General features: G+C 37.7%; 1 protein-coding gene, 1 long non-coding RNA gene, 1 other non-coding gene and 1 pseudogene across 10 annotated transcripts in view; all 4 read left to right on the top strand.

The window, feature by feature from the left end:
* The window catches only part of LOC116854493, a 63,679-nt gene extending 45,372 nt beyond the window's left edge, over positions 1 to 18,307 (top strand). Inside the window, exons 2-3 of the long non-coding RNA XR_004380171.1 lie at positions 10,251 to 10,294; positions 18,296 to 18,307. This is a non-coding gene — a long non-coding RNA (uncharacterized LOC116854493). The remainder of the gene's footprint in view (positions 1 to 10,250; positions 10,295 to 18,295) is intronic.
* A 24,510-nt stretch (positions 18,308 to 42,817) lies between these two features.
* IPCEF1 (interaction protein for cytohesin exchange factors 1) lies at positions 42,818 to 128,491 on the top strand. Of its 8 annotated transcripts, none has more exons than XM_032836397.1 (10): positions 42,818 to 42,856; positions 57,579 to 57,615; positions 58,259 to 58,428; positions 80,969 to 81,042; positions 82,563 to 82,634; positions 87,922 to 87,980; positions 89,370 to 89,458; positions 103,004 to 103,361; positions 119,340 to 119,533; positions 127,344 to 128,491. In XM_032836397.1, exons 1-10 carry the CDS (start codon positions 42,833 to 42,835, stop codon positions 127,548 to 127,550), a joined length of 1,284 nt encoding a protein of 427 aa, XP_032692288.1. In that variant the 5' UTR covers positions 42,818 to 42,832; the 3' UTR covers positions 127,551 to 128,491. The 8 variants fall into 8 exon arrangements, with proteins under 8 accessions (XP_032692288.1, XP_032692286.1, XP_032692292.1 ...); XM_032836395.1 differs by having other exon boundaries at positions 57,576 to 57,615; XM_032836399.1 differs by lacking the exon at positions 42,818 to 42,856 and adding an exon at positions 55,200 to 55,238.
* Positions 99,280 to 99,400, top strand: LOC116854533 (annotated as a pseudogene).
* Positions 109,386 to 109,492, top strand: LOC116854537. Its single transcript, XR_004380185.1, has one exon. It is a non-coding gene; the product is annotated as a U6 spliceosomal RNA (small nuclear RNA).
* Positions 128,492 to 137,650: the final 9,159 nt, after the last annotated feature.

Below are 137,650 nucleotides of genomic sequence, written 5' to 3'. Positions count from 1 at the left end.
TTTTTTTTTTTTTTTTTTTTTAATGTCAAAAGCTTTACTTCTAAGAAGTGGAATAGATGCTATGGTTTGGAGTAAGAGCCAACTTTGGAGTAAGGACATGGTGAACACGGGTCCTGAATATAACTTGTCCCTTCCAGCACTCATTAGTAGGCACCATTGTTAGGCGTGTCTATCAAATTTGGGTTTAAAGCACATGAGCACGGTGGTGATCAGGAGGTTGCAAGAAGAGCCAAACAGCTAGAAATGTAGTGACTTTAGACCAACAGGGAAGAGAAGAGGAGAGATTCATGGTGGAACAAACATTCAGCGTCTGTGTGCTATCTAGTCCTGCCTCCCACCATTGAAAGTGGGGGATGGGTAGGTCCTGTCAGTCTCTTTCACTTTAATGTTTCTTTGCCCTTACCCCAAACCACAGATGCTAACATCCATGTAAACAGCATTTTATGTCAAATACTCATTTTGGTCAGAGAAAGATACAGAGGGAGAATTTTCTTACCTGGAGGAAGTTGACACAGATGAGTCTCCAGTCACTTGAGCGTCTAGGGAGGGTAGTGGAGCTTTGGAGTGGGCTGATGAGACTGAAAGAGGTGATTTTGGCCTCTGGGAGAAGCAGAGTAGGGAGTGGCAAAACTGAGAAGTGAATTCTGTTCTTAGAACTTTCTCCCACCTTCCGTAAGTCCCATTCTAGAGCAGCTCCCTTCACTCCTCGCCATGTGTCTGGCCTCTCTGGCCGTCAAGGTCCCGGCAGTAACGCACCCTTGGAATTCCTCACCCTCACGGCCTCCTTTGCTTCAGGTTACTCATCTTACTATTCTTTTTCTCAGTGCTTGCGTTCATCCTCATCAAATGTATACAGAGTTCACCTTATATCAAGGATCAAAACATGGAAAAGTCTGAGAGTCACGCATTTTGCCTCCTTCACATAGCTAAGAATTTGGAATAATTTGTAATTATTCAAATTATCCAAAATAATAGTATTTTGAGCTGCGTCAGGGTGAGAGTCTGCCAACATGATCTGCAACGTTAAGCTGCAGCCAACCCACTGCTACCGAGCACCTGCGTGTCAAAGCGGGTCGCCTCCCCGCTGGCAGAGCCAGAGAGCAGTGAGTGAGCCGCGGAACCGTTTCAGAAAGGACTCAGGCAGAATCTAGGTGCACAGCCGGGGGTCCCAGAGTCCTGGGGAAGAGGGGCTAACCTCCTCTGCAATTAAGGATTAGACAATACACACTTGACTCAAGTCCAGACCCCCGAAAGGAGCTGGACTGGACGGAGAGCCCTGGGAACCCTCATTAAAGCCAAGATGAATGAGGAAGTCTGACAGCATGGGAGGAGGCATTACTCTGGGCACAGACCTTCCCTGTTTTTACCCCCCTGTCGCCCTTCCTTCTTCTAGAGTGTCTGTAGGTTCCAAAGAGAGAGAGCTGTGGTCAAAGGAAGGCAGGTTTCACTGTGGAGAGTCCTCCTTAAAGTAATGGTCAGAAACAGGTGTGTGGGGGGGGGGGTTGGGGGGGTGCTGGCAGAGGTTGGAAGGCACACAGGATGCCCGCTAGAGCGGCAGATTTCACGGCCAAGGTCTTCAACTGTAAAATGGGAGGAAAGACAGGATCCCCTTCATAGGGTTGCTGTGGAAACGAAGTGGTCAGTGTCTGTACGGCACTTAGCACGGGCTTGCACAAATCAAGTAATAATCAGAGCTCAATAAAAGTTGACTATCGTTATCTTCATCATTGTTTCTGTGATCTCTTCTACTTCGCATCTACTTATTTACAAGTGGTTATATAATTCGATTTTATGTGATCCGATTAAATGAATTTTGACTGTGTTTTTTTTTTTTTTTAAGCAGAGAAATTGCTTCTCAGGATGTATTTGAAAAGGGTTAGATTAAACCTTAAGTGAACTGAACTCGAGCAAAGTCTTAAAACAATTATGATATCTCAAAGTTGAATTTTTACCAAATAAAAAAATTGGGCACTGATGTCATTTTTGCTCTAGGAAGATTGTGAGAATAACTAATAACACTTGGTGGAGGTTAATATAGTATTGAAAGTAGTAATTTTAACAATTTTGAACTCATTTTCAAAGATGTAATTGGAATAATTTTCAAAAGACATCAGTCTTTATTTTTTGGGAAATTACAGTGATTAAATTAACTGCAGGCAGTCTCTCTTATTGTTATTTGATGATAATAGTCTGTTGTTGAGGATTGGTGGAAAAAAATGAATGTTACATGTTCTATAAAGACTTCACAGCTGAAAAATTTTTCATCACCCTGGCCTGTGACAATTTATATGCTCAAGGCAGAAGTATCAAATGCAGCTTCCTTTACTGTATTTGGCCTGAAAACGAATCCAAATGGACAATGAGAATAATACATTTCCTAGGATTAAAATGTAGATCTTTCTTTTAAGGAAGTGAATAATATGCTAGTTTGAAAGAAAATGATATGCTTGCAGAACTCTGTGAGAGTTGAAAAAGGGGTTTTGTTCTTTCATTGGGTATTTTCAGGATTCTATCTGCTCCCTTATGACATTGAACACTGGACAAGGACAGTAATATCATATCCATTATTTAGGCATTTGAAATTACTCTTTTACTTTGAAATGAGGTGTTCAAATCACTGAGTGCTGGAAAATTGTGCATGGATGAAAATGTAAGTGGATCTTGATCTGTCATCTGAACTTGAGGCTCTCTGGATATGGCAAAATGTTTGTTTTTTTTTTTTAATTTTATTTTTTATAAACATATATTTTTTTTCCCCAGGGGTACAGGTCTGTGAATCGCCAGGTTTACACACTTCACCGCAATCACCATAGCATATACCCTCCCCAATGTCCATAATAACCCCACCCCCCTCCCCCCAGCAACCCTCAGTTTGTTTTGTGAGATTAAGAGTCACTTATGGTTTATCTCCCTCCCAATCCCATCTTGCTTCATTTACTCTTCTCCTACCCCCTTAATCCCCATGTTGCATCTCCTCTCCCTCATATCAGGGAGATCATATGATAGTTGTCTTTCTCCGATTGACTTATTTCGCTAAGCATGATACCCTCTAGTTCCATCCACGTCATCGCAAATGGCAAGATTTCATTTTTTTTGATGGCTGCATAGTCTTCCATTGTGTATATATACCACATCTTCTTTATCCATTCGTCTGTTGATGGACATCTAGGTTCTTTCCATAGTTTGGCTAATGTAGACATTGCTGCTATAAACATTCGGGTGCATGTGCCCCTTTGGATCACTACGTTTGTATCTTTAGGGTAAATACCCAGCAGTGCAATTGCTGGGTCATAGGGTAGTTCTATTTTCAACATTTTGAGGAACCTCCATGCTGTTTTCCAGAGTGGTTGCACCAGCTTGCATTCCCACCAACAGTGTAGGAGGGTTCCCCTTTCTCTGTATCCTCGCCAGCATCTGTCATTTCCTGACTTGTTAATTTTAGCCATTCTGACTGGTGTGAGGTGGTATCTCATTGTGGTTTTGATTTGTATTTCCCTGATGGCAAAATGGTTTTTATCAGTGGAAAATATCACTCTATTTTTTCAAGATCTTTCTGAACTCAAAATGACAGACAGCATATCTGAGTGTGACTACCTGGACATGGGTGGTATTGTTTTTTTAATTTCAGTATTACTGTAAAAATTGTCTGACTTTTTATCAGTACCCTTGACTCACAGATTGGAAAACATGTTTATGCTCTTTCTGGCTGGAATGTCTACTTAAGAATCTATGCTATTGTTTGTGAATCAAGTTATGTACACCGAGAGCCAAACTTTCTTGATTTTACCCTAAACTAAACAACAGTGGGTTTGTAAGGCCCAAGGGTAAGAAGAAAATTAAAAAGTTATAAATTTAATATGCTAAGCTGTCCTTGTACAAATACTGATGACTATGCTCTGAAACAATGCTGTTTTCATGCTTTGGGAAGTAGAAGGAATTGACAAAAAAATCTTCTTCAGGGGAGAAAAGAAGAGCTGGTGAATTACTGGTTGCAGCAAATGCAAAGACGTAAACATGAACAAAAGCCAATTACTTGGCATTCAGTACAGCTAACACTCATCCACTTTTATTTTGTTTCTGCTTTGATTATTGTAATTTCAAATCATTAAAGTTGGAAAATGTTTTGCTAAAGCCTAGTATTTTACATTACCATATAATTTAACATACAACAAAAACTGTAAGGTGCAAAGTTTGGACAATGGAGAGTTGCAGGTTGTGGAAGAGAAAAAAATGTCTAGGTTTATTTGACTTAAAAATACAGGACTTCTTCAGTGTGATATTTACGGTATTTATATGCTTAAATTTTGGTCACAGATATAGTCTTCTTGGTTCTATATACGTGGATAAATTTGCATTCAACAAGAAAACATAATTACAAATACCCACCTTATGGGGTGGTTGTGCAAATTGAGTAAATGAATCCATATCAGAGTGTTTTGTAAATTGCAAACTGTGACAATAAATTTACTTTATGGGAGGCAATCCCTAAGTGTTATTGATTGAAAGAAAATATTAATCTGAACTATTTTTTTTCTAGTGTATAAAAAAAGAAAAGCATTCACATATGGGCATCTGCCAAAATTTTCACCTGAGTCTAATTGTGAGGGAACAATTAGATAAATTCAATTTGAGAGACATTATGCAAAAACCAAGTGGACTCTACAAAAACGTCAGTTGTCCAAGACAAAAGGAACTATACACATGTGACAATATATGCAGTGGCGACCTTGAGTGAGTCCTGGATTTAAAATAAAATATAATAAGTACTCAGGCTGAAAAGGACATTCCTAAGAAAACTAGGAAAATCTGAACTACACATTAGAGAATTATATCACTTTAAATTTCCTAAGTATGCTTACTATTATGTAATTATGGTGGGATATTTTGGTACTTATCGAAGTTTTTTTTTTTTTTAAGTTTTTATTTAAATCCCAGTTAGTTAACACACAGTGTAATATTAGTTTCAGGTGTACAATATAGTGATTCAGCACTTCCATACAACACCCGGTGCTCATCACAAGTGCCCTTCTTAATCCCAATCATCTATTTACCCCATCCCCTCACCCCTCTCCCATCTAGTAACCATCAGGTTGTTCTCTGTAATTAAGAGTCTGTTTCTTGGTTTGCTTCTCCCTCTGTCTTTTATTTGCCCCCCCATTCATTTGCTTTATTAAATTCCACATATGAGTGAAATCATACGGCATTTATTTTTCTCTGACTGACATATTTTGCTTAGCATTATACTCTGGCTACATCCATCTTCACAAATGGTAAAGTTTCATTACTTTTTATGGCTGAGTAATATCTCTTCATTATCTATTCATCAGTCTATGGGCACTTAGGCTATTTCCACAATTTGGCTATGGTAGATAATGCCACTTTAACCATTGGAGTATATGTATCCCTTTGAATAACTGCTTTTATATTCTTTAGATAAATACTTAGTGGTGTGATTGCTGGATCTTGGGGTAATTCTATTTTTAACTTTTTGAGGAAATTCCATACTTTTTGCCAGAATGGTGGCACCAGTTTGCATTCCCACCAACATTGTAAGAGGGTTCCTCTTTCTCCATATCCTTTCCAACACCTGTTATTTCTTGTGTTGTTGATGTTAGCCATTCTGATAGGTGTGAGATGATGACCATACTAAGTTTTTAGGGGTGAAACATCTTTAAAACTAATTCTCAAGTGGTTTTGTAAAATATTTATATGTACAGACAGATAAAGCAAATGTGGCAAAATGGTAATAATTTAGGAATCTAGCGAAGGCTATCCAGGTGTTCATTTTAAAATATTCCCACAGCACTTTCCTATAGTTATAAAAACTTTCAAAATGAAAATTAGGAGGAAAATTTTAAAAGTTTAAAAATCCCCAAATATTCAAAACAGATGAGTCATTAAAAAACAGATCTTCTTAAAATATATCTGTCATTGATAGATCATGTTTTTCTGCCATCTCATTTTACTGTGAGATATAAATATATAGGCTTAAAAAAAGAAGAAATTTGCAGCAAAAATACTGATTGAAGGAAACTTATAGAATTGAATGCATATATTAGAAAAGAAGAAAAATCTAAAACCAATAATCTAACTTTCCATCTTGGGAACTTAGAAAAAGAAGAACAAATTAAATCCAAAGTAAGAAGAAGAAAAGAAATAAGAATTAGAGCAAAAAATCAATGACATGGAAAATAGGCAATCAATAGAGAAAATCAATGAAACCAAAAGCTGGTTCTTTAAAAAAGACCAATAAAATCAGTAAATGTCTAGCCAGGTTAACTGAGAAAAAAAGAGAGAAAATACAAGTTACTAATATCAGAAATGAAAGAGGTGACATCACTACTGCTTCCGTGGAAATTAAAAGAATAATAAAAAAATACTGTGAATAGCTCTGTGCCCACATATTTGACAGTCTAGGTGAAATGGACCAATTCCTTGAAAGACACAATCTGCCAAAATTCACATGAGAAGAAATAGATAATCTGAATAGATCTATATCTATTAAAGAAATTGAATCAATAATAAATAAACTTTCAAAAGAGAAAACACCTGTTCCAGATGGGTTCACTGGCAAAGTCTACCAAATATTTGAGGAAGAAATTACACCAGTTCTCTACAAACTTTACAGAGGAAAGAAGCAGAGCTAGTATGTCTTAACTGAATCTGAGGTCAGCATTAGCCTTAGGCCAATACCAGACAAAGACATAAGAAAACTACAGACCAATATCTCTCATGAACATAGGTGCAAAAGTACTCTATAAAAATTAGTAAATTTAATCCAGAAAAGTATAAAAAGAATTATGTACCATAATCAAATGAGATTTATCTTAGTTATGCAAGGCTAATGCAATTCATCACATCAACAGATACAAAAAGAATAATCACATGATCATTTTAATACATACAGAAAAAAATTTGACAAAAATCTAACACCAATTCATGTTAAGAACTCTTGGTAAACTAGGAAGAAAAGGGAACTATCTATTTATAGTTATATTGACAGGCTATTGATAAAGACTATCTACAAAAAGCCTGCAGCTAACACCATACTTAATGGTGTTAAGATCAGGTACAAGACAAGGAAGTTTCTTCTCATTACTCCTTTTCAACATCATGCTAGAAGTTCTAGCTAATGCAGTAAAGCAAGAAAATAAATTAAAAGATAAAGATAGGGAGGAAGACCTAAAACTTTCTTTGTTCTCAAGTGCCTTGATCATTTACGTAGAAAGTCTGTAATACTGACCAAAACCCCCCCCCCGCCCAAAACAACAAAAACCTCCTGGAACTAATAACTGATTATAGCAAGGTTGTAGGACACAAGGTTAATATACAAAAGTCAATTGCTTTCTTATATCCAATAATGAGCAAGGGGAATTTGAAATAAAAAACACCAATTATCATTTACCTTAGTCTCCCAGAAGTCAAATACTTAGGTATAAATATAACAAAAATATATATAAGATCTATATGAGGAAAACTACAAAATTCTGATGAATAAAATCAAAGAAGAACTAAAAAACTAGAGGGATATTCCATGTTCATCGATAGGAAGCCTCAATATTGTCAAGATGTCAATTCTTCCAAAATTGACCCATAGATTCAGTTCAATCCCAATTAATATATCAGCAATTTATTTTTTGGACATTGAAAAATAGATTTTAAAGTTTATATGGAGAGGGAAAAGACCCAGAATAGCCAAACAATATTGAGGGAGAAAAACAAAGTTGGAGGACAGACACTACCAAATTTCAAGACTCACTTTACAGTTTCAGTAATCAAGACAGTATCATATTGGTAAAAAGATAAACAAGTAGGTCAATGGAGCAGAAGAGAGATCCCAGAAATAGACCCTCATAAATGTTGTCAATTGATCTTTGACAAGGGAGCAAAGGCAATACAATGGAGCAAAGATAGTATCTTCAACAAATGGTGCTGGAATAACTGGACATCTACAGGCCAAAAAGTGAAACTAGACACAGACCATACACTCCTCACAAAAATGATGATCTCTACTTAAGAAGTGATGGAGAAAATTATGTTTAAAAAGGTATCATAGACCTATGCATAAAACACAGAACTAGAAAATATTGTAGGAGAAAGTCTAGATGAACTTGAGTATGGTGATACTGTTTTAGATATAGCATCAGAAATTGTGATCCATGAAAGAAAACATTAATATGTTGATTTCATTAAAATTAAAAACTTCTCTACAAAAGGCAATATAAAGCAATTAGAAGACAAGTTACAGACTGGGAGAAAGTACTTGCAAAAGACACATGAGATAAAGGACTATTATCCGAAATATACAGTGAACTCCTAAAATTCAACAGTAAGAAGATAAACAACATTATTAAAAGTGGACTAAATACCTTGAGACACACTTAATCAAAGATTTACATGTGGCAAATAAGCATATGAAATAAGCATGGAAAAATGCTCCATATGTCATCAAGGAAATTAAATTAAAACAGAATTGTGATAACCACTTAAAGACCTACTAGAATGACCGAAATCTGAAACACTGACAACACCAAATGCCAGTGAGGATGTAGAGAAACAGGAACTCTAATACATTGCTAATGGGAAATGCAAAATGGAATAACTATTTTGGAAGAAAACAGTAGTTTCTTAAAAAACAAAACTTAGGGGCACCTGGGTAGCTCAGTGGTTAAAGCCTCTGCCTTCGGCTCAGGTCATGATCCCAGAGTCCTGGGATCGAGCCCCACATCGGGCTATCTGCTCTGCACGGAGCCTGCTTCCTCCTCTCTCTGTCTGCCTGCCTCTCTGCTTAATGTGATCTCTGTCTGTCAAATAAATAAATAAAATCTTAAAAAAAAAAAAAACAAAACACCCCAAACCAAACTAAACTTAGTTTTACCATATAGCTAGCTCAGGAGTCATGCTTCTTGGTATTTACCCAAAGTAGTTGAAAACTTACATCCATACAAAAATCTGCACATGGATGTTTACAGCAGATTATTCATCATTGGTAAAACTTGAAAGCAACCAGATGTCCTTCAGTAGGTGAATGGATAAAGACACTGACACATCCAGACAATGGAATATTTAGTGTTAAAAAGAAATATGTTATCAAGCTATGACAAGACATAAAGGAAATTTTAATGCATATTACTAAGCAAAAGAAACCCATCTGAGAAGTTTACATACTGTATGATATCAGCTATATGACATTTTGGAAAAAGCAAAACTATGGAGATAATAAAAAGTTCAGTGGTTGCTTGTGGGGGGAGAAATGAATATGCAGAGCACTGAGGATGTTTAAAGCAATCAATATACTATGATATTATATCACATGATATAATGATAGATATATGTCTCTGCACATATTTTTTTCTATAAACACAGGATTTATAACACCAACAGTGAACTGTAAGGTATGTTACGGACTTTATCTAGTTATGATGTTTCAGTGTAAATTCATTCTTGGTAAAAAAATATACCATTCTGGTGAGTGATGTTGATAATGGGGGAGGCTATGCACATGTAGGGGCAGGGGGTATAGAAGAATCTCTGTACCTTCCTCTCAGTTTTCTATAAACCTAAAACTGCTCTTAAAAAATGAAGTCCTGGGGCACTTGGGTGGCTCAGTGGGTTAAAGGCTCTGCCTTCGGCTCAGGTCATGATCCCAGGGTTCTGGGATCGAGCCCCGCATCAGGCTCTCTGCTCAGCGGGGAGCCTGCTTCCTCCTCTCTCTCTCTCTCTCTGACTGCCTCTCTGCCTACTTGTGATCTCTGTCTGTCAAATAAATAAATTAAGTCTTTTAAAAAGATGAAGTCTTAAAAATCTGTTTTTTTTAAACTTATGGCTTAGGCAATGGGTGGGATATTACTAATATGAAACATTTTCCCATTGACAGAATTCCAGGAAAACAGATGGAAGTTCTAAATCCATGTGAACATCTTTCAAGATATTTAAAAGTAAAGTAAAAATATATCTTGAGCAGTGTTCAAAGGGATTTGAACATTATTTTCACACTATCTTTTAGAAAACATTCAATTCCAGGGGATCTCAGCTTAATGATTTCCTGCTAGTTTATACCTAGGTCTTCTTTCCTGTGAGATAGAACTTTCTCATTTTCCAAGAGACTCATTGGGTAGTTTTTATGATGAGCAAGTTACTATTTTGTTGCCTCTTCTTGGTGGGTGATGTGGTAAGATTCTGACTTCCTTCTAGATAGTTGGGTCCAGGCAGAAACCTTATGACCCCTTTCTTGTCTTTTTCTTGTACAGATCAGAGGCAGCAGAACGGGAACGAGGACACTCATAGCTTTTTGGTATGTAATTGAAAATTCTTTAAAACTAATTCTTTCTTTTAGTGATATTTATGACCTGAAGGACCTGTACTCCACTTTGTTATTCTAATCCGTGAAACAAACTGTAGTAGACTAGGTATATTTATCCATAGGCTAGGGTTAATGCAGAGGGAAGCTAATAGTATTAATAAATAACAAACTATGTTTATTCCTCTGTATATCCCTTGAAAATGGATTCTTGCTGGTAATTACTTTTCAGTGGGAGGGTTGTTTAGTAAAACAATTTGTATATATAATGATCCTTCTTGACCCCCTTGGGGGTCAGGTATATACCATAACTATCAAAGTACCATAGAAGTATAATTATGTGAAGGATTTATTTGTAAGCAAGTATGTGTTTCGATGCCCAGATGCAGATTGAGTCCTCTAGAAATGAGGCATTTACTGATCTAAATTTACTACTGATTCAAATAAAATATTTATATTTAATTATTATAATAGAAAAGGAAAACAATCTTAAGATGTTCTTGCCTTTAAAGTTCATCACTAATGATCTAGGCAAGACTGGAGTTCTTTGAATATGTGTGTAATTCTTCTCATTATTCCTTTGATTTTATACTTATAAAATAACTTTAAAAGAATCCTTGTATGTCTTAGTTCCTGACTGGGATATCTATCTCTTGTTTGGTTTAATTCTTTTTTAAGATAAAATACAATTCTAAACTTGTTAGGGAATGCAAGGGAAGCATTTTTTATTTTATTTTATTTTATTTTTTTAGAGAGACAGAGAGAGCAAGAGAGAGAGAGAAAGAGAGAGCCTGAGCAGAAGTAGAGGGACAAAGGGAGAGGGAGAGAGAGAATCTTAAGCAGGTTCTATGCCCAGTACATAGTCTGATGTAGGGCTTGATCTCAAGAGCCTAAATCCTGACCTGAGGTAAAATAAAAAATTGGGTACTTAACTGACTGAGCCTCCCAGGTGCCCTAAGGGAAGCATTCTTTTCACAGCTATCTATCAAGGACACATTTTTTGAGTGTGTGACTCTGGATATAACTGAAAATCTGGTAATTTTTCAGAAAATATTAGTATATTAAGTGCTATTATTTTTCTATGAGCCAAACCATAATAATAACAATCATTATTGCCTCTGATATGCACTTTCTACCACTCCCAGTTGTATTGCAATGTCTTTGAAACATTGCTACCTATGACCCATTAGCTACCACCATTCTTTCTGGTGAGCATTGCCCTCTCTTTTTCCTTTCAAAGTTGTTAAAAACCCATTGTTGTGGTTGTTCAAACTCTGACAAAAAAAAAATAGTTTTAGTCCATATATTTGCTGTTTAGATGTCTTCAAACACGTGAAGTCCTATTGTTTCAACATGGGTGTACTTAAGATATGCATTTATTCCTGAGACAGATTGTGTGACTCAGTCAATAATACTCTCATTGTCTTCTATGGCAAAGAACCCTTTACTCACCATAACATTTGATGTTTCATTGAGGAATTTTAATTGATAACTTTTCATATTTACACTTTTTGTTGATGGTTTGCAAACTGGTTACCGAAAGATATTAACAAAAAATGGTGGATTTTGCCATCTCTAAAAGTTGTCAAGTACTTTTTCTAGTAAAACACTTCTGATCCTCAGATTGGGGGCCTCCTTGTTATCAAAGGTATCTAGAAAGAGCCTGGCTTGTTGTCAGAAAAAGTTGTTATTTTTTTTTTTTAATTTTTATTTTTTAAAGAAAAATGTATGTTATGAGGGAACCCTGCATTAGTGGAAAGACTAGGTAAGATGAACTCTATGGTCTCTTGTAATATAAAACTTGACAATTTTTATGGAAGATGACACAGCTAATGACCAAATTAGAAAATCTGAGTTTTGTTAAGCATTATAGAAATTCTTGCACTGAACAAAATAGAGACAGCATAGTGGTGAAAATGACAGTCTCTGAACTCAGATGGTCTGGGTTTGATCTTGTCTCTGACATTTACTAGCTATGTGACCTTGGTCATGTCATCTAACATTTATGTGGCTCACTTTCCTCACTTGGTGAGTAGAGTTAGTACTAGTACCTCATAAAGCTGATGCAAGGATTTAATGAGTTAGGATGACCACAGCTCTTAGAACAATACTTAGTGTACAGTTGGGCACTCAATGTTAGTTATGTGAGATAGATGAATGACATTGTTATCAGCAAGAGCATCTGTGACTCTTGGAGATTCTCAGACATTTCTCACCCAAATTTATGACCTTTAAGAGTAGAGTGCATCTGGCAATGATTTCTATGAGTATTCGAACTGATCTCTTCAAGTATTTTGGTGCTGTCTTGGTTCTCCTTGAAACCAACATGGAGACAAAGCTCAGAGTCGTCACAGCTTTCTACTTACCCCAACATTGTGGGTGACACTTCTATCCTTCCATTTTTTGGGGCTGATTTTTCACCTTCCTCTAATGGCCTCACACACATATATTCAAACATTTCTGGATCTCAGATTTCACAACAAAGGGGCTTATTATAGTATTTTTCTAACAAAGTTAGATGTTTACCTAAGAGAAAGTCTTAAACCAGCTATTAGGATAATAAAAACACCTTTCAACTTAATACAGAAGTATATTAATAATTTTCATCTTTACCATTGTCTTCATTAAGCTATTAGTAAGGAGCTTTGTTTGCTTTTAGAGTCACTCTGATACATTAAAGGCGTGATTCTTGGCCCAAGTGTGTGTGTAATGAGAGCAGCCAGTCCGTATTTAGTTCTTATTTACAGGTACCTACATTTCTGGTCCCATGATTATTTTGAGTTCTTCACAGAATTTTTCTTCACTTTAAAAAATTGTGGTAAAATACCCATATCATAAAATTTACCATGTAAGTCATTTTTATTAAATATTAAGTACATTTCACGTTCAGTGACATTAAATACATTCACGTTACTGTGCAATCATCCCCATAACTCTTTTCATTTTGTAGAGCTAAAACTTTACACCCGTTAAACAATCTCTCTCTATTCTCCCCTCCCCTCAGCCCCTGGTAACCATCACTATACCTTTTGTATTTATAATTTGAAGTACTAGTAAGTACTTCCTATAAGTGGAATTTATAGTATTTTTCTTTTTGTGACTGGCTTATTTCACTTAGCATAATGCCCTCAAGGCGCATTCATGCTGTAGCACAGGTCAGAATTTCCTTCTTTTAAAAGGTTGAATAATATTCGATTGTATGTGTATATACCACATTTTGCTTAACCATTTATCTGTTGCTAGACACTTGTGTTGCTTCCACATTTTGGTTCTCATGAATAATGTTGCTGTGAACATAGACGTATAAATGCTTCATTGAGACCCTGTTTTCAGTACTTGTGGGTAAATACCTAGACATGGAATTGATGGGTCATATGTTAATTCTATTTTAAATTTTTTCCACAACAGTTGTACCATTTTACATTCCCACCAACACTTCACAGAGTTCTTAAGTACAGAATGCTTGTCTAATCATTTTGACATATTCCTACTGGGCAATGAATATTGTGAAGTTTTAAGTGAATAAAATTAGAACGCAAGGTTATGTTTTTCCAATTCATTTTTTCCTGCTGTGCCTATGAGGGTTATGTTTTAAGACCTACCTCATATTAGTTTATGTTACCAGGTGATTCGGAGCGTCAATGGACTTTTTCCAGAACAGAAACATGTGGGGCCAAGTTTCATACCTCTAATGGAAAAACAACTTGGACTCCAAGGATTTCTTGGCTTAGTTTAAAATAAACTCTATGTTAAAATCCTGTGTGCTAGCAGTTAAGGAAAAGATGACCACATATGTTTTTTTCTGAAGGCTCGTAATTTTTTTTTTCCACAAAATACACCAGTGTGAACAGGAATTGGAACAACTGGGTTACAAAGAGAAAAAATACTGAAAAAAAATTATATTTAGGTTTGAAACAGAATCTACAAGCTTTTCAAATATCGAGAGAACAGTTTAACATTTGTGGTGTTATTTTTTCTGGTTAAATAATATTTGTGTTTTCTTAAATTTTGGTTAAAAAAATATAGATATAGCTGTCCCTTTCTAAGGGACAGAATCGAATTCCAAAACTGAGAGGTTATTAACTGAAAATCTCAAAGTCTTTTGAGGTTATTTCCACAAATTAGGGGGGCAATTTCTCAGAAAATCTGCATTTATTGTTTATGGACAGTGAGCAGAGAAGGAAGATTATCTCAGTCAGGGAGCAAAAGTATTCTGGTTGTCAGACACTTCATTTTTCCTTAGTTTTGTTATACTCCATAGAAATATAAATGTCTTTCCTAATAAAATCACTTTCCAAATAAAGTGTTCAAAAAGGCTCTAATGACCTTGGGTATGTCAGTTTGTACAAGAAAAGTTTAAACATAACTTAAGGAAATTTAGCAAAGACTTTTGCAAATGATACATGAGGCACAGGGAGCTCTTAGCAGGGGATAGTCTAGGTTATGCTGTGGTAGCAAATGAACCCTGAAACCGCAGTGGCTTCACATAAGGAGCTTTTATTTCTTGTTCACACTGTATGCTCACTGCTGCTCATATGAAAAGGGGAAGCCCCCCTTCTCCACAAAGTCCCTCAGAGGTGCAGGCTGATGGCAGCTCATCTTCCATGTAGAGCTACCATGGCAACAGGTGGCTTCCGAGTTTGACGTGACTGGGAAGAGAGAATATGGAGCACTCCCACTCTTCTCCAGACTGGACATGACGCACATCTCCTCCACCCAGAGCCAGGGGCCAGAACTAGTCACATGGCCTCTCCCAACAACTCCGGGGCAGGTGGTCTTCGCGAGTGGTCTTCCTGGAGCATGAAGGAGGAGAGAGGACTAATAATTTCCTCTTTGATAAACTTCACTGGAAAGTCTTGGATTAGGCGTCTCTACAAAACAATTTTCCTACCTAAATCAGTCACATTCATAATTCCTTATGTTTTACTATATAGGTAAGAGATTTTCATGTTTTTAAATTAATTTCACTTTTTTATGTGCTAACTTTAGGTAGGAATAAATAAAACAAGGATTATTGAAAAGGAGTCAGTGAAGGCATAGGTATAATCAACCATGGGAAAAATGTCTACAGAAAAAATGGTCCTCATATGTCAATGTATCTATAGGCTTCATTTGTATTATTAGTCATGTTTTATTATTTCTTTTTTTCTATAAGACTGTAACTTGAAATTAAATGGAATTCCAGATGCAGTAAGATTGATTGCAAAATCAGTGCAAAGGATATTGTACTGGAAATAAGAAACCATACTTTAGATCAGTTTTATTTTTATTTATTTATCTATTTATTTATTTATTATTATGTTATGTTAGTACACCATTAGTTTTTGATGTAGCATTCACGATTTATTATTTGCGTGTAACACCCAAGGATAGATTGTCCTTAATTTATTTTATATTTTTTTCCATTTTATAGCCATCTTTTCCTGAATCTTAATCTCATCATTTGTTTTGACTTTCTTATATTTCATGTGTTTCTCCTTAAATTTCTTTTTCAACTTATTGAAATGTTTTATCAAGCACGGTTTTCATATTGGGTACATGGAGAATAAACATGTCTGTGAGTGTCTTTATTTTGGCCTCATGACTGATTGTGTGCTTGGATAGGGAATTTTATGTACCCATTTATTTTGATTCAGAAATTTGAAACATTACTCCAATATTCTCTAATATTCCACGTTGCCTTTAAGAAATCTGATGTTATTCCTATTTGTGTTTCTTTATATATAATACCATTTTATCCTGTCTGTGAACTTTTAGGAATTTTTAAAAAGATTTTTATTTATTTATTTGTCAGAGAGAGAGCGTAAGCAGGGGGAGCGGTAGGCAGAGGGAGAAGCAGGCTCCCTGCTCAGCAAAGAACCCGACGCTGGACCCTGGGATCATGACCTGAGCTGAAGGAGACAATCAACTCAACCACCCAGGCATCCCTAAACTTTTAGGATTCTTTGTATGCCTTTGACATTCTGAAATTCCACAAGTCATATTCAGCTTTTCATCTTCTTAAATATGTCTAGTTCAGCATTTTGTGGCACAGGAAGATTTCTTTTTTCTCCTCTCTCCCAAGGCTCTCTTCCCACTGCTTTGGTTTTATTCTCTGTTCTCCCCACCGACTCACCAAGATGGCCACTGCTAACTCCAGGCTTGTCCTGTGCTCATGGTTCAAGTCCCAGAAAAAATGACAAGACTCTTCCCCAATGCTTTAGGGAGAATTTCCCAGCTAGCCTTAGTTCATTTACTCTTGGCTTAATTGGCCCTTGTGGCCAAGGTGTTAAGTACTTTGGTCAATTTACTTCTTGCCACCTGTGGTCCAGGGCATTCTCATATCTTCTCCCACTTACTGCAGTAGCCTCTTAACTGGCCTCTGGGTTTATGTCTTTGCTTCCTTCAGTCTCTTCTCAGTGCTGGAGCCAGAGCTGTTAACATGTGTGTCAGATCAAACTCTATAAAGATTGCCTGTTTCACGTCAAAAGCCGAAGTCTTCAGCAATAACTCAAAAAACCACCCACGATCCGCGTGAGCTGGCCTCGTGTAATCTCTCTGACCTCATTTCCTACCCGTCTCCCCCCATTGCACAATCAACCTCTGCCATGCTGGCCTCCTTGCTGTGCCTTACACATGCCAGACACACTTTCAATCCCAGTTCGGGGCTCTGCCTTGGCTGCTCTCTGACCCTGACAGCTCACTCTTGGATTTCTATTGATTGCTTGTTTACCTCTTCCTGGTCTTTACTCAAATGTCACCTATTTAGTGAGACTGTTCCCATCCACGCGTTTAAAATGAGAGCTCTCTGTAATACTCATCCCTATTTTATTTTTCTTCATTTATGTCCATCTCATATGCCACTTATTTTACTTATTTATCTTGTTAATTGTCTACTCCCATGAAATGTAAGCCCCATGAGGACAAGGAGATTTTATCTGTTCAGGGTTATATTTTTCAGGCTCTAATACTGTGCCTACTGCATGGTTAGTCAATAAATACTTGATAAATGAGCGAATGGTTGACAAACCCAAGCCATATGCTTGCTCCTGTTTTGGGGATGTGGGGCCAGTTCAGTTGGGTGTGGGGAGAAGAAAAAGGAGCTGATCAGACAAAAATTAATAAATGCCCCCCAAAAGATCCTTCTGGTGAACTTTGAGAAATGGGGTCTCTGCTAAAAGGGGATAAAATGAGTAGGTGGAATAAAGGAGCAGATTCTGAAACAGGACAGTAATTTTCTAACTTGTTTGATTTTGAATTTTGAGCGCATATAATTGTCCTTATATGTTACAATAATCTTGAAATATTAGGTAATTCTGCCTGCAAAAAACTTATGGGGAAAATATTTTTTTTTTTTTTTTTTGCTTTTCACATCATTTGTTTCCAATTGCAATTACTTTTGCAATTGATTTTTGCAATTGATTTTTACTCCCAGTGACCAATATATGAAAGAATAAGCTAGATTTGGGCAAAGAATATTTTACTTCTTTCAGGAGAGCAGATTGCAAAATGGGTTATCAGGCAATCTTTCTATATTAGATTTCTTCTTAACTATTTGCCTGCATCCAAATGAAATTTTTGAAGTTAATTTCAGGCTGAATAATTGGCAGGCTCAGAGCCTTCACTTAGAAGTATTTATTTGTATCTAACACTCCTTCCCCCTTAGTCAATCTTGCTGGAGTTCTATTTTATTAATTTTTGTCCAAAGAACTAGTTTTATGCTTTATTAATCTTCCCCTTATTTTCCCATTTCATTTATTTCTGCCTTTATTTTCCCTACTTCTTCCTTGGTTTGCTAGTTTGCTATTTTTCCAGTTTCATGTGTTGAGCTCTTAGCTTACTTGTTTTCATTCCCTCTTATATTCTGATAAATGTATTTAAGGTCTATATTTCCCCCCCAAAAATGTTTTAGTTGCATGCCCTAAGATTTTGATGTGTAGTGTTGTCAATGGTGATAAATTCCAAATATTTTCCATTTTATTTCCTTCTGGATTCAATTTTTTTTAATAGTCTGAGATTTTGTTTCCAGACATATAGACATTTTAAATGTCTATTTTTTTGCTATTAATTTCTATAATTAAAGCATTATAGTCAGAGAACATAATCTGTGTTAAATCAATTCTGTGCAATTTATCAAGACTTCTGTTGTAATATCGTACTTTGTCAATTTTTTATAATATATCATGTATGTTGGAAATGTGTGTATTTCTTAATTACAGAGTTCTGTGTACCTGCAATTTACTAATTTGTGTCATCTGCATTTCCATTTACTTATAGTCTGCATTGTTTTCTGAGAGATGGGTGCTATAATCCTCAACTGTAATTGCCAATTTATTTACTTCTTTTTCCAGTTTTATTTTTCCAGTTTTATGAATTGTGTTTGCTTGATTTGAGGATATATATATATATATATATATATATATATATATATATATGTTTGTGAAGGTTATATTTTCTGGCTTTGATTTTTTTATTGACTTATAACATCTTTCTCTATTAAATGTATGTTTAACAATGCACGGTAAATATACATATATATGTATAAATTTTATATTTTCATATATTAAAATTCTCAGCACAGCTTGCATTTCCTTTAGGTTTCCCTGGATATCTGTATCCATCTTTTTATTTTTAACCTTCCATATCCTTTTGTTTTCAGTTTTTTTTTCTTTTTTTTTTAAGATTTTATTTATTATTTGACGGAGAGAGACACAGTGAGAGAGGGAACACAAGCAGGGGGAGTGGGAGAGGGAGAAGCAGGTTTCCCGCTGAGCAGGCAGCCCTATAAGATATGATCTGGGGCTTGATCCCCGGACCCTGGGATCATGACCTGAGCCAAAGGCAGATGCTTAACGACTGAGCCACCCAGGTGCCCCAGTTTTTCTTCTTTTAGATACACGTTGTTAGATCTTTGTTTTTAAAATAACTTTTATTTTGCAATATAAAATACATTATGTTAAAATATAAATATAGAAGAATGTACGGACAAATTTGAATATCTCAGTGATTTATCATAAAGCATAAATTCTAGACTACGGGAGTCAAGAAATAGAATATCGTTGGGGCTTCTGGGTGGCTCAGTTGGTTAAGTGTCTGACTTTGGCTCAGGTCAAGATCTCAGGGTCCTGGGATGGAGTCCTACATTGGACTCCTGGCTCAGTGGGGAGTCTGCTTCTCCCTCTCCTTCTGCCCCTCCCCCATACTTGTACTTTCTTTCCCTCTCTCTCAATAAATAAAACCTTAAAAAAAAAAAAGAATACTGTCAGAACTCTAGAATCTTCTCTTGTGCCCGTTCCAATAAATCTTGCCATCTTCCTATAGGTAACCCCTCAACGGCCATTTGAAGTAATTCATTACTTTCTTGCATTCCTTTATAGTGTTATGACCCAAGTGTACTTTACTAAACCCTATGGCCTAGTTTTGCCTGTTTATATTTTTTTGTGTCTTACTTCTTTCTCTCAGTATTATGTGACTGTGAATAGAAGTAGTTTTTTCCTTTCTATTGCTAAGTAGTGTTCCACTGTGTGACTATACCACAATTTATCTGCTTTCCTGTTGGTGGATGTTTGGGTTGTTTTGAACACTCTGGCTATTACTAATAAAGCTGCTAGAAGCATTGTTACACATGTGTTCACTGTACAGGTGCATGCATGTCTGACACATGCTTCTATAGGAAAACGTATGGAACACAGACTCCGCATGGGATCCATTTTGGCAGATACTGCTAAACAGCCTTCCGGAGTGGTTGCCCCAACTGACACTTCCAACAGCAGCGTTCGAGAGTGTTTTCATTGGCTTTGCAATGTTGCTGACACCTGGTATTGTCAGTCTTTCAAAATTTCATGATTGTGGCAGTTTTGCCTTCCTGTTCCCTATAATGGAGCAGAGCTCCTTCTCATACGTATTTGGTTATTTGATACTCTCCTTTGTAAAATGGCTCTTAAGTCTTTCCCCATTTTTCTCTTGGGTTTTTTTGCTTGTTTCTTATTGATTATAAGACTCCTTCCCATATTCTGGTGTGGGGTTGAACAGGTTATGTATTGCACATGTCTTTTCTCATTCATTTATTTGCTTTTACAATCCCTTAATGCTGTCTTTGGGTGAGTGGAAATTCTTAATTTCAGTGTCTTCCAACTTATGAAGCTTTTCCTTTCTGGTTAGAGCCAGTGGGGAAGTGGATGTCTTTTCAATAAATGATACTCAAGACAGTTGGTTATTAACTTAAAAAATGAAACTTTATTCTTATCTGAAGCTATGATCAAAAATCAATTGTACATAAAGGGGCACTTGGGTAGCCCAGCTGGTTGTGTTCAACTCTTGGTTTCAGCTCAGGTCGTGCTCTCAGAGTTCTGAGATCAAGCTCTGTGTCAGGCTCTGTGCTCAGCTCAAAGTCTACTTGAGATTCTCTCTCTCCCTCTTCCCCTACCCCCTCCCTAAAAATAAATGAATCCTAAAAAAAAAATCGATTGTAAGTAAATTGTCAATCTAATATGACAGGTGGAGAATTAAAGTTCTAGAAGAAAAGGTAGACTAATATCCTTATGACCATAAGATAGTAAAATCAACAGCAAATTAAAAACACCAACCACAGCCATCTTTACACTCTCAAGTATTGTAAACTAATTAATGAACATGACATATCTTTCCATATATTTAGCTTTTCTTTAATTTCTTTCAATAATGTTTCATAGATTTACAGATTTTTTTCATGGAAGTATTGCACATCTTTTGTTAGATTCATTACAATGTACGCAAAATTTAATGATGTTGCTGAATATGCATTTTCTTAAAAATTTAATTTTCATGCTATTTGTTGCTGGTATATAGAAATGATATTGATTTTTACATATTGGCCTTGTATCTAGCAATCTTTCTATGTCCACTCTTTAGTTTTAATAATTCATGTGTAGGTTCTTCTCCACATGTAATACTGTCTGAAAGTACTGACAGTTTTAATTTCTTATATTTAATCATTATAATTCTTAAAATTTTTAAAAGAGCCCTTCTAATACAATATGGTTGAATGATGGTGGACATTTTCGGTTTATGCCTAATATTAAAGAAAAAGGTTTCAACACTTCATCATCAAACATGTGACAGAGGAAATAGGGATCACTTTACTTACTGAAAAATGGTAGAGTAAGGACCTGTTTGTTTTGCCCATGACAGGATTTGGGAAGGGCTAGGTTTGCTGCTCATCTCTGATCCACCTGGTTTTAGCTGGAACAGTTGGGAGGAGAATCTACTTCTTAGATCACTTTTTCATCTTTACATCTAGAGCCTTGGCATTTTTGGCTTCTTCTTCTAAGCATGGTGCATCACCTTCCTGGAACTATCCACATGAGTTTTTATGTCATGGCCATCTCAGAGTAATCAGACTTCATAAATTGTCCTGGGTCCCCCAGAATAAGCCTATTTCTTTCAGATCTAAAAACCTATGAGTCTGAGTCTCTGAGGTCATATAAATTGCAATTAAATGTATCTAATTAAAAACAATTTCTAATCTAAACTCAGGCATAACCAAATTTCTGTATTATGGGGTAAAGAAAAAATAGATGATTCCTTGTTTTTTTTTTTGTGATGGCAGACTTTTGAGGTTAGATGATGTTATCTAGGGTGGTGGAAGTGGGACAGGTGCACATGGGAATGGACTGTGAGGAGGTGAGTATAAAGCTGTGTAGGTGAGGTGTGAGTGAGAAAGGCAGTGTGAGGTAACAAGGCTGGGCGGGCCACAGGAAGCTGGGCGGACCACAGGAAGCTGGCTGGGAAAAAAAGTCTTTGGCTTTACTGAATTAAAAGCAAGAATAAAACAACCCAAAGACAAATGGAAAATCTCACACACGAAGTCTAGAAAGGAATGGAAACAGAAAAATAATCACACATGTGTTCAGGAAAAGGTGAACTGAAGTGTCTGGCCAATTACAGTCTACTTTAATTTTTGGGTGACTTTTCAGGACTTTATGCAGTAAGATCATCTAATTAAAAAACAAATAGAGGAGCAAACACTTCCTTTAGAAAGAAACACAAAATATTCTTTTGTAAAATTTAAATTTCTCCATTTAGAACTCTAGTAGTTAAAAAAAAAATGCCCTATCGAAATCAAAAGAGTGCTAAAATAGGGAGTCCAATAATGTTTCAGTGTTTGGTCTCTAGCTAAAATAGTGTGCGTACACGTTGGGCCACTAGGTGTCTCTTTGCATACGTATTATGATTCCAGCCCGAGAAAGCTAAGCACTTCTTAAATGAAATTGTCAACGTGAATTGTGTCAACAAATGTTTCAATTTGAGGGTATTTAGGGATGACTTTAAGGATTCTTCAGAGAGGATAAATAGATGTGTCTTGGCTATATATCTCTCTCTCACTCTTGTGTTAGATGTTTTGCAAACGTTAATCCAGGATTGTCAGCAGATGTAAAATTCTGGTACTTATACCAGGGTGGTTGGCAGGCTGATAGGATAGAAGAGCCTGCCCATTTAGGATGATGACCAAGAGGTTATTTCTGAATGAAGTCTTGGCAAGGATACTCAATTCCCAAACAAGCTGTGTTTGGCTGTCCAATGTCTCTTTCTAGGAGATGTAGTCCTTCCTGATCAGATCCTTCAAAATTACCCAGTTAACAGCTCATCTGTGGTCTCCCATGGCCCTTTGAGTACAAGGTATCAATTACTCTGAGTCACATAAGCCCCCTCTGAATTGTCCAGATTTGGTAAACAATTTACACACTTTCTTTCATCCTATAAGAATGTAATGAGATTGACTGTTTGCAGAAAAATTAAGCATGTTGTTAAGGAGAAGCTGAAAAGTCAAAGATTATTATAAGAGACAACACTGCTAAAATTCAAAGGGCCCTGAGCCTGGGGTCTGAAGACCTGAGTTCAGATTCTTCCTGTATAACGTGCTAGCTGTGGAATGTAAGTGGTCTTCCTCCTCTATATGTTAGTTTCTTTGTAAAAGTATAGGTGATGTTACTTTACAGACTTGACATGCAGACTAAAAACAGTTTGCAGTAATTCTGCCAAATATCATGGTAAGAGCCTCTAAGAGAAGTCACCCTATGCTTGAAAAATTTTTTTCCAGTTTTTTTTTTCCTAAAAAATAAATGACAACATCACTGTATAAGTTCAAGGTACACAGCATGATGGTTTTTGCTTTTTTACTGAAATATGGTTGACGTATAAAGTATTAGTTTCAGGTGTACCACATAATAATTTAATACTTCTATACATGATGAAATGATCACCATGATGTCTAGTTGCCATCCGTCACCATACAATCTTATTACAGTATTATTGACTGTATTCTGTGACAGCATAACAGTTTGATTTACATATATTACAAAATGATTACTCAAGTTGCTTCAGTAAACATCCATCCTATATAAATACAATAAAAAAAGAATAAAAGAATAAAGGAAAAAAATTTCTCCTTGTGATGAGAACTATTAGAATTTACTTTTAACAACTTTCCAGTATGTCATACAACACTGTTAGCTAGTCATCATGGTGCACCTTATTTATCTTACAACAGGAAGTTTGTACTTTTTGACCACTGTCCTCCAATTCCCCCTCCCCCAATCCCTGCTTCTGGTAACCACAGGTCTGATCTCTTTTTCTATACGTTTGCCTGTTTTTTTTTAGATTCACATGTAAGTAAACTCTTGTCTTTCTGACTCTGACTTATTTTACTTTGTGTAACACTTTCAGGGTCCATACATGTTGTTCCAAATAGCAGGATTTCTTTTTTTAATGGCTGAATAATGCTTCATTGCATTTCTATATGCACCAAAACTTCTTTATCCATTCATCTATTTATGGACACTTAGGTTTTTTCTGTGTCTGGTTATTGTGAATAATACTATGAACATAGGTGTGCCAATATCTTTTCAAGTTAGTGTTTTGATTTCCTTCATATAAATACTCAGAAGTGGAATTGCTAGAACACATGGTAATTCTATTTTTAATTTTTTGAGGATCCTCCATACTGTTTTCCTTAGTGGCTGCACCAATTTACGTTCCTACCAACAGTGTACAAGCGTTCCCTTTTCTCGACAGCCTCACCAACATTTGTCATCTCTTGTCTTTTTGATGATGGATGGCTATTCTAACTGACATGAAGTGATAGTTCATTGTGGGTTTTTTTTTTTAAGATTTTTTAATTTATTTGACAGACAGAAATCACAAGTAGGCAGAGAGGCAGGAAGAGAGAGAGAGAGGAGGAAGCAGGGTCCCTGCCAAGCAGAGAGCCCAATGCAAGGCTCGATCCCAGTACCCTGGGATCATGACCTGAGCCGCGAAGGCAGAGGCTTTAACCCACTGAGCCACCCAGGCGCCCCCGCTCATTGTAGTTTTAATGGCCAATTTTCCTAATGACCAGTTGAACATCTATCTTTTCATGTACACATTGACCTTTCATATATCTTCTTTGGAGACATGTCTGTTGAGTATTTTTATTGTAAATGGGATTAATTTATTCCTTTTCCAGAAACTTTGTTGTAGTATATAGAAACACTTCTGATTTTTTTTTTTGCATCAGTTTTATATCAGTTTTGTATCCTATAACTTTACTAAATTCATTGATTAAATCTAACAGTTTTTTGGGGTTGAGTCTTTAGGATTTTCTTTATACAAAAGTTTGTTGTCCACAAATAGAGACAGTTTTACTGTCTTTTCCAATTCTGATACATTTTATTCCTTTTTTTTCTTTCTGACTGATAGCTCTAGATGGGACTTCCAATACTATATTGAATAGAAGTGGTGAGAGAGCACCCTTGTGTCATTCTTGATCTTAGAGGAAAAACTTTCATCTTTTCACCTTTGAGCATCATGTTAGCCATGGGCTTGCCATATATGGCCTTTATTAGATTGAATAATGTGCCTTCTATGCATTATTTGTGGAGTTTTTATTTTGAATGGATGCTGAATTTTGTTTACTTTTTCTGTGTGAATTGAGATGATCATATGATCCTTTTATTAGTGTGATGCTTTGCATTGATTGGGACACTATTGATTTGAACTATCCTTGCATCCTAGGGATAAATCTCATTTGATCATGGTGAATGATCCTTTTAATGTGTTGCTAAATTTGTTTTGCAGTATTTTATTGAGAATTTTTGCATCTAAATTCATCAGGGATATTGGTTTGTAGTTTTCTTTTCTAGTTGTGTCCTTTTCTGGCTTGGTATCAGGATAATCCTAGCCTTGTGAAATTATTTTGAGAGTATTCCCTCCTCTTCGAATTTTTGGAAGAGTTTGAGAAGGATTAGTGTTGATTCTTGAAGTGTTTGGTGAAAGTCACAAGTGAAGCCATCTGCTCCTGGGCTTTTCTTTGTTGGGACATTTTTTTAAATTACTGATTCAAATATCCTTACTGGTAACTAATTGTTCTATTCAGATTTTCTATTTCTTCCTAATTCAGTCTTGGTAAGCAGTATTTAAAAATTTTTCCATTTATTCTAGGTTGTCTGGTTTATTGGCCAATAGCCTCTTCATAAGAGCCTCTTACTATCCTTAGAATATCTGTGGTGTCAGTTGAAATGTCTCCTTAATTTATAATTTTGTTGATTTGAGTCTTTTCTCCTTTTTTTCTTGCTTAGTCTAGCTAAGGGTTTGTCAATTTTATCTTTGCAAAAAATCAACTCTAAGTTTGGTTAATATTTTCCATTGTTTTTGTCTTCTCTGTTTCATTCATTTCTGTTCTAATTGGTGTTATTTCTGCTCAGTTTGTCCTTCTTTTTCTAGTTCTTTAAGACGTAGAGTTAGATTATTTATTTGGGATCTTTCTTGCTTTGTATGATAGGTGTTTATTGCTATGAACTTCTCTCTTAGAACTGTTTTTGCTGCATCCCATAAGTTCTCACATGTCATATTTCCATTTTTGGCAACTTAATTTCCCCTTTAATTTCTTCTTTGAGCCATTGGTTATTCAGGTTGTTCATGTGTTTGTGAATTTTCCAGTTTTCCTCTTGCTACTGATTTCACATGACATTGTGGTCAGAGAAGATACTTAGTATCAATTCGATCTTCTTGAATATGTTAAGACTTGTTTTGTGGCCTAACATATGGCCTCTCCTAGAAAATATTCTATGTGTGCTTGAGAAGAATGTGTATTCTGCTGTTGTTAAATAGAATGTTCTCGATGTATCTGTTATATCCGTTAGTGGTGTTCTAATCTGCTGTTTCCTTCTTGATTCTCTGTCTGCAGGACTCATACACTGTTCAGAGTGGGGTATTAAAGTCCCCAACTATTATTGCATTACTGTTCATTTCTCCTTTTAGTTCTGTTGGCTTTGCTTTATATGTTTAGGTGTTCTGAAGTTGGGCAGACACGTATTTACGATTGCTATGATGTGTTGATATGTGGACCCCTTAATCATTATATAATGACCTTCTTTTTCTCTTTTACCTATTTTGAGTTTAAAGTCTATTTTGTCTAATATAAGTATAGCTTTTCTTGCTTTTTTTTTTTTTTTTGGTTACCATTTACTTGAAATGTCTTTTTCCATCTTTGCTCTCAGTCTAGGTGTGTCTTTAAGGCTAAAGGGAGTATCTTGGATGCAGCAAAGTGTTGGATCTTGTTATTTTATATATTTAGCCATTCTATGTCTTTTGATGGAAGACTTTAATCCTTTTGCATCTAAAATAATTATTGATAGGTAAAGATTTATTATTGCAATTTTGTTAATTGTTTTCTGATTATTTGCTAGATCCATTGCTCCTTGTTTCTTATTCTACGGTCCTTTGTGTGTGTGCTTTAACGTCTTGTGGTATCCATATGCTTTGACATCTTTATCATGTCTTTTTGCATGATTATTACAAATTTTCTCCTTGTAGTTAGCATGAGGCTTACATAAAATATCTTAAACTTTTAACATTTTATTTTAATTTCGTAATGAATTAACTTCAATAGAATTTGTATACTTTATATTTTTATTTCTTATCCCCCTCACATTAGGTTATTGCTGTTAGAATTTACATGTTAGATTGTGTAACTAATAATAGATTATTATATTTGTGGTTATTTTACTACATTCATTTTTTAAAATTTTAAACCAGAGTTGTGAGTTAGGCACCATTATTACCATACTGCAAAATCTAACTATGACTATATATGTATTGTTACCAATGAAATTTATGCTACCTTTTTCTATTTTTATGCTTTTAATTAGTGTTTTTTCTCTCCTACTCAAAGAACTCCCTTTAGCATTTCTTATAAGGCAGGTTGGTTGTAATGAAGTCCCTCAGTTTTTGTTTGTCCGGGAAGTCTTTATCCCTCTTCATTCTGAAGGACAGTTTCACAAGGTATAGAATTCTTGGTTGATAGTTAGTTTCTTCAATATTTTGAATATGTCATCCCATTCCATGGGGGTTCCCTTGTATATAACTTCTCCCTTTTCTCTTGCTGCTTCTCAAATTCGTTGTCTTTGACTTTTGACAATTTAATTATAATGTGTCTTAATATAGTGTTATTTGGGTCCAACCTATTTGGTATCCCTTGGGACTCATGAATCCAGATGTCTACTTTTTTTCACCAGGTTCAGAAAGGTTTTCACCATTATTTCTTTACATATACTTTCTATCCTTTTCTCTTTCTCTTCTTTTTCTGGAATTCCTTAATGCAAATACTTTTGTTGTTGTTGCTGTTGTGTTCTATAATTCCCATAGATTTTCTTCATTCTTTTTTGTTTTTGCTCTTCTGACTGGATAATTTCTAATGTCCTATCGTGCAGGTCACTGATTCTTTCTTCCACATTGCTGTGTCTACTTTGGAAACTCTATCAAATTCTTCAGTTCAATTATTATATTTTTCAACTTGAGAATTTCTTTCTTCATTTCTTTTTTTATGGTTGGTATTTCCTTCAAACTTCTCATTTTGTTCGTGCATTGTTTTCTTAATTTTGTTTACTTGTCTATCTGTGTTTTCTTATAGTTCACTAAACTTTCCAAAGAGGATTATTCTGAATTCTTTGTCTTGCAGTTCCTAGATATCCATTATTTCTTTTTCTTCAAGTTTTTATTTAAATTCCAGTTAGTTAACATACAGTGTAACATTAGTTCCAGGGGTAGGATTTAGTGATATCCATTTCTTTACGGCCAGTTATTAGAGCTTTATCGGTCTCTTTTGGTGGTGTCACACTTACCTGATTTGTGTGTGTGTGTGTGTGTGTGTGTGATCCTTATTTCTTTTTGTTGGTATTTGTGCATTTGAGTAATGGCATTCCTTTCCCAATCTTAATAGGTTTGCTTTAGCAAAGGCAGTTTGGGTTTCTAGGTGTGTCTTCTGGTAATATCTTTGGGCAGGTAAGACCAACTATTGTCTATTTTTGAGTGAAGCAACTGTTCGAACTCTGGTGAATGAGATGGAGGGTGTGCTACTGGTTGAGAACAGTACAGGCTTGGTTCCTTACACAAGTGAGGCTGTGGGCTAGGTCCCACAGTTACCTGAATTTTTTGGTCAAGCTGACTGGATGGTTGTGACTGGCTACTATATTTAATAATAGCCAAGGCTATAAATTCGCTTCCCAGTCCTGGAAGGACAGTAGGCCAGGGTCCAGGACTATACGGCTTGTTGTTTGGGGACTTGCATCAGGCCTGAGGATGCACTGAATTCCCTGGTCAGGTGACTTCATCAGTTCTGCTCTGTGGATAAAGGAAGCCACCAGCTGTGCTCTCTCTTCCAGTGGCGCTGTATTTAGGGCTGTTGAATGTACTGTGCAGCTTTGTGTGTGCTCTGGTTAAATTCTTGTCAGACAGGCTGAAGGCTGTCTTCAGTGAGGAGTAGGGCTATGAATTAGATTCCCTGCCCAGGTGTAGTGGAAGCAGCTCTACAGCCACTTTGTTATCTTAACTCAAGCTGACCTGCACCCCAAGTTCCCTGGCCAAACAGGGTCACCGGCTTTGCTCTGCAAACTGCTAGCTCTGTGTGCCCTACTCTCGACTCCAGCACCCCTGGGCTGCATAGCTTCCAGTTGTTTTCACCAGCCCTTCTGGTTTGATGGGGCCAGAAGACACTCTCCACACTGGTGAGTCCATGTGTCAGCTGCCTTGCCTAGGTGGTAGGGGAGGAACCATTCCAGACTATCCTCAACTTCCCAAATAGGCTGTCTGGTTGGGTCGGACCAGGAGCTACTGGCAGCCTTGGCTAAGAATGAATCCCCCTACCCACACAGAGCATGGGAAGCCTCCACACCTGGTACTGGCTTTGTTCTGGAGGAGATCAGCTCTCTTCACCTGCCTCTTGGCTCTGGTGCCACTGGGCTGCATAGCTTCTAGGACTTGTCATCAGCCCTTTTCATCACATAGGCCTAGAAGGCACTCTCCACAGCAGGTGGGGCTCTGACTCAGCAAAACAGTTCTGGGGCTGGCAAAACTTGTTTTAGGATCCCAAACAGACAGGTCTGCATCACCAGAGTTCCATGTCAGAGTGCAGTCCCAACTTGGTTCTATAGGTGAACAGAGCCACTGACTGGGATTACTATTTGGGCACTGCAGGCATGAACTTGGTCTGCCGAGATCTGTGTGCTGGTTGTTGCAACCCCCTCCCAACTTCTCCATCGTAGTCAGATTTTTGGTGGCTGGGCCCTACAGATTCCTCTCTAATCCTTACAGAGCACTTTAAGGGTAGAGGCTCCTACAAAGAGACTCACAATACTGGGGGAGGTTGATTGTCCCTTTGGGTTCTCTTTTGCCACTGAAGGGACTAGAGGCTCAGGGGGACCTCTGCACATGGTGTGGCCCTGTCCTGGGGGAGGGGCAATGTAGTCAACATGTAGCCTCTTCTCTTATCCTTCTAAGGCATCAGCTTGGTCTTTGAGGTGCAGGGGGGTGCTTCAGCCTCACCCTTGTGCCCTAGGACACTGCCAGTAGTGTCTTGTTCTTGAATAGATGTTACTTGTTCTTCTTGTGAGGGGGAGCAAAATAAGAAACAACTTTCACTTATTCATGGAGCATAGCAAATTGTATGGAGGACAAGGGGAGATGGAAAGGAGAAGGGAGTTGAGGGAAATTGGAAGGGGAGGTGAACCATGAGAGACTATGGACTCTGAAAAACAATCTGAGGGTTTTGAAGGGGCGGGGGGTGGGAGGTTTGGGGGATCCAGGTGGTGGATATTAGAGAGGGCACAGATTGCATGGAGCACTGGGTGTGGTGCAAAAACAATGAATACTGTTACGCTGAAAAGAAATAAAAAAATTAAAAAAAATAACAAAAAACAAAAACAAAAGCAATATATGATTTAATTACTTCTGCATAATAAATGACAAAATAAATCCTGATGTTTGTTACATTAAAAAACAAAAACAAAAACAAAAACAAACAAAAAAAAGAAACAACTTTTGTCACCATCTTGGGACTGTCACTCCAGCCACCCTATTCTTAATAAAGGAAGCTTTCCCATTATTATGCACAGCAGTTTAGCTCTTAATGGTGTCTACCTCTCCTGTCTGACAAGGCTTGGGACACTACCTTTGCAAAATAATAAGGCCTGTTAAAGTGATATTTCCCAGTGAAAGAGCTAGCCAGACAAAAAAAGAATTTTGGCTCAAGTCCACAACAATGGGTGCAAATAGCTGTGCAATATGTTTTCTTTTTCTGGCTTTCTTCCAGCCAACAATGGTCCTATGGCAGAGACCACTGCACTATGTAGGGTATACTTTATTAACTTTTGTGGAAAGTGTTCGGTAGAAGGTCAATTGGGAAAGTTGAATTAGATTGATTGGTTGCCCCAGAGCAGTGCCCATATTGTCCGGATTTTATAAGCAGAAAAATTTATTATCTTTCATAGAGAGAAAATATGATTATTATTCTTGTAGAATAAAGAATAATTGAGTAGAGAAATTTAAGGGTGTAAGTTGCAGAAAAGTAAGGGCCATCCCTTGCCATTTTTATCTGGTCCATCTTACAGCACTGCATCTGCTTTTACTCCCACAAACTGGAGTGAAGGCATCAGGTGTCGTTACTTAGGGGCTGCCATTGTAGAGAATTGGGGTGTGTTCCTGAGTCATACTGTAGTGGACCTAATAATTAATAGTTTTTTTTAGGGGCTCCCAGTGTTTCCTGTGACCTTATGATAGGCTCGTGACACTTCCCCTTCTTCATGTAGCATCTTCGTGCTAGTATAAACCTTTGAGGAAGTTCCTTGGGTTTCAATCACAAATCTCTTAGATTGGACCAAAACACACAGCTAGATTGAATCTTAGAATGACTGGATTCTTGAAGTTTCTGGGATCTGTCACTGGCCTAGGAGAGGAGGCAGGTATCATGCAGGTTTTATCTGCAGTGTTGTACAAGGCTGCTGCTAGTGTGTATGTTTATGTGTGTTTAGGGGGTGTGCAAATCTGTTTTGGGGCATCCTTGCCTATATAATAATTTGAATAGCCAAAGTCAGCATGCTAGCCTAATTCTGGAAGGCTTCTGGGAGGAATCATTTACAGGGCTGGCATTATGGAATTTAAAATATCATGGGAACACAATCAGCCCCACAGACATGAGTCTCTTCTGGCATCCAGTCAACTCTATGAGCTGGGGAAGGGAAAGGGCCTCATTTGGGAGCCATGGACCCAGGATGATCTGCCATGGCCCCACTGGGAGATCAGCAAGGCTCTGTCACTTGCCTAAGCCTTAGGGGCATGTTGGGGTGCAGACCATCATCTTTGAAGTTTTGGGTTTTGGAAGCTCAGAGAAGAGCCAGAGAACCCTGCAGTCCAGGGACACAAAGGAGTTTCGTGCCTCCCCAAAGGGCATGGTCAGCAGCCACTTGTATTTGTTGCAGGTTCTTCCAGGAGGTAAAAGAAGCAGCTTGCTCAGGATGTCTTACAGTTTGCCACTTGCTTGTTACCATGGAAAAATGGTCCCTTGGGAGCAGAGATTGACATGATTGGCGGAAAGAGAAGCTTTCCTTGCTTAGATTTGTAGATTTTTCTGTCTAAGCCTTGATTGTCAGGGCTGAGTTGCATCCTGTGGGGATGCAAGAAGGACAAGTGAGAGAGAGGTCTGCCAGTCTCTTTAGATGATGTACCGCAGTATTTTAGTGGTGTTGAAAATAAAGTAATTTTAATCATCATAGTTTCTGTTTAAAAAAAGCCGTGGCTCTGAAAACCATCTGTCAGTTCATCCTCAAAGTGGAGCGAGAGCAGAAATGTAGCAAAATGAGTGGAAAAGTTAACAATACGAAAGAGAAAACAGATGATAGAGAAAGAAAGAATAAGATGTTTAAAACATGCAGGGAATAGATTGGAATCAGGATGACAATAGAGCTTAAATTTAAAAGAAAAGATGGGGGCATCTGGGTGGTGCAGTAGGTTAAGCATGTGACTCTTGGTCTCAGCTCAGGTTGTGATCTCAGGGTCATGATCGCAGAGTCCTGATATGGAGTCCAGCATGGAGCCCCAGGTTGGGCTCTGTAGTGAGCATGGGAAGTGCTTAAGTTTCTCTCCCTTTCCTTCTACCCCTCCCCCACTGGAATAAATAAGTAAATCTTAAAAAAAGAAAAGAAACAACGAGATACTTTGATTAAGCCATTTTCCTCTCATGAATTTCTTGAACCAAATAACAATTCCAGACCCTTCCTCCCATACATCACTGTGTATGTGCTCACAGGGGGGTTATCTTGTGTTTTGCTTCCTTCTCTCTTCCTCTGCCTTAACAAGAGATCTTCTGCTAATTGGCTAAACTAATGGATTATTTCCTGTCATTTGCTTTTATACATTAGCAAAGATGGATTTTCTCTCTTGCTTCCCATGGCATTGCTTTGACAGACTACCAAGTAACAGAAGATGCTTGCTTATGGTTCTCATTTCTAGTTAAGTTTGTTACCACACGTATCATGTGCTTTTTGATATCTGAGCCTTCTGCCTCTAGAGTGACCAGCATTTTCTATTTCCTCTTTAGCTCTAGTTCCTGGATTAAGAATAATGCACATTGTTTGCCTCTGTTCATGGACTTTCTATAAATTTGTTTGCTTCTCTGAGAATATCTTGTCAAATGCCAGTGTTGTAATTTTAAAGGATAAGCATGTTATGAATTAGTATGTGGGTTTTAAAAATTTTAGTTCAGAGCTGTCTTGCTCTGTTAAAAAGAAAAAGAATAAATCTAGGTCATAGTTTATTCCACTTGAAAAACTATCTTTAAATCACACAAAAAATTGTCTTTTTTTAAAAAAAGTTTTTATTTAAATTTCTGGTAGTTAACATACAATGTAATATTAGTTTCAGGTGTACAATATAGTGATTCGGCACTTCCATATAATGCCCAGTGCTCATCTAAATTATCTTCTTTTCCAAAAACCTTTAAAACTAGACATGGTGCTTATTTTGTTGCATCATCCCAACGATTATAAGGTCTAGAGGGGACTAATCAAGGCAGTTGCTTTTGGAACAATAATACCAATAACTGCCTTTAGTGAATTTTTTTCTTTGTTCTTTTAAAAAAAGTACCAATTATACTAGCAATTGCCTTCTTTATCAATAGAGCATTGGTTGCATGTTGATGTGTTGGTTTATTTTCTGATTTTAAAATGATAGAACACCAGAGCTGATATTTCTAACTTAACTAATTTGTTAAACAGTTTCTAAAATAAATTGCTAGAATAAACTTGTATTTTGTTTGTGCCTAAAACAAAGTAGAATGATTCCTCACTGACATCCTAGTCAGCTTGGGCTTCTATACCAAAATACCATAACTGCGTGCCTTGTCAATGACACAAATTTATTTGTCATAATTCTGAAGGCTGGGAGTTCAGTATCATGGGACCATCATGGTTGGTTTCTCCTAAGAGATCTCTTCTGGGTTGCAGACAGCCCACTCCTCTTGTATCTTCACATGGTAGAAAGGGAGCTAGCTACCTCTCTGGTCTTTTTAAGGGCCTTAATCTCATTTATGAGGACTCCACTGTCATGACCTAATCAGCTCCCAAAGGCCCCACTTCCAAACATATCACAGGGGGATTAAATTTCAACCTGTGAATTTTGGGAGGGGGTGGGGAACACAAACATTCAGTCCCTAACAACCAGTACATATTAAGGGACTTATCATCTTTTTTGAAATTAGCTTTATTATCCATTTGGTAATGAAATGGGGTTTCCGCTTTTTAGTTGCAGAGCTTATCAGGAATACATTTGTTTTCATTTCACAAACTTAAAAACAGTATTTGCAGCCTCATTGTTTTGGCTGAGTCTCATATGGTGGTGTGTTAAGGAGTTGTTTTTTTTAAAGAAGATAACCGTCTCAAATGGGACTGAGAAAATTATTCCTTTAAATCCTTAAATTCTGAAACAAGGCACCGGAAATGTCTCTAGGAGAGTAGGTTAGGGAGTTTAATCAACCTTGAAGAGTAAAAGCTATTTTATTTGATGAAACCTGTTATCACACTTGCTCACATCCTATAGTTGTGTGCTAATTCCATCAGGAAGAATAGTTTTCTATAACAAAGCCATTTCCAGGTAATTGCTCCCATTCAAGATAATTGCTACCACTTGGTGAACACGCATCGGGTTTTGTAGGCTTCTCATATGGTATTTCATTTAATTCTCACAAAATCCCCGAGCTGGTTATTATTTCTGTTTAACATATGTGGTGTCTATTATGCAGGCAAATTAAGCGATTTTAATAAGTTTCCACATTTAACAAGTGGCAGAGTGAAATGTTTGACCCTAATCCCTGCGTGGGTAGTAGTTTTGAAACATGTTATTTTGGTTGTCTACCCAGAAAGTAATTTGGAAGCCCTATGTACCCCCCAAAACCTTACATTGTCACCTAGAGTTTTTATTGTATGTTTGTTTAAATAATTGTAAAAGATGCCATTTCTGACATATGATAAATCTTGACAGTAAAAAGATTATATTTCTTTTTAAATATAACCTATGTGATAGAAATAGCACAGAGATTGGGTATGTCACGTATATATATATATTTTAAAAAGTCATCTTTGGAATTTTAATTGTACATTACTCTGTTTTCTTCCCCTGTGGAACTCATATTTTCATTCTATTACTCCATAGGTTTTAATCCAATTATCATATATCTATATTATATATAGCTATAGATATATAGATATATATATTTGCTTCAAAAACTTTCATTGATGAGTTTATTTCAGCAAAAAATACATACTTAAACTGAAATTGATTTAATTTTTTTGTGTGACACAATTCTTTAAGCCATATAAGATTTCATTTGGAGTGGGTTATCATTATAGTTATTATTAGTATGCAATTTGACAAACAACATGAATATGCTATTTTGACAAATAATGGTTAGTGCAAGAGGTACATATTTTTATTGAGAATGCATCATTTAATGAGATATAGATGAGGCTTTTCCCCTAATTATGGAACTACTTATAGGTGAATAATATTTATTGGTGGAATGAAAGAGTTCAGAACAAGTTTTAATCCTTTTGTTGCTTTCTATGTATGTGAAGACTTAAAACTGTTTTTCACATAAATAGATGGAAATGAAGCACTTTTGAACCCCTTCCAAGTATATGCCAAATACCCCATGAGATCTATCACAACTACTTTTAATAATTAACAATCAAAATAGATTTTTCTTTAATTTTGTTGAAAGCAAAGAATTAGAAACCTCTTGATTTATGAAAGTTATTTTTGCCTTGTCATTAGGTTCTTATACATTTTTAATTCTTGGGAATTATATAGAAATCCTTTATAAAAAATCCTTTATCAAGACATATCAGGTAACTACTCCTTCCTTTAACTCTTTTTACTTATGGGCACTTTACTTAAACTGATATTCTCAGGGTTGGGAATAAGGCAAAATTATTATCAAGACACCTTCATCAGTGTCATTATTATTTTTTCATTAATTGCTTTCACTGTGTGCCTTATAAATATATTTATCAAAATCTTGGAACTACATGTTTAGCTTATCAACATATAGATAACATGTGTGCTGTAACATGGTTAGCCAAGTTGGTTTCCATTATCTAAGCAATAAGTAAACATATTTACATTAGTCTCCATAACCACCATTTCACTTCTTAATTCTTTTGGATTATGACTATGGGCTTTTTATGGAAGAGGAGAGGCAAGAGTTGAGCTAAAGTGTTTTGATGATTCTTCTGCCCCAAATTATCTTTGAATCATTTTGGTGAAATTTTCAATTTAGTGTATGTTCACTACTTCAAGAAATAAGGTACTGAAACTCTTAAATTATTAAGTAAACACTCACATATAGCCTCTACGATAGCACATCCAGGCCTACGTATCCCCATCCCCTTATTCTTCCCTGCCCACACCACTGATTGCATATCGTTTCTATGCATTTGCTCTTTGACTCAGAGAAGGCTGACATCAACAGTCTCATTTCCATATCCTGCAGATTGGGAAGGAGAATTCTAGAGGCATATTCCTGACAGCACTATCCTCCTAAACAAAAAATTTGGAATTCATAGGTTTTGTTTATTGAAACTCATCTATAGTTTAGTGTTTTTACTAGCTTGTATTTTTAATTCATTTTCTCAACAAGTGTCTGTTGAACTACCTGGTAAACAAAGACTGGGGATACAGTGGTAAATGAGTGAACAAGATAAGACACTGCACCTGCCTCCAGGTAACTTTTACTATACTGGGGAGTCAGGATGAAAGAACTAATTCTAACATTAATAATTCAGTACAATTATGAGAACTTCTATGAATAAAAGACAATATGCTGTGAGAGCTTGCCAAAGGGGATTGATCTCTCATAAGAACTGTGGAAAGCTTTCTTGACTAAATGACATTTGGTTGAAGGACTGAATTAGATGGTGCTGATAAACGATCTTGGGTGCAGGCTATTTAAGAACATGAACAAAGATCCATGTAGAAACATTAAATTAAATTAAATTAAATTAAATAAAAAAGAAGCCCCATTAGTCAGGGAAGAAAGAGACATAGAAATGATCCAAGGTGGGGCTAGAGAGGAGGCAGAGGCCAGGCAGAGTCTTCCTTAATAGATTTTCATGATATTAGTCTTTATCTCAAGACTCATTGACAATTGTAGAGATTTAAGAAAAAGATGAATAGTTTAATGGGCACTGAAAAATATTACTCTGGTCAAGAAAGCAAACCAGGACATCAGCTGGGATGTTTCTGCAATGGTCCAAGAGGGAGGTGCATTTGACAACAGTGGTTGCAATGGGTGTAGACAAGTGAATACACCTAAGAGATTGTTAGGGGTTAAGGGATACAATATGTACAAGGGAAATATTCCATACAACCAAAGGAAGGCTTGATATGCGTGACTAGAGTAGTGTGTTGTCAACAAACCCCAATGCTTACTGGAAAATTAGAGATGAATTTTTTTTTTTTTTGTCTTCCATCATCTTCTGTCATTTCTACTTATTTTACTGTTAGAAATCTGGCTGAGCACAGGGATTCAGAATTCCACTGAAATAATAATTTTCTGATGGACTGATCTATTAATTAAGAAAAATTTTTTGGTAACTCTTGCCTAAGCTGTGTGGTTTACTTGGATAGACCCTGGGGCATAGAGAAGACTGGGTCTTGGCCTCTACCTTTGACATTCTCATCGTCCAAACAGGGAGACCTGTCTACAGCATCATGGTACATAGAATACCATGGCCATTAGAAACAATGTCCTGTGGGAGACTTTGGGGGAATGAGGGTAGTACGGTGCTGTTAAGAGAACAGACTGTCAAGTCTGGGCTTGAATTTAGAAATATCCATTTACTCACTTCTTCCTCTGTGTTGCCTATGTTGTCTCACCTAAGACATGGGAGTAATAATAGGGGATTATTCTTAGGTAGTTTTAATAATTATGTGGCACAATACATGAAAATCATCAATTGGCAGAGGATGTAGTAATGGCTTAATAAATAATATAGATGTAGCTATTCTATTGTTCTAGGGAAGGGGCTGATTAGCCCTTTGAGTCAGGAAAATTACACAGCAATGCTTTATATCATATTTAAAGGGTATATGTAGCTGACCTTTACTTTAGTAAGTCAGTGCTAAAGAAATAAATGTTTTATGACAATAAACTAATTTATTGAATATTTATTATATGTTGGGTACTGCTCTGAGTATTATAAAGATATTTTCTAACTTTATTTTTCTCTGAACCTAAGATAGAAATACTATTACTATGTCCATTTCACAGATGAGAGTCCTAAAGTCCCAAAGTATTTGTTACTTGCCCAAGATTACATAATAAATTGCTAACCTGAGATTTAAATCCAGTTCAGACCAATCCAGAGCTTTGCTCATAACTTTTATTTTTACAAGCTTCTTTACCTGAAGGTGCTCTTGAATTCAAACCATCTTTAGCTTATTATGTATTTGTTCAATCAATAGATATTAAAAATATATTGCTATAATAAGTCAATAAAATATTTATAGCATTTTATTAGAATGCTATTTTTATTTTAAAATATTTATTTTATTTTATTTTTATTTTTAAAATTTTTACTTTATTTTTTATTTTAAAAATAAATACTTATTGTAGGAAATACATACATATGGGAAGAAACAATACATTATTGGTTATTCCAATTCTCATAGATGATTACACATTTTGCTGTAAATAGACATTTTCCCCCAATGCACTGATGTATGGGATGTATGTATATAAACCTATATATATTTTTAATTTAATATTTTTTCAGTGTTCCAAAAATCATTGTTTATGCACCACACCCAATGCTCCATGTAATACGTGCCCTCCTTAATACCCACCACCAGGCTTACCCAACCCCCCCACTCCTCTCCTCTCCAAAACCCTCAGTTTGTTTCATAGAGTCCACAGTCTCTCATGGTTTGTCTCCCCCTCTGATTCCCCCAACTCACTTCTCCTCTCCATCTCCTAATGTCCTCTGTGTTGTTCCTTATGTTTCACAAGTAAGTGAAACCATATGATAATTGATTTTCTCTGCTTAACTTATTTCACTCAGCACAATCTCTTCCAGTCCCATCCATGTTGATACAAAAGTTGGGTATTCATCCTTTCTGATGGAGGCATAATACTCCATTGTATATGTGGACCATACCTTCTTTATCCATTCATCTGTTGAAGGGCATTTGGCTCTTTCCACATTTGGCAACTGCTATGAGCATTGGGGTACAGATGGCCCTTCTTTTCACTACATCTATAAACCTATATTTTCATGATAAAAAGTGAACGGGATCACCCTGCACATTTTTTTTTTCAGGATAACAGTATTCATTGTTTTTGCACCACACCCAGTGCTCCATGCAATCCGTGCCCTCTCCAATACCCACCACCTGGTTCCCCCAACCTCCCACCCCCCGCCCCTTCAAAACCCTCAGATTGTTTTTCAGAGTCCATAGACTCTCTCTCATGGTTCACCTCCCCTTCCAATTTCCCTCAACTCCTTTCTCCTCTCCATCTCCCCTTGTCCTCCATGCTATTTGTTATGCTCCACAAATAAGTGAAACCATATGATAATTGACTCTCTCTGCTTGACTTATTTCACTCAGCATAATCTCTTCCAGTCCCGTCCATGTTGCTACAAAAGTTGGGTATTCATCCTTTCTGATAGAGGCATAATACTCCATAGTGTATATGGGCCACATCTTCCTTATCCATTTGTCCATTGAAGGGCATCTTGGTTCTTTCCACAGTTTGTCCACCATGGCCATTGCTGCTATAAACATTGGGGTACAGATGGCCCTTCTTTTCACTACATCTGTATCTTTGGAGTAAATATCCAGTAGTGCAATTGCAGGGTCAGAGGGAAGCTCTATTTTTAATTTCTTGAGAAATCTCCATACTGTTCTCCAAAGTGGCTGCACCAACTTGCATTCCCACCAACAGTGGAAGAGGGTTCCCCTTTCTCCACATCCTCTCCAACACATGTTGTTTCCTGTCTAGCTAATTTTGGCCATTCTAACTGGCGTAAGGTGGTATCTCAATGTGGTTTTAATTTGAATCTCCCTGATGGCTAGTGATGATGAACATTTTTTCATGTCTGATAGCCATTTGTATGTCTTCATTGGAGAAGTGTCTGTTCATATTTTCTGCCCATTTTTTTATATGATTGTCTGTTTTGTGTGTGTTGAGTTTCAGGAGTTCTTTATAGATCCTGGATATCGACCTTTTGTCTGTACTGTCATTTGCAAATATCTTCTCCCATTCCGTGGGTTGCCTCTTTGTTTTGTTGACTGTTTCCTTTGCTGCCTGCACATGTTTTTACTTACTTTTTCATTAAAGATATATTATAAAACTCTGCACATTTGGTATGGTAGTGTGTAGTTGATAGTGGATAGTAAAGACTCAGGAAGCTTTGGTGGTCACTGATTGTCATCATCATCTTGAAAAATCACCCTCCAGCTAGGCTGTAAGAATTTGACATTCCAACAACAACACATTCTTTTCAGCACACCTCCACTAAATGTGGCTTCTATCTTGTAACTTTTGTGTGTGTGTTCATCTTGAAGATTAAAAATGGAATCATGTTTTTTTATTTTGCACTTATTTCATTGCTAATGAGGTTACACATTAGTCATTTGTATTTTTATTTTTTGAAAATTTTCACTTGTTTTTCTATATAGTTTGCCTATTATTTTCTTATTGGTGTCTAAGAACTCTTTCTATTATGTTTTTTTAAAGGTTTTATTTTAGCTCCAGGTAGTTAACATATGGTGTTATATTGGCTTCAGGTGTACAAGATAGTGATTCAGCACTTCCGTACATCACTCAGTGCTCATCACAAGTGCCCTCCATAATCCCCATCACCTATTTCACCTATCTCCATGCTCACCTCTCCTCTGGTGACCACCAGTTTGGTTTCTATAGTTAAGAGTCTGTTGCTTGCTATACCTCCATGTCTGTTTTTTTTTTCTCCTTTGCTTGTTTGTTTTGTTGCTTAAATTCTACATATGAGTGAAATCATATGGTATTTGTCATTTTCTGAGTTATTTTGCTTATGGTAATACACTCTAGTTCCATCCATGTTGTTGCAAACGGCAAGATGTCATTCTCTTTGATGGCTGAGTAATATTCTGTTGTGTACATCACGGCTTCCTTACCCATTCATGGGTATTTGGGTTGTTTCCATAATTTGGCTATTGTAGATAATACTCTATAACATTGGGGTGCATGTGTGCCTTTGAATTAGTATTTTTGTATTCTCTGGGTAAATAGGGTAGTTCTATTTTTAATTTTTTGATGAAATTCTTTACTGTTTTCCAGAGTGGCTACAGCAGTTTGCATTTCTACAAAAAGTGCAGGATTCTCCTTTCTCCACATCCTTGCCAACACCTTTTGTTTCTTGTGTTGTTGATTTTAGCCATTATGACAGGTGTGAGGTGAAGTCTCATTGTAGTTTTGATTTGCAGTTGCCTGATGATCAGTTATGTTGAGCAACTTTTCATGCCATCTGTATGTCTTCTTTGGAAAAGCATCTATTCTTGTCTTCAGCCCATTTTAAAATTGATTCTTACATATTAAGTATATATTGCAGATATTTTCACCAGCTTGTGATTTGATTTTTACTTAGGCTTTAGTCAATTAATTAATAAATAAAGATTTATTTATTTATTTGAGAAAGAGAGTGAGAGAGAGTAAGAGTGGGGTGAAGGGCAGAGGGAGAAGCAGACCCTCCCCGAGCAGGAAACCCAATATGAGACTGGATCCTGGGACTTTGCGATCATGACCCGAGCTGAAGGCAGACATAACCAACTGAACAACCCAGGTATCCCTAGTCTATTCTTTTAAATAAACAAAAATAAGCAATTAATTTATCAATCATTTTTAATTGTGGTTTTTCTCTTTTGTATTTTATAAATAAGCGTTTTATTCATACCTATATAATGTGGTTATGATGTTTTTGACATTAAAATGGGGGAGACATTCTTTGAGATTTGGGAAGCATTGGTGTAAGGAATAAATTCACACAGATCATGGATCTATGTCTCGTGTCACTGAAAGAGATTGAAAGTTTCTCTGCATTGGGAAGAGTTTCAGTGGCTGGTGGATGTTTAACAAGTTTCTTTGCTTGTTAGATTCTGAAAATATGAGTTTTTACTTTCATCTGCTTTTCTTGAAACCACAGAACATCTTGTCTTTCAGGTAATCCACTACAAAGTGTAATACATCAAAAGGGGCTCATCTTCATACTAAAGTTGGGACTTCTGAGGCATGGGGATTAGTTACATTTTTGAAATTGTTCAGTTATTAGAATCAGAAAAAATAATAATGGATTAAATATTTCCACATCTTACACTGTGTTGTTCAATACAAAGAGGAAAATAGTTTTGTTTTTCAAAGATATTTGTTTATATAGAACACACTGTTAAGTATGGAGATAATGTGCATGTCTTGCTGTAGACTTAAAGGATACTAGCCAATGCCAGATGCATTCTGGCTTATATTATGAACTCAGTTTTAGATATTGGCTTATTGAATTCGGTGTTAAAATGCCGTTTAATGAATTGCTTTTATTGTGAAATTCATCAATCAAAATAGAAATGTTTTTCCCCCTTTCACAGAGATATATGCTTTTATGAATGCTTTAATTCCACATTTAACTTAAAAACTTTTTTTCTCTTCTAGCTTTTGTTTCTAACCATTTGAAAGCATACATGGCGACTGATGGCAATGCTCTTGTAAGTACCCTTTGAGACACTGTGGACTTAAATATTCATTGTCACTTTGAGGAATGAGTAAGAAAAAATAAACAAGTTGATCTTAAGTTTGGGTAGCTCTTTATTACCCTCCATTTCCTTAGCCACATTGGAATTAAATGATCCTTTGGTGAGGTTTCAGAGTTTCTTATGATCACCAAGTATTTAAGACTGCTAGCTATTTGCTTTTAAAGATCAGAAACATAACTGTGATTTTAACATGTGGTACGTAGTGTATCTCTGTGTTTGAGGTCAACTGTGGTATTAGCGCAAACTCTCATGCAACCTTTATGGGAAATATTCTGCCAATTATTACACTGACATGGTAGGTTTTTTTTTTAAATAATTTTACAGCTATAAATTTGCTTATTTAGGTAAGTTGACTGAGGAAGTATATTACCTTTATTTGACAAGGACTCCTGTGGTGTTAGGAAAAATAAAAAATTGATGTAGATAACATATTTCTAATAAAAGGGGGTGTGAGGTAGTGTGGGACTGTATGATGTACATCTTTTGGCAAATCTAATGACCTCATGATGGATGCACAGGATAAAGTTTTTAGAGTAGAGCCAAAAGCAGTATCAGAAGTGGGTTGTTGAAAGAATATAGTAGGGACTTCCTGCCAAATAGGGGACATGGCCATGGTTTTTCGATGCAAATTAGGAAATGGACATCAAGGCAGGTTGTAGGAATAGTGATGGAGAAATTGAACTGGATGGCTCCTGGAAGGGACAGCTTACTAAAAAGCAGGGAAGCTGATTAATTCTCTGCTTCGTTAACAATTTTATATCCCAGAAATAGAGAAAACAAAGACAGCCCTTTGATTCTGATGTTAATTTTAAATGAGGAGGAAAAGCTTGTTAGTGATGAAAATGGTAGAAACTTTGGGAGACAGGACTGCAGAAAACTAAAAATGAAAACACAAATTATAGTCCGTTATGTACCCTGGGAAATTTGCCATCTAAAAATTGCAGAAAAGGAAAATGTGACCCCTTGGATACAAATGGGTAGGTGTTATTTGATCATGGAGATGTGAATAATCATGAGGAAAATAAAGAAGAACACCAAAGAGCATAAATGCAGCTGCAGTGGGAGCCTTGGCCAGGGTTAGACATGAAGGCATAGCACCGGGTGTTAAAGGAGGGTCCTGTGGTCAAGGGCAAAAGAAGGTGGGCATCACAGATTTGTCAGTTAGGAACACTGAAGTTTACATTCCTGAAAATTTATAAAAATTTTTTTAAAAAATGCATATGATTATAAGTACATGTGTATATGTTATACGAAGCAAAGAAATGCAAAGGGAGAATTAGGATGGTTGAGAAAATAATGGAGGGTTTAATTTTTATTCTGTTTGCTTATCCTACTGAAAGAAAGTAGTGTTTCAACTGGAAGGAGTTCATCATATATGTTTAAGAAGAAGAAATGAAAACTAAGATAATAAGAGAGCACCTAAGCACTTTAATGAATTCATTCATTCATTTATTCATTCATTCAAACATTCATTTAATTTTCAATGTTTACCTCTCCTGACTCTATCATGTATAAACCATTATACTATGTAGGACCTGGAAATGGAAATATTATTTGAAATAAGTTCAAATCTCCACATCTTAAGGCAACTAAAACCATAGCTATTAGAACAGACTGTAGATGTGATAACCAAAGGACTAACACACCACCCATATAATTTCCAACCCAGAGCCAGTACTCCTGTAATATGTAATCTGCTTTCCTTGGACCTGGGTGCAGGTGGATTCTGTCCTTACTGGTGGAAACTCAGGCTTTTTATGGGTCTTTTTCATTTCCTGAGCCATCTTCCCCACCTAACTCAATCAGCTCAACTTTCCTTGTGTGCCTATTTACCTGTTATTTTGATCTCATAGTCATCAGTGTGTAGGTGGTACAGCTAAATATCTCTCTTAAGCATTTCTTCTAGCTGCTTTCAGTGGTTACCCTACTTTATATTTCCATTCAGAAAATTAGTTCAATTTTCTGCTGTCATTTGTTCTCCAAATAAAATGTAGCACAGGAGACCTATTTTTATGCTGGGTAGTTTCAGGAGGCTTGACACATTTGACCTAATCACATACCGAATTACACTTCATTTCCACTAACCTAACATTGATTGTGCTCTGTGTGCTGAGCACTCTGCTTGCTGCTTATGCTGAGGAGCTTACCATGTGCAGGGGGAGGGCAATACTTTAAAGACACTTTTTTTTTTTTATTCTCCCCTGCTAGTTATTGAGGTTGCTATGGTAAATGGTACTAGTAAAACTGCTCAAGAAACTAAATTCTAAGCATTTGAAATTTTGTTATGTGTGTGGTAGAAGAACATTTTTTTTCCCATTAAGCTGAGTTGTTTGTTATCTGATAGTAGTCTTTTCTTTCCTCTGAAGGAAACAGCAGAATTTTCAGAGCAAAAGCTTCACATAGAACCAAAGGTATTAACTCACCAAGTTCTGTCAGTTTTACCTTCTTACTATTTCCCCACCTTCACAGACATGACACTTGCTCTTCCCTCTGCCCGCTGGGCTTCTGGCCTTTGCACCTGCCCCCTCCGATCCCCCGTGTGACAGCCAGAGTGAACTTCCTTACACACGGATCTGATTGTGCCACTTGCCTGCTGACATCTGTTTAGTGGCTTCCCATTGGCTTTTGGATAAACCTTAGAGTTTCAAACGTAATTTACAAGGGCCTGCATGATGTAACTTCACTACTCTGAATGTGTTTATGTCCCAACACTCCGGGCCCCATGCCTTCCTGCTCACTCCTGCATCTCTGTATTAGACCCTCCTATGCTCTGGTCTTCATCTTTCTGGCTTTGCTTTTATCAATGTGTGGGGTACCTCCCCTGAGTCCCCAGTTCTGGGCAATAGCACTTCCGTGTGGACCTCATTATCCTTATTCGATTCCCTCTTTTCTGTCTTTGACTGGAAGCTGTGTGAGAGCATGCTAGCCACTGAATCACCCGTCCTTGGCACCAAGTAATTGTGCAATAACTGGTGGTTGAATAAACACAAGCCATAATTTACCCAACTGTGGCCTGAAAGAAATAATTAGCATAATCGTCTTTAGGATCTAGGTCATACCTTGTTGGGAAATCTTCAACATAATGATTAGATTTGGTACAATCCTTAAACATCTCTAAGAATCCTTCTGTGCAGTCCTTGATATTTATAAGGCCTTCCATACATCACCCTGTGGTGATAAGAAAGTATTATACCCTAAATCAGTATTTTTTTTAAAAGATTTAATTTATTTATTTGACAGAGATCACAAGTAGGCAGAGAGGCAGGCAGAGAGAGAGGAGGAAGCAGGCTCCCCGCTGAGCAGAGAGCCCGATGCAGGGCTTGATCCCAGGACCCTGGGATCATGACCCAAGCTGAAGCTAGAGGCTTTAACCCACTGAGCGACCCAGCTGCCCCTACTCTAAATCAGTATTGCTTAGTTTTCTTTAATGATTAGTTTTTCACTAAAATAAAGAAATAGATGAATAAACACACAAATAACAACCAGTATATATGGATCCTAAAGGCTTAATTAAGAAAGTTCTCTGTTCTCAGATCTTAGTAACAACGTTATAGCTAAGAAAGGAAAACAGCCTTAACTTAAAGATGACGAGGCTCAGAGGGAATGTGACAGACTGCCTCTTTCACTGTCATACGACATTCTTTTACCTAAAGCTACTGAGAATTCTTACTTTCAGAGATGGCTTTCATGGGGAAGGAATGATCAAATTTATCTGTGATAAAAACTTGATGACAGTGATTTCTCAAGAATTATTTTATTTTATTTTATTAAGATTTTATTTATTTATTTGACAGAGAGAGATCACAAGTAGATGGAGAGGCAGGCAGAGAGAGAGAGAGAGGGAAGCAGGCTTCCTGCTGAGCAGAGGGCCCGATGTGGGACTCGATCCCAGGACCCTGAGCTGAAGGCAGTGGCTTAACCCACTGAGCCACCCAGGTGCCCCTCAAGAATTATTTTAAATAAAATTAATTTATTAAATGTTAACAAATATTTAATAATTAATAATAAATACATATTAATGCAAATTAAAATTAAATCAAATGTCAAGGGAAAACTTTCCTGAAATAAAAGTCTCTACATATAAATCATGGTAACTGTGCTCAGTTTTTGTGCTTGATGAGGACAGGCTCATTGAATGTGAAGGGACATTTACGCCTGGTGCTATGGCTGTGTTATCTGCTATTGCCTGGACTGCCATCTGTGAGATGGCTGGTCTAACAGCAAACTAGTATTGAGTTTCCTCCACAAGAAAGCTGTGCATTCATCACGTACACATCGTGTATTGCCTGGTTGTTGTGCACTGTGTGGGGTGAACCACCTGGAAATGATTCCAGCCCCCATGGGAAGCTGCTGGCTCCTCCAACTCTATGCCTGTGGTGTATGTCTCAGGGATGTGGGGATAATTCAGGGTTGAAGTGAGGAATTTATTTTTCACATTTTTGATCAACTAAAAAGAGCTCCCATTTTGGCAGCTTGTTTTTTAGGCTACATGAACATAATGCTGTGTTAAAATGGCTTTGCCAATGCTGTTGTGCATAAGCCTGACATACAGATCAGAGCTCAGAGGCTGTTTAACACATTTGCTGTTCTAAGTAGGACTTCCAGCAGAACAGTGCCTGACAGCTGTCTGGGGAATAGACTCCTGGGTAGGGTCTTGTTAGCTGCCACTGGAAAATTTTGTCCCTCTCACAAGTCCCCCCTCCTCCACTCCATGCATTCTTATTTCTTTGGTTTTAGGTTCTTAGTATTTGGAGGATATGGTTAAAACAGGATGCTGGAGAAAGCTGCGATAGTTTTTGAGGAAATGGCATTTTAGATAAAAGTAGATATCTGGTCAACACAAGTTTATTTTACCTAGAAGGAAATAGCAAAGGTCAACACTTCAGGTGAGTTCAAATTGAGTGTCATTCAATCCCAGAAGCTTTTCTCTGTGCATGTGGGGCTCTGGGGGTGAGGAAGGTATTGGAGTACTCTTACGCTACTTAACTCTGCTGGTGTTATTTAGTGGTGGTATTTTTCAGCTCTGACTAAACAAGCAGTCGATGGCTTTCTGGATATTTGTTAAATCTCCACTTGTGCCAAGACTACTAGTCAGGCATCATATGAAGTAAAAATTGACCTAAAACATAGTTCATCTTTTGGTAAACATTTATTGAGTACTCCCTTTCTGTCAGACATAGGGCTAAGTGCTAGGTTTTGAAGTCAGGACATGTTCAAGAACACCAATTCTACTTTAAAGACTTGGCCAGTCATTGACTCTTCAGAGTTGCAGCCATTCAACTACAGAGCTGATGAAAGATCTGAAAACTTTAAGAAGCAACATTAACATGGACAGTAACTGAGTAAATGTGTGAACTAAGGGAAAGGGCATGTCTGAGCTTACTCACAGGTTCTGGGTTGGACCATCAAGTGGGTAGGGTTACCATCATGTATGTACCAGAGAGATATATAAGCAGATAAATTATAATATCCACTTCAGAGCATCAGGAAAGTGTTGTGGAATATAGGAGACAGAATAAATAAGCAAAGTAACATAGAGTTAAATAGTAGACTTAGTAGCCAACTGGCCTGGCTCTGCTACTATTTAAATTTGATCTAAGGAGATGTTACTTAACTATACTGAGATGAGGTTTCTCATTTGTGGAATGGAAGATAGAAACAGCACCTATCATGAATATTTTTGGGAGATGTGAATCAGTTATTACAATGACTACAAATAAAGATCACCGCATGAATATAAGATTCTTATAGGAGCTAACTGCTAAGTCAGGGAAGGCTTCATGGTGGAGGTGGCATTTGAATTGGGTCAGAAAAGATGATAAAGCCTTAACCAGATGAAAAATGGAGTAGGGAATAAAGTATTCAAAAGTATGGAGTTGTCAAAGTACTGACATTTCTACATAATAGAATAAAGTTTAAAGTGCCAGAAAAGGAAATGAATGGATGTCTTGTTGGTATATTAAGGCTACTATGGAAAGGGAATTTCTTGTCATTTGAACTGCGATTACAAGATGGACTCTTAATAATGACTTTCATCCAATAATGGTCCTGTGAGTTCACACTTTGATATTCCATTCTGTTGGAAACAGAGCAATGCTAGACAAAGAGAAACATGGAAAACCAAAAAATGCACAGATTGGTTCAACAATACAATTATCTCTGTGGATCAGAAATGAAAAGCAGCTAACAAGATTGAAGCTATGGGCCTAATGGGTACCTTGCCTGGAGGCAGGAAGTAGTTTGCCTCCTGGCCTGGATTAAGGGGGTAAAAAAAATGCTCCACTAAATATGAGAGGAGCCATATTCACTTCTTGGTGACAAGTAAATGGGGGTTCCCCCAATTGTGAAAGGGGCTAAAGATGAAAACATTTGTCAAACCAATGCATGAGGTTATGCAATTAGCCCCCTAAAGGTTAGGGAGGGAGGAGATAGGGACACAACTTCAAAATCAGGAGCCGGAACTAGTCACCAGCTAGGTCTGTGACTGGATACGCAAGATACTTTATGTTCACCTCATAACATGACTGTAGGAATGATTCTGCACTCAGTAGAGTAATCTCCAAACTGATGAAGAGGGAGCCATGGGTACAGTGGAGACTACAGAATATCAAGGATGATAAATATGTATTAAAAGAGTGAAAAGATAGGTCACGTACAAAGACTGACAGACTCATAGAAGCGATTTCATCAATATAATGAATGAGAGAAGACAGATGATCAGAATCTTCAAAGTGTCAGATGAAAATGGTTTTATACTCAGCTAAACTGTCATTCAATTTTGCAGACAAAATAAAGACATTACTATTTACATAAAGATTAAGAATATGCTACCTACAAATCCCCATTAAAAGGACTGTTAAAATAAGGTATTGTACACCCAAAAAATTTTTAGAAGGGTAGATCTCATGTTGTTTTCTTACCAAAGGGGGAGATACGGCTTTTAGCGGTGATAGATACATTTGACTGTAACATGAGTGTGTACATATGTCCAAGCTCACCAGATTGTATGCATACATTAATTATGTATGTTTTTTGCATACCAATCATACCTCAATAAAGCTAGGGAAAAAATAAAAATAAAAGGACTGTTAAAGGAGGTACCCTAATAAAAAGAAAAGTGAATCCAACAGATAGAAATTTGATGAAGGATACACAGATGATTACAGAAATTGATAACTTGTCACTAAATTTAATTATCCATTGATGAGTAATGATGATAATTATAACATTTTAAAAAATATTTTATTTATTTATTTGAGAGAGAGAGACAGTGAGAGAGAGCATGAGCGAGGAGAAGGTCAGAGGGAGAAGCAGACTCCCCATGGAGCTGGGAGCCTGATGCGGGACTCGATCCCGGGACTCCAGGATCATGACCTGAGCTGAAGGCAGTCGCTTAACCAACTGAGCCACCCAGGCTCCCGATAATTATAACATTTTAATAGAAAAATAAAAATCTAGACTATTATGCCAAGAGAGAAGACACTGAAGCACGAGTTAAAGATGTGCTGGATTACACATCCTATTCACCATGAATTTAGAAATACTAAACTGAGCATCGGTGGAATAACATGTAAGGAAATGAAAGAAAGGGAAAGAATAAATATAAACTGAAAATACAAGATGAAGTTACAGTAAATGTTAGTGGATTAAACACCTATCAAGAGGCACCTGTAATCATATTTTTTAAAAATAAAAATCTAGTTATAGACTGCTTATAAAAGAAACAGGAAAATTAAGAAAAGAAAAGAAATAGCAAGAATAAACAAATTAAAAACCATACACACAAAAGTGCCACACAGAAAGATTGAAAATAAAGGAATTGAAATACTAACAAAGTTACAGCTCTGGTGACAAAACTTGCATAGAAATAGGAAATACTTAGGGAACAAAATTAACAACTTTGAGATTTACAAAGAATGCTTATAAAATTTGACTATGTAGTAAGTCACAAATAAATGCTAACACATTTTCAGAAATTGATGTCATAAAGATTATCCTTTCTGAACAAAAATCAATGAAGTTAGAACTCAAAAGAAAAAAAATTATTAAAAAGTTCTCATATGTTAGGAAATTTACAAGTACATTCTAGAATATCTCACTGGATGGAAAGAAATTACTTAGAATTGAAAAACAGGGAGGTATAGGTAGAATTTGGATGTAAATTTATAGCTCTAAGTGTATTACTAAAAAAAAATAATAAATTGAGGTAAATATTTTCTTCAGGAATCAGAAAAAGAGTAACAGAGTAAATAAAAAGCAATTTGAAGAAATAGGGATAATTAATCAGGGGCAGAACTTAATGGAATAGTTAAAAAAAAAGTAAAAAGATTTCTGAAATTCTGAAATAAGTCACCAAAATACACTTGAGGTTGCAGAGAACTGAACATTTTATATATTGCAGGAGATTTTAAGTGGCCTTCTTGAAAGCAATTTGGGCATATCCAAAAAGTTAAAGAAGCATCAACTATATTCATATTCTAACTCATTGAGTACACATTTGTTCCTTTTTTTCTTTCTTAATTTTTGATGTTTTTTAATTATTTATTTATTTTTAATTTTTTATTATTATGTTCAGTTAGCCATCATATAGTACATTAATAGTTTTTGATGTAGTGTTCAACGATTCATTAGTTGTGTATAACACCCAGTGCTCATCACCACAGGTGCCCTCCTTAATACCCATCTCCTGGTTACCCCATTCCCCCCTACACCCTTCCATTCTTTAACCCTCTGTTTCCCAAGAGTCCAGAGTCCCTCATGGTTTGTCTCCTCTAATTTCTTCCCATTCAGTTTTCCCTCCCTTCCCCTGTGGTCCTCCATGCTATTCCTTATGTTCCATATATGAGTAAACACATATGATAAATGTCTGTCTGCTTGACTTATTTCACTTAGCATAATCCCCTCCAGTTCCATCCATGTTGATGCAAATGGTAGGTATTCATCCTTTCTGATGGCTAATACTCCATTGTATATATGAACCATATCTTCTTTATCCATTCATCTACTGAAGGACATCTTGGCTCCTTCCATAGTTTGGCTATTGTGGACATTGCTGTTATGAACTATTTTTAAAAATTTTTAAGGAGTTTATTTGTTTATTTGAGAAAGAAAGGGAGCAGGGGGAAGGTCAGAGTGAGACAGAGAGAGAGAATCTTAAGCAGACTCTCTATAGAGCTTGGATCTCAGTGCAGGCTTGATCCTATGACCCTGAGATCATGATGTGAGCTGAAATTGAGAGTCAGACACTTGACCCACTGAACCACCCATGCACCCATTGATATTATTTTTAAGGTAATAAAACATAAATACAGTTGTGTTTTCCTACCGATGCCTTCTTTTTACTATTTCTGTGTCATTCACCCCAGTTTACATTTTGGTGTTTACCATTCCTATGCAATTTTAGTACTTATAAGAAATATTTAACAATACTACAAACAATAGCATTAATGTAGACATTTAATTTTCAATATAGTGTTTCAGAGATTTTTTTCCATGCAGCTCTAGTTCTGATAGAGCACAACAGTAAATGAAAGTGACACTGTTTATCCACTCACATACCCACACACATTCAACTTCCTACAGTTGTGCTCTACCACCACCGTGTTGCAATTAACTGCTGTCTGTGACTTCTGTTGTGCCTCCAGGCTTGTGTTTCTTCGGGCTTCAGTATATATCTGAGAGTGGATCTTTCTCTTTTATATCAGCAGCATTTGATGGTTTGAACTCATCTTTCTTTTGAAACTCTTCCTCACTCCTGTAACATCCCCTCTCTGATTTTCTTTATCTTTTCGTTGGCTCTTCTGCTCAGTGTAACAAATTGGGCCTCCTTCAGATGCTGACTTCAATTCTTTGTCATTCTACACACATGAGTGATCTCATCTCAGCTCAAGTTTTCTACTCTCTATGCATGGATGATTCCCAATTTTATATCTTTATTCCAGATTTTCTCCAAATCCCAGACCTTTAAGTACAATACATACAGAGCATTTCCACTTGGATGCCTCAGATGCAAATCATTCGATGTTTACTACTGAGCATGTATATTTAAAACTATGCAGTCTATATTGCTGTCATTTATTCAATTATTTTAGTTAGAAACTCCAGGATTTTCCCTGGCATTCCACTCTCCCTCACTTTCTGCATTCTCACTTTTCCTCTTCTTCACCCTCCCCTTCCAACCTCTGCTCACTTCTCTGGCTCCTCTCCCTGGCTCCTTCTCCCCTCTTTCCTTCCCCCCTTCTTCTCCCCTTCTTCCTAGTCACCCTGCTTTCATTCCTCTCCTTCATACTCTAGTCCTTGCTTTCCTGTCCTACTCTTTTATATAACATCAACAACAAACACAGAAATATCATAAGAGGCTACCACATTGTGAGTTTTATTCTTGAAATAAATATCTTCATGTTACCATTTACTTTTGTGACTTTGCACAAAATACTGAATCCAATATCTTCAATTTTCTTCTTCTTTAAGATGGGGATAAGAATAGCACCTAAACCACAATAATTGTGAAGATTCAATCCTGGTATTTGCAAAAAGATTCAGGGCAGTGCAGGCACATGGCAAACATTATATATCTTCCAGCTGTCATTGTTTTCTATTACTGTCTATTATTATTAGAATGCCTATTATCTGTCTCCATTTTTCACTAGAGACTTTCATTTCACATGAATTATTAAGTAATATTTAAGGTGTTTAGTCTTCTGAAAAAAAGAAACGAGATTTTAATGAATTTTCTCAGGTAAAATTTTAATAATTGAAAGCTTTAAAATTCCCTTTATAAAGTTGAGTTTAATTTTCCAGGAAGGAGAAAAGATCTTTGTGGGAAAAAGCCATTTGTGGAGAAACATTCCTAACAGCTCTGTCAGATGGAATTGACTTGACTATAAAACATTTAGAAATTTTGTGGCTTGGTTAAAGTATTGGTAGTTTGAAATTGACAGTGATGTGAGGCTTCACACCATGGGAACTGGTAAATGCTACAAATCAGGGCCCATTAACTAGCATATCACTGTATAGTTTTGCTAAAGACCAGGATCATTATGAACTTTCATGGAATGAGAAACCATCTTACTTTGGGTTTTAGTATATCATGGGGATAAATTGTACCTGCAAGATTTACCAATTACTATATAGATCAGAAGTCACTGTACTAATTACCTGTAACTTGGGTGTTACCATCATCATTCAACATCAAAGGAACTCCCTTTTTATATTTTGTACTTGCTCCTTTGCATGTTTATCTGTGTTTTTAAATGATTAGTAAACAAATGAATTTTTGTAACCATTTTATAAAATAAAAGTATTTTCCAGTAGAAAAGAAATATATATATATATATATATTTTTTTTTTTTTAAAGATTTTATTTATTTATTTGACAGAGAGAAATCACAAGTAGGCAGAGAGGACGGCAGAGAGAGAGGGGGAAGCAGGCTCCCCGCTGAGGAGAGAGCCCGATGTGGGGCTGGATCCCACGACCCTAAAATCATAACCTGAGTTGAAGGCAGAGACTTAATCCACTGAGCCACTCAGGCGCCCCAGAAATAAATATTTAAAAGAAAAATTTCCCCCATATTTTAGAACCAAGTTAGTGCAAATTCAGAATTTAGAGTAATTCTTCACTTTTACCTACAGCATCCCAATGGGAAGATTTTATTAGGCTCTGGATGCTTGTTATGATAATGAATTATAATTCCTCTTTTGAAAAACTGTCTCATAAATTGCTCAACTGGCTGCTTGGCTTTTTTTCACTTACCTAGTGAAAAAAACCACACTGTAAGATCTTTTTGAAACTGACTAGTTCGTGGGTTCCACTTCCTGTTGTGAGGAGTAAGATGTATCTTAAACTCACTGAAGTTCTCAAGATTGTTTTCATTCTCTCATGTAAACCAAGGTAGGTTTCAAATTCATACACACCAAGTGAAACTGAAACTCCTGATGATTTGTTGTTTCTATAATATATACTTTGTTTCTGGTCGGGGGAAACAGTTTGAACAGTTAATATAGATTTTATAATAATTTGTCTTAGGGGAAGTATGGTCAGAGGAGGGTATACTCAATGACTAAACTCCTTTACCCTCCTTAAAAAAGTCTGAATAAAATCCTTTTTTGGTATTAGACGCTCACCATCCTTCTGCCTGGAGCGCCCACTCTCACCCAGCCTAGGCACAAGAATCTAGCTAACACTGAGGGCTGGACTTGGCAAAATTGGGACAAAACCTACAGTTTCATTTGGGTTTTCTCTGGAGCCAGCCCTAAGTTTGGATGCAAGATCTGGAGTCCTCCCAATCCCACTGGAGCTCAGAAGGGGCGGATGGAGGAAATTCACTGGTTCTCAGTGAGGCAAGATGGTCTGAGCGCCGCCTCCCTTCACAGGTTCTACAATTCTCCTCCTCACACTTTGCTTTCTTTTGTTCTTCTGAGAGTTGCTATTTTTGTGGACTAGTGTGATTCACCTTGTTCTTCTGGGGCCAGAACCATTTGGGAATACTTCTGTTCCCACATCTAAATTTATTTACTCTCTTCTTTGCCTTTAGTCCTGGCTCTCACCTAAGTTTTTTTTTTTTTAAAGATTTTATTGATTTATTTGACAAACAGAGATCACAAGTAGGCAGAGAGGCAGGCAGAGAGAGAGAGAGGGGGAAGCAGGCTCCCTGCCGAGAAGAGAGCCCGATGCGGGGCTCTATCCCAGGACCCTGAGATCATGACCTGAGCCGAAGGCAGAGGCTTTAACCCACTGAGCCACCCAGGCGCCCCTCTCACCTAAGTTTTAACTGTCCAAATGATATATGTATTTGAGCTAAAATTTTTGAATAGGTACTAACTGATTTCCCTGATCTCAGATAATTGCATAGTAAAAAGACCCCAGGAGACCACTTGAGGGAATGGTGGGAATTTTAGACCAAGATGCTGGTCAGGGTAGGAGAGATTCAGGGAAGTGGAGCTGAGACTAGGACCTTGGTGTCATCCTATGCTTAAATTTTAGTCACGTGTCATGACTAATAAATCTATTCTTGCCTAAAAATTAGGGCAGTTACTGCCTTTGTTATGTCTTGTGTCTTGCAAGGATGGATTATTGATGACTTCAGGGATAAAATTTTATTCTAACATTTGTAAAATAAAAAGTCAGTATGAGATTTCCCAGGAAATATAATTTAAGCACATTAACTTTATCAACATTGCTGAAGGAAATACAAGTCCTACTTATTCCAAAAATGCTGAAACTTTTGTTTATTAGTATGGAGTATTTGCTTATATATGTAATAATACAATGTTTTTTAGTTTTTGGAGCATTTTCATATACAATCTTGTTGAATATCTATGACACCCATAGGATTAGAATTATTAGAACTATCTTGCTTTTGCAGATGAGGAAGTGGGTTCTTAGTGGTAAATCAACTTTTCCCTGCATAATAACAGCTACTAATTATGACAGCAAGGAGTTGATTTCAGGCCTCTGGATTTACAAATCCCATCTTATTACCCCTATATCATATTCCCTCTTCACACATATAGAACAATCTACAGTAGCTGGTAGATCGATAGTTAACTATGTAGAATATAGTAGCCAAGTGCCTCTACAGTAACATTAGAAAATGTTGTATTATGATTACATGCCAGCTATGAGAGTGGCTCTGCAATTATGCACAGTGTTTTCAAATTCTCTACTTGTAAACATATAAGATTAAGTCTTTTAAATCTGAGTAAATTCAACTTAGATATTGTGGAGAAAAAGTGAAACTTCTTTAATCTAAAATGTCTCTGTGCACACACATACACAAGGTCATTTGAAAGCATTTTTTGTTGTTGTTATCTATTTTTGCTGATAGTCTGATCTGGCACAAATTGTTTAAAGTGTATTGTGAAAGATGTGTACTTCAGATATGTTATCTTATGTCTGATTTGAATATTTGAAGAGCTAGCATAACATAGAAGTTGAAATTAATTTATTTTCTCTAAGACATGTGAGAAATATCCAGAGATGCTTAAAGACAAAATGAGTAATTTAAATCTGGCTGTAGATAAGAATTTCCTGATAAGTAGAGTTGAGAGTTGCTTAGATGGCACCAAAAGAGGTTGTAGAATTTCTTTTTCTGGGATATTTAATTCATGGGGTTTATGCATCATCTTATGTGGGGGCAGGGCCATGGATTTAATTTTTTTTTTTTGGATTTAATAATCTGATGTGAACCTGTAATATTGTGAGATCACAGTTATCTTCCCAGTTTATTGAAATAATGGGTGTTATTTAGAAATTGCAGGAGAAGAAGCAGGATCTGGTTTTCTTCTTTTTCTTCTTCTTCTACACACACACACACACACACACACACACTCAAAGGGGAAATATTTCACTATTTTTAAGAACTCCAGTGCACATCATCCTGTCCTAACTGAAGTGATAGCTCGAAAGCTGCTTGTGGTGGAAACAGGAAACATTAGTGATAGATGCCGAGTTACGGGTCTTTGTATCTTTCTTCAGGTTCAGCTCAACATCTACCGATTCTAATTAGCACATTTTGTGCCTCAGCGAGTAGCTCCCCTTTAGCTCTGCTTGGAGTTTTTTTTTAGCTTCCATCCTGCTCATAAACACTGCCACCCCCTCCCTCCTTCTCTCTTTACAAATGTTACAACACAATCAGAAATTTCCTCTTTTCTTTCCTTCCTGCATTATCAGCAGGTTCCCTTGCGTCAGAAGCAGAGAAAGAAAACTCAAGGTAATTAGATCTCTTTTGTTTCTTTATCCCCTTTTTGTGTGCCTGTGTGCGTGTGAGTGTGGGTTTTCTGTACGATGCCTTCTTTGGGGTCAGATTTTTGTCTGTCTTAATGCTAATATCAGAAGGTGGACGGCAGATTAAATTTTTGGTTATTTTTGGATCGATTTTAAGAAATGACGGCATGCTGTTCATTTGGATTAATCCCTCGTGGTATGTCAATAAAGCTTAGAAAAGCTGGCACTGAGTCGGGAAGTGGCTGTGTTTAGGTGGGCATTAACCCTTCTCCATCTATTGCATAATGACTGCTATTATTTTGAAAGGAGCTGTGTTAGGGCAATGATGTGCCTGCCAGCCTCACGATTTTAATTTTTTCAACTTATTCTTGTTGAATAATATTCTTAGACTAACGCTTGCATTCTAGTCTCACTGTTTCTTTGGTCCTATCTTGTACCTTCTAAGCACCAAACGAATGATTAAAAGTAAAATAAAGAAATTAGTCTTTTTTTTTTTTTTTTTGCATTTACTTTGCATGCATCTTGGTAAAAAATCCAATTCCCAACAGGTAAACAATTAACAGTTACCTTTCACTCTGTCACATAAACCAGGATAATATGTTACCTACCTCTTCATATAATTGTTGCAGGGTTCTTCACGATGAGTCGGAGGAGGATATCCTGTAAAGACCTGGGACATGCTGACTGCCAAGGGTGGCTGTATAAGAAAAAGGAAAAAGGAACTTTCCTGAGCAACAAATGGAAAAAGTTCTGGGTAGTGCTGAAGGGAACATCGCTATACTGGTACAGCAATCAAATGGTGAGTCTACTGTCTTCCTCTCCTTTTCAGCCGTTTTGACAAGGGTGGATTAAAGACCACTGAGGAGCAGGCGATCCATATGAGGAGGTTCATTTTTTATTTCTGGGACTTGGAACAGACCTAACAAACAAATAAGTTTTAGAAACTGTGCCTGATTTAAGAGATATGTAGGTTATTCTGCTGTATTTTATGCAAGAGAAAAATCATCCTGCTTGACTCATCTTTTGTTGGAGAGGGGTGTCCAAATTTATACCCTTCCTGAAGGAGGTTTCAGTGTCTATTAATGTTACTATTCCATGACAAAATTGTACTCATTTCAGGATTTACATGGGCAGCACTTTATATGGAAACTTTTTGTTATTCAGATTTCTATGAAAAAAGGGCATGAGCTTTAAGACATATTAAGGGTGTAATTTGATTCAGTCCATAGAACGTATTTTCATTTCTCCCTCTTTACTATGTTTTCCTCTGCCCTTCTTTATTGAGTGAGTTGGTTTTAGACTCACTAACCTGCCCTGTGTTGCTGACTGTTGGCTCTTGTTCCTTGGTATGCTAAGTGATGGCTTTAAAGAGGGATGACCAGACAACACTTGAAGAAATTTGCCTAATTTTTCTTTAATTAGCAGTACGCTTCTGTGGTCTGCTTCACAGGCTAGTTTTCTGTTGGGAAGGACTGGAAATAAAGTTATTGTTAGAAGGTTTGCTGATCTTTCCTGGCTGGAAACATTTTAAGGACAATGATGTTGTTGAATATGGAATGAATAGGGACTTTTCATATAGGAATTTTCTCCACTAACCCCCAATAGCCAATTGCCAATCTCAGGAGAGCTGGAGTTTCTTTTGGGGTCTAGTGAAAATCAGCAATGGATGTCTTTTCATCAGTTAAGGGGAATTTACCTAGGGACTGCCCATAAGCCAGAACATTTTTTTTTTATGACACCATACATCTAAAATGGCTTGTGGATGCCTATCACTCAAGCAACAGAGCTTTAGATCATGTAACATCACGAACATAATATAAGTTCTGGGCATAGTTTGTGGGTAAGATTTTTAGTAGACAAATTTACATTCATTAACCATTAATAAGAAATTTATGTTACCCATGTGCCCCTGGGCACCTGTCCTGTAAAGGTTTGGTAAAACTGAACCCAAATCCAACTCCAGTGCTCTGGAATAAGCAATCTCCCTCCCACTCCCACGCTTCTCTCTCTACAACCCCTCTCCAGCCCTGTTCTTAAGCTTATTGCTTTGGTTTCACCTTGTGCAAAACATGGTGTTTTGAGTTCCATAAAAATGTATTTTTTCGAGGTTCCTTTGAGCTTTAACAACTTTATTGAAGATTTGGGAGGGCGGCGAGAAAGAACCACCTTGCAGGGTATGCGGTGTCTTACTATGCCCCTTCTCTCCTTTCATCTCTTCTTCTGGATACATCCATCATCTCTTTTCTAATGTGGAGTAGTTTTACCCAGTTTAAGGCAACGTGGGGCTGGGATCTCACTTTCTATCCTCAGGAATTGCTCCTAAAGGAACATAGCTTATTTCTTCAGAGGAATTAAGGTCAATATAAATTTCTTCCTCTTGTTTCGTATTATTTTGGACTTTTGCTTTTGGGTAGTTGTGGTAAGTGATAATCTGAATCTTTTATAAAACAGGAGGACTTACTGATACAACTTCTAATACCCTCTGGGAATTTCCAGAGGCTGTTGGAAGAATTAGGTATTGATGGTGCATGGCACATCCATGGTAAGTAACAAACTCAGATATAAGTATGGCATTAATTTTCTCAAATTATTCAACAAATATGTTCTGAATGTTGTCTGTCTTCATAGAATTTAAAGGAAGCCCCCTTTGATTCACACATGGGTACAGATTTGGCCAATGTGGCTTCATTGTCTCATTGTCTAAAGCTCTCTTCCAGGAGGAACTTAGAGGACAGTTACCTATTTGGGATGTTAGGAAACTCCTGCTTTCAGAGGGAACAGAAGGGTGGGCTGAGACATGATTGGAAAAGAGGAAAAGGAAAGAATACTAGAAACACTTAAGAACCCAGTTCTCACTCACCTTCACTCAAATCTATAAAGCAATATTTGGGTAACAAATCATGTATTTGCATAGAATTAGATTAGCAACATTGAAGAGAGAATGAGTTTACTGTTATCTGGACTGGAATTATCCTAATAAACTAGTGGTATGTAAGAGAAGGACCTTCCAACTCCTTAATTCTATGACTCTGTTATAGAAGAAGTCTCTTTCTTTACACACACACATACACACACACCCACAAGAGTGGGTGTGCATGCATACCCTGACATTTTAATTATATGTTTGTTATGGGGGAAAAAAAGGCTACTCAATGAACACTTAATTAGCAGTCATATTCCTGGTATCTGTGTGAATGTCAACTGTGAAATAAGAGCCAAACACATGTCCTCAAGCTAAGAACATTTATTTACTTTCTGCCACCCAAGGAATTCAGATTCAACAAAGTAGCTCCCAAGTCACCTACACCTAATGAACTAACTTCTCATTATTCTCCGTTTTCTATTCCTTATTCTTTCTTCCATGGCCTGATGCTGGGAGGTAATGGAGCCAGTAGCCTCCCAGCAAGAACCACCTTTTATCAAATGCCTACTCTTATGCCAAGGGATATTCTAGGTACCTTTCACACGTGCTCTTTCTTCTCAGAAACACCCTCCGAGGTAGTAATGATCTCCAAGTTGGGAAGGCTGAGATGCAGGAAGATTGTGTGCATAGCTCCCAAGAGACACAGGTAGTAAGGGGGGAAAACAGACCACCTTGAGCTCCTTTGACTCCGCGGCCAGGCTTGTTCCCATTGGCCAGCCTGACCCCATGCAGACACTGGGATAAATGACCCCGGTAGGGTTCTGGGAGCAGCTCTAGAGGTGGAAGCTAGGGCAATTCTCAGATGAAAGTATGGCGATCTCGTGGGACCCCTTTGCTTGTTTCTTTTGGTCTCTGACTCCTACCTGGGGAGAGGCGCCACCCTCCCCATCCTGGGCGCCTCTCTGTTGTACTGCTCCCTAGTGATGGATGCATGGAGTACCTTCTTCCTTCATGAGGCTTTGCTGCCTCAGACAGCCCCACCCGGATTTCCTTGAGAAAGGTCAAGTCCAGACACTCCTCTGCCATTTTCACACCCTGTATTACATGCTCAGAAAGTGCTACAGCATGCAAGAGTGCGTGGCAGGTCTTGCAAAACCATATTTAAGTTGTACAGCCATAAAAATTCAGATTGTTCACAACTCTGCATTTGCAATTGCACAATTGTTTGCCCTTTCCCCTGGGATAAAGTATAAATTTCTTCCCTCACTTAGGAGAGTCTCCTGTACTGTATCCTTCTTATTTTGCCCCCTGCCCCTTCACCACCCAACCTTCACCTACAGAATTAAAAAAAAAAATCCCTTGTTAGCATCACATAGGCTGACACTCTCTTTAAGCCTCTGTGCACATGCTGTTGCTCTGCTCAGAAAATTGTCTATCTCCATGCCCAAAAGTCTTTCTTTCTCCCACAGAATCCCGCTGGCCTTCTTATCAAATTTTAACTTAAGTGGCCTTTGTGCTACGTGGTCTTACTCTGTCCTCTGACCCAAATCAGAGTGGCTCTGCCTGTTCCTGTAGCAGCATATACTTTTCTCAGTTTTATACTCCTCTTTCTATTTTGCACATGTTTGTTAGGCTTACTGATTTCCATAATTGTTATTCTCTGTAGGGCAGGACCACAAGTATATCATTAGTGCAGTGTCTGACACTTACTAGGCACTCAATTAATATTTGTTGATTTCATAAACTATGTAAGGGTTAGGAATCATCAGCATTTACATTACCCCTGGGACATGTGAGCAATGGGGTGGATAAAGACTGCTTTTGATGGAAAGTGATTTTCCAGTAAAGAGATTTCCACTTGTAATCTTGAAAATAAAAATACAGGAAAAGGTGCAATTTGAGATACACTAGGAGGGCTCCATGGTCCTAAGTGGGTCCCCTACATCTGCTCCCATTTGGGGACATTTTATGAGGGGCTGTATATTTTTTTAAGAGTTTTTTTTAACCATGTCCCCTGGTTGTAAACAAGGGTCTCTTGATCAGGATCATCAGACTGGGGGCGGAAACGTAGACGGAGAGATGGCAGGTGTCCCAGGAAACGCCCCTGCACACTAGCACTTTACCTGGATATCAGGCACAGTTGGAGAAGTTTGGGACCAAAAGGGAGAAGCAAAATTCGGAGTTACTGTTTTCCTTCAGGCGTGTCACTACAAATTAGAGACAAAATAAGTCCTTAAGATGTCCTTACTTAGTTATTAAAACTGTCTTACTTTTTTAAGGTTTTAGATTTTCCCATTTTTGCTGTAACTTAGTTTTCTTTTCTGAGAATTCTTCACTAAAATCCTGCTTAGTTCCCTGGGAAAGGTATTTTGGATTTTATTTATACCCAGACAGATTATAAAGTAAATGCATATTATATAACCCATATAAAATTAGTGAGGTTCTGAAATGTTTCTATTCAGAGAGCATTTACTCATCTCAGCAATGTATTTTCTTGCTTTATCCAGAGTGTGTGTGAATTGTTAAAATACATCAAGGGGACGTATACATTACGCTGGCATACGACTTGGATGTATTGCCTAAATAATTTAGGCTTTAAGTAACAAAGCATAGTTTAATATTAGTTACAGAGAGTAGACTTAAAACATTTTCTTTTTAAGTGAACCTAACATGAAAACTTTATCATCCATCCACCTACTCACCCATTTACCCGCCCACCTACATATCCTTCTACCGGTATTATTGAGGTCTTGAGAATAATTTTGGCTAACAGTTGTAAATGCAATTGTAGGAATAAAAAACAAGAGTCTACATTTCTTGTATTAAGAGCTTCTAGACTAGTAGAGAAGAAAGAGCTATATAAATGACATAATCAAAGAAAGATTGGTAAAAAAAAATGCTCTGAATTGAGCAGTACTGATGAATTCTGTAAATTCTAGGGTTAGGAGAAATAGTCTGGGCCAAGTGTGAGGGAGTTCTGCCACAGTGATTTTTTTTTTTTTTAATCTCTGGAAGTTTCTCTCTCTCTCTCTCTCTCTCTTTTTGTCCTATCTAAAAGGTATGTTTTTCCCTTTTTTTTTTTTAAAGAAAAAAATAATTTTCCAAGCTACTTGATTTTCTTGGTCAAAGATTTCCTTTATGAGGTAAACATAGTTTTTACCAATCCGAAAACATTATTTCTGTGCATTGCAGTGAATATAGAAAATTTTCAGGGAGAAGGTTCTCTTAAGATCTGCCTTGGAAGACAGATTTTTTTTTTTTTCTTTTTTTCCCCTCCAGGGAAGAAGAGTAGGGGGTTGGGCATTCCGGTTGGGAGACTATGTGAACAAAGGAATGAAATTATAGATGAGCAATGCCAACCCACTGTGTGGAGCATTATATTGAATTCCCATAACCTAGCAAGACAAATATTATTATTCCCATTTTTCAAGGGAGTTTACTGAAGCTTAGGGAATTTAAGTAACTTGCTCAAAGTCCTATAAGCAGTAAATGGCAGAGCTGAGATTAAAAAACGTGATCTGCCAATACCAAGGCCAGGCTCTTTTCCCTGGGCTGCTTGGTGTCCCCACTGAGAGGTGAGACAGGGCCAGTACATGAGGGCGTCAGATGCACCGTGCAGGAATGTGGATTTGGTCCAGCAGATAGTAGGGAGCCACTGTAGGTTCTTGAATCTGAAAATGATCTAATGAAATTAGCAAGTGAAAATACTAACCTAGCAATAGTAAATGAGATGTATGGAGAATAAAGGAGCTTCCAGAAGGTCAGTTAGATATGACAAAATGCAGGCATTGAGATGGGAACTCCTAGCCTGTAGTAGACACAGCAAAAATGTGGGACATGTTTAACAGTAAGAAATGGCAAAATCTGTTGAGTGCTTGGATGTAAGACACAAAATATTTGAGGCTAAAATAAGAATGATTCCAAGGTTTGGAGCCTGGGAGTTCGAGAAAATAATATAAAAACTGAGGGAGGAAGAAGATGGTTAAAAATGTGAATTTCCTTTAGACTCATTGTCTTTTACTGTTTTGGTCTTTTACTGTTTCTTTTAGTTTTGTACATTCTTTGTATAAAATTACCAGAAACCTGTATTATTTGTAGTTCAGTAACTGTTCATTGATTTCATTTGTTCTATTGCATCAACAACTCAAGGGAGGCTTGGGGCTCCCAGACTTTACCTAGAAGAGGTGAACTGGCCAAGTTTTTATCTCATAAGGACTAAGGAGGTTTGAGGTTAATATCTGTTTAATACATATTATGCAGACTTTTCAGTTTCTGAGACTCCAGTCTGCCTGCCCAGCAGTGACCTGCTTCCTCTCTCACCATCTGAATGGTTTCACATGCCTGTGAGTGCAAGCAATTGGGTCTGTATCCTGTGTTTTTGGTCTTGAACTGCATGTACACTGCATGTGAATTTTGGAGGAAGGGATTTTTCTTGGAGTCAGTTTTATGAGAATCTCTATAGCAAACATCTAATCAGCTTTTAGATTAGGTAGAATTTATTTTTGCAGAAAATGATACTTGAAAGCCAGAGTTTCTCTTTCTGTGAGACAACTCCTCTGGAAGTTTCAGTGAATGTGAAGTGTCTTTCTTTCAGCTAAGAAAAATAAAGGATGAGTTCATTTTCCCTTGGAAAACCACACTGAAGTCTTCTGCACCTTTGATTAGCAATCACCTATTAGCATAGATTCTGGAAAAATGCCTGCATGAGCTTACCATAGATTGGAAAAAATTTCTGAGGAATTTTATGAATACTTTGATCAGAGCTTATTATATTTTTTTTTTGTTCTTTCACCAATTACAGTGTAAATAGCTGAAGGTATATTCTTTACCTTTCTCATTTAAACTGTGTCACTAGGGCCTAGAACTGGTAGGCACAGAGTGGGGACCAGTGTTTTTTGAGTAAATTACTTATTATATTGCTTAATCATCAATTAGTTATATAAAGCAATGAATCAAAGCATTATTGAACATCTTATGTTTTTATATCAAAAACTTATGCTAATTATACCAAAATGAGATACTTTATTAATAATGAGCCTCTAATTTATTTGAGCTTCATTTATTGTTAGTCAACAACCAAATTCTGAGTGTATCCTGAACAAAATTCCAATATTTAAAAATGTTTCTTCAGAGAAGGCAATTCAGACTAATTGTGTAAAATTGATGAACTCTTTGCCAGTATACGTTCCTAGAGTTCCTAGAGTGCCCCAAAGTGGAAATTGGAAGGTGGAATACTGACACAGGGCAACGTAGGATGTTTTAGCCGCTGTAAGTGAGCAGTTTACCTCAGGGTGACCACTCATGGGTGAGGATTATTTACATACCACTCGAAAATCTGAATGTAAGAATAATTGAGGACATTTTGAATTCTGTTACTTCCCTTGTTAAAATTTCATGTATGGGGTGCCTGGGTGGCTCAGTGGGTTAAAGCTTCTGCCTTTGGCTCAGGTCATGATCCCAGGGTCCTGGGATGGAGCCCCGCATTGGGCTCTCTGCTCAGTGGGAAGCCTGCCTCCCTCTCTCTCTGCCTGCCTCTCTGCCTACTTGTGATCTCTGTCTGTCAAACAAATAAATAAAATCTTAAAAAAAAATTTCAGGCATGTGGGAAAGATCTTTAAAGGGGACTTTGGTTTAATTTATTTATTGTCTCTGATGTTGTCTATTGTTGTGTGCTAACATTCATTTTCCTTCGTAGGTCCCAGAATGGATTTCTAGAACAATGGTCTTCCATTAAAGCTTTAGGATCAGCTCAGTCTATACTTGGGGCAGTCTGTTTTTAATAACTTCTTGTTGCTCAACTCATATGATGTGGGAACAATGATTTGTGTTGGCAATATGATGCTCCTTGAAAATCTTTCCTAACTTTACATAATCAATTGTGAAACACCAAGACTGTGAAATCCTTTGTTTCTTTTGTCTTGTTCTCAGGAAATAGTGATATGATTGGGCACTGCCAGTTTGGAAGAGGATACCAGACTTAATGGTGTAGGTTGTGTTGTAGGAGACGACCATCCCCTTAGCTCACAGCACTGGCTGATATGCCCATTCAGGGGATGCGGCACTATCACTCCTCATAGGACTTCTGCACACATCTCCACACCTTCTCTCTGTTTTACTTGCTCTGTTTTTGATACAATCCATCTTCTTGCTTGTTGGAAATTTAAATTAATTTCAAAAGTGCTTAAAAATCCTATAGAATAATATGTGTTCATTTAGAAAAATTAGAAAATAAATTAAGCAAAATAAAAAAAGAGAGACAAGGAGGCAAACAGAAAGAAATAAATGAATTAAGATAGTTTATTCATTTAAATGAATCACAGACTTACCACTTTCAGGTGATCACTTAAACATTCTGGTGTATATGTTTCCAATATTTTTCTAAGTTTTCCAAAAATAAAATGACACTATGTATAATATTGTAACGATTTTCTCGCTAATCAATATATTATCAATATATGTTCATGTCAACATATATATATATATCCACATCACTTCCAATAGCTGTAATACATATAGTTATACAGTAGTTTATTTACCAATCCATAAGTTTTAAAATCAGAAATGCCTCTTATTCTAAAACTTCTTAAAATAGCCATCAGGTGATGGAATACATAAGCACACATATACTAACTTAAAAATAAAGTGATCCATATTTTTAACTTACATGTATATGTATGTTTATATAGCTTTTAGTATGTGTATAAATATTAATATCTGTATAAATATATTGATATGTGTATGTGTATATGACTCATAAATTCTTTTAAGCAAGCAGCAGGAAGGTGGATTTCACCACATGGTATAAGGCAAAACATCACCTGACTTTTAGTCTTGCAGTTTCTTACAAAGTTTCTTACTCCTAGGTCAGTGATGTAACTCTCTATGGATCCGTTTTCTTATAAGTACGCTTTGACCAAGCACAATATCTTTACATAATTCAGAGCAACTTTTAGAAGATCAAGTGCACTAGAAAAGATATTAAAAAAATCAAAAGAATACGGAAAGAAAGACAATTTTATATATGCTTAGGTGAAATGTGTTTGCATGATACCATGATTTAGGGTTGTAAAAGAATTGGGCTAAGGGTTTTTAAACACCGGAAATGGTTTTTTCTGTCAAGAATGGCCTATCTTGTGCTGGAGATTCTAAAAAATGCTCTACTAACTCTGTGTAAAAGTTGGTTTTGAGCTATAAAACAGAGGCATGATCTAGAAGGCCCTGGGGGATTTTTCAGCTCAGTGGAGGAAGAATTCAGGTAATACATGATTTTGTGGTGAGGCTTGTGTGCATTTCCCAAGCAATAGCATGACGTGGCCCATGGCAGAGCTGAACTTTTGGTTACAGCTGAGGATTTTCCTGAGAAGTCATTATTTGCAGATTTATCATCCCTATGGAGCAAGCTTTTTTAAGGGCCAAGGACCCAGCTGCTTCTACAGAATAGCTTACTGATGAGCTCATCTGTCATTGTGCTGCTGTGTTTGGTCCCCCTTAGAGCACATTTCAGGAACATTTCAAAAGGAAACTATGCAGTGGAAATTAAAAAAAAATTGACTATATATTTTTAAAGATTTTATTTATTTATTTGAGAGAGAGAGCAGGAGCAGGGGAAAGGGGCAGAGGGAGAAGCAGACTCCCCGCTGAGCAGGGAGCCCAGCCTGGGGCTCAATCCCAGGACCCTGAGATCATGACCTAGCCAAAGGCAGAGACTTAACTGACTGAGCCACCCAGACACCCCTAAAATACTGAACATTTTTTTAAAGGAGTCAGAACTTAGGAGAACATGTCTGAAACAACGTCTTCAAAAAAGACACAGGAAATAATATGCTATTGTCCAAGATGTCCGTGGATGTGGAGTCAGAAGGACAGGTTATACCCTGATGCTGCAGCTAGTTAATAACACTTTAAGCAAACCGCCTGTTCTCTCTGCACCTTCTTCCTTTTCTGGCTCTTCCCTGCGAAAGAGACGGTGCTCATTAACAACACGTTAACCATGATTCTCATACTTTCAGTCTTCTGAAGATTATCGTGGTAAATGCATTTCCTTTACTGAAAAATAACGAGTTTTGCAGTAGTATCTTTAAAAAAGGTTTTAAATTTATTTCTTGTTTTTGAAGACTTGTAGTGAAATACATGTAACAGGAAATTTCCCATTAAACACTTCTGTGGATATAGTTCACTGGCAAGGAGTATATTCACATTAGTGTACAACCGTCTCCAGAACTCTCTTCGTCTTACAAAACTAAAACTCTGTATTCAGGAAACAGTAATTCCCCTTCTCTCCTTTCCTCCATCCCTTACAAGCACCATTCTACTTTCTCTGTGTATTTGACTACTCCAGTACCTTCTTTGAGTGGAATCACACAGTTTGCCCTCCTGTGACTGGTTTATTTCACTCAGCGTAATTAATGTCTGCAGGGCTCTGCATGTTGTGGCTTGGCTCAGATTTTCCTTTCTTTCTAAGGCTGGAATTCCATTGTCTGTGCATACCACATTTTGTTTATCCATTCATGTCTGTCGATGGACACTTTGGGTTGTGTCCACCTTTCAGCTGCTATAGACATTAGTGTACAAATATCTGTTTGAAACCTTGCTTTCAGTTTTTGTTGTTGTTGTTGTTTGTTTGTTTTGTTTTTTTTTTTTTTTTGCTTATGTTCCCAGGAGTGGGATTGCTGGATCATAGGGTAGTTCTATCTTTAATTTTTTAAGGAACGGACACACTATTTGCTATAGAGGCTGTACTATTTGACACTCTTCTCCAGTACTGTACAAGGGTTCCCATTTCTCTACAACCTCAACAGCAATTGTTACTTTCTGTTTTTTTTTGTTTTTGTTTTAATTTTTTTTACTTTTTAAAGATTTACTTATGTATTTGAGAGAGAGCATGTGAGGGGGAGGGGCAGGGGGAGAAGGACGGAAGAGAATCTCTAGCAGACTCTGCACTGAGTGTGGAGTCCGATCTCACAATCCTGAGATCATAACCTGAACCAAAATCAAGAGTTGGATGCTTAACTGAGTCACCCAGGTGCCCACTGTTTTACCTTTTTTATAATTTTTTTATAGTAGCCATTCTTTAAAAAAATTATTTTTTATTGTGTTAAATATTATCTCATTGTAGTTTTTTTTTTTTAAAGATGTTATTTATTTATTTGACAGAGATCACAAGCAGGCAGAGAGGCAAGCAGAGAGAGAGAGGAAGGGAAGCAGGCTCCCTGCTGAGCAGAGAGCCCAAGGCGGGGCTCCATCCCAGGACCCTGAGACCATGACCTGAGCTGAAGGCAGAGGCTTTAACCCACTGAGCCACCCAGGTGCCCCCTCATTGTAGTTTTGATTTGCATTTCCCTAGTGATTATTAACCTTGACTATCTTTTTATATTCTTTTTGGCCATGTGTACATCCTGTTTGGAGAAATCTCTTTTCCCATTTTTCCTCCCTTCTTTTTTTCTTCTTTCCTTCTTCCTTTCCTCTCTTCCTCTCGTTCTTTCTTTCTTTCTAAGACACCAGTCCTGTGTAGGTGGAAATTATTTCTAGGATTTTAAGCCTTCTGAAAAGTGAGAGATGATGTGGACAGAGCCAGATCATGAAGGGCCTGTGTGCTCAGCATCTTATATTACAGAGAACATTAACACAAGACTCTTTTATATGGTGAAGTTTCTGTCTTAAATGTTTTTAAAATGATATTTCAGAAGGCAATGACTATCTTCACCAGTCAGACTACCAGAAAGTTCACTAGTAACTTAATTTCTTTTAAACTATGATTCCATAAAAAGAAAATGGAAGAATATAGTAAGAATGTTAACTAGGAGAGCTGATTCACAAATCACAGGAGAATGCCAGTCACTTCTTGTTCACCACTGAAATGTGACCTAATACTATAGTGAGGTAGTCATGGCCTTGGGTGGGACTTAGGAAGAAATAATGAAGAGGCATTATGGCACCAAGAGTTGGGCTGTTTATGAGTAGGAACCATGAGCAGAAACACTTCTGTGAGAGAAACGGCATCCTGTTTTAGATTCCCCAGAAGCAGACCCTGAGATGGGGATTTGGGTACAAGTAGTATATTTGGGAAGTAACACTAGAAATACTTGGAAAGGGAATGGGGAAGTGGGACAGGGTAGAAAGTTAGCTGGTGAAACTCTCCTTTGTGGGCAAATTATGACCAGGGAACTGAAGTCCAGTTCTGCTGGGGAACTCTGAGAGACTTTAGAAAACATGCATCTCCGAGTTTTCCCCCACAAGGGGCCGGGAGCTGGGGGTATTTAAACACTGAGTCCCATCAATCATAGCTGGAAGGCTCATCATGAGGCTAGTGCTTCCCGGGCAGTCATGGAAAGTCTGGTCAACCTGGCTTGGCGGTAAGGAGAGGGGCATGTGACTGGCTTTCCGGCAGCATCTGCTACCAGTGGTCTGTGGTCTGCTTCCTTCCGAGGTCTGTCTCTCCTCCTCAGAGCATCATCAGACCCATCATGATGATCGCCGGCAAAGTTTCAGTCCACTTCTATAATTCAGGCTGGGAATGTGTGGGTTCTGTAGGAAATTGCGCCTTGCAGTTTCTTAGTTAAACACATCTACCTAATGTTTTCTATGTGGAATATCTACTTCTAGGCATTTGTAAGAAGAGTCTCTTTGGATCAGAATCTCCTTATATTCATAAGGTAATGTTAGATAAACTCAAAGGCAATAATATTTTAACAAAAACATAACCTAGGTAATGTATGAAGGATATAATGAACTTGCTAACATTATGGCTGTCCAAGGGATTTAAAATATTTTTTAAAAGATAGTTATTTATTTATAGCATGAGTGGGGGCAGGAGCAGAGGGAGAGGGAGACAGAGAATCTCAAGCAGACTCTGTGCTGTGGGGCTTGAGGCAGGGCTGAATTCCAAGACCCTGAGATCACGACCTAGCTAAAATCAAGAGTCACATGCTTAACCAACTGAGCCACCCAGGAGCCCCTAAAATATTTTTTACTGTGATTAATCCGACACAAAGAAGAAAAAAGAGAGCTAAGACATAGAGACAATTATTCAGAGGGTCAGCTGACAATGGACAGAATAAAAACTTATTTTACTTCATCTTTTTCTTTCTGGATCATTCTTTGTCTTTTCTTTCTATTCCTTTTCCCCATTCTTATCATTGATGCCTGGGAATTAATGGCAATAGAATCTTAAATTTTTTTTTTTTATCACCCTGCCTCTGTCTTAACTCTAGTTAGCCTCTACCTGGCTGTATCTGCTTTCTCGCTATGTGGACCCTGACCCAAGAGATCACATGTTCTGATTAAGATCAGACCATCAGTGGCTTTCCTTGAAATATTCCAGTTCTAAATCTGGGATTCTTCTTTGTGTATTCGTCGACTGTAGATTCTCTTCTATTTTAGCTCCTGCTTGAGACTGTTCAATCTCCTATTTAGAATTAGTTAACTGCTTTCTATGTTCTCGTCTGAGTACTGTTTCTTTAACAATAATCCCATAACTTTCCCATTTATGATGCTCACCTTGTTTGGTGGTGAGATTAAAAACCAATCAGTTTCATGAATTCTGGCGTCCAGCTGTGGTCATTTCCCTCCACTGGCTATGACGGTAGTACCTCAAGGGCGTTTGTTAGCACTCGGTAAATGTGAGCTCTTATTAGATATTTTTCAAGTTTGTCATGTTTCTTAACAGGATTTCAGGCTTTGTCACTGTCAGGCCTGCTTGCCATATCTAGAAGAGAGGAAAACAATAAAAAGGCACACATTTTTTCTTGCTTCCCTTGCAGTGCTTGTCATAGCCCGGTGCTAATAAGCTCAGCTCTCGGCCTGTAGGTCCAGGTAACAGTTCAGAACGTGCATGCATTTCCTTTTCTGAAAGGAAGAGGGAGATGAGCTGCTTATCAGAACAGAGCAGCGTGGTGGCCTCTAACACAGGCAGAGAATGAGGGAGACTTTGGGTGCTGTGCAGTTCTTTTGTGTGTGTGGTGGGGGAATGTTGGAGGAAACTACTTAAAACTATCTAAAAAAATAGCAGTGTCTCTACTGAAAGTCCTCAGCCTATGTTCCACCAACTATGTATAGTCAAAATTCTGGGCTCTTAAGATTTCTTGGAGTAGTTATTATAATTTGTGGAGGGGGGGCGACATCACCATGTTTAGATTCGGTTAGGTTCATTTGTTTTTTAGGACTTGCTTCATTTAAAAATTTTTTTTTTTTCAAAAAATAGAAATCATCTGCCTAATTCCAAAGTCAAAACTATGCAACAAATTACAACCAAATAAGTCTTCCTCTCATTCCTATTTCTCTACCCTCTTTTCTCCCTCCTTTTGTGTTTGCATTTCCTGCATGGTTTCCTTCTACAAATATAAGCATGCATATTTGCAGAGGCATATCCTATCTCTTTTTGTACATAAAATACATATATACATATACATGTACATATATATATATGAATGTACCTATTCATTGCCTATGGATGCCACATTGTATTCAACAGTCTCCTGATGCTACACATTCGGATTCTTTTGTTATTGCAAATAACATTACCATGCACATGTTACTACACATATTATTTAGGACAGATCCTGGAAGTTGTATTTCTGGGTCGGAGGGTAATGCTGTTTTGCCAGTTACTGACCAGTGTCCTTCCATTGGGCTCCGTTCTGCACCACCACCAGCCATGTATGAGAATGACTGTTCCTCTGTAGAACTAGAGCTTTCATAATTGACTGTAGGTCCTCTTTTCTTTTCCTCCACATTGGTTTGCATTTTAGAGACTATAATCCAGATTTCTATAGTGGTCATCAGTCTGCGTGTACCCTGAGAGTTAGGAACAACTGTTCAGGATAACATGAGAAAGTATGGCTCCGCTTAGAGCTTAGATTTTGCTTGTTTCCAGCATGCTGGGGGTTTCAGGGCTGAACTGAGCAAACCGTGGGTTTATTTGGAGAAAATGGAGTTTTGCAGCTTCTCCTGATTCTGATATTCACTGGATAACCTCACTTACGTTTATTTTAAGTCATTACAAGAATATTAAATACATATTCAAATGTAAACACAAAAACATCTTACAAAGAAACAGTTTTTTTTTTCTAAACTATTTTTTCCCCTTTAAGATTCTATACATTTAAAGACCCACAATTTATTTAATATCAGGTTTTGGGGGGAAATGAAGCACTAAAAATACATATAGATTCTAAGGTACCTTTTGATTTCAGATTTACTGAAGTGTAAAAAATCAGGTTTCTTAGAATCAGGGAACTATGATTCCATCGAGAATAGAGAGATAATTATACTTTTTATTTTTAACCATGAAACATATAACAGTTTCCTATATCACACTTCCTTTGTTTCTGATTTGGTCTTCTTTAACCTACTTACTCTGGAATACATATATATATGATATATATATCATATTATATATCATATATATATCATATATATATCATATATACATATCACTCTTATTTTTCTAGGTCTATCCTTCTACCTTTCTGATATCCGTAGATACCTATGAGGTGATTTTGTCTATTTTGAAAAGTATTTGTAGTGTGAAAGAGTCAAACATTATCGATGGCAATGGATACTGATGTTTGCATTTAAATATTAAAATTTGATGCCCCATTTCAATTAATTTTCAAAAATATGTCCAAAGTGTGGCAAATTCTATATAAAATATCTTTGTCTCTCAAATTCCTATAGTCCAAAACTGAAGCCATAATTTAGCTTAAGTTATAGAATATGGGAAATAGTAAACCAATTTTGTCTAAAGTTCGAACAAATCATATTGAGTCACTAATGGAAACATCTGAGACCTCATATGTACCTTCTTTCAAGTTTTACTGATACCCAAAGAGAATGGAATTCACTATGGTTTTCTATTCCCCAAACTTTCCTTGCATCTTGTATTTTTAAAAACAGTTTCATTGAAATATATTTGACAGATCATAAGATTCACCCTATTAAAATTTACAATTCAATAATTTTTGGTAAATTTACTGAGTGATGAAGCTATCATAATGAATCAGTTTTAAATAATTTTCATGACATCAATAAAATCCTTCATGCCCATTTACAGTTAATTTTCATTTCCAACCCTGACTCCAGTCAAGCCCACTATTTGCCTTCTCTCTACATTCACATAAAAGAATCCTACCGTAATATGTGGTTTCTTATTTCTGGCTTTCAGTCAGCAACATGTTTTCAAGATTCATCCATCTTTTACCAAGCATCGATAGTTCACCAGACAATATTCCATTGTATGAGTAGACCACACTATTTACCCGTTGATGGATATTTAAATTGTTTCCAGTTTTGGGTTATTATGAATAATGCTGTTACAAATATTTGCATGCACATCTTTGTGTGGGCATAAGCTTTCGTTTCTCTCGTGTAGATACCTGGGAGTGGAATTGCAGGGTTGTATGGTAATAATATGTTTATGTTTTTTAGAAATTGCCAGTTTTCCAAAGTGGCTTCTGAATCTCGTTTTAGCACTTTCTTTATTGTCAGAGGAAAAAGACAATGTTTCTGTCATTCATTCATGCATAAAACTCCTTTCTTTGCTTCACATGTATTGAGCGCCTACACTGTCCCAAGTATTAATGATATATCAGTAACTGACAAAATCATTTCTTTCAAAGAGCTCAAAGTGTATTGGAAAAACAGAGAAATAGTCAGATAACTCAATACAGGAAGAGAAGTATAGAAGCATAACCTGCCTCTGGGCACAAAGAGGAGGACATTTATTTTAGGCTTAGATGAACAGGGGAAAGTTTTGGAGAAGGTCACACCTAAGTTGATTTGTGGAGTTATATCTAGGGGAGTAAATTTGGAAGGGTATTATAAGTCTCAGAGCACAAGGGCAACCTATCCTGCTTATAGTCAGAACCCTTTTACTCTGATAATCTTGATCTTTTTTCCATAGCAATTACAGTCCACCATGGGCTGTGTAATTTATGTTGACAAATGTGTTTATATGTCGAGCTATTGTCTGTTTTCCCCTCAAAGGTAGGGATCTCTGTCCGTTTTGTCCACTGATAGACCTCACATATCTGACAGAGTGTGTGTTAGAAATAGGGTGCATAATAAATATTTGTTGGATAAACGAATGTGTAACTCTAACAGTTTTGATAAAAATGTGTACTTGATGCTGTCTAATATGGCCACTAAAGATGGGATCCCACTGAGATCAAATCAAAGTTGCTGGTGGAGGTGGATGGACTCATATGTGAGGAAGAATATCTCTGAGATTGTTGACTGTTGTACCAGACATGGAATAGCATTGTCTCACTTCAGAATTTAAGATAGACTTGGTAAGACAAGGTTGCACGATGGCCAAAGGATGAAAGGATGGTTGGTTACATCTGGCAAGAAAACAAGATTTTTTTTGAAGAATTTATTTATTTGAGAGAGAGAGAGAGAGCGAGCGATAGATGAGCACAAGAATGGGGGGAGGCAAGGGACAGAGGGACAAGAAGAGAGAGAATCCCAGCAGATTCCCAGCTGAGCATGGAGCCCGAGGTGAGGTTTGCTGTCATGATCTTCAGATCATGACTTGAGATGAAATCAAGTGCTGGACATTTAACTGACCAAGTCACCCAGGCACCCCAAAAGAACAAGATTTTTATTACATTAGGATACAGAGGGTAAATTTCATGTACTGATGCAGAACTTTCAAGTAACTTTTCAGAAAGTTAGGAATTATTGAGGAGGAAGGATACATTTGAAAAACGTTATTTTGGTTAGCATAACAAGGAATGAGGGATGTGAGGGGGTAGGAGGAGAAGGAGGAGGAAGAGGAGAAAACTGTCATTCCTTTAGGATTTTCCCAATGTGATTGTCATTTTTAAGGCATTTTTGCAAGTCAAATAAGCAAAGGCAAATTTGACACAGTTATCTGTGATTTTGAATACAGCTTGAATGTCTTTAGTACAATGAAAAGATGCCTTTCTTAATGAAGGAAAGGTTTACTGAGGAAAAACTAAGGTATCTTTTACTCAAATTCATTTTGGTTCTTAGCTGAAGGACTCTCAGCCATTTCAGTTGTACAGAAAAAAAAAAATCCACCCTGATGGAGATTTGTAATTTATTTATATTTCAGTTTTTGCTGATTGATTTTATATTGTTGTCATCTAAGATGGGCTTTTTGTTCTGAAAATAAATTGTCTACAGAATGATAATGCCATAAATTTGGTGTCAATTCTAATTCAGCTTAAATGGAAGTATAGTTTTTTTCTTTGTTTGAAATTTTTGTGTATTTTTGGTTGAGTGAGGGGGGAGATGAAAGTGTGTAATTATGCAAGTCTGGATCATAAAGGGTCTTCCTGCTCTGCTGAGGCACTCAGACGTGGTCCAAGGGCCACTGGGAACTGTGCAGGATTTTAATGAGAGAAGAGACATGAAGTGTGTTCAAGGAATCACGATTTGCTGCGACTGTGATTTGGACATCATATTGGAGGGAAGGACAAAATTAGAGGAAGGTTGAAAATGGCTTGCCAGACTTCACAGTAAGGGAGGTGAGAATCAGTGGTAAGCTGATGGAGGTGCTAGGTGGTACATGGAAGGAATCCTGGGACAGAGGCAGTGGTAATACATCTCCGCGATGACTTGTATGTGCACTGAGAAGGGGATCGAAGAGTCAAAGATGTCTGCCACATTTCCTTTTTTGACAACAGGATTGAAAATGATATCATTCAATGAAGTAGAGAGAATAGAAAAAAGAGGAGCAGGCATTTTGTGGAATAAAATAGTAAGTTTGGTGTTGGATTTATGACTCTTGGAGAGTGTCTTCCTTTGTACAGCTATGATAAAATATCTTCACCTTGTGGCTTAAACAATAGTCATTGATTCCTCATAGATCGGAAGGCTGAGAAGTCTAAGTCAAGGTGCTGACAGACTCTGTGTTTGGTGAGGGCCTTCTTTCTGGATTGCAGATGGCTGCTTTTTTTTGCTGTAACGTTACTTGGTGGAGAAAGAGAGGTGGAGAACTCTGGTCTTTTCCTCTTTTTATAAGGGCACTGATCTGATTATGGGGGATTCACCAGCACGGCTTTATATAAAACTAGTTACTTCCCAAATGCCCCACCTCCAAATACCATCACACTGGGGCTTAGGGCTTCAAAATAGGAATTTGAGGTCGGCAGATACAAATATTCAGTCTGTAGGAGGGAACTTATGGAATTCTCATGTGAACAGGTACGCCAGGCAGTTGGATCTCTGGGACAGGAGCTCAGGATTAAATCCCAGTTTGAGGTATTGATTTTGAATATGTGTGTAACTGTGGCGATACATGCAGCCATGATTATGCATATGGTCCCTGACAGAAAGTATTGGAATGAGAAGAGATTAAGTTTGTGTTTGGAAGTCTGGGGAACACTGACATTTAAGAAAAAGGCAAGATAAGAGGACTTCGTGAAAGCAAGCAAGGAGTAGTTGAAGGAGAAAGGGATCAACAGGGATATATCAGAAAGGCAAGAAATGAGGTATGTCTAGACGTAGACCTTGAGTTTTACTATCAGTTATTAGAGTTCAGTTAAGTGAGGACCAAAAAAAGTTGATGGGACTTAGCAATATGAAACTCATTGGGGTTCATGTAACTACAGCTTCTGTGGAACAGTGGTCATAGCAATGAATGAGGGGAGGAAATAGAAGCAAATAGTGGATATAAGTTGTTTTCTTTCTAACAAAATTATAAAAATTTACATAAAAATAGTTCAGCCTAACATAGGTTATGTTTTTTAATTGAGGTGAAATTCTTATAAGATTATCCTTTTTTTTTTTTTTTTTTGAGACGGAGTGGAAGGAGGGACAGAGGAAGAGAGAGAGAATTTTTTTTTTTTTTAAAGATTTTATTTATTTATTTGACAGACAGAGATCACAAGTAGGCAGAGAGGCAGGCAGGCAGAAAGAGAGAGAGAGGAGGAAGCAGGCTCCCTGCTGAGCAGAGAGCCTGATGCAGGACCAGGAGCCTGGGATCATGACCTGAGCTGAAGGCAGAGGTTTTAACCCACTGAGCCACCCAAGCACCCTGAGAGAGATAATCCACGCCTGACAGGGAGCCTGACTCAGGGCTTGATCTCACAACCCTGAGATCATGACCTGAGCTGAAATCAAGAGTCAGACCTTCAACTAACTGAGCCACGTAGGTGCCCCAAGATTATCCATTTTTTAAAGTGAACAATCCAGTGGCATTTGGTACACTCACCATGTTGTGCAACCACCACCTCTGTCTAGTTCTAAACATTTTCAACCCACCAAAAGGAAAACCCATACCCATTAAACAGTTTCTTCCTATTCCCCACTTTCCCCAACCCTTGGCAACCACTCATCTGTGTTTTGTCTCTGGATTTACCTATTCTGGAGAGTTCACATAAATGGAATCATATAAGATGTGATGTTTTGTGTGTGGTTTCTTTCACTTTTCATAATGCTATTGAGGTTCAATTACACTGTAGCATGTATCAGCACTTCATTTGGTTTTATGGCTGAATCTTCCATTGTATGGATGTACTACAATTTGTTTATCTATTCCCCTGTTGATGGGACTGTTTCTATCTTTTGGCTATTGTGAGTAATATTTCTGTGGACATGCATAGTCATATATTTATTTGGGTACCTGCTTTCACTTCTTCTGGGTGTATATCTAGGAGTAGAATTGCCGGAGCCTAACAGTTTTTCAAAACTATACTTTTATAAATGCTGATAAGAACCCATAGGAAGCATTGTGTGTTATAGAAAAAGTTGATTTACACAGTCTATGTTCTTTAAGTACTTTATATTCTTTTTGAGATAAGATTGACGAAATGATGAGTAACCTGTTTGTCAACAAACAGTTGAGTTGAATGAAAAAAATATATATATATAATTTTTTAAGAAGGAAGTTCCCTTTAGAATTGAGTTTTTTTTTTTTAAAGATTTTTATTTATTGATTTGACAGAGAGAGATCACAAGTAGACAGAGAGGCAGGCAGAGAGAGAGAGAGGGAAGCAGGCTCCCTGCTGAGCAGAGAGCCCGATGCGGGACTCGATCCCAGGACCCTGAGATCATGACCTGAGCCGAAGGCAGTGGCTTAACCCACTGAGCCACCCAGGCGCCCCAAGAATTGAGTTTTGAGTCTTATACGGAGGAAGTATTTCAAATGGAGAGTTTGGATACATTAACTCATATAGGAGAGGGAAGATGAAACAGGCATAAGTTTGAATGTTTCAGTTTAATTTTTCTGAAGAAAGAGTAGGACTTGCACTCTGGTTGGGGATAAGGGAAAGAGTTGCAGAATAATTAAGTGAAGTAAGAGGACCCATGACACTAAGCTAATAGCTAGCGGGTGTCTAAAATTAAGATTGTATTTTTTAAAAAAGATTTTATTTATTTGTCAGAGAGAGAGAGAGAACACAAGTAGGGGGAGCAACAGACAGAGGGAGAGGGAGAAACAGGCTCTTCTTTGAGCAAAGAGCAAGATGTGGAATGCGATTCCAGGTCCTCGAGATCATGACCTGAGCGGAAGACAGATGCTTAAATGACTAAGCCACCTGGGTGTCCCAAGATTGTATTTTCAAAATCATTTTCTTTACTCATCTCCAATTAGCCCTTGATTGATTTATGATTAATCTTGTGGACTGTATTTCTCTACTCAGAGATACCAGTATAGATGGAAGAAGATTTGGGGTCTATCTGTGATAAGCAATCCAATCTTCTTGTGGTTCAGTTGTATTTTATCCATAAAGATTAATAAATTCTCAGAGAGGTAGAACAATAATTACATTTCCTATGGAATTTTTGTTGTTTTGAGGGAACATTCATGTGATGTCCAAAAGAGTCATTTTTTTTTTCTGCATTCTTTCCTTTGTAGAAAGGCCTCCTAGGAATTGATTACAGAACTGAGATTTTCCAAGATATGGCTCTGTAGTTTAATCCCTGCAGAACTACCTACAGATTTGGGAGAAGAACTATTGTTTGTTGAGTATCCATTAAGCGTTTTATTTACTTGGGCTCATTTAAGCCTTCTAACAACCAGTAAGTTGTTAGATATGACATGAACCTTGATTTGTTAACTCCAAAATCTGGCCTCTGTCTGCCATTTGCTAGGATGCTAATCACATTCTACCTTCTGTGCTTGTAGCTTCCTGGAGTATGAGAACTGGCTTATTGGAGATGAGGATGATGCTGATGATGATTCAGCAGGGAGTGGAGCTCTGATGGGTTTGCGCTGGTATTTTCCAGGGAGGCAGAAAGGGGGTGGGCTAAGTTCTAGGCATGCCCTACCTTGGCCATCACTAAGCTGTGTCATGTTACTTCTCATGGAACGATTCTGGATGACTTACCAGGAGAATATTAATTTCTTTCCTAAAATATGTATCTGGATAACTCCAATGCTAATCCAGGGAGGTATCTTTTGATTCTATTTCATTTCATTATACAATCTCTAGTCAATGTATATCATCTCTATAAACTTACTGCTAGGATTGACTCATTTCTTCATATCTGTTGTATGTATTTTTCTCAGGCAGAGAAGGCCGATGGATTTGTCAACCTGCCCGATTTCACTGTGGAGAGAGCATCTGAATGCAAGAAAAAGCAGTAAGTTGTCTCTCGTTTTCCACAAAACCCTGAGCCAGAATAACGTCCCTTCATAATTTTAGTTTCTTGAGTGATGTGGTGATTTGGAAGTTAGTGGAGATAACATCCAAATGTCCGAGATTCTTGAATTTTATGGGCTGGCATCCTAAACAACAGTGTAAGCTTTTAACCTCTTGTTTTCTGGAATTTCATTTTGTGGAACAGATGGATCTGAAAACCCCATGGAGCCTTGGCACGGCCTGTTTTTAACAACCGTGTCTGAGATGGAACGAAAAACAAGCTCCCATCCAGGATTGGCTAGGAGATCAGATGTCAACATATTTTGCTGGTGAAGAGAGTGACTCATTCAATAGGACTTTCCAGAGCTACCGTTATACTAGCAAGACCTGTTTCTTCTTTTTAGTTCATAACATTGTCATCCTGGAAATAGCATTCTCTGAGTTATCTTAGACTTTGGGATTATACCCTGATATAATTTAAGTCCAAAAGATCTGAGAACATACAGGAACCAAAAAAAAAAAAGACACCAGTTTCTCGTCCTTAAGAAGGGAACAGCCCAGAGAGTCTGAGCTTGCCTAGAACTCACAGAACTGCTCTAGATCAGCCAACTGTATTCCCGTTCACCGGTTCTGACCATGATAGCATCCAGTCACATTTTGCAAATGTGCCCTCTTACCCTTTTTCTTGTGGTTCTTTTTCTACCTTTGACATTTTTTCCTGTTTTATCAGAAAGGCATTTATTTCCCTACTGACCTGTTTTACCAGTAGTGACAACGGACTAGATTTTTCTAAGAAAACGAATAAAATGGTATTAGCTTTAAGTCTCTGCCCCTCTAGTGTTGCTGTACGTATCCAGAGATACATAAGGTTGTGTTTCTTTTCATGGATTTGACCAAACTGGTTATTTACCAAAACGCTGACCTGTACTGCAGGACTTCCCGATCTAATGATAGAGGGGAAACACTTCATTGTTTGCTAATCTTCAGTGTTTTATAGTTTTCGTAAGAGAAAATAAATATAAATATATTTTTTCCTTTACTCATAGAGGGCGGCTTAGAGAAAGTTTTTGATGTGTTGTCACAGTGTGGAAGTTCTATACTTGGTTATGTTCCTACACATAACATTCTTGTATGTATTTGATTGAATTTGAATAAATATTTTGCTTTATTGATATGAGCATTTAAGGGACACCTCTGAGATTGTAAATTTTAATTTATTGTCTCTTTCTAGCAAAGCAGTGAGCAAATGAAAATATAAACATATGCCCATATGTTTAAAATAGAAACTATCAACTAGCCAAGACTCAGTCCTATTCTGGATGCCTCAACATGATGAATTAATTCTCTGCTCTCTACATGAAATAGAGATTAGGCAATGGATATTTAATGTAACTAAATTATTTTTTGTAAATCTACAGAGAAAACAGATGAAGTACCACACTTACATTTGATTTATTTTAAACCCTTTGACAACTACATTAATTTCTAATTCTTAATGTGCTGTGTTTTTTCCCCCTCAAGTGCTTTTAAGATCAGCCATCCACAGATCAAGACCTTTTATTTTGCGGCTGAGAATGCACAGGAAATGAGTGTGTAAGTAGAGAAAATTACTAAATCTAATCTTTTCGGGAACAGATTACTTTGGTCAGGTGTTTGAGTTTTAAGTGTATTTTCATCCTATTTCTTGTTTTATTTATTTCTGTTGCTTTAAGGATTAACCTCTTTAGCACTTAAAGTGCTCTTGCTTTCTTCTCCACCATTTGGAAAACTACATATATCAAAATGGCTATTTTAGGGAGAAGTAATAAGATTCTTCTGGGGGAACTACAACGTTGAGGAGGAAAGGACAGAAGTCATTATAAGAAAATGTTACAGTGAGAATCAGCATCACAGGGAGAAAAGCTTGAAAGTACCATGACCAATCTCACAGCTTTTAGAATTCTATGTGAAAAAAATCTGTAAAATTTCTTATGTGCTGTGTAATTATCATGATGGTCCCCGTGTTTATCACTAATCCATGTCCTGTCCCAAAAAATTTTGCAAAATGTCCTTGCTCAGAGTACATCTTACATAAAATTTTATATCCCTAACTCCATTTCCTGTTTTTGTTTTTTTTTTTCTGTTTAAAGAAGTGGAATAAATGCGTATCTGCCCCACTCCATCCCCTGCTGGTTTAGATTATAGTGTGATCACAGTGGCTGTTAATTGAATGAGACCATATATACTTGAGGCACTCGAGGCATCAGAGGGCCTTCTATTCTATCAGAAGGCCCTAAATCTGAGGCCTTATTCTCAGATTTCTCAGTGTTCCTCATTACTTTCACATAACTAATAAATAAGTGTCTGTGGAATACCTACTAGGGTGCCCCACTGTGGCAGAACTTGGGCAATAGAATTAAAAATACAAACATAATTCATTCAGAGAGCTTATGATTTAATCTCTTTTGTTTAGTTATACATAATGATTTCCTTATCAGTCTTCTCTATTTAATTTCTCTTTATCCTCTTGCTCTAGAAACCTAAAGAAAAAAGCTCCTTTTCAATAAACATGTGTAAATTGCAGACACACACACACACACACATACACACACCCTTCTCACATGACAGCCCCTCAGCAGCCTCATCTAGCTAGAAACATTCTCAACCTCTTTCCTAAGCACCCGCCACAACCTTCAGAGGAGGGCAGAACGGCTCTCTACAGATCGTTGGGAAACCTCATGTTAAATGACAAGACAAGAAACAGTCAAACTGGGTCTTCCAAACAAGACTTTTATTTACTTAAATGAAGAGAGAAGTTGTGTCTACTCTCCTTCCGATGTTAGCTTTCTCCCCTTGGCTTTCTCAAGAGTCTGAGAAAAAGAAGAGCAGATGCCCCCAAAGAAGACAAAAGATGTCACTAAGTTCTTTATTTCTCTCTTTATTTGTATTGGTAATGGAATCCTGTCGATTAGCCAGCTGTAGGGATGTTGGTGGTGTGTGAAAGGCTTAATGGCTTACCCAGAAGTACTTGAAGCCCTGTCATAGTGGGGGTCCGAATTACTGCTTAATCCCCAGTGGTCCTTCCGGGCATGCTGGGGTGGTGTAATCGGCATCAAGGTGGAATCCCTTTGGGCCTCCAAGTTAACTTCTCTCTTCTCTCACAAGATGATGCAGATGGCATTTAAAGATTTGTTCTGAGGGGCACCTGAAGAGCTCCCTTTCCTACTGAGGTGGCCAGTTTAAGACAGTAAATAATGTGGCTGGGTGTTTCTTGGTGAGATGCAGAGAATCTGAGGAAGGAGGGAGTGGCCTGTGGAAAGATGCCTCCTATTTTAGAAATTTGCTTCCTTGGGAAACTGCATTTTTGGGTGGTGACATTTCTCTCAGGGACAATGTAGGGAAAGGCAATTACGTTTAATAGAAATGCTGTGTATTCTGCAGGGACCCTCAATTTACAAGTACAGGGGTAAGTAATTAAGGGTAATGGAAGAGTTGCTTTCTAAACAAAGACTGGTTGGTAGCTGCCTTTCTCAGACGGTGTTTGTGGGAAGAACCTTCCTGTTTTGTATATCAATTTCTTAACACTTGGGCTCCTCCAACACATCGAGTTAATATACAACAAACTCCCAGGAAACATCTGTCATCTTCTTTTATGTAAATATAAGTTTTTTTGTGCATCCATCTATTTAAGCACGAATAGAAATTTTTCTACTATCTCGATGTTTTTTTTTTTTTTAAAGTTCTTAGCAAAGAGGTCCTTTAAGCCAGTGGATTCCGGAAAGGAAACAGTCAAACAAGATTCTAAACAATCATGTTTTCATTAGTTACAGCAAGTAACTAATGGTGGCTATTAAAAGAATATGAGAGTTAGGTAAGAGCTGGGAAGAATGATTTCTTTATTGTCCATACTCTTTCATTTTGCAATATTTCTGTATTTCTGTGCTCTAGAAGGAACTTAGAAATGTCTTTTTTTGTTTGTTTGAGGCGTTCTCACTTCAAAAGTATTTTTTGTCTTGATATGTTAAAGTATTGGTCTATTTTATTTTTAGGTACTTTTGGGGGGGTAGGGTCTGTATACAGTCATGAAACCAGACATAAACTAAGAATAGTTTATTTTGGTATTTTAAAAGTGAGCCACCAAATTTACTGTGCTTTGCCTGATCAGTTTTTGAAACTGTACATTAAAATGTTTCTTCTAGTTAAATGACACACAAAACATATTCTTGTAAAAAATCTTATAATACATTAGTATGTGAAAAGAAAACCTTTCCATACCCCCAACTTCACCCTCCAGTTCAACTTTTCTCTTCGGGATTAACTTTTTTTTTTTTTTTTTAAGATTTCATTTATTTATTTATTTGAGAGAGAGAGAGAGAGAGTAGAGAAAGCACAAACAGGGGGAGAAGCAGAGAGAAAGGGAGAAGCAGACTCCCCAGTGAGCAGGGAGCCAGCCACAAGGCTCTATTTCAGGACCCTGGGATCATGACCTGAGACAAAGGCAGGTGCTTAACCATCTGACCCACCCAGGCACCCCAGGGTTAACTACTTTTAACAGTATGACTGACATACATCCTTCCTGATACTTTACTTTGCATACCAACTCACGCACATATCCAAATACATAGTTTTAAAAGTACATTGAATTAGGCCAGTCATATTGTTCTGTACTTGCTTTTTTTACTTACAAGTATGTTAGGATTTTTCCAGGCCATCAGAAGACTTTCTATCCCAGTCTTTGTATTAGCTTCATAACACTTGTTGTACTAAAGAAATTAGTGCTATACTTTATCCATTTTCCTGTTGATGGATGATTATCGTCTCAGTGTTTTTTCTTTTTGCCATTGCAAGTCTTGTTGGATTAACATCCTTCCACATTTATTTGTCATTTGTAGGATAGACATTTATAATTAGGGGGTGGATATTTAAATTTTGATTAGTATCATCAAATTGCCTGCTAAAAATTGGAGATATCAATTTTGATGTTCATCTAAACAAAGGATGAGAATGTTTCCTCCTAAATTCTAGATCAGTGGTTTTTTAAAGTTTTGCCGATCTAGTGGCGAATATTTTCTTGTGCTTGTATGTGCATTTCCCAAAGTACTATGGAGGTTGGTAATTTTTTTCTGTTTTTTTTTTTTTTCTAGCTATTTGTATCTTTTTCTGTGAATTCCCTTTTGTTTGTTTGTTTGTGTTTGTGTTTGTTTTGGTTGGTTGTTTATTATTCTATCAGGTCTTGATGAACAATTTCTGGTTCCTATGGTGGTGCCTGGGCTCATGTGTTAGTCTGGTTTTAAGTGGCTATTAAAGAGCTCATAGTTGTCAGATACTAAAGGGGCTTCTAAAAATGCCTTTAAAAAAAAGATAGTTTCTTTATTATGCAATTGTTGTAATTCTATAGTTGGTTTAAACATTTCCAGAAACAACATGTAAGTTTGTGGTATTGAAACCTAAAACCACTTATTTATTTAGAGAAAGTGTGAAAACAGGGGAACGGCAGAGGGCAAGGGACAGAGAGAGAGCAGCAGACCCTCACTGAGCACACTGAGCACAGAGCCCCATGCAGGGCTCAATCCTATGACCTTACAGATCATAACCTGAGCAGAAATGAAGAGTAGAATGCTCAGTGGATAGAGCCACATAGGCACACCTGAGGGGATTCTTAAATGAGGCTGAAGCTCGTTTACCTTCTTGCAGAAAGCCCTATTTGTTTTTAAAAATGAAATTTATGTATTTCCTGTTACTAAAAAATAAATATGGCAAGACTATGGCAGGTTGAGGGTTGGGGAAGGATGTCTAATTTGTTGACGATTGAAGACTTGGGAATATGCGATAATTTTGCAGTGGTAGGGGAGCAGTGTGCTGGCTAATTCACAAGGCAGTACAGGACTAGAAGAAATGGAGAGCATAAGTGAGTCAATAAGTACATAACACTCTTCTTATTTTATTGGTATTGGTTGACTTAGGCTGCTACCGAATGTATTGGTTTCTCAAAAAAAGAAAAAAAAGTGAACACATAATATGGAATACTTTTTAAAAATGTAAAGAAAATTTGAAAGAAGTGGAAAATAAATCAGAGTATTACCACCCCAAAACAATATTTTCTTTTTAAGTAGAAGGTTATATAGCTAGGAACATATGAAATAGATTCATTTTGTGTCTTTTACAAATTTGTGTCATAAAATATGTTCCTGACTAACCCCTTGATAAGGAACTCCAATGGCCTGAGGTCATGAGCCAAGTTTGAGTTCCTTAAGGTTTGTTTAGTTTTTTTTTGTTGTTGTTATTGATGTTTAGCTGAAAATCATTGCCAATAAAATGGTAAATTGGTAAGATAAGGACATTGTCATTTTTTACCTAAGAAAACTCTTCAAGGAATTAAAAATTTCTGTAGTTTAGGAATACCTGCCAAACTCTGAGATCTTTTACTGATTAATACAAAAATCCTACCTTAAAAACAGATCATCTTTTCTTTATTTTTTGTGAAATAAAATTACATTTTAAGAATTATAGAGATGGGACTTTAATGGTCAGATTACTAAATTCAGTGATAGAAGTTCTGATGGTTGCTAAAAATTTGAAATGCACAACTACAAAAGATATATTTGTTCATATATTTAGAATATTTAATGTAGTTGCCCACCTTAGCAAGCTGGATAATGGACCACCTTGTTTCTTGTCTTAGAAAGAAAATCCCGAGTAAGGAAAATATTGTGAAACAAGTGGTTTTAGGTTTCGATACGACAAACTCCTGCTGTTTCTGGAAATGTTTAGACTGACTCTAGAATGATGATAACTGCATTATAAAGTCTGGCGCAAGACCTTCCTTCAGGGTCTAGGGGGAAGGTGGATAGGAGATGACCAATCTCTTTGGCTAAGCATTTATTTCCTATTTGAATTTTAGGTGGTTAAACAAGCTTGGGTTCGCTGTAGTCCATCATGAATCTGTTACAAAGGATGAAGGTATGTTCTATTTTAAGTTTCTGAAAATTTAGCAAGAATATTAGGATGAGATGGATGGAAATACAATGTCAAGTTCTATGCATAGTCTTGTCCTAATGAAACATACTTTGGCATTTAAAATTATCTGAAAATATGTAGAAGCAGACATATTCACACAGACTTACCAACATGGAATAGAGCTTCCCATGCTGGCTAAGAATGCTTTTTACACTTCACCCACACATTAGCAGCTGTAGGCTTCACTGACATCTCGAACAACTGCCAGTGCAAATGTTTTATTGCCCCACTCACTGAATTCTTACTCAGAGACATGATCTCGTCATGATCTAGACAGATAACTTTCATCCCACTATTTCCTCTCTGATATTTTAATATTTCCACCAGGTGTATGCTGAGGCTAATTACTCTATGTCTGTGCTAGGAAACTGAATGTCAGATTAGGACACAGGCCATATTTTTAGCTCAGTCTGTAGTTTTCTGGGTTCAAAGCTACAGGAGTCAAATCTTCTTAATGATGCAATTACTCCTGAATATTGAGAAGAAGGAGGCTTTTGGTGCCAGGGACACAAAGTTAATACTATTTATGAAGTACTCAGGCCATATAAAACTTGGGAATTGGAATGTGGGGTGTTATATCTTTGGATAGCAAAAATTATAAAAGCTGAATCTGAGAAATGGAAAAGTGGTAACGTGATTTAAAAGAATAAAGAACTACAGTGCAAGAGTGTGAAATCACTGTCCTGACCATCTCCTTGGTCCTCTTTGCCACAACATCAATACCCATTGTATATTTGAAATGCAGTTATAGATTGTGAGGAAAAAAGTCATTACACAAAAATCTTCTCCTTATCCTGGTATTTAAGACCTTCTGTGATATGGCCTCAAGCAAACTTTCAGCTAGCTTGCTTGCTTTCTTTCTTTCTTTCTTTCTTTTTTTTTTTTTTTTGCCACATCTGTTAGGGGTTTCCATATAGTTGGCTCAGACAGCACCCTCAAACTGGTACTCATATTACTCTGTGCGCACTGTTGATGGTTTATATATGCTGTCATTTTCAGCTCCTTATGGCTCCTATGATCAAAATGAATCACTCCTGATTTCATGATCCCTTAGTATATGACTCACACCTCTTTTGAAGAATTATTTTATTTTCCCTGAGCTATGGCTAGTCCTCTTCCTACATAGTAGACACCAGTGAGGGCGGAAACCCTAATATCGTTATTCATTTTCTCCCCTCTTATGTAATCTCCTTGCACCAGGTAGCTCCATAGATGAGTCCTTTCTGAATCGGATTGGAATTGCAATAGCCAGATGGAGCAAAACCTCTGCTCATGCATTATGGAATGAGTGATGACAGTGTTGAAACATAAAACATTTTCATTTCTGTATAGAATGCTACAGTGAGAGTGAACAGGAGGACCCTGAAATCGCTGTGGAGACACCACCCCCTCCTTACTCTGCAGAGACTTTCTTTCCTTTGGTACGTACTGACCTCATTAGTCTATTGGTCACGATCAAGTGCGTGGGTGTCATTCCTTCCAATGGCATAGAAAGTACTTCGACCAATAAATTTTTAGAATGGGCTAAATTAAGGTACCTGCCAAGCAGCAAGTGCAGTTCTCAAATTTTGAGTCTTCTCTATAGCAACCCCCTGGTATGAAAAAATTGGTTTATTTGTGTGTGACCCACAGATGTATCTTGCTGACAGGACTTATGGTAATGCACAGGGCTTCTAGGCCAGTGCTTTCAGGAAGAGATTTGTTTTATAATGTTTACTTATACCTTACCGGTCTTCAGAAAGAGCTGAAAGTGCCTTTCCTGGGTTCAGGCATTATAACGATGCAAAATGAACATAAAGGGGATGAAGGCCATAGATTAAGGGAAAATTAGAATCCAAAAGGCATCAGGAAGCCAGGAATGGGGTTAGTGCATTCAATCTGCGGGTAGAGTAATTTTTCTGTATAGTCACTAGAGAGAAGTCCATGTTTAATTTTCAGCTTTGGAAGCATCCATCGTAAGTTCAGGTTATTAATGGATATTAAGACTGAGGCATGTTGCTTTGTATTTATTATTTATTTATTTACTTATTTATTTTTCAGTTTTAAGAGTTTTTAAATTAACATATAATGTATTATTTGTTTCAGGGGTACAGGTGTGGGATTCATCTGTCTAACACAATTCACAGCACTGACCGTAACATGTGCTATTGTGTTGCTCTGTATTTAGATGCTTGTTGACTTTATAGTGATAGCCCCCAGAAGGATCCAAGCAAAGTTTATTTGGGGAAGTTTATTTATGGTTCTTCTACCTTCCGTGTGCCAGGACTTATGTAGGTGCTTTAAATAAATAACCATTTACCACTGCCCCCAATAACCCTGAAAAGCAGTATTATTTAATCTGAATTTCACTGATTATTAATGAACATCTCTTCGTATTTATTGGCCATTTGAATTTTATTTTGTCTAGTGTCTGAAATATTTAGCATATTTTAGCTGTCTTACTATTATTATTTTGTGTTTATAAAATCTCTTTATTATCCTATCCATTAGCCCTTTGTCAGTTAAAAGTAAGGTACATCTCCTTTTCTGTTTCATGACTTTTACTTTTTTAGACAGTTTCATGATTTCTTTTTTTTTAAATCATTTTTTAAAATTTATTTTCAACATAACAGTATTCATTGTTTTTGTACCACACCCAGTGCTCCATGCAATCCGTGCCCTCTCTAATACCCACCACCTGGTTCCCCCAACCTCCCACCCTCCCACCTCTTCAAACCTTCAGATTGTTTTTCAGAGTCCATAGTCTCTCATGGTTCACCTCCCCTACCAATTTCCCCCAACTCCCTTCTCCTAACTCCCCATGTCCTCCATGCTATTTGTTATGTTCCACAAATAAGTGAAACCATATGATAATTGACTCTCTCTGCTTGATTTATTTCACTCAGCATCATCTCTTCCAGTCCCAACCATGTTGCTACAAAAGTTGGGTACTCATCCTTTCTGATGGAGGCACGGTACTCCATAGTGTATATGGACCACATCTTCCTTATCCATTCGTCCGTTGAAGGGCATCTTGGTTCTTTCCACAGTTTGGCGACCGTGGCCATTGCTGCTATAAACATTGGGGTACAGATGACCCTTCTTTTCATTCCATCTGTATCTTTGGGGTAAATACCCAGTAGTGCAATGGCAGGGTCCTAGGGACCTATTTTTAATTTCTATTTTTAATTTCTTGAGGAATTTTTAATTCCTATTTTTAATTTATTTTTAATTTCTTGAGGAATTTTTAATTTCTATTTTTAATTTCTTGAGGAATCTCCACACTGTTCTCCAAAGAGGCTGCACCAACTTGCATTCCCACCAACAGTGTAAGAGGGTTCCCCTTTCTCCACATCCCCTCCAACACATGTTGTTTCCTGTCTTGCTAATTTTGGCCACTCTAACTGGTGGAAGGTGGTATCTCAATGTGGTTTCTTTTTGTAGACAGTTCTTCTTGATTCAGTGTGGCAGGTTCATCCATTACTTCTGTTGTTGGTTAGTGCCTTTGTGTCTGATTTTAAACATTGTTTGCTATTGTTAGGTCATGGGAAGGTGGATATGGCTTTCCTCATCTCGTGATTTAGGAAACAGAAGTTCAGAGGTAGAATGGTCTGGCTACGCATGCAGTGAACAGGGTGCCTCAGAAGGGAACCCTGGTGTGTCTCGTTCTATTGTACATGTTCTTTCCACCCCTGCTACGGTGTTTGTCCATCCTTGGACCCAAGTAATGGGAAGTTCTGATAGGTTACAGCAGCTCCTTCACCTACCGACCTCTTCTGTCAGAATTTTTTATTTTGTGTGATGAAGTTTACATCTTTGTGTTTTTGCCAGTTTCTGGATTTAGGATATTAGACAACATTTAAATGATGACCTCTACTGTTGTCACCTGCTGTCAGTGGAGAATTGTGGTCCCTTTTCTAGTTTACTTGGCTAGCAACCAAAACCAGGAATAATTATTTGTTGACTGAGTGTGTTTATCAAAATCTCTATGCAATAGGACTAGCCTATTAAACTAAGCAAAATTAAACTATGAATATGGTAAAATTTAGACTGTTTTTTTAACTAGACTTACAATATGTCCCATTTTAATATATTCATAACGTGCCCTTAATGGAGTCTTTCTCCTCTTTTAAAATCAGCTTCTGAATTTAGGAAAGACTAAATAAACACACCTTGGTTTAATAGAGAAGCATTTATTTTTGTTTAGTTTTTCTGTTTCTGTCTCTCTTTGTCTCTGTCTCTCTTCCCTCTCTCTCTTTCTAGCTCTGTCTCTCTGTCTCCATCTCTATGTTTGTCTTTTCTTCTTCTCTGTCTGTCTTTCCCATTTTAACCTGTGACACACAATGATTTGGTCAGTCCTCCATCCTTCTCTTCCTGAAATTCTCTCTCCTTCTTACTGTCTGTCCCCCATGACACTTATATGATTCAGTTTAGTTCTAAAATGCTGTGATTTTTAGTGTTCTAGTGGCAACTAGTATCACAGCTTACTGAGAGCATTGTCAGGCATCTAGAACTCTACCAAAAGTAAAAGCAACCAACTTGTCTTTTTAGATGAGGGATCATAGTTCAATTGAATTATACAATGTGAGTCTTACCTGATGTTACAGTAGAAGCTCAGGGAATGCTTGTTTCAAAACAAAAAAATGAAGGGATGTATATGAGACCAGTAAATTAGGTCATTGAAGTAGGAGGTTTCTTTAGGATTTTCTGAGTCATTAATCAAATGTTATTTTTTTAAAATTCTAAGTTGAGAATTTTTCTGGAAGACCACTAAGGCTAACATTTTTTTTTCTAAAGAAATATATTGGAAATAGATAAATGTTGAACAGTTAGATTTTATTTTCCTTAGAAACAGAATATGTTCCTCCTGTTCACATATTTTCCAGGCAGATTTGTTTTTGTTTCCTCTTGTTTCTGAAAAACAGACATGCAAGACACTTGGTTAAAATAACATTTAAGCTTTTTATTGAAATAAATGAAAATTGAAAAACTCATGGTAACTTTTTTCCAGAGAATGAATCAACTTACTGTTTTGGCTCAATCTGACATAAGCTAGCCATGAGTGAGCTATATAAGCCTAGGTGTAAAATTTTTTTCTCTAAGTTCTTGCTTTAAAAAAAAATATTTTGGGCAGTGAGCTTTCATTTTGGAATGATGACTCAAAAATATAAAATAATGCTATTCTTGGAAATTATCTCCCCAAAATTAGAATCTTGAATTAAAAATGTAATTCAGTGTCCAGTCATTCTAATTGCTGCAAACTGTAAGATGTCAACAGTAGACCAGTTTGGACCTCTGCTTCTAATGGCTGGCACCACCTGCATCAAGAGAATAAAGAACAGTCTTTATTATTTTTTATGAGGGTCTTTATTATGAGGGTCTTCTCTGAGTGAACAAGAGGCTTCTTCTTGAGAAGACTTCACAGGATGGAGAGTTTAAAGGACATCCACTGATTCACAGAGCAATTAGAAATGGGGACCTTTGACACACTTACTAAAAAGGCTTAACGTAGTTGGGACCCTGTGTATTTCACTTGGGAAGGTTCTCTGTAGAAATCAGTATCCATGATTCCTTGAAATCCATGATTCCTTGAAACCCACAAAAGAGCAAAAAAGGAACTGACTTCATTCACATTTCAAACTCAGTAATAAGTTACAAAGTGATTTAAAAGCTTAGCCATCAATAAAAAGTGGTTACACATGTTTTGTCTCTAAGTTTAATTATGACAAGCATTGTCTGGTAATTTGGTCTATGTATGCTTATTCATTCATTTAACAAATTTTGTTGAGAGCCACTATTCTAAATATTTAGGACACATGAGTAAATAAAGACAACAATTTATTTCTTCACAGAGTCAAGCTTTGAGTTGAGAGAGACTGATAATTAATAATCACCATTCTAAGTACATTATCTGCTATGTAGTAGAAATAGAGTACAGTGAGTATGGGGAGATAAGGTGCGGGAGGTGGGATTGTGGTCGTGAACAGAGTACCAGGAGAGCCCAAGTGAGAGCTGAGGTCTGAGCAGAACTCTTGGAAGTTAGTGTGAGAGTCAGTCAGGCGGATGTTTGGGAAGGAGCTCTCTAAGCAAAGGGAAGAGTTAGAGCCAAGATCTCCTTAGTGGGTAGGGAGCAGGGCAGGGAGGCCAGTGTGGCTGAAGCAGGGTGAGTTAAGATCAGAACAGCAGGAATTGATGTTGGAGGGTAGTGGTGGCCATATCACCCAGGGCTCCAGGGCCCCTTAAGGACTTTAATGGTTTGAGTGACTTAGGGAGCCTTTGGGAGTTTTGAGCAGAGGAGTGATGTGATCAGTTTCCATCTTAAAAGGACCACTCAGTCTACTTTATGGGAGAGACCCTGGGAGGTGGGGGTAGAACAGAAGCAAAAACAACAACAACAACAACAACAAAAAAAAAAACCAAGGGAGGGTTGCAGTGATCTAGTGTGAGAGATTGGGGTCAGGGCATAATTGAAAAATGGAACGGGCAGATTTTTGAACTTGGTTGGAAGGTGGACCCCCCAGTGGGTAGATCAGACAGGAGAGAAACTGTGAAGGTAAATATTTATAACACCAGCTTCAAAGAGTGCCTGCGTATTATCTTAGCATGATCGTCCTCTTATTTTGGTGCTTTTTAGAAGTATAATTCCTTTTCTATCGAAATGGTGAAAAAAATCACCAAAGCAAACCGAAGAAGCTATAAATAAAAATAAACACTGTTGACCATTGCCCCTTGGCCGGCGGCAGAGGAGGAAGTAAAAAATGAAACACAGAAATGGGTAAAATCAGTTTTAGAAATTCAAACTAATTTTGGGAGGATGAATCTCACACAGCTGTTCACTAAATGTCCCTCGATCTTTTGATACAGGAACCATATACTAGAAATGCTCACAACTGAGATAGTTGTATGAAAAATTTATCAGAGGCTACAAGTACAAGCCAGGGAAAGGTAGAAAGAAAATTCATCTTTATAAGAGTTATCACAAGCTCTATGGTTGAACATTTAATTGATTTCAAGACTACTTCTTCTTCTTCTTCTTCTTCTTTTTTTTTTTTAAAGATTTATTTATTTGAGAGAGGGAAAGAGAGAGACAGAGAGAGAATGAGTGCCCTAGTGGGGGGAGAAACAGGGAGAGAGGGAGAGAAGCAGATCCCCTGCTGAGCACGGATCCCAGTGCGATCCCAATCTTACAACCCTGAAATCACAACCCGAACCAAAAGGCTTCAAGGCTTACTTATCTGACTGAGCCACCCAGGTGCACCTGATTTCAGAACTTCTAAAATTAGCCTTTACATCTTTGCCTCTTGCTTCAGCAGTTCATTTCAGACTCCTCTGGCAGTCCATCACAAGCCATGGAGCCGCCCCTAACCCCTCAGACCTTCCATTCCCACGGGTCCTACAGTCGGTCTTGCCGGAGTTCTAGAAATAGCAGGCATTTCTCTTTCTTTGTCTCCAATCTCTCTTTCTTAAAAAACAAACAAACAAACAAACAAACAAAAAACCACATCCAGATCAGTCTTCCCGAAGTGTGGTTCTGATGGTACTGACTCACCTGCATAAGACCGTCCCGGGACTCCTTGTGCTTATCAAATTAATTTTTGACTTGTTAGTGTGGTATTGAGGCCCTTGGGTTTATTTCAAGCTCTCATCACAGTCCTGTTGCTGATTTCTCCTCTATTGGTGGCCCAGTAAACTGACTGCTGTCTCCCCAAAGCTTTCCAGACTTTCCTGCTCTTGCACTTGCATTGGTAAAGTTTCTCCACTGGTAGGAGCCACGTGCTCCCACCCCAGTTCCATTGCCTCCAGTTCAGATGTGACTTCCCTCACTAGAGCTTCCTCGTCCTCTAAATCACGATAATTCTGCCCTCTACTGAACTCTGTATGTTCCTATTTTTATGGGGTTGGGAAGGCAGAGGGGACCTTTTTCAAGTTGTTATCATTTGCCTTGTATTCTAGCTGGGCTGTGTGGACTTTCCTCTGAGCAGACAGTTGGCAGGGAGACTGTCTCCACACGGGGCTCTGACTCAGAAGGCTGAGGAACTCTTGGCTCACCTGTTTTGGGGGAGGGGAAGGTGTCACCCACAGAGAGTTAGTGCTGGGTGCCAAACCACGGGCTTGGAGCTGTGGTTTGAAAGCAAGCCCTGGCTCTGGTTTTCCCCTCCTATTTATAAGGCAAAAGTAAAAAGTCGTCTTTTGTTGCTGAGGAATGTGGGGAAACGGGGTCTCTCATTGTAAGTTAAGTTGGTGCCTCCATTTTGACCATTTGACTGTCTGTAAAAAATTTAAAGCCCTCACATGTTTGTGTCAACTACTCCACTTCTAGGAACTTACCTTATAGATTAAATTCAGGTGCTGAAAAAGGCAGAAGGATGTTGGGAAACCACACAAGTGACCATCAAAAGGGGACCAGCTAACAAAATGCAATACAGCCAGAGAAAGGATTATGTCGCTATAGGAAAAAAAGAAAAAAAAAAGCTCTATTTGTCCAGATGGGGAATGAGTCCCTAAATATATGAAATGGTAAAAGCAAGAACAAGGGGCATACTGCCAACAATATAAACATTTTTTAAAGCTCAAGCTTTGGAGCCAGCCCAGACCCACTGCTTATGAGCCAGGGACCCTGGACAAGCTTTGTCATTTCTCTGGACTCAGATGCCTTATCTATAACATGGGAGTGCTAGGAGGCCTTTGTAAGGGCACATACATCATCTCTGGCAGTCAGTTCCCTTCCTGGAGCTGCTATAAGATAAGAATGAGCTAACAATGGACTGCGGTTCATTCTTCAGATGTTATTAAACTCCTATAGTGTGCTGGACCCTGCCCGGGGTGGTAGGCGCACAGCAGTGAACAAGACAGGCCTGGTCTAGAGAGGGAGAGTGGGTGCTAATAATAAAAAAAAAAAAGGCGCTGAAATAGTATTATTTCTCTAATTATTAAGTCATTTTTAAAAAAGATTTATTCATTTATTTTGGAGAGAAAGCACACATACAAGGAAGGGGAGAGGCAGAGGGAGAGGGAGAGAGAGTCTCAAGCAGATTGCCATCTGAGTGTGGAGCCCAATGTAGGTCTAGATCCCAGGACCCTGAAGTCATGACCTGAGCTGAAATCAAGAGTCGACCACCCTTGGGTTGCCTGGGTGGCTCAGTTGGTTAGGCGGCTGCCTTCAGCTCAGGTCATGATCCCAGCGTCCTGGGATAGAGTCCCACATAGGGCTCCTTGCTCAGCAGGGAGCCTGCTTCTCCCTCTGCCTCTGCCTGCCATTCTGTCTGCCTGTGCTCACTCTCTCTGACAAATAAATAAATAAAATCTTAAAAAAAAAGTCAACCACCCAGACAGCCCTCTAATTATTAAATTCTTAAAATCAGAGGCAGTGTCCAATATCTTTTTCCTTACCCACAACATTTATGACTGTGCCTACACATTTATGACAGTGTCTACCACAATTTGAAATGAAATAAATATTTATTTAACGGACTGATAAACGGGCAAGTGGGTGATTGTAACTTCATCCACATTCTCTGCCGATTTTTCGCGCTACCGTTATTTCCCCTTGTGAATTAGAACATCACTACTTTACACTCGTCTAGTATTGTCACATGGGTTGGAGGAAGATGATTTCATTTGATTTTGACAAAAGTTCTGCATTTTACAAACGAGGAAGCCAAGGAGAAATAGTTATCACAAATACCTTTTGCAAGCTTAAATTTACCTTTGACTAAGAAGATTCTTTCATGTTATCCCGTTTGCTTCTCTTGATAAATCTGAGTCAGCCAGGTGGGTAGCTAAGACATTGTCACTGTGTGTGTGTGTGTGTGTGTGTGTGTGTGTGTGCGTGCGCGCATCGATCGTGCCAGGTACTGTTGCCGGTAAAGGAATGCTGAATTGAAATGGACAGTATCTTCCCCCCCGTAGTAGGCTAAGTCTGAGTTGAGGAAGAGGCACAACAAATTTGTAATTCAAACAAATACTCCCAAGTGCTGACAAATGCTGTGTAGAAGATAAACAGGGGTAACGGGTAGGGAGTGGCTGGGGTGGAGTGTGGGGGGATGTTCTTTCTGACTGTGAGGCTGATACTTGAAATGACACCAAATGGTGAGGAGGAGGAGGCAGCCACCCAGAAATTCACGGAGAGAATGTTTCAAGCAGAAGAAACCTGTGCTCAAGGAATGGGAAGAAGGCTTCTGCGACTGGAAAGGAGAGGGAAGTGGGAGGAGACGTAGCTGGCGGGGCAGACGGGGCTCCATCTAGGCCTTGTCAGCTATAATGAAGGCTGAGGCTATTTTTGTGCTTGTGATGGTCAGTTATTAGCGGATTTTCAGCAGGGGAGTATTGTGATCTATTTTATGTTTTAAAAATACTCTAGGGGCGCCTGGGTGGCTCAGTCAGTTAAGCATCTGCCTTTAGCTACGGTCATGATCTCAGGATCCTAGGATAGACTCCCACATCAGGTTCCCTGCTCAGTGGGGAGTCTCCTTCTCCTTTTGCCCCGCCCCCTTGTTCATGCTTGCATGCTCTTTCTCTCTCTCTCTCTCAAACAAATAAATATTTAAATAAAATCTTAAAAAAAAAAAGAAGCACTGTTATTTTTTGGAGGATGGAGTAGGGTAGGGAGTGGGTGAGTAATGGTGGCAAGAAAAAGTCAAAGGAATAAGACTTAGAGTTGAGGTGGTTTCTTTAAGGTCATTTGGATAGAAGGGATTGGAGAGAGGAGCAGGTCCTTTGCCACCTTATCAGATGGGGGGTCAGATGGGGGTGTGTGCTCTACAAGGTTTTTGGGTTTTTAGAAGAATGCTTCTACTAACATATGGCAGAAATACAGACAGTACTTCTTAGGGTTTAGCAGCAGTTGACTGGTTTGTTGTTGTTAATGTGGTCAGTAAAAGAGAAGAAAAGCCATACGGATATGTTCCTTTTTTTTTTTCTTTTCTCATTTGGTTTCATTATGTTTAATCATAAGTTATTCCTGTATTTTTTTTAAATATACTTTGACTAATGTTGCTTAACATTTATATGCTGACTTACTTCATCCTAATTACAGAATGTTGGTGGCTATCTTAAACTGTTTTCCCTATGTCAAATATGTGTTTTTAAACAATTCAAGGAAAAAGATTTTAGAGTTAATCAACATTTGAGTTAAGCTTCTTTGATAAATACAAGTATCTTAAGTAAGTGTTGAATCACTAAATTCTACACCTGAAACTACTATTACACTGCATGTTAATTAACTGGAATTTAAATTAAAAATATACATTAAATGGGAAAAAGAGTGTTCGCTTTGACAACGCATATACAAAAATTAGAAGGATACCGAGAAGATTAGTATAGCCCCTGTGCAAGGATGACATGCAAATCCATGAAGAAAATGGGAAAAAGCAATATTGATTTTTTAACTTAATCATATAGTCACTTCATTAAAACTTAGATCTTTAATGTATTTAAATATTATCATTAAAAAGTAAAATATTTAAAACTCAAATATTCTGAAATGAACCACTGTGCAATTATTAACCTCTAATAGATAAAATAATAATTTTGTTTGAGATCATGAGATTATTTTGTGGGAGTATTTGCATTATAACCAGTGACAGTCACTCCTAGATCCTGGGGTTAGGATAAATCATTTGTAGCAATTCTACAGAGAATTTTGGGGTGTCCATCCATATGAGACTGAACTACTCCAGGCTGTTTTTCTTCTAGACCATTTTGTATTGATATTAATTTGTTACCAAGTATATGTCAGGCGCAGATGTAAAAAATAGGTAAAAATAATAGTTAAGAACAGCCTGTTCTCAAGTATCTTACCAAAAAAAAAAAAAAAAAAGAGCAAGTCCATCAGCAATTATAGAATTAGTTGACAAATAAAGTGACATTCCACCTGGTATGATAGAAGGAAGCCCTAGAGTACCATACAGAGTTACCCACCTGGTCTTGAGCCCACTGAAGTCTTCTTAGAGGAAGCAGTCCTTGAACTAATACTGGTGGATGGACTTATGTTAGTACATGAGAGACTGTCACTTCTTCCTGCCTTAATTAGATTTGCAGTGAGAAGTTTTCTGAGTATATTAATTACATGGATGGTTCATAGAAGACACTGAGCTAAATGTTCTCTGTTTGAATGTGGTTATTGTTAGCTACATGTGGTTGAAATAATGACCTGTGATTTAGCACCATATTATCATAGCATATTATTTAGCACGTTTCCATTGTGACGGCTTTCCAAGATCACTTTGATTACTATTTTGTTAATCTCTCTTCTAATAAAAACCCCCTCTGGACTGATACACATAATCTGTTTTCTTATTTTCTCTTTCTGTCTCTCTACTTCTTCCTTGTTTTTTCCTTGCTCATCTTCTTTTTTCCATTTAAAAATCAAATTTCCACATGTTACATGGTGCAAGAGAAGAGATGATGGATTGAAAACATTTGAATTGTGTTTGAGTAGTACCTCAAAAGGAATACACTTCACAGAAATGTCTGATGCTCTATGAACATGTCTTTCCTTGGTCCATTAAGCAGTTTTGAGGTCCCAAAATGTTTATGGAAAAATTGCTACAGCAGCTATGTGCACAGGATTTTGCTCAAATAGCCCATTTTGCTAATCAAATTACAGTAATATCAATAGGAGCAACAGGGAAAGCTTGCACTTGGTCTCTTTTAAAAAAAAAGATGCTGGCCCCACCAAAGCCAAGTTTTACTAAAATAGCTCATAATGGGGGAACGTGTTGGGACTAGGTCTGAATGGTATTTTTGTTGATATTTATTTTTCTATATCATTCTAATGAGTAAACAAGTCTTGGCATTTATTTGGACAGCTTGGGGTCTGTGCATTATCTCCTCTAGGTAACAAAGATTTTATTTAGTGGGTTATAGATATTTAATCTCTTAGTTGTTAAATGATCTGAATGATTTAAGGCAATTGATTTGCAAACTCATTGACACATTCCTGAATGGAAAGTTTTCATGTCTGTACAAATGTATTATTAATAAAAGGTGCATGTGATGAATTGTATATTAACTGGATATTTTAATGTCATGCTTCTAAAAAATGGATTTACTGATTATTTGATAATGCATGACTAGTATTTAGCTAACTGAGCATACATTGGGTAAATACAGGCTTTTCCCATCAGAACTCAGAGTTTAGAACCTACAAAATTCTTGGGAACATACTAGATGGAAATCAACCATTCTGAGTAAGTTGCAATGATTCTGAGGTTTTGGGGAGAAAAATCCTAGTTTGCTCTTTGGCTTCTTCCCACTAACCATTTTTTTTTTTCTACCACTTTGGACTGTTGAATGTTTGAAATTGATGGATCTCAACTATAAAATGTCTTCTCTGTCTCATCTGCCATTGGAGAGATATGACCCAGAGAACACTGTTGTCTCTGTCATCTTGATTTTTGGATTTTATTGATAAAGAAAATGAAAAATGAGGGAACAACATATAGTTGCCAGATATTTATTTTGCTTTGTAGGACATTAAAAAAAAAACTTTAAAAAGACAAAAACTAACATCTACTATCACCATTTTCCAAAAGAAGGCATATTATTTTTACCATCAAAATGAAACTAGGATAAAATTTCAGAATAAATGAAGTCCTTTCCAAGAGAAGGTGATTGGTGATGTTGCACTGATGTTTTCTCCATGAGCAGATGAACATTTTGCCAAGGACTCTTATTCATTCTTGCATTGTATGTTAGGAGCTGCTTTCAGAAGATCCCTGTAACATTAGCCTACTTCTCACAGTCTAGGTGCAATTGCTGGTTTCTCTTTAGTGAATTACGAGTTTGTAGTGGATTCTTATCTTTTTTGGTGAACGTTTATTAAAGGTTTCAAATTATTAAAGAACTAATGAGCTAACATGATTTTACCTATGTATTACAAGCTATTGCTGGGTATGTGCTAAAGAATATATGTATGATATTGGAGAACAGAAATGTATGGACTTTGTCCACATCCATGGTTTCCACTCAGTTAATATTTTGCTTCCTATCTGGCTTCAGCTTTTGTTTTCTCTCTCTTAATTACCTTTCTCAAGGGTTTTTGCTCAATCAGTGAGAATTCAGTGATCGATTACAATCTATTTTTGCTCAAAGTATCCTTCAGTATTTCAAAGAATCTCCCAAAGGGAACTTTTACATTTCTAGGGAGCATTGAAGAATAGGGTAAATCATGTTATGGAGATGTCTCAGATCCTTAAACAAAGAATTCAAAGTTATACAAATTGGTTTTGGGCGATAGAGTCATAGTTCTTGCCATAGGAATATAAATATCACGCAATTTTCTTCTGATTCTTTTTTAAGACTAGTTGAGGTTTCTTTGGTATCTTTTTAAATAAGACATTATGATACACAACTGAGCCCCCGGCATGTCAATTAAACTTGCAGTTGTAGATCCATAAGAAGTAGAATGAAATTTAAATTTAAATGTAATCTTAACTGCATTCCTTGTGGCAAATATTGGAAATACAGAATAGAAACAGACCAGTTCTCTGTCAGTGTATTTTACCAAGTCCTTGTAACCGTTTTATAATAAACTTTGCTGTGATCTCTTAAAGAATCTTCAAATTAAGTAATGAAGAAGTTTAAGAATTGTAATTTTCCCCTCATAGCAAATTTAACTCAAACAGAATAAAAAGGGATTGTACTAATAATCCTCGCAAGAAGTATAAGAATTAAGGTCTTATGCAGGGCCAGGGCAGCTATTTCCCTATCATAGAGATAAAAAGTTAAATATGGTGTCTTCAGCTGTTTGGAAAAAAAAGGGTTAAATACAAGAACAAAAAGCAATTATTCTGAGTTACATTTGGTAAAACAGATGAAAAAAAAAAAAAAAGTGAAGCCCCAAAACTTGTGAATAGTTTTTAAAACAATTTGTTACTAATAATTTTTTTCTGAAAGCCTGGAATACCTCTGTTAAAAATGGAAAATAGAGAATGCCAGTTTAATCATGATTTATTTTATTCTTTTTGTTTTTATTTGTGAAACAGGCTGCACAGCAGGCATCTTCCTCTTCACCCAAATCTTGCTCTTCCTCTTCCTCGGAAAGTACAATAAAGACAAACAGCAGTTTGGCCTCCTTATCTAGAGAGAGACAGTCCTGGATCGACATGGGGAATAGTTCCGCCACGGCCGATGATGAGGGACAGTCTATAACATTGGCTGTGCAGGTTCACTCATCTGCGCCCTCAGAGGCAAACAGTTGCAGGGCTCTGGAAAACAGCTTTGCCACATCAGAAAGTGGATTTTTGAACTCTTTGTCTAGTGATGACACGTCTTCACTGAATAGCAACCTGGACCATCTGATTGTCCCAGACAAGCCCGCTGGATCCAATATGGTGGACAGAGGTAAACCAAGAAGTTGTTTACTCTTTGCGAGAGAATGAATATTTGTGGGTGGATCTAGAGCTCTAATTTGTAGTAAGAAGAATGTTTAAAGTCATGGATGATGATTCAATAATTAAGCAATCAGGTGGGGCTAAGGCCAAGGGATACTTCTGTGGGGAGTTTGTATGTGGAAGGCTCCAGCTTCAGGGCCATTACTTACCCACAGAAGTATCACTGGCCACATGTTTACAGTTATTAGACATGTGATTTTCTACCAATCTGAGGAAAAACTTGACTCATTTTTGGTCCCATGTCCTATGCCCTGGAGCTTATGGTGATTAGATCAGGGTTTTGTAGATTAGTATCTAGTGGTTCCAAATAAATGGAGAGCAACCACCTACCCTGGGGCACAACTACAGAAAAGGTCTGGCTCCTCGTTAGTTGACCCCTGAAGGTGTCTGTGTGGTTAACAGGGAGACAGACAATTTATATGCACTTTGGAAGGCAGCACTAGAACTTTCAAACACAAAGAAGAGCACGGTTTATGCTCCTGGAAAAAAAAAAAAAGACAAAACGAAATATTCTAAGTCTTATAGCAAAGAAAACAGTTCATGGAGTATGGAAATTAATAATGTGAACTTTCTTCATACTCTGTGATGATTGGTCTTTATCTTTTGTTCAGTGGAACTTTTTTTATTATTAGTTTTCAGTCATGATGCGTCTTTTCGGGTGGTTTGTACCTTATTTACTAGGGTGTAAAAACATACTTGCCTGATACAAGATACTAGACAACAAGATAATGCCGAGTTTGGTTTTATTTTTTCAGTGTACTTTTGAAAGAAAGTTGACCAGTGAAATTCTCATGCTGTCTTTCCAGAATGGCCCGAAGACACAGACGACCACTCTCCCCTCTCCCCTAGCATAATCAGAGAAATTTATTTAAGTCCTCAAATTTTCAGATATACCCTATTAATTTACCATTTAGTATCAGGGTAATTTAATCCAAGGACCACGATTGTAGTCCCAGTTGTGTGTGTGTATTCAGTATTTTGAAATATGCCAATCTGAATGCTCAGGCTGGGAACTCATTCTCTAAGTCATCACAGTTGTTGCCACTCCTTGTGTCCTTACCTGAAGATGCTTCACCCAGTTGAGTTACCTGCCTGGTAGCTATGGCATTTGTGTTTAATACCTCTAATTTAGGCCAGTGATCTACTTTACATTTAAAAAAGTGGAGTGTGAAAAGTCACTGGTGAAATAACCCTTGTCTAGAAGTGAAGGGGGTGGTGTAGGGGGCAGGGTGGAAAGAGCACCAGTGAGGAGTACAGGGGGTCATGGGTGGGCTCTGAGGGATGCAACACAGGAGATGTGAGCTGGCCCGAGGTTTGAGAGGTGCTGTCCCACGAAGAAATGTTGGGCGTAATCTCTGTCTCCTTGGACGTATAAAACTAATGCAGGTTGTGAGGATAGAAACTCAAACAAAAAGGCCTAAGAAACTTCTTTTAATGTTGAAAATGGTTCAAAATTGAATGGGTTTCTTGGAAAGTAATGTATTCCTTGTCTCTGGAGGTGTTTCCTCATGCTGAGACAATCATTTTCATTGGGTATTAATTGCATATTGATCACAATCTTTGGTCTTTTTTCAAAAAGATTTTATTTATTTGTTTACTTATTTATTTATTTATTTTAGAGTGAAAGAGAGAGGGACAGAAAGAGAGAGAGAGAGCACAAGCAGGGGGAGGGGCAGAGGGAGAGGGAGGACTTGCTTTTCCCTCTGCACCTCTCCACTCTCTCTGAGGAGTGCAAGCTGAGGCTTGATTCAGGGTTCCATCTCACCACTCTTGAGTTCATGACCTGAGCCAAAACCAAAGTGTCATATGCTCAACTGACTGAGCCACCCAGGTGCCCCACTGTCTTTGTTCTTATAAAGACATAATGAAGAGAGCACTTAAGTATCTTGAACTGCTCGGCCTCTAACCTGATACTTGGAAAAGTCTTCGAGATACAGGGCTGCTTGAACTAAAGAAAATCATGAAAAGTACCACATCTATTATTTGTTTGTGAAAAACTCTTACTTTAATCATTGGGCCATACGTAGAACTAAAAATTGTCATGTACACACACACACACACACACACACACACACACACATTACCCCAGGATGAGGTTGACTTTAAAAGCAAAACAGAAAATAAATTCTCATTTGCATTCTTTCCTGAGGGATGACCCTGCAGATTGAGTTTTCTTTAGGATGAATAAGCTGCGAGTCACTGGAATATGTATGTACCTCTTGTCCGTGTCCACGTGTCACTTTTGGGATGCATGAGTTGCAGAGCTGGCTGGGGACCAACATCTCTTTCAGTCTAAAGAAGAAGAAACCTCGTATTTTAAAATTTTGAGTTAAGTGCAGGGTGACCAACAAAATCTCTGTGCTTTTTCCAACAGCTTGACATGAAGGTATTCCTTTCAGTAGAAAGAAAGAGAAAATAAAATTATTTTCCCCTCACTGATGTGTTGGCAGTTGCCATATGTCACAAAATTTTTGCTGATGATTTTCTCCTGCTGCTGGGGATTTGGTTAAATTCCCAGAAGAGTTAAACCACATAAAGTCATTGCTATGGAAACAACAACCTGGTCTTTTCTTGCATTTGCTATGGTTTGTTCTTGAGTAATCACACTGCATATTATGCATTCTTTTACATGTGTATATTGGTGTGCTGGAGAACAAGGTAGCTTTTAATTTCTGTGACTGCTAAAAATTATTTTTTAGCTGCCCATTAAAAAAAGAAAAGCTCTGACATTCCTGTGTCTGAAATATTGTTCAAGGTGTTTTTATGACAGGGATTGAAGTGTCGACATGGTCCACGACAGGAGTTAGGATTTTAGGTTAAGTCCCAGTCTCAAGATGCATTTGCTAGAGAAAGAAGCTTTTCTCCTAGAAAAGATTCTTAAAGGTTAATAACTGAGTCCTGAAACAAGTAGGAAACATGCGTTACAGGCTTCTTTTTATTTCGACAATGAGAAAAATGTTTTGCAGTTATGCAATTAAAATAGTGGTTGCTAGAATTTTATACTGAATTTAAATAGCCTTTTAGACATTTCTTCCCTGCGGTGTAAGCTAATAAAAAAATGCAGGGTGTTAATTGCATCCCATTGCCTTTCTACATTGGGAGTTCCAGAGTTCCATAGCTCTCTTGATTATTCACTGAATTTTTCCTCTAAGCATAGTGGGAAAAGAGGTGATGGGGTTAGTGCAATATTCATCTCAGCTCAATTTTACCCTATATTGTTTCCTTCTTCTGTAAGAAGTTATTTGGTCTCTTCCTTATGCCCATGTGATAATGACTCCCCTGTATGTCTTTATTTACATTATGCTGACATTGTGGAGACAGTTTTGATTATACTTATGCCATGAATGGAGTGACCATACCCTGGATGCTAGAAAGCTAAAAAACTACTAATGAGACGAAAACTCTATGTTAATAAATGCTCAAGTACAAGTCCACTCAGAATCAATCTGGGAATCTTGTTGAATAAAAAGCGTTGTTAATGAAGAAACAAGCGTACTGGAATATGCATGATATCTGAAGAATGTGACATAAATGAGCCAGATTTTAAGAGTCAGCAAATATTACCAAAAATTGCACATAATCTGAGTGCAAACAGGATGAACGCCATATTATTTTAGCTAGCTAACTCAGCTGCTGTTGTAGGTAGGACTTAGGCAGCATGCCTCTTTAGGAAGCAAGAAGATTAAAAAAAAAAAGTTGAATACAGAAGTCCATTCAATTTTATCTTATTTTTTTGAGTACCTAACATGTCCTCATGCACTTAGTCCTAACAGGAAGACACAGATGAACAAGACACAACTTCTGGACTAAAAAAATTTAACTTCTTAATGGGGAGAGCAGGAGGAATAAGACTCATTTAACAAAAGAAAGCATAGTAAAGTGAGTGCCACAGAGAGATAGAAGGTATTCAAGGGATTTAAAGGAGAGCAGGAACTCAAAATATGGAAAATCACATCTAAATAATCTGTGATCCAAGTGGGAAGATCTGCCTACAGAGAGGGGAGCCATGGGAAGGAGGGATGGAAAAGAAATTTGGATAATGTTGAATGCTGGGCTAGTGGTTAGTTTTATTTCATTAGAAAATGGATGACTATTTTTAATCAAGTTACTCATATAATTGATGATATACTTCTTAAATTATTGATCACAATTTATTTTAAAGTCATGAAAAGCCAGCAAGAGTCAGGCTGGACTAATACCTGAGATACTATACTTTAGAAAAATTATGTCGCTCTAGGATGTGGAGTAGAAGCATGTAAGGGGACAGAGGAAATTAGAAGAGTTAGGAAGCTTTTGTACTAGCTTGGGTGGCAGTGGATAGAGGAATAAAGTAGAGACTGGAGGGCTTCCATAGCTCACCTATCAGGATGAGGACTGATCTTGGTATTTGTATCTCTATTACTTAATTTAGCCCCTAGAAGATTTCCCAGTGGTCCTATTTTTCGAACTATAATTTGAGAGGGGAACTCAAAATAGAAGTAAATATTTACTATTGGGAAAATCCTGAATCTATAATTGTTGACTTCAACGGTGCTGCTCTGCTCTCAAGCATAGATGATCTACCACCTGCTTTGTCTGCTTCATGCCCAGTGTCTAACGATCCCTAGACGATGTCACGAAATAATGCTGTTAGGTTACCTGCAAATTTGTGTCATGTAACTAGTTCATTTTATTTATGATTATAAGCATCTAACATTTATTTATTTATTTGTTTAAAGATTTTATTTTTTTACTTGACAGATCACAAGTAGGTGGAGAGGCAGGCAGGGTGGTGGCGGGGGGAGCAGGCTCCCCGCTGAGCGGAGAGCCGGAAAGTCTCAATCCCAGGACACTGGGATCATGACCCGAGCTGAAGGCAGAGGCTTTAACCCACTGAGCCACCCAGAAGCCCCTAAGTTATTTTTTAGTGACTATTGATTTCCTGATGTGATTAAACAGATTCTTTCCCCAATGACTTGTATTGCCACTTTTAGAGTACCAAAATTCATATATATATATATATATATATATATATATGGGCTTATTTCTGCAATCTCTATAGTCTTTCACTGATGTTTTAACTTCAGTTTTGTCAGTATAGTAGTTAGAGTCTACCTTTATAGCATGCTTTATTATTCAGTAGAACATTACTGTCTTTAGCACTCTCTTCAGGTAAGATTTCAATTTGATTTTCAAACAATTTTAAAAATCACATTAGGATTTTGAAAAAAAATTTTCTTGAATTTGTTTAGATTAATTTGGTGAGAACTGCTATCTTTAAAGCATTGAATCATTTCATCTATGAACATGGTATATTTCCCCATTCCACTCATTTTATGATTTTAAGTACTGTTTTCTTTTTATAATTATAGCTTGTATCTTATTAAGTTTGTTCTTAGACCTTCTATAATTTTTCTTGCATTTGTGAATGGAATCTTTTAATTCCACTATATTTTATAATTATTATTGCTGATGTGAAGAGAGGAGGCTTCTTTTTCATATTTGCCTCATACTAGTCACCCTATGTTATGGTTGGAAGTTGTTTTAATTGTTTCTGGATAAATTTTCTTATCTTTATATAATGACCATTTTAGCTTATCCTCTCTTTTTCTTTTTTTTAACTTGTGTGATCAGAATTTGCCAGAAGTTTATTTGCTTTTTTATTCTAAAAAAAAGTCTTTGGCATTATTGGTTGCACATTATTTTTATTATCTGGTTAATACAATTCTGCTTTATATTTATGAAATCTTTCATTTTATTTAGAATTATTTTGTGGGACCTTTGCTAGCTCCTTAAGTTAATTGACTAGTTGATTCATTTTCATATCTTTTTCCTAGTAAATATGTTCAGGCTCCTTGACTGATACTTGGAGTTTGTGTTATGTAGTATTTTCACTGTTGACCATTTGCAAACAAAAAGTTTTAAGAGTAATTTAACTTTTAATTTCTTCTGTAACCAAACCTAGTTTTAGAAGAGTTCTTAAAAATTTCAGTGAGTGCTCACTTTAGGAGCACACACAGTAAAATTGAAATGATACAGAGAAGATTAGCATGGTCCCTCTACAGGGAAGGCACACAAATTCATGAAGCATTTGTATTTTTGTTAACTGGAATTTAAATAAAAACTTACACACACACACACACACACACACACACACATGCACACACACACACACACATACACTATTTAAAAATATTTCAAAGTGAATACCTTTTCAGCTGTCTGCATGGAATTCACAAAAGATCAATGACAAAAGGTCAGTGACATAATTTAAGGAACCATGATCTTTATAGAGAAAGATTATAGGTTTCTTAGAAAATGACAGTGGCTATGGCAGTCTATTTTAGCAATATGGTTACACAAAACTAAAGATGACTTCCCCTGATCTACATGTTTTCTCGAGAACAGTCTCCTACAGTTTACACTATTTGCTCTGAAAAGATTCCTGTGTATTTCTTTGAAATGCTTCTAATCTCATGGTGTCAGATTCCTTTTTTTTTTTTTTTGATCCTATAATTATATTTCTGGCCCTTTTTGGCTACTCTGGAGTTGTTTCTTTAATCATCCTGTGACGATACCAGCACATGTCTGAATTTGCAGCTAGAAAGGACAATTCAAAGGTCGGTTTTCCAGGGAGACTCTTTTCATCAGGGTAAGGTCTTAAGCCTTTGAGGTCTATTCCTGCACTGTTAAGTTAAGTTCTAGTTTCTCTCCCTACAATGTTATGCTGTCCTAATTAAAACCAAAGCAAATAAGGTTCTATCTTCCTAAAACTACACAACTATAGTAAGCATAAGATTGAAAAATAATTTTTTAGTAGACTTTTATCTTTCTTAAAACAATTTTAGGTTCAGAGCAAAACTCAGCAGAAGGTACAGAGTTTTCCCATCTGTTTCCATCCCTATACATGCATAGTCTCCTCCATTAATAACATTCTTTCCACCAGAGTAGGATATTATTACAACTGATTGACCTACGCTGCACATCATTATCAGCCAAAGTTCATAGTTTACATTAGGGTTCCCTCTTAGTTGTGTATTCTGTGGATTAGAACAAGTGCATAATGACATGTATCCATCATTATGGTATCATATTTTCACTGCCATAAAAATCTTCTGTACCCAACCTATTCAGCATACCCTCCCCTTTACCCCATTGACAATCACTGACCTTTTACTATCTTCCTAGTTTTGCCTTTTCAGAATGTCATATAAGTAATTTGCAAAGATGGTTTTGTTTTTTCCTTCCCAATCTTTAAACATTTTATTTCCATTTTTTGTTGCATTAGCTAGAATTTTCAGTACAGTGTTGAAAAGAGGTGGTGAGGGGCGACATCCTTGGCTTGTTATTGATTTTAGTGAGAAATCAGTAAAATCAGCGATTTTACTGATTTAGTGAGAAAGTGAGAAAGTTACTCACCATTTATGAAGTTGGCTCTAGGTTTTTGTAGATCTTTTGTATCAAGTTGAGAAAGTTTTCTTTTACTCCTATTTACTGAGAATTTTCATCATAAATGCGTTGTAGATTTTTCAAGTGCTTTTTCTCTATCTATAGATAGGATCATGTGATTTTTTTTCTTCTTCAATTTGTTGATGTGATGATTATGTTAATTAATTTTTGGACATTAACTCAGCCTCACATGCCTGAGATAAATCCCACTTGCTTGTGTATATAATTCTTTTTATACATTGTTGGATTCAGTTTGTTAATATTTTGTTGAAGACTTTTATGCCTACATTCATCAGACATGTTGGTATATAGTTTTCCTTTCTTGTAATGTAGATTTTGGTACTAGAGTAATTCTGCCTTATAGAATGAGTAAGGAAATGTTTTCTCTGCTTCTGTCTTCTCAAAGAAATTATAGAGAATTGGTATAATTTCTTCCTTAAATGTTTGGCAGAATTCACCAATGAATCCATCTGGGCCTAGTGTTTTCTGTTTTGAAAGGTTATTAACATTTCAATTTTTTAAATATAGATAGGCTTATTCATTTATCTATTTTTTCTCATGTTAGTTATGACAGATTGTGTCTTTTAAGGGACTGGTCCATTTCTGCTAGGTTATCAAATTTGTGGGCATAGGGTTGTTCATAATGTTTCTTCATTATCCTTTCAGTGTCTAGTGGGATCTGTAGTGATGTCCCTCTCTTTCTTTTCTGGTATTAGTAATTTGTGTCCTCTTTTTTTCTTAACTAGCTAAATAATATATGTTTTTACTTCTGGCTTATCTAGATAAACTGGAATTTAGTAAGTATAATTTACTTATTGAGTTTTTGATAATCCAATTCCAAAATTAGTTCATTGTGCTTATTTGGTAGAAGGATAGGTGGAGGGGATAAGAATGAGATCAGGAATGAATATTTTGATCAAATAATGAATGTTTAACAAATATTTATTGAGAATCTACTATCTTCCTGACACAGTTGGCATTTGGAGATATGTGCGTGGATAATATAACGGAGACAACAGCCTTCTTGCATAGAATTTATAATTTGGAATATATGTTTATTGTGGTGGGTAGGGAGACAATTAGGTAAATATAAGAACAGGATGATTTCTGGTAGTGAGTAAGCTCTATACAGGAAATAAGGTAGGAATATTTAATAGTGGGGAGTTGGAGGAAGGACCTTGATTTAAATGACTGGTTGGGCAGCACCTTCCTGAAAAGGTGATCTGAGAGCCAAATGGCACAAAGCAGCTTACATATGAAAACAATAGCTGGCAAAGTGCTCCATACAGAGAGAAAATAAGATGCAAGGGCTCTAGCACTAGCATAAGTTTTGCAGTTCAGGAAACCAAAAGAAATCCAGTGTGGCTAGAATAGAGTGGTAGGGGAAGCACAGGAAGGGATTGGAGAAGTGGGTAGTAACTGGCTTATGTGGCAAATACTGGGTCCTGTAAGGTGTTTGGGTTTTGTTCTAAGTGCAATGGGATGATTTTGAAAGCTTGGGATTGTTATGGTGTGCTTTATGTTTTAAAAAGATTACTTCACTATGGAAGTGATTACTTCACTATGTAAAAAGAAGTCTCTGAAATACACTGCCTTAGCACACGGTGAACGTTCCAAGAGTATCTGATGGATAAACTGAGTAAATGAATGGATCAAATGTGCAAGCTGAAGAGAGGAGTCAAGCAAGCGGAAGAGAGGAGTCAAGCAAGCGGAAGAGAGGAGTCAAGGATGAGTTATAAGTTTTCCAGCATATTCAGTCTCTCCTGTTACTAAATATAATTGCAACTCTTAGGGACTGGTATCATTTCCTGGGAAGAGGTTTGCTAGTAGGGATTTAACACCATAATTAAATACATAACTCTAAATATGTACACTGTGGGTTTCCAATAAGGCAAAAAGAAGGATGTTATATGAGTAATTATAGATCACACCAGATGATAATCATGGAGGTAAGGAAAAGAGAGTGCCATCTGAAAAAGTTAAGAGCATTTATCTGCTCCAAACCTTTGTTTTCTGCTTAGTGAAATTAAAGTAGGTTAACTTCTTCCTTTCTCTTGCCTCACTGCTCCTTCCATCGCTTCCCTCCCCCCTGCGTCTTCCATTTTTATATTTTGTGCTCCTTTGTCTCCATAATGGACCCACATGGTAGGTGGACTCAGCAGTTTATGGAACCAACGTTGACATGTTTATCTACAGTACATTGGATTTGGGTCCTTGAATTTAGGCAATTTTCCAGCTATTTTCCCCCTTTTAAACTCTCATTCATCCTCTACCTTGCAAGTATATTAAAAATACAAAAACAAGGAAATGCCTTCGTTGCGTATTTGTCAATGTTTTTTTGTTTTCTTAGAATGTGAGCAGATATGGAAATTTTATGTCTACATTAAATATTTCACCTAATCCTAGGTGCTCCTATGATGGGACAAATACATTTTAAAAACAAATGGAGTATTTGTTTTAAGAATGTAGAGCTACTTCTCAGATACTTGGACCACGGACTCAACCTAAGATTATTTCTAAAAATCACTGCCATAAGATTCAATAATAATAATAATAAACAACATTTAAGATTGCCCAATAGACTAGGTTTCTTCTTATCAAAAAGCAATAATATGGTAGAAGAGTATTGAGTCAGCTTACTCAATAAAAACGTCAAATACCCAGGAGAAGAAAGGTATATGACTCTGGTGGAGAAGGTAAATCTAATACCAAAAAATGAGGGAAATCAAAGTGAAAGTACTCTCCTCTCAGACTTAAATGAGTACAAATACAAGTACTGGCTTTATACTTGGATGCGTTGTTCTTTACAATCTGATTTCTAATAGAATTTATTTTACCTGCCATCTTTTTGTTTTGTTTTGTTTTGACCCTCTCTTTCCTAACTAGTATTCTTCCAACATTCTATTCTCCATTTCTAAGCTCTTCTGCCTTTGTTTTACACAGAGCCCAGTCTACCATGACCACAACTCATTTTCTACTCCTGATTAGAACTAGATTATCCCCAGGTGCCCAGTTCAAACACCAAGCAGAGAATCTGATTATCCAGCCTGACTCCTAGGTTGCTGACCAGGTTATGAATTTCCTGATCAGGTGCCCTATGGCCCTGTGAGAACAGAGTTTGCAGTGTAAAACCTGGCCACCTCAGAAACAGAGGCTCTGGGTGGGGATTTTTCCATTGGAAGACAGAATAGTGGGAGCATGGATCTGAGCCTAGGTCTGTCTGGTCCAAGTGGCTATCATCTCAATGGCTGTCTGTTGCCTGATCTGAAATCTTTCTTCGTTGGGCTTTATTCAAAAGACAGTTCATCAGATATATTTATAGTACAGCATAGTGTTTAAGACTGTGGGTTTTGAGTCATTACCTATGTCTCTCTCTGTGGGTTTGGTCAAAGTTTTTAACGTTTCAACAGTCTCTTCCTTCTATCAGGGCTAATAACACTTTTTTCACAGGATTGTTAGAAAGATAGTGAAGTCATGTTGGTATAGTAGTCAATATGGTAGCTTTTACATACTAAAAACTCAATACCTGATGATTATCTCCACCAGCAGCAAAACCAGAGAGTCTCTCAAAATTCTACCATGGTAATGTTCTTGATCAGTAATATCCTTACTGTTAAAATGATTTATCCAGATTTATCTTAGCTACATAATTCAAACTTGTCTGTCAATATGATTCTGTCTTTTGCCATGTTGGAGAGTTGTCAGAATCACTAACTAGAAGAAGCCTGTAAAAGTTTTTGACTCTCTTGGCATCAGGTCTTCTATTAAATAATATTTGCAAAGTTTTGACGGCTACACATAATGTCAAAATGGCTATGTAGTTATCCTATTGTGATAAGTGCCTTCCATGGTCTTTTCCTTTATCAAAAGCTTTGAACATCCGACATAAAGCAGGGAATACTCTTTTCTACATAAACCTTTCCAAGTATTTCAAGGCTGGGAGCTAACCTTGTCTTCCTTGGGATAACATGTAGACTTTTTCAGTCTCAAAAAGGGTTCCTTTCAAATTCTGATATGAAATATGGTATGTGAATTTCCTTCTGCACTTAGGTTCTAAATAGAAAATAAAAACCACATTCTAGAAAGCACAAGGAAACACCAAAAATAAGATAGTGGGGGAGGCAAAGTTGAAAATACTGCATTTAAAGAGATAATCTGCATACAGTGTTCTCGACAGCCAAATTCTGGGCCTACGGGAGCATGCCTGCCCTGTCAGAGGCAGACAATAGGGTGGGTTATGTGGGAGGATGGCAAGGGAGCAGTACATTCATCTGGCATAATCTTGGAAAGGAGTGAACTTCTAACCATTAGTTTAGAATGTTGCTTTGCCTCTTTGCTAAGGTCACCAAGAAAGATCCTATTAAAAAAAAAATAGTTTCTTTCTTGAGTCAATCTCTATATTACATTGACCTAAGTTTAGAGAAAGCTTGCTAGTTGGACTCCTGAGACATTCTGAGCTAGCCTAACAGGTGTAAAGGGTCACAGAGAACGTAGGTGCTTCCTTCTGGATGAGTCCCTGTGTTTTTTAACTCCAGTCCCTTTCTCTTCCAGTGAGTTGCAGCTGGTATTGCATGACAAATCGGACAGTCTAGCCTTGCTATGCAAACCACCGTCCATGGGCTGGCAGTTCCGGTATCACCTAGGAGCTTGTTAATAGTTTAGAAGCTCGGAGTAATCCCAGACTTGGCCAGTCTGGGATTCTGCATTGTAACAGGAGCCCTGGGTAGTCATTCGCCTATTAAAGTTTGAGAAGACTGGTCTAGAAACGCATAAGCCTGCACGGTGTGGAATTGAACTTCTGTTCCTAATTCCATCCCTGATTTACATTTTGGAAAGATCCCTTACTGTTTTTCAAGAATCTCCATTTTTTTCTCCTTTATGAAATAAAAATAGTTTTCCTCTTCCTTGGCAAAGGCTTGGCAGCTCGTTGAGGTAGCTTGGAAAGTGCCTTATGCGGTAGAGGGAATGGAAGTCCTGTTATTTCACCCAAGAATACTAAGATAGACTCTTGCACATAAATGCACTGGAAACACTTGATTGTCAGACAGAATTCATTTCTTGTGCTGCAGAAGACCAGGGAGGTGGAAGTGATGGACTTGGCTTCACTTTCTAGCATGAGACAGACCAGCGGTCTTTGTTGGCAATCTTTTTCCTGCTCCTTCTACAATCTGGTAAAATACGATAAATAACCTAGTGCTTCCTAATAGGATATTATAATGTAGAAAAATATTTACATAAAAACACAAAAGGGAGATTTTAAAACATTGCTTTATGCAGAAGCTCCATAAAGGCACGTGGTTAACATACCAGGACTACCCTCTCTGGAGGGACTGGGAAGACTCTCACCTGTGCTCTGGGGTCGGGTGTAAGTTGAATGCTGCTATGTGCTTATACCCTTTGGGTCTTTTGTTGTCCTCTGAATTCTGTTTACCATCTTCTTCCATTATTATTGGATGTTCATTTTATGGCCCTGTGAAGGCCTAAGCACCAGCCATTAGCGCAGTAAAAACAATACAAAGCTCCTAGGTGGATCATAGACATGGTTGGATCAGAGGTATGTCCTCTGAGTATTTAACAATATATTGTACGTCTCTCAGATTATGACACAAAAAAGCCGAGAGGGATATTTTCTTGACTCCCAATATCATCATTTATTATTTTATTGTCCTTATGTTTATGGGCAATTCTGGCATCCCATTATTAGAGGTCAGAATTATGTATAGTCTTTCAGTTTCAGGTTTACCCTGAGAAGGGGTGGATAGTTAGAGGAAAGAACACAACAAGAACGTTTACCTTTTAGGTTTCCCCCATTTCCTCAACAGTTTTAAACTTATCCAAGCATACATGCTCCTTTCCATTATCTCCAGTTTCTAAATGAATTCAAATAGAGAGTGTTTTTTGAAGATTATTTGGTCATGTTTTTGGTGGATTCTGCATTAACTTTCAGTAATCCCACAGGTCCACTTTATCTGTGTATTAATTTTAGAGTTCCACTATTTCTTGGGGGACTGGAAAGTCAAGTTGTACATGCAACACACACACATACATACACACACACACAGTTACACACACGCACATACACCACATATACATACCACACACACATCACACATGTGTATCCTATGCACACACAACATGTACACACCACACCACATACACACATACACACCACACATGCATATCACATGCATACACCATACCACACACACACACACACACACCACACATGCATTATATACATGATGCATTACAAAAAAGACCATATACATTACACACAGAGACACCACATACAAATAGATAACCACACACACATACCCCCACACAAACCCATATTCTTATGATTAATGTTCCCATTTAAGTCAGGGAAAGGAATGTGTATTGGGGAGAAAGATAATTTCTGATATTTTTAACAGCTTCATTTTACATTCTTATAAGCAATGTATAAGGGTTCCAATTTCTCCATATCTCTGTCTATTTTTATTATTGTCTGTCTTTAAAATTTTAGCCTAGTGGGTACAAAGTAGTATCTCATTGTGGTTTTGATTTGTATTTATCTAATGACTAATGATGTTAAGCATCTTTTCATGTGCTTTTTGTGGAAAGACTCACTTTTGATGTGTGTTAAGTGTGAACCAAAAGTTCTAATTGTATTCAAATGCAGTTTTGAATATCTCCCCCTTTTTGGAGTCTGTTTTGGTAGAGAGCAAAGAGGTTTGCTGACCAGTATTTTAAGTTAGTTGTAAAGTTTGTTCAACATCTTTGCCCTCTATTTTATGAAAAAACATTGGGAACACCTATGGTAGCTTTCTGACAATAGATGAGGAAAATTTAATTATCGCTTAAAGATTTCTAGTCTTCTACGTAAAAACTGTAAAGAAAGTCAAGTTTGCTTGATTTTGAAACCTTCTGTTAATATTGTATGCTTTACCCTCTTCTTTGGAGAGGTCCCTTTTTTCAGTTCTTCTTCATGCCATACTTTGTAGATGGCTCTCTATCAAGCTTCTCTGTGAAGCACATAGACACTAAAAAGTAATGGTGGAAAAGAAATCTTGCTATGCATCTTTCTTAAATTTATTTTCAGGGAATGAAGGAATAAAGGACGAAAGTTCTTAGTGGGATATTGAAGCGATATTGAGAGATGAAGACTTTTCTTTGGTAATCTATATTATTTGGGGTCCTTTCAGTTGTATGTGACTGAGATCTACACTGAGAGTAATTTAACAAAAGGCAACATTTTGGCTCCTATTAACTGCAAGGACTCCAATAGAATCACCAAGATCCATGTTTCAGCTGTATCCTGTTGATTGGCTCCATTCTTATGATTCTTGGGGTGCTCCCTGGAAGCTTCTAGCTCATATCATCACTGTTTAGGAGAAAAGAGAGATTGGTTCCCTGGAGCCTCAAACAAATTCTCAGAACTGAGTCTTCCTGGCCCCAGTTGGCCTGACCTGAGACACATGCTCATCCCTGAATCAATGACTGTGGCCAGCATGGTGGAACTGCCATTAGCTTAGCCTCGGTCATGTGGTCCCTTCTGGATCCTGTGTGGTGTCACTTCACTGGAAGCATTTGGGCTGAGGCTAGCAATTTGTAGTTAAGAAGTGGGGGTAGAAGTATGTGGCAGGATGAGGAATGATTATTATTTGCTCAAAGCCACAAAGATCAGATGGAGATTCCTTCTTTCAAAGGGCAGTTCTAAGAAGGACATTAAAAACTCATCAGGAACAATGGTTCTCAAGCTTTAGGTTATGTATTAGTTTGCTAGGGTTTGCTTGTCTCACCACTATGTTTTAGAAGCAGCTAACTTGTTTCACAGATTCACAGATGGAGAGGAATTTTGCCATACGATGAATCATTCTCTGAGTCTCACCAATACCACATTTAGACGATATTTGGATTAGATTTTGGATTTAGAATTGATGTTGTAGTGGGTTAAGACTATTGGAGATGTTGGGATGGGGTGAATGCATTTTACATGTGAGAAGGACATGAATTTGGAGGGAGCTAGATGGTGGACTATTATGGATTCAATTGTGTCCTTCCAAAATTCTCATGAAATCTTAGTTCTGAAGTACCTTAGAATGTTACCTTATTATAACTGAGGTTGTTGCAGATGTAGTTAGTTAAGAGATGTCAGGAGGCTGAGCTCCTAATCCAATTCAACTTGTATCTTTATAAAAGAGTTTGAACACAGAGATATATGCACAAGGAAAACACTCCATGAAGATTAGTTTTGCTGCCACAAGCTAAGGAACTACCAAAATATAGAAGAGAGTCCTGGAAAAGATCCTTCCATTGTGCCTTCAAAGGGAACATGGCCCTGTCCTAACAAAGTACCATAAACTGAGTAGCTTCAACAACAAAAATTTATTGTCTCACACCTCTGGAAGTCAGAAGTGTGAGATCAAGGTGTCAGCAGGGCCTTGTGTTAGGATCATAGAATCTAATGTTCTCAACTTGATTTTAACTGAGTTTATTGTTTTTTTTTTTATTTTAATAGAAGAAACAAAGTTGTCTGAAGATGATGAGATGGAGAAACTCTACAAATCATTAGAACAAGCCAGTCTCTCTCCCCTTGGGGATCGTCGACCTTCAACTAAAAAGGAGTTGAGAAAGTCCTTTGTTAAGCGATGTAAGAATCCATCCATAAATGAGAAACTTCACAAAATCCGAACCTTGAATAGCACATTGAAGGTAAAAAAAAAAAAAAAAAACAAATTCTGATTGTGGATGAACTCTGTGGATATGGGTCAAGGCTGGTTCTGTAGAGAGAATCATGTTCACCAGAGTGTTTGTATGAGTAGAGGGGAGGGCAGTAAAAGCAAATACAATCCTCTGTAGGGTCAGATGACCTTGGGCATCCTTAAAGCACTAGAACATTCACATAGTAGCACCCATTGCACTACCTACATTAGGCCTTGATTTTTGCATTCACTTTGGTCTAAAAGTTCAAATGCTAAGCTCCTAGACCCTTTACCTACCATGATAAATGTTAATGAGGGCTTAAAATAGTTTGTGAGAATAAACAGTAATATTAAATAAGATCTTGGAATTTCACCTGATTCATTAAAGAGTGCCTTTCTTCTCCTACTACATCCAGAAGAAAATCTCTAGATTTCAGATCGAGCCAAGACTTCATGATTCTCAGCCTTAGGCTTTGGAGCCAGAACATGCCATGAAAGATGGTCAATGGAAAATGTATGGTAGATTGTAATAGGCCAGCAGATGTTTTCACAGTGGGAATGGGGACAGGGTACAAAACATACTGAAGTTATTTTCAGCGCCTCCTGAACTAAAATGGTTCTTCATAACAAAAACATCTTGCTTTCACATGTAGACTATAGCATGAAGAGGAAGAGGTCAGGATACTTTGTAAAATAGTCTCAAATTGGCAGAAGATTTATAGATTCTGAATAGCCTTGATAGATTCTGCAGTTTAATTTGATTTGTACATGTCCTTTTGCATCAAGAATTTGAGTTTCTTTCTAGGAAGAAATACCAACAATCAAAGGACAAGGCTACAAAGAAATGGCTGGGTGATTCTTGGTCAGATGTTGCTGTTAGTTGGTAGAATAGCTAAGCACCCAAAAAGGCTGCAAAAAATGAGGCTGAAAGAGAAAAGGCAAAGGAGTATTTTCATTATATAAAGAAAATCTAAATGCAGAGAAATTCTCCAATGCTTAATGATGAAAGACATCAGTTGCATTCCTTTCAAGTCCAAATATATTATATCCCATGATAAGTATGTAGTTGATAAATACATTTGGTCATTCAATGTAATATACCATAGCATGTTGGGAAATGTTGGGGCTGGTGAAACGTAATCAATGTTATGTGGTCCTATGAACCTCATTAGGAGATAGGAAGACACACTGATGTAGAAATTGGCCTTCTTGGATTAAAAAAAAAAAAAAGCTAATCAACCTATTCACTGGAGAAAGATAATTTGGTACCTGTTTGTTTCTTCATGTCAGAAGGCTATAAGAATTATTTTAACTACCTGTAATTGAATCAAATTTGATCATAATTATCGTTTAAATTCAGAACAGTCAGGGTAGTCATTGCCTTTAAAGAGGAGGGAAGATATTCCTAGGAGTAGGGCCACAGAACAGCTTCTGAGGTGCTGGGTAGGGTACCCTCTAGCCTCACAGGGGTTACACAGATGTATCCATCTCATCATAATTCATTAAGCACAAAGATTTCTATATGTGCATTTTTGTCTATGTATATTACATTATGATATAAATGTCTATTTTAAAAAATACTTCAAAACTATAGTGTGAGCCAGATAACATAGTTTCATGAAGAAATAATGAAACTGTTTTAGCAATAATGTTTATATTCATGATAGGCACATTTCATAAATAAAGAAAACCCTTACACTGGGATTACACTGGAACAAAGTCTCTTTATGGAAATTCTAGGAAGTTGAGCAAACCATCTGGTCATACCCTAAATGCAGATCTTTAGGAATATCTGATAATTCAACATCCATTGACTTTTGGCTAAGCGTGTCTTTTTTTTTTTTTTTTTTAATGAATAATTAGGGTTGCCCGGGTGCCTCAGTCGATTAAGTGTCTGCCTTCAGCTCAGGTCATGGTCCTGGTGTCCTGGGATCGAGCCCAGCATAGGGCTCATTGCTCAGTTCCTCTGCTTCTCCCCCTGCCTGGGCTTGCTCTCTCACCCTCTCTCTCTTTCTCTGTCAAATAAATAACCCTCTCTCTCTTTCTCTGTCAAATTAATAGGTAAAATCCTTTAAAAAATAATAAAATGAAGAATTAATGGATCCAACTGAAACTTGGTCTCAGGCCTATTCTAGTCTGTGTCAAAAGAGGAATGAACCTTCCTTTCCCCAATTTCTGTGGTAGAACCCATTTTTCAATGCTTAGATCTTAAGTCAGGTCATGTGTGTACTGACTGTTTGGAGTGAAAAAGGAAAGTAGAGCATTGTCTCTCTCATGGTATTTCCTGGAGGCCCTGCCCAGCCTTGCCTACCAGAAGGCAAGGAGGATGTTGTAAATGTAGTTCAAAGTGTCTGGTGAGCCTGCTGTACTGCAGGGGAGAGGCAGGGGCAATGCACCATGGTGCTGACTGGTACGCTTTGCTGGTTAGCATTATAGAGCCTGCTGTCGTTTCATTAACTTCCTTCCTTTCTAGTCTTGTCTACAGTTACTTCTTTCATCCGTGAAAGAACTTAACACAGACTTGAGCCAAACTGGTAAGAAATTTGAATTCTTTAGGGCTGAGAGGCATAGGAGAAGTGTTAACCCAAAGTTGAAAAGACCTTTTTTTAAAACCTTTGATCAGATTTAGAGGGGTGGTTAATTCATTTTGCCTTAAGAAAACTAGTTCTTCAAATTTTGTTTATCTGCAAATATCTTATTTAATTCTTTCAATAAAATGTTAGGATCGCTCTCTGAAGCAGGTGTCAAAATTTTTTTTGTGTGGAATAAATTGTAATTTTTTTAAAAGATTTTATTTATTTATTTGACAGGCAGAGATCACAAGTAGGCAGAAAGGCAGGCAGAGAGAGAGGGGGAAGCAGGCTCCCTGCTGAGCAGGGAGCCTGATGCGGGGTTCGATCCCAGGACCCTGGGATCATGACTTGAGCCGAAGGCAGAGGCTTTAACCCACTGAGCCACCCAGGCGCCCCTAAATTGTAATTTTTAACAATTTTTTAAAAATGATTTATTTATTTGAGAGAGAAAGAGAGACAGAGAGAGAGAGAGAGACAGAGCGAGCAGAAAGCCAAGGCAGGAGAAGGGTAATGGGGGAGAAGAGGGAGAAGCAGGGCTCGATCCCAGGACCCTGAGATCATGACCCAAGTTGGAGGCAGATCCTTAACTGACTGAGCTACTCAGGTGCCCCTTTAATAATTTTTATTGAGTTTTTAATTTTCATTCCAATATAGTTAACATACGGTGTTATATTAGTTTCACGTGTATTATATAGTGATTCAACACTTCCATACATTCCTCAGTGCTCATCATGAGAAATGTCCTCTTTATCCCCATCACCAATTCATCCCAGATGTTGAAATTTCCAAGAACAAAGTCAAACTCCTTAAACAACTTCCTATGAATAGCACTATGGTGGTATTAAAGGATGAAAGTTCATTTTTTGAGGAAAAGATGGTAATTTGAAGTGCAGATGTGAGAACTCAGAGGGAAGAAAGAAAATTCTCTTGGCCTTGCTTGATTTTCTACAAGCAATCTTTTCTCGTTACCCACTTACTTAGCCTGCCTTCTCTCTGCTTCCTGCTCTTGGTCAGCCTGCTTATTATCACTCTTTGGTTACTTTCCCGCTACACAATTTTTCTTTCCTTCCTGAAATCCAAATATATATTTTAACCTCCATCTATCACCACATTCTTGCTCTCTTGATTCAAAATTGTAAATCTTACCACTCAGATACTGTATATGTGTAGTAAAAAAAAATTTAAAAAAGTAGAAAAAGAGAGAAGAAAATGTAATAAAATGCCTTAAGTAAAACATAAGTTAAAGATAATTGTAAGGAACAAATAATACATTTTTTAATGTCAGTGTTCGTGATCATCTAAGACCAAGTCCTTTATTTGGGTAGAAGAAATGTTACCAATTCTAGAATCCCAAAACTATATACAAATGTATAGATATAAATATCTATCTATGTATTAATATATAAACAAATATAAAATATATAATAAATAATATGTGCGTAAAACACACACATACATATAACCTTTTTTTGTTTGCTTACAAAAGGGATTTCTTCAAGGTTTTAAATAGGGTTCATGATACAAAAAATGGACAATTATTCATTCACATTTTATTTAATGCATTCATTTTTAAAATATTTTATTTATTTGTCTGACACAGAGAGAGCACAAGTAGGGGAAGCTACAGGCAGAGAGAGAGAGGGAAGCAGACTCCTCTCTGAGCAGGGAGCGGGTTCCATCTCAGGACCCTGAGATCATGACCTGAGCTAAAGGCAGACACCTAATGATGGAGCCACCCAGGCAATCCAACATATATTCATTTTTCTACAACAAATATTTAGTAAAGTTTTGTTTAGTAAAGCCGTGAGTATATCAGACAAAAATGCCTGCCATTAAGAAGCTTACATTTGGGTACTAGAAGAAAATGAATTTTATAGATGCTAAGTGATGATAGATTTGATAGAGAAAAGGAGGATGAGGAATGCTGATGGATTGATTTTTAATTAGGATAGGCATGAAAAGGCTCTTTGAAAAGTAGAATTGGAGTAAAATCTGAGAAAGGAAAAGGAGTAAGTCTTGATGCAATCCAAGGCAGAAGGCTACAGGCAGAAAGAACAAAAATGCAAGTGTTTTGGGATGGGAATATGCCTACTAGGCTTGAGGAAGAGCGAGGAGATCGTGGCTGAAGTGTTGCAGGAGAATGGGGCATAGGGAGATGGTCCGAAGGGTGGGTCAGAAGGGTGATGAAGGATTATAACATACTGTGCCTTATTGCCATTGCCAATACTTTAGCTTCTACCCAGTGATATAGGAAGCCTTTGGAAGGTTAGGAACAGAAGGGTGCCATAGTTTGACATATTTTGAAGGGAGAACTTGGGACTTGCTGGTGGATTGGCAGTGAGAGCAGGATGACTGCAGTATTTGGCCCGAGCTACAGGAAAGGTGGAGTTGCCATTAGGTGCTTTGCAAAAGACCGTGATAGAAACAGGCTTCAGTGTGTATTGGAACTTGGGATGGGCGGGGCCTATAGAGAATAATAGGAGCTTAGTTTTGAAGATTTTATTTTTTTGTTTATTTAAGAGAGGTAAAGTGAATACTTGCACATGTGGGAGGTGGGGCAGACAGAGAGGGAGAGAGAATCTGGAGCAGGCCCTGCACTGAGCAGGGAGCCCCACACAGGGCTCAATCCCACGACCCTGAAATCATGCCCTGAGCCAAAACCAAGAGTCGGTCACTTCACTGACTGGAACCACACAGGCACCCTAATAGGAGCTCAGATTTGGACATGTTGTATTTGAGATGCCGGTATGTGTCCAGGGGGAGCTGCTGAAGAGGAAGTTTAGACAAACCAGTATGGAGTTCAGAGGAGAGACAAGCTTTGCCAGATAAATTTGTGATCCTTAGTATATAGGGAGAATGGGAAACCTGAGATTACATAGGATTAGCAAGAACGCAGTTATACGTAGAGGAAAGAAGAGGCTAAAGTCTGGGTTCTGGAGCTCTCCAATGTTCAGAGATTGGGCCAGAATGAGGAATCAACAATGGGGAGTAAGAGTAAGTGGCCATTTTGGGATGAGAAAAATCAAGAAAATGTGTCACAGAAATGGCATGATGAAAGTGTTCAAGAAGGAGCAGTCAATAGTTTTAGATGTTGTTGATAAATAAATTGAAGGTAAATAGTTATTGGATTTAGCAACATGGGGGTCACTGATGACCCCAACAAGAGCAGTTTTGGTTGAATCCTGATGGAGTGGGTCTCTGAGATAGAATGGGCACGGTGGTGGGGAGAGGAATATTGAAGACAAAGAGAAGAGTGGAGCATTCCCTCCAGCAGAGATGTGGGGTTGAAAGAGGGCTTCAAAGATGGGAGAGGTGACGGCATGTATTATGATCAAGTGAAGATGGGAAATTAAGGAGTCACAGGAAAGAAGGGAGAACTGTGGGAGTGAATTTCTTGAGGATGCAAGAGTGGGTAATAATGCACAAATGGAGAGCTTGGCCTTTGCTAGGAGCACAGAGATTTCATCCAAAAGAATAGTAAGGAAGACTGAGATGTACCTGTCTTGATGTAGGTAGTAGGCAATGGGAACTTGGGAGAAGTGTTGTTCTGATTGTTTCCATTTCCTCAAAAAAAAAAAAAAAATAGTAAGGTCATCTGCTCTAAAGGAGAATAGGGGAGGAGGTTTGAGTAGAGATGAAAAGTTTTGAAATAGTAATTTGGGAGACTGGGAGAGAAAAGGAGTGGGAAAATATGACTACTGGATAGTAGTAGTAAAAGCCACTTAATGGCGGTGGTCATGAATTTGAACTGCCACCAGTGAATCTAATTGTGAATTTTTAGCTACACACATGCTGGCCTGGGGATAGACCAAAAGATTGGCTCAATATTAAACATGTACTGGATGTCTCCCTGGAACTCGGTGTTGTGTTAGGTGCAAGGAATACAGGGATGAATAAAATGCTTTCTGTCACCTTCCTTAAAGCGCTTTAGAATAGGGAGTATGACAGATCCATGTGCATTGAAGTATAACATGGCAAGTTCTAAGTATTGGAAGACACAAGAGCATAAAAAAAGCTTCTCAGTCCAATTTAGAAGTTCAGAGATTTTCTGGAGAACATGATGTCTGAAGTGAGTATAGATTTATGAGGCATAGTAAATTCTGGTAAAGAAAGATTGGCAAGTGTTCCATGTGAAAGCAACTCTAGAAAGTAGAGTTCTCCAGAAGAAAGGTAAGGAAGGCCACGTGGTGCAGCATCACGGAGTGTGAAGTGGCATTATGTGGCAGAATGCATACCACCACTGTTGGAGCAGGAAGTGAGAAGGATCAACAGGTGAGCTCAAGGCCACAGAACCTTGGACACGAAGGGGAGCCATTACGAGGACCCCAGATTTGAGGTGGAGGCCCTGCACTGCCAAGAGAATGGTGGATTTAAAGGGAAGATTGGAGGCAGGGTCACATCAAGTGTGAGGAACTGCACTTTGTACCCCAAGTTAGGATTATGGTCAAAGGGATGGAGGAAACAAGAATAGATTTGAGATTAAACTGTCAGGATTAAATGATCTTTTTTGAAGGTGGAAGCTGTTATACTTCATTTTTAACCCATTTGACTACAAAACATTCTCCTCACCTGAGCCAGGCGTTTCAGAAATGTGTGTTATTGGTTATGGAGGACACAGGGTAAAATAACGTGAATAGATTTGTTTGCTCTATTAGCATAATTGGAACATATGCTGTTTTGATGGAAGGTTAGTAGTCTTTTTTTGAATAAAAAGCCTATATATTTATTCGGTATATATTAATTAAATACATGTGTGTGAGTTACCAAAAAAGAGGACAATTTAATAAAAATAAAAATATATTATCTGATGTCTTAGGGATAGTGTTATGTCCCAATTCTACTTAGTGAAGTTTGGGTAGGTCAATGAAATGATGATACAATACGATTATAAGTTTCAGAAGGAATAAGGCTCACTCTGAGATAGAAATATTACTGAGGTGTGGAATAAGGATTGGACAGGGAAGAGCCACATGGAAAATCCTGTCTATACATCTAGTTCTTCCAGCAGCCTTCACGTAGGACACTTAACTTCTTTTTGACACATACATGCAAATGGTTGTCCTGCCATATCTCTTAGGCTTGGTTAGGGATTAGAATATTAGTGTGTAAAAAACCTTGATAATTTTATGATGAATGTATATGTGTACTTGTAAAAGGGCTAAAGAGGGTTTATCGAAATTAAGATACTGACTATATCTCACACCCTCCTCTGACTTTTTTTTTTTTTTTCTTCCCCTAATGGGGCAGTGTAAAGAACATGACCTGGCCATGATTAACCAGTTGCTGGATGATCCAAAGCTGACAGCCAGGAAATACAGGGAGTGGAAGGTGATGAACACACTGCTGATCCAGGATATCTATCAGCAACAGCGGGCCCCTACGCCTGCCCATGAAGGCACCTCCGAGGGACTTGAGGAACCACCTTCCTCTGCCTGTGTTGAAAATTCTATTTGAGAACAAGCCAGCATTCTCTCCCCTGCTATCTTACCCCCAAGTGACTCTTCAAGAAGTTGCAAGAGCTTTCCATCAAAGGAAAACTGAAACCAGGTCCTCAAGCATTGGCTCCTTCTCTAAAGAAGCAAGTGAGGTGAGGACCCACTCTGACGGCAGCAGGACTCCTCGTTCCAGTTGGAGTACTTTCATCGAGACTGGAGGGATGGAGTCCAGTTGAACAAACTTTGTGTTCCTGCTTGGAGCTCTCGGTTATGCTAAGCTTTAAGTGGGAAGTGAGAAGTGTATGTTCCTTGCTCTCAAGAGAACCACGGTGTTCAAAGAACAAAGATCACATTTTACCAGGGATAATTATTCATAGAAATGTTCTGTTTTCCAAAAAAGAAGAACGTACATAGTCCCCCGGCTTCGGTAGTTTAATTCTTCAAATCATTTCTTGGAGTGGAGGAATGTGTTTCACAGCAGAAACTGGAATGGGACAAATGTGGTTTTTTGGAACCCAAATCTCTCTGGAGTAGTGGTGCCTTTTCTACAAGCTGAGAAATACTTCGTGGTGATTGGTGTGTGGGAGAGCCCAAGGGGGAGGCATGTTCTATTGAGCACCCTCTCAAAGTACAGTTTGATGTTTCTACACTTGACTCAGGGGTGGGGCAGGGAGGATCTGATTAAAGTTTCATTTTCACAGAACAACTAAAGAAATCTATCTCATTGTGTGTAGAGACCTCCACTTCCTCCTAGCTTTTCTAATCCACTGCAGGAGATAGAAATAAGTCCACCAAGGAATGCTTGCTGGTTTTGTCTCGGAGAGTGGTGCCTAGACACAGTGCCAACATATATCCTGCCTCCCCAGATCAAGATGGACAAAATAATTCTGGTGTCTGAATGAGTTTGATATCTTTACTCCAAAAACACCCAACAAAAACAACAAAAGACTTAAAATATGATTGTTTTATTTTTGTATGTTTGTGTCACCTTGTGTCCTATGTGAATAGCTATCTATAATATGTTTGTTATTTAAGTATATTTATAGAAGGTCAAATTACTAGTGTTTTAAAAGATGGTAAAGTAATTATATGTTTTGCTCAATATATATTCTCCAAGTATATACTTTTTTGCTTGAGAAAATAGGAATACTGTTGATCACTGGAATTATTATGTTGCACTATAATGTATGAGGAATGCTCAGGCTATCTTGTGGGATAAATGTGGAGGCATGTATTAATAATTATTCATTTTCTGGCTTCTCTCTCTCTCTCTCTCTCTGCCCTTCTTTCTCAACCCAGAGTGCTCAGAATTCTGTCACTCTCTTAACCAGAAAAGGACATTCACCTTAGGTTATTTCTTTTAGTAAATAGACTTTTTAAGCTTTATGCCATTTATGCCCACAAACCCTAAACCAAATGAAACACAACTAATGTAGTCTTTTGTCTAAGGTCTAATAGAAATTTTGGGGTTTTCTGTTAAAAAGAACTCATTTTATTAGAGAATATGAAAATCTTCCCTTATTAATCACCAGGGATATTTTTCATCTTACGAATAACCACAACCCACCAAAAACCCATTTTGCCCTTATCCCTAGCTAACTGTCAGCCCAACATGGGCGTGTTTCAGAGAGTCAATGTGTGGCTTGACATTCAAATGGAAATAACCCACTGAATTTTATTTGCAGACTAAATGGAAAGAGTCCTTAAAGGTTTCCCCAAGCTTTACTCAGAAGTGTTCATACTTTGTAAACAAAAACAACCTTAGTATTAAGAAAGAAAAACAACAGGAAACGAGTCAGAGTATTGTAAGTTTTTCTGTAAAATCAGAGGGGATGCCTAGCCAACCTTTAGGAGCCCCTGCTCCTAGTGGGATGTTCTGGGGATGTGCTGGGGGAAGGACACAGGCTACACAGAAGCAGGGGCTTGGCTTCCAGTGAATTTGCTCTTGGCTTTGCTGCTGGAGAGAAGGAACCATGTAGGTCCTCAGATGGGACCCCGAAACTTCTGCTTTGAGAGGCCAGTGCTTTCATCTCGTTACTCTGAGAGTTATCATTGACAATTTCTACAGTTAGCAGCTGTTAGAAGGTTCATTGTTTAGGATTCACGATGTCAAGGAAATGTTGAGGGAAGAAGTACTAATGGAAGAGATAATTGTTGGGCAAAGTTCTCTTCCACAATTTTTCCCTCAGCTTGAGATACCAACTTAGAAACTTCAAAATAGTCTTTAAATTGAAGTGTTTTAGAGAAGCTTTTGGCCAGGCCTTGTGAATACATGTCAGTGCTTTGCTTTGGCTTCTCAGTAAGACACACATAACTCACCCGTTAGTGTAAAGTCCTTTAGGAGCGCTCAAACTTGAAGGCAAAATGGGTCCATGAGATTACTGAATTGAATCTTTCAGTTATTTTTCAAAGTCATCAGTCCAGAAATGTTGGCTTTGTGAAAGCACTTACCCCACAGAATCTCCCCAGAGGTTCAGACCAAACTGCTTAGTCTTGTATTCCCTCTTCTAGACCAAGCTTTCCTGCTTGTCAGTGTTTCCTCCTCTGTAAATGCTTCCACTCTGCATTACCTCGTGTTAGGAAGTAGGGGACTGCCTCTTTGAAGTCTCAGCATCCCCTGTGGCCCCTGAGAGGAAGTAGGGTGGGAAGCAGTAGGAAGTGACAGGCAGAGTGGGTGAGACCTTCCATTCCACTCAGTTTAGGAATAACCCTGCCATTTTTCTGGTGCAAAGGATATTGGGAAAACTGGATTACTTCCAGTTTATTCCTGGGAATTGGGGCATCTCAGAAATGGATTTTGGGTAGTTTCATGGGGGCTTAAGGGGTGACCTCTTTCCCCACCACTCCTGTAGACATAGGATCTGAGGGCTGTGGAATGACCCAGAACCATGGCTGCTCCGGAAGCAGAGGATCTGAGCAAAATCAGGTCCAGCCCTGTGGCACCTGCTGTGGATTAGGATCTGGATGGGACACCTCTTTGGGGCTGCAGGGACAACCCCTCCTCTCTTCGATGAGCCTGTAGACCCAGACTATGCCTGGTAGGGTACCTCCATGACACACTCTCAGTGTAGCATCAAAGACCCAGGATGAATCATAATGTATACAACTGCAAAGACTCTAGGAAGCCTAAGAAAGATGGTGTTTGCAGTCAGATTTCAATGTGAAACCCAAGCCTTACATTTATGTAGCACTTTGTAGTTTGCCAATCTGTATGTTCAGGCTCCCCCCAGTTTGCTCCCCAGTGGTCTTTGCGGGGATGATGGTGGATTATCATTCCTCCTTTTTTGCTGGGGAGGATATTAGCTTCCCTAAACTCCCTTTCTCTCCCTTTCTCTTGCACAGTTATTGTTGGACCCCAGTCCCATGACGTGGGGTTTATGTATGTGCATTGCACTGGACCGGGCACACCTGTGGGGGCTTTTGTGAAGTCAGCCATGGGAAACCTGAGGGGGCCTCTTTTCCTTGAGCACAGTCTCTTTCTCAGGGCTGAAGGGCAGCTGTCCCTTCTGCAGCCACAGGCTTCTGGGCTGACTGGATTGTGGTGTGACCTAGTCACTCTGTGCTTCCTTTCCTGCCTTCTGGAAATTAGACTGCTTGTTAGGTACTGTGAGATCCTTGGATGAAAGAGGTAGTTAAAGAAATGGAATTCATTTATTTTCTTTTACAAGCGTGTCAGGAGACATCAGAGATGGAGCCTCAGGAATAGGGTAAGATTCTCCACCTTCGTCTCCTGATTTCTTCTCCTGCAATTATGGTAGCTTCCTCAGACAGACTTGAAATGACAGTACCACAAAGCTGAAACAGAAAACAAATACACTCTAAGTCTTTTGAGGAGAGGTACTAGACAAATTCCAGCCATATTTAAATGCATGGACACACACCTCTTTTAAGATACTCTCCTTGAAAGATAATATTTTGATATAGAGCCACACAGTAGATTTAAGTGAGTAATTTAGGTACAGAGGATGCCTATCCAAAACAAGCCAATATAATAAAACTAACCAAGAACTTTTGGCTAGTTTTAGTATATGCCTCTTCTTCAGTCTAATAAAATACGATATTTGAGATTTTCCATTTTATTTTCCTTCCAGTTTTTTTGTGTGCTTACCTCACAAGAGAAATCGAGTCCTAGAAACGTCAGGTGACCTCCCTGCTAGGGTTTTGTAATGTGTAATTAAAAGGGAAAGCCCCTGAAACTAGGTTTTAACAACCCATATGAAATGGGTGAGAGGAGGAATAATTCTAACCTTCAAAGTATGCCACCCCTCCCTGTGAGCAAAATATCAAACAGCTCCCTGCTTTTCTTCGTTGGGAGACAGGAAACCGTTTCTTTGCTTCCTCTGCATATTTTTCCCCTTTCCCATACTACCACAGACCACAGAAAATATGAAAAAATGATTCTACATTTGCAAAGGTTCTTCCATATCTCTTCTCGTGAGACGTAACGGCTCTGTATTGGTATTTCTTTGTGTTGAGTCCAAAGGGGAAGCATGCTCTGTGGAGACATTAAGCATCCCATAATAAACACCAGTATCTGTAACCATCATAGACGTCAATGTCCTTGCATGATGGGGATGTGATTTTTAGCACTGCATGGTGTTCGGGGCAAGACAACAATGTGGAAATGATCTCTCCAATTTCATTGTGCTTTCATTCTCGGTCACCTGTCCTCTTCGAACTGGAAAAAGAGGCATGGCTCATTTCTTCGGCTTTATGTGTTTGAGATTGACTTGTAAGATATAAATAAAAACAAGAGAAAATATATGTAGTAAAATGACATGGAAAAAAATGGAAATTTACTAGTGGTGTTCGTTTTCTGTCCTGCTGTGTTGCTTCCTCCAAGAACAAATTTGACTAGGAAGGGTTTGACAACTGGGCTTTTAGCTTCTGCAAAGGCTGTGGTGCCCTCTGGTGGCCATTGTAAGAATAACGGATCTAGACTCGATGTTTTTATTTTTAAATGCAGCATTTAATTATGTTGGGAAATGTATTTCAGTAATAACTGATCTGCTCTTCTCCAGAGGTCCTCAGCTTACAGGCTTGTTAGTAAAAAGGTATATTTTTCAAAATTGTTGGTCCACAAAATGTGGCTTGCACGTTACATACCCCTTATCATTACAAGGCACCCACATTTTGTTTAGAGAATTTGAAAAAAATTGCAGATCACAAAAATTAAGACCTGTGGCGCATATGTTACTTAAAATGCATAAGCTGTTTCTTTGTGAAAAATGAACAAAGAGAATATTGAAATAGCATAATAAATTGCTTTTATTTTGGATCACTGATGGGAGGAAATTAGCCTACATTTGAACTTGATTCACAAATCCTTGATTGCTGTCTACACAAACAAATAAGGAGTAATTTTTTCTCTCTCTTTCAGTTATCACTTCACATGTTAAGCCCTACCCTCTTTTTTCCTCCATCCAGCTACTACCCCTTATGTCTGGGCTCCCACACAGAAGCAGGAAAAATCCTAGACCAAACGGATCAGCAAAAGGTATAGGTACAGTGTATTTTTGATTTCTACAACAACCTTGTATTAGTTTTCTGTTGCTGCTGTAACAAATTACTGCAAATTTAGCAGCTTCAAAGAATGCGTTTTCTTACAGTTCTGGAGGTCGGAAGTCTGATAATGGCTTTCTTGGGCTAAAATCAAGGTGTTGGCAGGATTATTAGTTTTATGTATATCTCTTCTTCAGTCTAATAAAATATGATATTTGAGATTGCTCCAGGAGGAGAATACATTTCTCCTGGAGGCTCCATGGGAGAATACATTTCCTTCCCTCTCCAGAGCACCCATATTCTTTGCTTCTTGTTTCCTTTCCTCTGTCTTCAAAGTCAACAATATTGTATCTCTGTGCACCCTTCTTTCTAGCTACACCTTCTTTCAAGGACCCTGGTGATTATACTGGGTCCATTTGATTAATCCAGGACACTGTTTTTATGTCAGCTGATTAGCAACCTGAATTCAATTTGCAACCTTAATTCCCCCTGGCCCTTAATTCCCTTTCGTGACCTATACATGGTTTCCAGTGATCAGGGCATTGTTCTGCCTGCCACAAACCTTCATTTCAAATATCCTGCGTTGTCTCCCTTGAACCATCAATTTCTCCAAGGAAGTCTAGGATTTCCAAGTTTTAACCACAAGCATGAAAGTTCTTTGTTCTACTTTGTGACTTTAATTTGTTTTCATCAAAATATGTTCACCGTAAGAAGGTAATTCCATCTTTTGGAGAAAATGAAGTCTTAGCTTTTAGAAGCACATATACATAAGTGTAACAGGTACAGTATCATAATAATCAGATCAGGTTTTAATAATACCTGCATTTAAAGACAAAGCCTTACAAAGTTACTTTCAAGGATCAAGTATCATAAAGCAAAAGATAATTTAGGTTTCATATGCTTAGGTTTGTGAACTGCTCTGTGCCCTATCAGACTGACCGAGGGTGTGGCCAAGTCATAGGATAAAGAGACTCTTGTGGGTGCAGGTTGATGTTCCAATGTACTGATAAGCATAGAATTTCAGACGTCCTGGCTTTTGTAAATCTGAACATTATATTTATCTTTTCTCTTAAACAAACAAACAAACAAACAAACAAACAAACAAACAAACGTATTTATAGTAACTCCATAATGCTTGTTGGTTTTTCTAGTCATATTTTTTAGGAAGTCATAAACACTTGTGCAGCTGAAGTCTATACTCAGTATGTCTTGGCAGTTCTGTCCAGAGGAGGATGTGTAGGGAAGGGACAGAATTCCCAGGCAAACAAGGTGTCAGGATGTTTAGTTATCCTAGTGCCAAAGGCTATCACTGTGGACACTGTGGATATCAGCCCAGAGCCCTTCACCTGGCCAGAGCTTTCATTCCCCAGTTTTATGAGGTTCTGTAGCTAAGAGCACCCCTCATTTCCAGAAAACTGCTAAGTGAGAGAGGCCAGGAGGTTCTGTTCCCCTTCCCTAACCAGGGTGGCCATGACAAGTGACTAGTCAAGGCCAGATGGCAGCACTTAACAGTTATCAACAAGGTAGTAAGAATTATTCTAATGGGCAGCAAGGTCAGAGTCGTGGCCTGGGACTGGTGCTGGCCATAAGCATCTTCAAAGATTGCTAATAGGAAATAGTTTTCCTAGAGAACAGGTATATGGGAAGCCAACAATAGATAGCACATATATTTTCAAGTGAAATTAGATACAGGGTCTAACTTGTTGCTGATTCGCAGGAGCCACCACCAAATATTACGGCACTGTGTTAGAGTAGGGTAGGAGCATATACAAGTCAAGTAATAAATGGTCCATATCCTTTGGTTTCTTTTCTTTTCTTTCTTTCTTTTTTCTTTTTTTTTTTTTTTTAAGATTTTACTTATTTATTTGACAGACAGAGAGAGAAGGAAGCAGGCTCCCCTCTGAGCAGAGAGACAGATGCGGGGCTCGATCCCAGGACCCTGGGATCATGACCTGAGCCGAAGGCAGAGGCTTTAAACCACTAAGCCACCCAGGCGCCCCATATCCTTTGGTTTCTGAATGTATAATTGGAATGACAATACTTAGTGGCTGGGAGAATGCTCATGTTGGTTCTTTGGCCAATAATAGCTGTTGTACTAGTAGACGTCAAATAAAAGTCCACGAAGCTACCTCCTTTAGGAAAGATAGTAAATAAAAAAATAAGTATCACACTCAAGGGAAATGACAGAGATTAATGTCACCCTAAAAGACTCAAGATAACAAGAGTAGTGTCCCAACTCATACCAATTTACCAGTCTGATTCCTGACAAAACAAGATGGATCACGACAAATTAAAGTGGATTATTGCTAACTTAACAAAAAATATAACCCCACTGTAGATACTATGTTGGGTGTAGTACCTTTACTAGAGCAGAGTACAGTCTCAAGCACATGGGCTTTGGCTAGGTAAGTGTATTCTTTTCAATATCCATCATGAAGGAGGATCAGAGGCAATTCACGTTTATATGTGATGGATGACCATACACATTTCTGGTCTTGCCCCAGGTCTATATTAATTCTGCTGCTATGTGTCACAAAATAGTCAGAAGTTGAGGCATTTTCTTCCTTTATCTGACAGTGAACCATTTAAACAAGACATCACATCAGTCCACTATATTGATAATATCATGTAATAAACATTGAGAACTTGATAAGCCAGAAGTGGCAAGTGCACTGGAGGCTATTATTAGGCACAAGAACTCCAGAGAGCAAGAGATAAACCCTACAAAGATTCAGGGCCTGCCAAATATGTGAAAGATTTAGGGGTCCAATGGCCTGGGAAAAGCTAGGACAGCTAACTCAAAGTAGAGGACAAGTTACTGTATCTTGCACTTCTACCAGTATGTAAGAAGCATTATTCTTGGTGGGCCTGTTCCAGTTTTTAGGAACTCAGCAGATTCCATGGTAGTAAAGATATATACAATACAGAAAGAAATAAAGTGGAGTCTGATGATCTCCAATTTGAGAGTCACTGGATCAAGCCCATGCCATTAACAACAGAGAAAGAGTCATTAAAAAAAGAGCGCCTGGAATGCTAATTAGGTCTGGTAGATATGAACTATGGTAGAGTGTCTAACCATGGAATATCAATTAAGTTTTCAGCCAGAACTAAACATTAAGAGAGGGTACTAATAGATGAAAGTGAGAGTGGTGTAGAAATAATTCATTGTGAAATGGAAGTGGCAGATCCAAGACAGGGCTTAAGCAGCTCCAGAGAGTGTAGAAAATTCCATGAACAAGTGACACCTAAGCCCCTTCCCATTGTTGCATCCTTACCTCTCATTCAGTTCACACATATGACCTCATGGGGGGAGTTCTCTGTCAGGTAGAGGAGGAAAATGCCTGCACATGGGTCATTATTGGGTGGAGTTGATATGTGAATTCAAGCCAGAAATGACTTACTGCCATACAGCTTCACTTATGGGTAACTCTAAAAGCCACTGGTGAATGGAAAACCTCTCAGGAGTCTAAGTTTCAGGCAATGCACCAGGTCATCGACTTTGAATGGAGAGAGAAGTGGCCCAAGGAACATCAAGGATAAGGGGGTCTGGGTGAGATACTTGAGAATCTACCCATAAGAGTGGGCATAATTTGTGAAGATCTGATCTTTGCATGAAATGTTAATACCATCAAAAGCATCCATTTCAAAAGAAGCACTAAGCAACCAAGTGGACAGCATGAATCAGCTAATTGATGTCAGCTAGCCTCTGTCGACTCCAGGGCTTGTGCAATGAGCTCATGAGCAGAGAAACCATGGTGACAGAGATGGAGACTAACCATAGGCCCCAGATCATGCATTTTGTCATCAAGCTGAAAGCTACTTTTCCTGCTGAATATCTAGCCTACTAGTAACAAAAACCAGTGGTGAATCCCAAGAAGGTACCATGCTTTGAGGAAATCAGGTAGACACTTGTTGGCAAATTGATTAGATTGAACCATTCAAGGACTCACAGAATGTCTAATCTATGTATGGGGTCCCACATACAATCACTATTGTGGCCTGAATGTTGGTGCCCCTTCAGGATGTGTTGAAACCTAATCCCCAATGTGGTAAAACCAGGAGGTGGCATCTTTGGGAGGTAATTAAGTCATGAAGATGGATAGTCCTCATAAGTGGCATTAGTGCTCTTCTAAGAAGAATCCAGAGGGATAATTCACTCTCTTTCCACTCTGTGATAATGAAATAAGAATTTAGGAGTCTGCCACCAGGAAGAGAGCTCTCATCTGAACCATGCTTAATCCCTGAGCTCTTTCAGCCTCCAGAACTGTGGGAAATTTCTGTTGTTCACAAGCCTCCCAGTTTATGGCCTTTTGTTATAAACCAATTTTGGATGCATATATATTTACAATTTTTATATCCTCTTGATGGATTGACTCTTTATCACTATCTACTGACCTTTGTCTCCTTTGACAGTTTTTAACTTAAAGTCTATTTTGTTTGATATAAATATATCTACCCATGCTTTTTTTTTTTTTTTTTTTTTTGGTTACCATTTGCAGGGAATATCTTTCTTCATCCCTTCACTTCCAACTATGTAGCTAAAGCTATATCCTTAAAGTCGAAGTGAATCTCTTGTAGATATCATAAGTTTGTATCCCATTTTTTCTCACTAGCTAC

This window comes from Lontra canadensis, unplaced genomic scaffold, assembly GCF_010015895.1.
Source record: "Lontra canadensis isolate GAN:19392208 unplaced genomic scaffold, GSC_riverotter_1.0 scaffold92, whole genome shotgun sequence".
In the NCBI taxonomy this organism is placed as follows: domain Eukaryota; kingdom Metazoa; phylum Chordata; class Mammalia; order Carnivora; family Mustelidae; genus Lontra; species Lontra canadensis.
The sequence above is the reverse complement of the archived record's forward strand: the minus strand, read 5'-3'. Positions and strand labels throughout refer to the sequence as shown.

Coding starts and splice junctions, on each gene's coding strand:
- IPCEF1 (XM_032836394.1), top strand. CDS start 55,166: ATGCAAGATCTGGAGTCCTCCCAATCCCACTGGAGCTCAGAAGGGGCG. Junction 58,429..80,968: donor ACTGGTACAGCAATCAAATG/GTGAGTCTACTG, acceptor TATTTTTCTCAG/GCAGAGAAGGCCGATGGATT. Junction 103,362..119,339: donor ATCCAATATGGTGGACAGAG/GTAAACCAAGAA, acceptor TTATTTTAATAG/AAGAAACAAAGTTGTCTGAA.